The following is a 121896-nucleotide window of genomic DNA, read 5'->3' as shown; positions in this document are numbered from 1 at the left end:
GGGTACGGTAGATTTTCCAAACATCATGGCTCTCCTCCGCTGCGTTTTAACTCTTGGCTGCCTGCTACACCAGAAGGCCAGGCACTGACTATGGCCCATTCATCTTTGTAACGGCTCCAGACCTTAACCACAATGCCTGACACATGATGATCAGCAGTTCGTCGAATAAAAAAATGTATTTCCATTTCGCAGCTGAGGGAACTGAGGCTCCCAGGAGGAATGATGATGATCAAGATGATGGTAATTATTGACATTTGTTATGTACCTACTATGTGCCAGACAAATATTAACTCATTTAGTTCTCACAATAATACAAGGAGGTTAATACTATTATTACACACATTACATCGATTAGGAAATGGAGGCTTAGAGACAGTTCAGCAGTTCATTTGGGATGGGGCGCTGGGAGCAGGCATCATTCATCTACTGACCGTTTATTCAGGATAAGTCTATTCCAGCTAGATGCCTGGTATCCATGGGATCCCTTAGTCCCTGTTAGGCCCTGTGGTGGAAGACCACCAGGGGTGAGCACTGCTTGGTCTCCCCTCTCCACCCTGGCCAGCCTTTGAGTGAAGCTCTACATTCAGCTATTAGGTACAGCCCACAACAGCATGCCTACAATGGCCTCGGCCACCTTAAACTTATAACCTCACCCCATGTGGCCCCGGACAAGAGAGAGCTTGCTGGTAGCTTTCATGAAGGAGGTACTCTTCTGTGGAAGGCTGTTTAATGTCTCCTTGCACCTCATCGGCCCTTATTGGGTTGAATGTTCATGTCTGAACCAATCAGGGTGGTCTGAGGGATGTCTTTGGTGAATTGACTCCACCCCCGGAAGTAGAGAGGTGTTAATCCCAACGCCAAGCAGCCTAAGAAAGTGAGAGGATACCCTAAAGGAAAGGCAGGGTCTGGGTTGAAGAAGGCTAGTTGACGCCTAAAGGTGGCTACATTTGCCCACTCACCCCTTTTGCCTGAAGCTGAGAACTCCAGGCAAGTCTCCCCTCACTCATGGAAGCTGCTGACCCCTCCAAATCCAGGAAACCTGCCTGCCCCGCCCCAACTCTTTCTCTTGTTGGAGGTATGGGCTTGGACAGGGCCTCAGTCTGCTCATCTGCACAGAGCTGTGGTGAAGGTCCCACCCAAGGCACGGTCCAGTGTCGACCAAAGGTCATTACCAATTTAAGGCCAATAGGAGTCTCCAACTTGGGGTACAGTGAGGGGGGAGACTTAATTCAATGAGAACAGCTCAACTGTGGAACCGCATGGGTGCAGGATGGCACAGGCTGGTTCAGCTCCAGCCAGGGACAACCTTCCGTTGAAACTAAAAGTACACTCCTGTGAGGCAGGGATGAAGCTGGCTAATATAGAGAATAGTACCCACCCCTGGTCCCTGATTGGTCCATTTGCATGCAAATGAGGACTCCACGGTTTGAGTGGTCCAGAAAAGCACTATCCTGATTGGTCAGAATGGAGCCACTCTTATTGGTCAGTAATAATACAAATGAAGATATAGCTTTGCAGCCCCAACTGGCCAGAGCAGGTCTTCAGACCATTGGCCGATTTACAAGCCTAGAAGTTTCTTTATAAAAGTCTGCTTAGGCGGTGGGAACAAAAGGCAGGAGGCAGGCAGCAGGCAGAGTAGTGGGGCTTCTCCCTGAAGCAAGGTATCATGGGAGGCCCCTGTTTAGCAATGGCCGCTAGCCTCAATTTATAAATTTGAGCCCGGTTAGCCACCAGGAGGCCTTCTTAACAAGTACATTCATTCTCTGGTTGGTACCAGGAAGGCACCTTGCCCACCAGACCCCTCCTTGAATGTGCATGATGACCTGATTGGGCTGAATCGCTCTGCCCCTGGCGACCTGTACACAGGCCTCTGCTCTAGGTCTTGCTTTTCCCAAATGTGAAATGACAAGAGGAGTCCTAGGTTGGACTGAGATGTGGGTCTCAAGGAGGCTAGTAATTAAAGGAGGCCAAAGGCTTCTCCACCTCCTGCCTGTATGACCTGTTGTTTTCTCAGTGCTCAGAGAGATTTTCTCTTGGTGTTGGAAAGAATGCAGAATTCGGATGGAAAGAGGATCAGGAAGCTTACAGTCAGATCCTAGTGCCCATTCTTTCAGCCAGTAAACACTTATTGAGCACCTACTATGTGCCACGCATGATTCTAAGTGCCAGGAATGCAACATTGAACAAACCAGACAAAAATCCCTGCCCTCGTGGAGCTGACATTTTTGTCAGGGGGGTGAGACAAACCTAAAATAAATAAGAATAAAAAATGTGATAGATGGAAATAAATAGTGAGAAGAAGAAAGCAGAGGAGAGGGATAGAGACTACTTGGTTAGCTGATCAGAGAAGAGCTCATTGAGAAAATAACATTTGAGTAAAGATCAGAAGGAGGTAAAGAAATGAATCAGACATTCTAAAGAGAGAATGGAACTGTCATAGCCAAGAGAAGCCTAAAGAGACATGATGACTAAATGTAATGTAGTATCCAGGATGGGATCCTGGGACAGGTAAAGGACTTTAGGTAAAAACTGAGGAAGTCGGCATTAAATATGGACTTTAGTTAATAATGATGTATCAGTTTTGGTTCATTCATTGCTAACAAATGTACCATTCTAATACATGATGTTAATAATAGGAGAAATTGGGTATGGGGTATACAGGAACTTCTGTACTATCTTATCAGTTTTTCTGTAAATCTAAAACTATTCTAAAATAAAATGTTTATCAAAGGAGGGGGTAGCGAATGCAAAGGCCCTGAAGCAGGAGGGTACCTGGTGGGATTAGCAAGGAGGCACCACTTGAGAGTGACAGGAGAGGGGGCCGGAGAGGTGGGTGGGGGACGAATCACGTACAGGCTAGTAGGACACTCCAAGGGCTCTGTCCTTTGCTCTGAGGTGGATGTAGAGCCATTGGAGGGCCTTGGCGCTATCTGACTTGTGCTCTCAGAGCATCTCTCTGGGTTCTTTGCTGAAACTGAACCATACAGAGCAAGGGCGGAAGCAGGAAGACTGTGGAAGTCCAGGCTGGGGAAGTTGTAACATTCACGCCCCAAGCTACTTTTGACATTTCAGAAGGCTACACGAGTGACTCGAAACGTTGAATTCTCTTGCTTTTCATCTCCACTGGCCACGGTGGTCAATTAGAAGTTCTATAAGCATTGACACCCTGGACTGATAATATTGGTAGTCATGAATTAATACATGTAGTCACTTGTTTGTTGGTAAAATCCTCAGAAAATGGAGCTCGTGTTTGAGGGAGACACTGAAAGGGCCCTTGGTGGCAGGAGGGCTGGAACTCATTGCCTTGGGATTTGGCTACTAGAACCACTGGCGTGGAGGCCGTGTGTGGGCTTCTTGGCACCCAGCCCAGAAGCACTTTGGTTTCTCTTTTCTAAAACCCTCTCTGTTCATGCTTGCAGCCTTGGGGCTGCCCATAGTCTCTCACCATGAAGCCGAGGGGCCCGGCATGTCTTTCCCCCAGGCTCCTGCTTTCCACCCCAGGGTTCAGCCAAGGTGAGGGTATAAGACCCCAGCCTGCACTCTCTCTGTATTAGTCAGCTTTCGCTGTGGTAACAAATAGCTCCTAAATCTCAGTGGCTTATACAGGCCTGAGGTTTAACTTTGACTCTGCTCAGCTCTCAGCCAGGTGTGGCCCCCATCTGGAAAGTACTGTTTTCCTGGCAGAGAGAGCAAGAAGCTAACCTGAAACACTCAGTTGCTTTTAAAACTTCTGCTTAGATCTGGCATGTGTGATGTCTACTCAATTCAGTGAGCCAATTCTGACACCCAGGAGGGTGGATGTACAATCCTCTCAGTGGGGATGGATAATTGGGAGCAATAATTCACATCTGTTACATTCTCCCAAGACTCTTGCTTTAGAGAGGCTGGGTCATGGACATGTTTATCCCAGGGGCCGGAAGTGAGAGCTGACAAGGGTCTCCACAGGGAAGTGGGGCAGACACACCAGCTTCCCTCCCATCTCAATCTGGCCAGCTAAGAACATCTTACTTATGGCCTGACCACAGTTTCAGGCCCACAGACACCCATGACGCATCCTCTGAGCCTCCAGGCCGCAGCCAAGACTGTGGCTTTCTCTTATTACCCTCTAGTTCCTAGTTTCTCAAAACTGGCTGTACATTAGAAACCCCTGGGGTGTTAAAAAAAAAAAAAAAAAAAGGCCAGAAGGCCAGTTTCTCCACAGGCAGTTAAATAAGGTTCTCTGGGGACTAGCCCCGGGGATGGGCATTTTTGAGAGCTTCCCATGCAGTTCTAATGAACAGCCAGGGTGGAGACCTGAGGCCTACTGCTCCCAAGCTCAGCAGAGCATGGAGACGGCGCCAGCCCTAGGCTGCCAGATTTGAAGATTTTTCAGCAGAAAACAAACAAAAACCCCTGAATAATGTGAAATCTTCCCATTTTTAAATGTTAGCTCAAAATTATTTAATCCTATGCAGGTCAAACAAAATATGTCTGCAGGTCACTAAATAGAACCTCTGGGCCACAAAATCTCTAAGTTTTAATATCTTTGGCCTTCTCCCCCACCTGCTTGGCCCCTGGGAACCCCTGGCGTGTGAGAACAGCTGCGCTGGATGTGGCTTAGTGCTGTGCATAGCTTGGGGCATCAGGCCACAAACTTAGCAACAGATGAACTGCAGAGGTGACAGAGCATTCACAGGTATCTGTCTATTCCTTGGTTCCACCTGGGCCTTCCTGAGCACATGACCTATTGTGACCCCCTCCCTTGCCTCCAATAGATACGTGAGCATAACCAGCAAGCAAGAGAGTGGGCAAGTTCCCACTGGGGGAGGGGGGCGGTTCTCTTTACCCCAAGCTGCTCACTACAAGTTCCCCTTTGGGTTGCTGTTGGCTTTCTTTTCTATTTTTTTTTTTGGGGGGGGGGAGTTGTTTTTAAAACCATTACTTTTTTTTATTATAAAAGTAAGATTAAGTTTATTCTAGAGATTTTGGAATATACAGTAAAGTATAAAGAAGATAAAAATCAACTATAATCTTAACTACCCCTCGGGTTCTGAATACAAAATGATTCCAGGATGTTCTGAAAGTCCCTTCTTCAGGGTGCTGATGGAGGGTGGCCCTGGGAGCCTTCTCCAGGGGAACAGACTTTAATTTCTTGAAAGCAGGGACACTCTCAAAAGACTACTCCATCAGGCCTTCGATACTTGTCAGAGACAGACTGAGAATCCACGTTATTTTTCAGAGCAACATTTCTTCTTCCTAATACATAATTACAAAAATTACTTTTAGAAAGAAATCTTTAGGGTAGAACCTCTGCTGGCAGTGAAAAAAGACCTCTCGCTGAGGTCGCACGCGCCCTCTGGTGGCAGCCGGAGGGGATGGCTTCGGGAGGGACCGGGCCCGAGGGCCACCCCTTGCTCGCCAGTGGTTCTCGAAGTGGGGTCCCAGAACCCAGCCTCGCTTGGGAACTCGTTAGAAACACAATTTTTCAGGCTTTACCTCAAGACCTGCTGAATCAGAAACTCGAGGGGCGGAGCCCAGAAATTTGTGTTTTTACAAGCCATTCAGGCAGTTCTGATGAACTCGGAAGTTTGAGAACCCTTGCTCTGGATAAGTATGGGCCTGGTACCAGATAATGCGTCAAAACAGCATACGTCTCTGAAGATGAAAAAGAAGGGGATGGTGAAGAAGCGATGGTGCCGAAGGTGCTGGCACCAAGCCGGACAGAGAGGGGCCTGCCCACACTCGGTCCCGCCTCCCCTCCAGCCCCAAGGCGTCTGGAAGCTGCAGCGCTACGGCACGGGGGCAGAATGGACCGTCTGCCGAAGTAAACCAGTCCAGCTTTCTTGTACGGGGCTTTCATCGAAAGTCCACACCATGTCTTGGGATTTAAGCGCGGGATTCTTAGGAGAGAGATCAGAGATATAATGACAGGGAGATTCCAGAACCCTAGCAAGTCCATTCTGAGTTGATGTAAGACTTGAACCTCAGGCAAAGGCAGAGGAATGACGACGACGACGACAACAACAACAACAACAACAACAACACCACCACCACCACCATTAAGATAGGACTAAAGCAGGAACAAAGAGTTCAAGGAAGGGGGAAAGCAAGAAAAGAAGCGTGGCTCCCTTGGGCAGATGGAAGGAGATGCTTGAGACATTCACTTGACCAGTCACCTTGCTTTACAATTCAAGTACTGTCAAGATGGAAAATCCCCACATCGACTCAAGATGCAGCGGTGCCGGCACTTGGGGACATGGGGTCTAATGCTCCAATCGGGTGAAGAATGGACAGGTCTCTCTGGCAGGTTCCCTGACAGAGAAGTGATTGTCCTCGGTACATCCAGCTGTTTAAGAAATCTTTGCGCCTGGCTAAATCAAGCAGGATTTTGTAGAGAAAATCTGACAAGGAAAACAAGGTTTCAGCAGGAAGCAGAGACAGGCAGATGGAAGAGGTCATGATAAATATGCCACTTGAAAACGTCCCCTCTTCTTCTAGAAAACTTCTATTTATAGTCATTCTACTAGAATTATTAGAGATGCTGTGATTCAACATACATTATTTCAGATTACATGTCTAACCTATTAATTAACCTTTTTTCATTCAATAATATGTATCGAATGTGGCAGTCATTATTCTAGGTTCCAGGGTTACAGCAGTAAACAGACAAAGTCTCTGCCCTCATAGAGCTTACATTCTAATAGTGGAGGGAGCTAACAAGCAAAATATATAAAACTTTAAGAGATCTTCCTCTCCTGCTTGCCCCCAATCAATTAAGCTCTTCTGAATTTTCAAAGCCCGGCTGGCCTTTTCTGAACTGGGAGGCAGTGCTGAGTCTTCAGGTTAGGAAAGCAGCTCAGGATGAGGCTTCTAAACAATTAATATGCAACCAAATCAGCTGGGAGATCTTAAAATGCAGATTAATATTGACGGTCTGGGGAAGAACTCTCAGGAATGCGGGTTCTTCTGGCGTGAGGTTGCAGATCACATTTTTGAGGAGCTCCATTTAGGAATCAGTCAGGCTGTGGGGGATGGAGCTAGCCCAGGAACTCTTAGGAATTCTTAGCCAAGTCCCTGCCTCACCACGACTCCTTGCTACAGTTCTGGACTTCCATCTGTGAGGCCCTGGATAATTTGCAGAGCATCATTTCATCCAGTTCCCATAGTAACTCCTTCCAGCACAAATACTCCTTAAAGGTGAGGAAACAGCACCCCCCTAGAGAGGTTAAGGGAAGTCACAGAGCAAGTGGTGGCAAAGCTGGGAGCAGACTCCCACCCCTGTCCAGAGGGCTTGCCTATGTCTTGGGGCTTCTCATGGCCTGGAGCAGACTAGGGCTATTCAATGGGGGTTGCTGTTGTCCTCTGAATAAGCTGGCTCAACAGGAAACCTGAGAGTCACAGGAAAGCAGGTATGTATAGATCTCAGAGGCCCTTTAACCTAACCCGGCTAGCTACCAGAAGTCACCTGAAAACACTTTACTTACTAGTGAACTTCACTAAATTGGCTTTGGGGCAGGTTTCTGGTTTATCATTTCAGCTTCCTCTGGCCTGGTGAGAAGCAATCTGATAGGAGCTGTTAGAAATGCTCAGCCCTCCCAGGCAGCTCACCACAGCCTGATTAACACAGCTGGGTGAGCACCGGAACTGGGATGGCCGGAGGACTCTTCCCTTCCTTCAGGCCCGGAGCCATGAGGAACTATTCATTCTCATTTTATAGGACCTTTTGGAAAGGTTATCACAGAAAGACTGGACATACACGACAGCTACTTCCTTATGTCAAATTGGGAGATGTCAATAAGGGGAGGTTATTCAGCCAGTCAAAACATACTCAGCCCGCTCGTTCTGTAAATATTAAACCGTTCAGAACGGCAAACATGGTTATGGCATGTGATAAATTATGAAGTACTAAGATGCGGAACCATTTTATGATGGGCCTGAAATAACAAAGGCAGCAACTGGAGATTTCCTTGGTGGCAAAGAATGTGCCAGTGAGGACACCGTAGGCAGACTCATTTCTTCAGGGAAGGCAAAGGCAAGAGCCAAGCCAAAGCATCTGCCCTGGGACCTCTGCTTATGGAATTAATTGTGGTGTGTCCACGAGAGCCTTAAACGACCGAGACCTAAATGGCCGAGACTCAGGAAGGTTATCCCAGCAAGAGGAACACAGAGGGTGACGTGCCAAGAGCAGAATTTTCAAAAACTGGAGCTGAGATCAGCTGTAACGATGGCCAAGAGACACCTGGCTTCTCAGAAGATGAAAACAGTACAATCTCTAGAAACAAGGGAGGACTTCGAAGTGGTCCTTGAAGGTCAGTTCAGAATCTATAACGGACAGGAAACCCAATAGGGTATTATTGGTCACAAAGTGGTCCAACAAGACTTTGGAAAATGGGAAGGAAATTTGCTCTCAAGATTCTCCCACTAAGTACCTTCCCACCCCACCACTAAATTGATTTTTTAGGAAAGGAAGGTCATACCAGAAGACAAGTCAGCCAGAGAGAAAGAACGAGGGAGGGGAAGTGAAGGAGGGAGGGAGGGAGGGAGGGGAAAAGAGGGAGGGAAAGAGAACGATAATGGAAATGTCTTTAGAACTGAAACCAACTTGAGGCGCTGGATGAATTCGACCCAAACTCTGTGTCTGCTCCCTGCCGCATGGGACAGTGGCACCTGACAGCGTGCTCAGATGAGAGAACAAGAACAACAGTCTACCTTGTTGTGCCCTCTTGAAAAGTTAAAAAGGCAGAAAACTAGTTTTATCTGTAAGAAAATGTTTATTCTTTTGAACCCCACAGGAAAAAAAAAAGAATGCAGCCAAGACCAAGTATTTAACGAAAATAGTGTCCCAAAAGGCAGCAAAATGGGGGAAACCTCAACACAAAGTCAGTGACAATTTTCCATGTTTTGCACAAAGATGAAAAAAATCTATGACAATTCTGAGTAACACTTTCATGGTGACATTTACATAAGATGATTCAAAAATGCAAAATGGCAGCAACATGCACACCTGGCTAAAGCTAGAAGTTTTTTTTTTTATCCCAAAATAAGATCTGTGATTAAAAGGATGAGTTTTTTTAATACTTCTATTTTGCTGACTTGCTTGTCCTACTTAATTTGCTTTAAATGAGACATACATGCCAATTAACAGGAAATTTCAGAAGAACTATGTCCTTCCAGAATCCATGGCAAGGAAGCAAAACCAATCTATTTGGTTTCTTAAATTTTCCTAGTTTCCAAATACAATTTTGCTTTGCCCCTCCCTCTCCCCTCCCCTCCCCCCACCCCCACCCTGATTCTTAAAACACTTCCAAAAGTTGCCAGTGCAAACACTTTTCTACCGATGTATAATATACACTTGAAACCGAAATCTTTGTGCAGAGTTTTGAGTTTAAAACTCTTAGGAAAAAAAAAAAAAAAAAATCCCTCCTTGGCACAAGAGCTGAGGAATAGTCAAGTTTCTTTTAAATCATCAAACACGAGATGATGAAGAGTGGAAAGCACAGTTAAATGAAATGAAATGAAAACAAAACGAAATCAAAAAACCCTAGAACTCCAGCTTTTATTCGCTGTCATTGCCGTCTCCCGTACACAGACACCACCCAGCTCCCCTCCCCAAGGTGCTGGCCTTGAGACAAGCCCAGAACACTGTGGCATTTTCTATGGAAAGAAACAGAAGATGGAGCCATGGTGGCAACGAACGGCCCAACTACCCACCAGTTTTACAGCAGGATCCGCGGTGAGCTTGACACAGAAAGACAGATGATGACAAAGGGGGAAAATAGGTTAAAATCATCAAGTTTCCTCTTGAAATGTCTTTTCCCAAGGCACTGTGAACAAGACTGCTGCTAGCAATTTTTTAGGACTACACATACCGACGGGAATATGAACATTTGAACAGAACCCCTGTTGCGGTCTCGCAGCTAGTCTCATCACCTGAGTCTCTCCCCTCGGCTTCAATGACACTCCTTGAATTTGTGTGGTCCTTAGAGGGGTCATTGATTTTTGTTTTCTGCCATATCAATAATCATTTTCTTTAATACAGCTATACAATCGAAGCTGTGTTAGGTTATGTGACTCTTCCACTCTAAAAACTAAAACTTTTCATTATCATCCCATGCGAATTCAATTGCAGGTTTTGCTTATTTAAGAACAGAACAAAACAAAAATGAAAGGTTAAGAAGCAAAATCCCTGTTTTTTTTTTTTTTCTTCAAGAGGAAACTGTAAGAATACATAAAAGGCAAAATTGGCTACTTGAAATCCAAGAATGGTTTTAATGTATTGGCCGAGAAAAATAAACTGCAAAGTTCTGTGAGGTCTTCTAAAAATTTACAAGAAAAACTGATGGGCAGTTCTAATCAGACTTGGATGTTATCTTTTCCCCCCGTTTTTAAAAACAACAACATATACAGTCCCACAAAATACAATATAAACTTTTTTTTTTTTTTTTTTTTATCTTGACTGCCAGAGACGTTCCCTTGCAATGCCTGCTGGTACCCGAACTTGGGCAAAACACACAGCTGGTCTTCACTTCTTCAGGGGCTGGTAAACAGAGGCATTGGGATCGAGTCCAGAGGGGCTGGTCTCCACAAATTTGGAAGAGTAGTGGGGGGAGACGGGGCTCAGGGAGCTGGTGGCGGCACTGTACGTTATGCTGGGCATGACGGCCATGACTTCGGCTATCTTCTGTTTTAGGTCCTTGATTTCCTGGTCTTTCTGAAGAATTTGTCCTGCAAGATCAAAGACTCACCATTAATGAGAAGGGAAAGATGAACTCAACACAGTGGCTTCCTGGGCCAATCCCAAGCAGACCTGACTCCAGAGCTGATGGTTTATAAGGGTAGGCAAACTTCTCCTGTAAAGGGCCAAAGAGTAAATACCTTGGCATTTACTGAGCCACGTACTTTGTCATTTTGTTTTTTTAAACCATGGAAAAATGTAAAAACCATGCTTAGCCCATTTGTGGTACAAGAACAGGCAGTGGGCCAGATCTGGCCTGTGGGCCATGGTTTACAGGTAAAAGGATTCTGTTTATGTAGGTGTGACTAGGAAAAGAGGTCAGTTTCCAGGAGCCACGTTTTGAGCATGGCAGTTACCTATGGCAACCTGAGAGGGTGCTGGTGTTGAATCATGGCTCTCCCTCTTGAGCTGGAATATTTTTCTCGGAGGATGGACCACCTCTGAGCATCAGCTCAAGAAACATAGAATAAATGAAGCCTCAGAATCAGTCCCAACAACACGCTCTGCCCCGAGTTCTCTCACGGAAAATGGATGGAGCTCTGTGGCTGCTGCACTGGGGGCTCTCACGGGAGAGAGGTGGCCGGCCCTGCCTCTGGGCACAGTGCCCTCAGACCGACTGCCACCCTCCCTCACTGTGCTTGGTTTCTCCACTCAACCAGCTCCTGCCTGCCTCAGGCCTGCTTCCACGCTGCACGTCTCCTGCTCTCTCTGTTGTCGACTCTGAGGTTTCTGTTTCTACTTCTTCACACAGCTTTCCCCATGCCCCGATCTCAATCAGACCCTACCCCTCCAGCTCCTAGATTCTCAACACACCCTCAACGTTCCTTTCTGTCACTTTACTTTTTGTAATAATGATAATAATTACAGTAGCTAACACGTAGGTGCCAGCACTGTTCTAGGTACTTCCACATATGAAGTTATTTACATATCGAACAACTCTGAGGTAGAAATTACCATCATCATCAACCATTTTACAGATAGGAAACTAAGTCATATTGAGAGGCTGAGTGACAGAGCCAGGATTTGGATCTCTGCAATCTGGCTTCAGAGTCTGCACTCCCACCTACCGCACTCTTCAGAAGTCTCTTGTACCCATTTGGGTGATGACTTATGTGCATCATCTTCATTGGACCATGAGCTCCATGTGGGCAGAGACTGTACCTACTTTTTTTTTTCATTGCTGTATCCCTAGTGCCCAGCCCCATAGAAAGCTGAGGCTCTGCGAGTTATGTATCTTACCCAAAGTCATTCAGTTATTAAGAGGCAGAGTAGGATTTTAACCCAGGACCGCTTTGTTCCAAAGCTCACGCAATTTTCAGCATGCTTTGAAGCTCCCTGGTCTACCAGGGGAAGAACACTCTCAGGAGTAGCCCTTCAGAAACTTAAATGCTTTTTAAAAAGGCTGCACTTGAGTTGCAATCACTATGAGTCCTACAGAATATGGTAATATATTTAAAATGTAACAGACCATGGTGGCATATTCTTAAAAAGGATGTAGTAGAGATGAAAGTCATTTTGGAACCAGGATAAATCTAATGATATAGAAAGTAGGAAGGAGGAAAGCAATAGGGGTTTGATTTCAATTACAAAGTTGGGTTCTTATTAAATATTCTGAGCATGGCAGTGGAGGGAAATGGGGGGGAAGGCAAGCAGCCACGGGCAGTAGCAAGGACCCACTCCTTCCAACTTCTTTCTTGTAAGCATCAAAATCTTTCTCTTTGAACAAAAGCCTCAGAAGAATAAAATACATAATGGCATGTGATATATGAGCCACTGGATCTTTTTTCCATGCGGATTTAAGTTTGATTTCTTTAATCAGTAATATGCAAATATTCTCAGAGCTTTGGAAAAGACAGCTCTCTGTTTCTTTGCTGCTTTACAAGGATTCCTGGAATGACGACCCAGCCCCCTTCCACCACTCCGAGACCAGGTGCTGCTTCACTGCAGGGGGGGCGGGATGGGGATCTCTTCCAAGTTTGCAAGTGCAAGTAAATGAGATGTGACAGGAGGGAAGGGTGGTCACTTCTCAGGGAACTGAGTGGAGCAGGCAAAAAACCAAAACAAAACCGTGTATGATCAGGAGTTCAGTTTTAAAAGCAGGATTCTAGGAACCTTTTCTTAAAAAATGTCTTTCCCTGAGTCCACAGATAAGCTTGATTCTCAACTCCCTCCTCTTCTTGCTCCACCATCTGGGCCCCTCCTGTGGCTTCTCTAACTTCTCACAACCTCTGTATCCCACCCCCGACCCCAGGGGTTCTGGTCTTCTCTCTGGGGTTTGGCCCCCAAATTCCCCACGACCGACAAAGATCTTTTACCTGGATGTCCAGGAAGCAACTCCGAATGAAAACACCCCAAACCAAACTCGCTCGCTCTTATTCCTCACATCTGTCTTGCTCCTCTTCCTTGGTTCCGGCAACTTTATCCTCACTCCTCTGTCGGGACATCTTCCTCCTTGACACTTATGACCTCTTAGACAGAAGACAGCCATAGCTTCCTCACTGGCCTCTGCCTCCACTCGATCTTTCAAATCTACCTTTCACATGCTGCTACTGGAAAGAGAGTTCCAACATAACAGCCAGAACCTGTCATCCCTTCCCCCTGAAAATCTAGGGGATATATCCTCTAGTGTGGCTACAGTCATGGTCCTCCCGATCGCCGTTTCTCTTCCACGTCCCCCAGCTTGAGGCCACTGGACGGCTCACCTGGACATTCCCATCACTTTCTTTCCTTCTTTCACTTACACTATTCCTCAGGTAATAGTGATCTTCCTTGCCATTCTCTGCTCTCAGAAGTCATCCTTCAAAGCCCATTCAATGGCCCCTCCCTCATAAAGCCACCCTGATCTCTTCTCTGGCCTTGCAAGCCCTCTGCCTCTACCTAAGGGCAACAGGCCTTGCTGCTGGGCTAGTCCTCACACAGGGACTTACAGGACCCAAACTATCTTCATAACGACACGAAGGCACTATTTGCTTTGTTCACACTCATTCCCTCATAGGTCTAAGTAGAATCTTCCAGAAACAAGATGGCAAGTGAAATTACAACAGATTGAATGTAGAAACAGAGATGAAAATTGAACTATCTTTTATTAAGCCAAAAACTAAAGAGATTTGCTAAATATAAAACAATGCCACTTAACTCATTAATTTTTTTTCTGTTTTGGAAGATATAGCTATTTTTCATAAAAATATGTTAACAAGTCATATGTTTACGTTATTTTAAAATGAACTGATAAATGTTTTTAAGTTTTCTAATGGATAAATACGGATATGATCCAGTTAAAAAAACCTCCTTGGTGTACTCAATAATTTTAAGAGTGTAAAGAAGTCCCCAAGCCCAAACTGTCGGTGCACCAGTGGACGCCCCGCTGGACTGAGTCTTGTTCACCGTCTCGCCTTTAGCTTCTAGTATAATGCGTCACACAGAGGAAGTGTGAACACCCTTTAAGTACTTGTTGAAATATTCTTTTCTTTCTAAGTGAACTGAATTTTTTTTCCAGGAATCTACTCGTAGCTAATCAAATTCTTGGCTAAAATCCAAATTTCTTTTCATCAGGACATGTCTTGCCTCTGTTCAGAAGCTTTCCAAAGCATCCTGTGTTACTCAGAGTACAGTCCAAAGTCCATCCCATGGGCTACAGAGTCTGGCAGAAAGCGGCTCCTGCCTCCTCTGAGGCTGACGACTCTCCCCCCGCCTCTTAGGTTGCAGCCCCAGTGGCCGCCACGCATGCTCCCTCGACCTGAAGTGCTAACCCACCCCCAGATGTACATGACTCTCTCATTCTCCTCCTTTCAGTCTCTGCTCAAAGGCCATCTATTCTAAAGATTTTCCATGTTCACCATATGTCAAACTGGCAGCCCCTCACACACGACCTGCCTTACCATTGCTTTATTTTCTTTACTGCAGCATCATTTTCAACATTTCTTTGCTTGTTGTCTCTCCCCTCGGGGATTCTCACAGTGCCTGGCACATAGTAGTTCTCAAGAAATACCTGCTGAGTGAACAGCCAGCTCTCCTCCCATGACTCCCTCAGCTGCAGCTCTGAACGCATCAGGCCCTCCTAGCTTCCCTGGCCTTGCTCACGCTGTTTCTTCTGTTCAGATGCCTCTCTACCCCTCACCCCTGCTACACTGCTTCCTCACTGGGCTAACCCCTCCTCATTATTCAAGACCCAGCTCAGGCATCAGCTCCCCTGAGAAAGAGCCCTCTCACTCCCCAGATTGCCTCAGTCCCTGCCTCTGTCTATGCTTCCACAGACCCTGGGCAGACTGCTGCACCGGCACCTTTGGGTGGCTGCATTTTTCTATTTCTTCAATAATACTGTGAACTCCTTGAGCACAGCAGCTCATACTCTTCTCTGTATGCCCTGCCCTTGAATTGTTCTCGCCTCAAAATATGTCTGCATAATGAACTGATGTGATGATTCCTCAGTGTCAACGATGGGCACTCATCAAACCAATTGAGAAAAAAACTAAAATGCCTTTGGTTCTGAGCTCTGAGGGAACTCTGCTCCCGGCTTCCCTGTGCATTCTTAGCCACACCACCTCACGCTCGCTGCTCTCCTACCTTGGGCAATCTCGAGCTGTCGCTTTGCGTCCCCCAGTGCAGAGAACAGGTCCAGCTTGATTCTCGTTTCTGCGCTCAGGCTGTTCTCCAGGTGCTGCGTTTTATCTTGCATGGCTGAGAGGGCTGACATTAACACCTCGGTGTCCTTCTCATTTTCCTTATACTTCCGAAGCTCCTATCAATATCGTCAAAGCAGAAATGTTACAAGATAGTTCTGGCATCGATGTCTACAAATTAGTCTGAAATCACAAATAAAATCCCACTCTTATTGACCTTGCTCCTACAACACAGAATGCTGGTATTTCATGGGTTTAGACCTTACCACTTGGAGTGCAAATGTATTTATATGGTGATTCACACATATAAAAACATTTTAGTAGATAAATTTGACTGTGTTGGGATATTTCTAGTTAACAGTGGACTGTGTCTCCAAATAAAACACTTCTTACAAGCCTAATTCAGAACCCCTTAGCTAAGGTACACATGGCCCAAGAACTTCTGCCTTGCTGCCAGCTGCAAATGTTGCTGTAATGCTGTAGCCAAATTTGCCAAAACTCTACTCTCAACCTGCAATAAAAATTGTAAAAATGTTAATTATTTTGACAGGACACATACAGCAGAATAAACCTAGTTAAAACGTCTGGTAATGTAGCCCCCCAAAATATACACATATTTTAATTTCTTCATTTTAAGAGAGAAATCCAAATGTATTACAAAGAATTAAAATATATATTCAAATTAAAAGAAGACAAAGACTTGAAAACCCATATCCGAAAAGATATTTGCACACCAATGTTCATAGCGGCATTATTCACATTGGCCAGGACATGGAAGCAACCGAAGTGTCCTACGTGCTGGCTAAAGAAGCTGTGGTCCATATATACAATGGGATATTACTCAGCCATAAGAAGAGATGAAATACTGCCATTTGCGACAACATGGATGGACCTCGAGATAATCATGCCAAGTGAAATAAGCCAGACAGAAAAAGTTGAAAATCACATGATATCACTTATATGTGGGATATGAACCTAAAAGCAACAAATGAATAGGACGAACAAACAGAGACTCATGGACATAGACAATAGACTAGTGTTACCAGAGAGAAGGGGTGAGGGGGGAGGTAGACAATTAAAGAGGGTCAAATAGCGGAGTAGAAGGAGGGTGAGTGGGTAAAGGGGATCAAATATATGGTAGCTGAAGGAAACTGGACTTTGGGTGGTAAACACACAATAGAATATATAGATGTCAAATTATAATATACACCTGAAAATTATATAATTGTATTAACCAATGTTACCCCAATAAACTTAATAAAAATTAAAAAGAAACATCAAAATAAATAAATAAAATTCAAAGAAGAAAATTAAAATTACCCCCAATCCTAACACTGTGAAAAATTTGATATATTTTCTTTTAGTCTTTTAAGCATATGTGTATCTTTGAACATAACTGAAATCATAGTATATGTACAGTTTTATACAGTTTAAAAAATACTTATAGTCTCAACTGTTCTTTGAAAATGTAATTTTTAATGGCTGTATAATATCCCCACATGTATATGTACCAGTTTATTAAACAAATAGCCTTTTGTTAAGATTGTTTCCATGTTTTTTGCATTTGTATACCACTATGATGAACATCTTTGTATATTTATCATTGGTGAGATTTTAAAATATTTACTTTAGGCTGGAATCCTAAAAAGGGAAATACTTTTTTAGAAAGTTACAATTCCACCAGCAAATGTATGAGGCCTATTTCATTACAGGCTCACCAACACTGATATTACCATTTAAATACTTTGCTAATTTCACAGGAAATAAAGGATATCTAATTTTAATCTGTGTTTTTGGTGACTAACAAGGATAGATTCTTATTAGCTATTTTTATTTTGTCTGTGAATTATCTGTTCATATCCTTTGCCTATTTTTCTGTGTTTCTGAGCTTTTTTAGCAATTTTACAAGCTGTTTACATACTGAGTATTAATTCCTTATTTATAATATTTGTTGCAATATCTGTACCCTCCCCAATTGATTTTTTTTCGCTTTGTGATTTCTTCCATTACTTTTGTTTAAAAAGTCTTCCCTTAATTCAAGATCAAATAACTTCCATATTTTCGCCTATTTTAAAACAAAATGCTTCTTTTTTTTTCTGCATTCAACTTTTGATCTGGAATTTCTTTTTCTATGGTATGAGATAACCTTCTAATTTTACTCTTTTTTTGCAGTTTTCTGTTCCAAAGCCTTTTACTGACTAATCTCCACCGTTCTCATCCATCTCTGATGCCTCCTTTACTGCACACCTGAGGCTTTGTCTCTAGGTCATCCATTAAACTTCACTGACCTGCCAGGAATTTCTTACCAGTTCCACATGATTCAAATGACTGTGATTTACAATATTTGACATTAGTTTTAAATGTCCCTTTGAAGAGCCAATGCCAAGTACTTGGCTAAGGTATATAAGGCCCGAAAAACTGCTTCCACAGCACGGGCAGCTTTCCTCGCCATGCGCTGCTCAGAACTGCAAGCAGCAAGGCTCGGAGCCACCCAGGTGCTCAATTCCCTGGCAAGGGACAGAGGGTGAGGACTAAGAAGAGGCGTACAAATTCCAAAGGACACTAATCTGGCCTATAATCTGAAAAAGTGAAATTAATCTATGGTAAATCAAATTCTGGTGTAATATATTAGAATCCAGCTAAATTAAATAGGACATAAATGAGCTGGACAACATTAGAGCTTCCTTTTGTCATACAGAAGTTTTCGGATGCAATGGGATTGGCCTGTGTTGAAAGGCACCATCTCCACATTATACCATAGACCACAAATCGAACACTGCAGAGGAATTCAAATATGAGAAAGCCTTTCGTTCCCCCATTACCTGAACTTTCAGTTCTAGTTCTCTGATCTGATCTTCTTTCACTTTCATGTCCATCGTGAGCTTCTTGCCCTCTGCTTCTAATTCTCTGATCCGATTCCGTAAGGTTTCGGTGCACTCTCCCCTTTTGAGAAAGAAGAGAAGGAAATAAAGGGTTTTGAAAGACTACGGGTTTACTTATAACGCAGAAATGAATTTCTCTTATACTCCAGAGTCAGGTATTAGCTTTTGGCTCAGTCTGCTCATTCTCTCTATTCTTTGAAAATTTCAAAAAATGACCTCAAATAATTATTATTAACTGGGTATCTAATACGAATCAGGCATCAAGCTAAGCACTTTATCCACACTCCCGTCTTTATGGGGATAGGGTATATTATCCCATTTTCTGGATAAGAAAATGGAGGCCACATAGGTCTGAGGTCACCTAGCTTTTGGTCACCGAACTGGGATAAGAACTGAGGTTTCCCGGCTTCACTATCTAGGGAGCTTCTCACCAGGCCATATGACTTGAGACAATGCAAGACAGAGCTGAACATGCCCAGCAGAGGGCAGCGAGCTAACAACTTTTTTCACTTTTGAGGGACTATGCAATGGGAATTTCACCTTTCTTTAGTCATAAAGTTGCCACAAGCCTGGAGTAAACAGAAAAAGAAGGGAGCAGTGTTATGTAGCTTCTCAGGGCTATACTAAGGATAAACTACAAAAGATGATGGCAATAGCCAGTTCAAAGCTAAGTAACTGTTCAGGTGTCAGAAACAGCCTGGTGGAGAAAGGTGTCCTTTACCTATCAAAAAGGAAGGCCCAGTGAGAGACGTTAACACCTTGAAGTTTACTTAAGAATAAAACCAGCATCTACATAAGTGATGACAAACAAGGACTATCCAAGGATTAGACCAAAACAAATAAGCTTAACCAGAAGCAAAAAGGATTTAAAGTACAGACTAAAACCAATTTACTGATTCTCAGGCATAAGAAACACTAAACAATAGGGTTAAGGAAATGTCATATCCTCTTCAGTGGATATTTTAAAAACAGGTAGGTGCTGGATGAATTAAGGGCAGCACAAACCACACTATATAATTATTCAGGAAAATTTCCTGCTTTAGAAATGCTTACAAATCTTTAAACAAATATGCAAACAAATAAACAAACAAAAACCCACATTAGGTTAGGGTTAGGGTTAAACAGGCTGGTAAAAGGTCTGGTGAGTCTGTACAGATGTCTATGGGCCCAGTGAGCTCAGCCATCTGCAGGACAGAGTCTGCCGGGGGGAGGCAGAATTGCACAGGAAAGAAGAGCTCTCGCCTGCTGTTACTTCCTAAAAGGTAAAATGATGATTGAGCAACTACTCTGCAAATGCCAGTACCCCAAAGAAGGCAATTAACACATCGAAAAGCAAAATTACAGCACATAGATACAATTTGGATAGAAACTTAAAGTGAAATAAATAATAATAATTTACCCTCACTCTGCATCAGTAAACCCACAACTGATCCCCACCATGGAGATGGACTTCACTAGTCAAGAAAACAAAGAAGAAAGAAAAAGTGATAAAGTGAAGTAGAAGCCAAAAAACAAACAAAAAGGCTCTTAATCATCTCTCCTTGCTCGGATTGGGATGGCAGTTCCATATCAGGTTTTAGAATGCTTGCATACTTTTCAATGGTATAGAAAGGAGTCCCTAATTCTCATCACTACACGATTCATTGATGTTTCATTTTTTCCATCTTTTCCAGCTCATTTGACAATGTGCTGCTATCCGACACAGACAGGAGCAGTCAGTACACAGTACTTGGGGGAACCGAGATTTTACCTTTCTTCCATTTTAAGATAAAAACTCCAGAAACACACACCTAAGAGTAGGGAGTAATGACAGTCTATTAAGGGAACAAAATTCCAGACTGGTTCTTTCAAAACATCTAGTAATTATCAGACTTAAAGTGACTGGAAACTCTTTTTTATGAGCAGCACTTTGCCTCCCAGGTGTGGGAGGCATGGTGATTCCCTCATCCCACCTTACGGATGAGGTCACCGAGGGATGAAGCTGTCGCAAGAGAGCACAAGCTTGCACAGATAGAGTTTAAACCAGCCAATAAAACCATACTTAAAAGCAATCCATCGTGCATGACTATTTCCAATCCTTCCCAAGACATCAAATTCCCATGGCTGTCTTGGTACAGGAAAGCCAAGCGTGGATTAAGCACTCAGGTGACATGGACATACCTAGACGCGGCAGCAAATGCAACAGCCCGGGCAGCAGTAGCTTCTTCTAATTTCTTCCTTTTCTTCTCCTCCATTAACTGCTTTTCTACAAAACTTCGGGCTTCCTGCTCAGCTTTCAGCTTTTTCTCCAACTGGCTGATATTCTGCTTGTCTTTTTGCTTCATTTGCACAGCATTATGTAACCTATATGAAAATGATTGTCATACAGTTTTACAATTACAAATCCCCACTATAAGCCCTGGAAAAACATGGCTCCTCTTTATCATTTTAAGGCCAAAGTAAATAGGTTTAATAGCAAACTGTAAATGTCAACTCCTAGAGCACCCAGGGAAAACACACTGTCATTATTATTTAACAATTCCTAAATACTAACAAACAAGATGCTGTACAAGATACAGAGTCAGAGCTAGCCTCAGCTCTATCAAGGTAAGTGATCTATAGAAAGGTAATTCAGGAAACAGGATTTCTGTCGGAGGGAAAGATAAACTGTAGAACTAATTCAAGTGCCCCCAAGCACCTTGAAAGAGCTTCAGTCTGACCAAGGCGTCCCTGATGGAACCAGCCCGACTGAAACAAAGGTAAAAGGTGGAAGGGTGGAGGTCTTTTTCTGCCTGAATGTTATTCCACTGCAGCTTTTCCTTTACAGCTGTGAGATGTTTTTCCAGAGTATCCCAAAATAGATCTTGTGCTTAAGAGTCACAGGATGCTTAATTTCAGATAGAAATTTCAGCCACATTTCCTTCCCTGCCTACTACCACCCCCGGCTTTACATTATCAATGCGAGTTTATCTCAGTGTATCAATAAAGGTGAACTGTCCTCTATGTATCAATGCTAGAGCCATCACATGTTTAGATTAGAAGCAATGGAGAAGTTATTTGCTATATGCTGTAGATTTTGAGTTACATTCCTTAAAAATATTGAAGGACACCTCTTTCAATGGGGCAAGCCCAGAAAGCACAGAGCCTATAATAGTAATCACTACTGCAGACACACATTGCTTAGAGGTTTAAAAAAAGGACAGACCTACATTGAGTGAAGAAGTAATTCCAGAATGAATTAATGGAAAGTATAAAAAATTCGCACAGAAGAGCTGGCTTTTTGCTTGCCTCTTCAAATATAATCAAAGTTAAATGTAATTATGTAGTTTTGGAAATCAAAGTAAATAGTCTAAATCCTCTGGAAATTTTCACTCAAAGAAGCAAGCATTTCAAACTACAGCAGAAATACTTCATCAATTTTCCTTATATTACCACAAAAGCTCAGTAACTATTTTAAACTAAGAGAAGAACTAATTCAATGAGAGAAAATAAAATGGTAATATTAATAAATTGTTTTGCTTTAGTGAAATAAGTCTTCATAGACTGTATAACACGCTGACTCTCTGGTACTCTAGGTCTCTTTGTCATCATGAGTCTTGTGCTCCAATCCCTGGAAACAGAAGGAACGGTGAGGCCGCCTGGCTCGCCAAAGGCCCGAAAGGTGCACATACTTGTTCTGCAGCAGCTCGTTCTCCTGCCGGAGCTGGCCCATTTCTGAGCGGATCCCTCGCTCGGTGCTCGAGAGGGAGCTGATCTGACTGCGGAGCTCTTGTTCCACTTGCCTGCTGGCCTGCAGGTCAGCCTTTAACTTTTTAATGTCTTGTTCCAGCCTAGAAGGAGAAAGGCAGCATTTTCGTCACAGAGAGGGCACCCGCAGGGCTCTTTGGGAGACCCAGCTGACATCTCAGACTGCTGGGTGGATGACGGGGGACCCCTCCTGCCATACAACTCCTGTCTGCAATCAGCTCTTTTTTGAGTCCTTCTGCCTGGGTCCCCACCTCTTTCCACCAGAGGGTAACTTTTGATTTTCCCCAAATGTTCGTGAACACTGACTGGTAAAGATGGTACTTGTGAGCATCTGAGCTGCTAATAAAGGAGGAGCAGAAGGCAGAGACAGCGAGGCTGAAGGGTAAGGTCCCTCCTGACTGATGAATTTCCTGTACAAGGGAGAAACGTCAGTGACCACCTAGCTCAGGACCAACTTGCTTTGAGATATTCCGATAGATGAGAATCTACTGAGATTCCCTCCCAGCACAGGTCTAGAAGAAAACAGTGTCTGAGACAACCTCCTAAAATTGCTGGCATCCCTGCTAAATGATGTTCACGCTTCTGGTGACTGTGACACAAGAGCTCATTAGACTCAACAACAATTAAAAAAAAAAAAAAAGGAACAAATTACATGCTCTAAGAATCACAAGAAAACTCCATCTGTGAACTGAAGCTACTTTTTCAATTCCTTATTCCCGTTCCACCTATTTTCTTTAATACAGTAAAAGTTTCATTTTAAATGATATGTATTGTGGAACTATTATATGCACATGCATGACTGAAAAAGGCCAACAAAAAGTATAAAATTAAGCCCCTTTCTTTATGAGAAGACTTTACAATTTCACTAAGAGCCAACAGATATTTAAAATGATTAGACAGTAACACAAGGCAGGCCATGGTGAAATACAGGCTAGAAGGAATAATAACTAATATTTCATGAGAACTTATGTACCAGGTACTGTTCTGTAGGCTTTAATAGTATAAACTCATTCAATCTGCACAACTTATGGCTAAGTGAAATTACTACTCCCATTTCTATAGACAACAAAATCTAGACTCAGGAAAACTTCTGTCCCAGCATTACCCAGGCGGTGGTCTAGCTCCAGAGGGCGTTCTTCGCCAGCAGGCTGAATTTTAGCTAATCCTCCATGGCATCATGGTATGAGTAGAAGTGCCAATGAGTTCCCAGGAGAGAAGATGGGAACTGAGCTGGGCCTCAACGGTTGGGCAGATTTGGTAAAACAGAAGGGGAGAAGGGGGTGTTCTAAGGGAGAGGAAAAACATGCTCAAAAGATCAAAGACAGGGAACAGCTGTAGATATCCGAGGGACAGAGCAATCAGCCTGGCCTCTGAGGAAGTTTTATGCTCTGGAAACAGTGTGAAAGCACAGGATGGTTTGGTGGATGGGGCGGCGGAGACCAGCACTGGAGGTCAGGCTAAGTAAGGATGGCTGCCATGTGAGACTCAGAAGACAATTTTCCTTCAAAATTACAGGCAGGCAAAAATCAGTTTGCTCTGATGAGACTCTGGTACACATTTCACTAATACAACATGCCAACGGAACCAGGATTTCTGGAGGGCAATGGTGATCTCTTCTCGGGACTGCCAGCTGCACAGACTAAGCTCTGACAGACGTGTTTTATTACACACGAAACCCTCAGGGACCACCAAAGGGCCGTGTTATTTACCTTTAGCCAACTGAAACACTCTCAAAAACAAAAGTCATAAAACGTCGATGGTCCTCTTCCAGGCACAGTGCCCAGTTCCCCTGTCCAGTGACCAGTAGCACCTTGTGCTCTCGAAGCGCTGCTGGGTCTCTTGACACAGCTCGCTCCCCAGGGAAGGGTCACAAGTTGACATCACATCACACTTTCCCTATTGCCAGGGTTATTCCAGTTGAATGTCCTCCTGGAACTGCTCTAAACAATTACAGACTGGCATTTATACCACCTCACACCATCCCTCATTCACCCGAAGTAATCCAAGGGATATTTTCCGAAACAGGTCGATGCTGTCAGGTTAGCCCCATTAAGAAGTTTGGCTGAGAAACATGTCAGGTAATTTATCTTTCTTGAGAAGTCGATTTCACAGTTTGAGGACTGCATTTTTAGTGGAAAGGGTGAGTTTTAAGATGAGAATGGGGAATGCTAACATGGTTTAGTAATGGGGTTGAGGATCAGGATTCTAGACTCAGCTCTGGTGCCAACTCTGTGACCCTGGGCAAGGCACGTAACCTTTCTGGCCTCAGTTTCTCCATCTGAGGCTAACGATCTCTCAAGTTTGACCTAGCCTGGTCTAGGATTTCTGGGCCTGACACACTTACTGCTGGCAGCTGATCTGCTTCTTCAGATTAGCAACCTAAGCTGTATCATATGCAGAGGCCCAGGGATCAAGTTCCGCACAACCAGATAGATGACTGGGGCAAAGCATGTGCCACATCGGGAACAAAAGAAAAATTAAATCTGCACAGGCTACACAGATGTCAGTAATTTGAAGTCATTACGGTTTTGCATTTTTAATCGATAAAAGCCAATTTCCTACCATGAATCAAGAATAACAATATTCTGAATGAAAGTTTAGAGCTCCTTGAAAGATGTAAAAACCCAAAGAGTTAATGCAGTTACAAGAGCAAAAAGTGCAAAATATCTAGAGTGTAACTTCAAGACCATGGAATCCCAACATATACATTTTTATGCAGGACTCAAAATTGTCAGACATAGCAGCACAAAATGACAAAAATTTTTTGAAAAATTAAATGGTGTAGTTCTAAGGGTATGTTCACTTAGCGAAAATTTTCCAAATTATAAGTTGTACACTTAAGATTTGTGTACTTTTGCTAGATGTGTTATACTTCAATAAAAAGCTTATTCTCAAAATTAAATATATTTTCATAAGACATTGAACTAAAATGCTTCGGGATTTTCCTAATGGCTACCATTAATTTTGTAAAACTCTGAACTATTGTTTTCCAAACACCTGCATCAAACCTGTGAGTTAGAACCAGCTTTCCCCAGTTTAAGAAACACTGATCTATAGAGACACTGCATAATGACATGTAAAATAACCTAAAACGCTAAATGGTAAATTCAAAATAATTTTTAAAATTTATGAGGGTAAATTTTTCATTGTCTATCTACAGAAAGCATTAATTTAACCTTGAATAGTCCCTATATTTTAAATCTTATTGAGGTAGATAATAAAATGACTTATAATCTCTTACTAGATTTGTTTTTTATTGCAAATGTGATACCCAGTCAATATAAAAAAGCTGCATACAACCAAAAAGTTAAAGAATAAAATTTGTGAATGATTCGTAATTCTCTCATCCAGCCAGAATCATTCACTATTTGCATTTGGTTTACTTTTTTTCTATATGTCTTTTTTTCTTTCTCTTTCTTCACACACGTAAATATTTTTAATATTGGTAAGAGTACCACATAGTTTTACATATCTCAGCATCTCCCCACATTAGAAATTTTCACACAAAAAATTTTAATTTCTGCATAATATTTCATTGTGTGGATATACTATATAACCCTATTTTCTGATATAGCTCAATTTTTGCATATGTTCAATAGAAAGATGTACGCATGAGTTTTAAAAGAATTATGTGAATTAGTAAATTGAGCTGAATCAAGCCAGTCAAGTGTCAAGGGCATTTATTAGACAGATAACTACTATTTGTCTTAATCGTATACTTAATCCTTTGGCACCGAAGGTCAATTAGGTAAAATGCAGATATATAATTTATTGGTATGAAACACCAAGAAGAGTGCTGATTAAACGGTGTTAAGAGGTTAATGCAGAATCTTCAAATGTATCCATGGGATCTTATCAAAATGTCAATAGCTGTAACCTAAATGAGAAGCAAGTGGTCAGTTAGAAAATGAGGCGGAACAGTTTATAAACCTTAAAACTCATTTCAGTAAACAGGGATCAAAAGAAAGGTGGAAAAAAATTCATCCATGAGCTCAGACCCCTTTTAGCAGAACTAAATCCTACTCTCTTCCCTACATAATAGAAGATTAAAGGGTAAAAGAGAAATTTCCTCTGAAATAGCTACAATCTCATTTAAAAAAAAAAAAAATTGGGCTAGCCAGACCTTAACCAAACTTTGGGTAAGGCTTACATAAATGCACTCCCTGCTTCCCAACTCCTGTGACACTAGTTTTCACCCCTACAAAGACTGCTCAATGGTGTCACCATTTAGGATACAAACAGGGCCCATGGCAAAGGTGGAGGCTGTGTGTCTAATAAATATGTCCATTTGTGACCAATGAGGGTTCTGAGCAAGCATTCTAATCAACTCAAAATGTTACCTAGATGTCCAGGCACCTTTCTTGGCCACTTTACTGATAATTTGAGAAGGCAGCACTTAACTTCTAACCTTGTGAAGCTACGTCTGAACTCCAGCAGACTACTTAGCTCACAAGCAAGAGGTGGACCATCTAGAACAGAACTCTCTCAGGTCTCCAACTCCCACGCCTGGGCTGACTTCAAAGCAAAATTGCCAAGCTGAGGATTCTTCTCACCCACCCCAAACCTTAACCTTACCTCATCTTCACCTTCGCCTCTCCCAACCAAGATAAGCTACAGTAGAAATGGTTGATAATTATTTAATTATTTAATTTTAATAGGAAAAGGTTAACATTTTAATAAGGGGTAATCTCCAAAGGAATGAAGCTCGGACAACAGGCTTTCAAGCAGGCTAAGTAGGAAAACATCTTTAAGCATCTTGAAGTACACTTGGTAATAAAGCAAAGTTAGGCAGTACTCAAGTGTCCCTTTTTACCTGAAAGGGGTTTAACTGTTTTTAAATATCTCAAAAAGTAGATGTTGTTTCTGTTTAAATGTCTATAATCCTTACCTTTTGAGAGTTACCTGAATTACAGCCCACGGTACTATGCCTTCACTGAAAGTTTGAAAGTCTCCAGTGGGTACTGCCAGTACCTTAAAGGCTGTATAAAGCCTGAGACTTTATGAGGCCTGACTGAGAGCACAGAAGAACTTCAAGGCTTTGAGGCAGTAAATTTCCCTGGGAAGTAAGTCCTACCAAAAAAAAAAAAAGAGGGGGCAGCCAGGACTTCACCTAGGGATGACTAGGTTCCCCAAATATTCTATGAGTCACACTCCATACTCATTCCAGAAAACTACCTAAGTGTATATTTCTGTGGGCTGCTTGCTGACTTGACCCATGAGCCCATCAGAAAGACAAGGAGCCTCAGCTCTGCTGGTTGTCTCTGAACTTTGAAGAGCTAGTGACAAAGATGCTGCAGGCCCTGTAAGACAACACAAAACTTACAATTCTGCTTGCTCTGTAAGAAAAGGGGCTTCAGAAGGTCATCTCAAAGTTACACAGCCACGTGACTGAAAAACAGATTTTTCTAACAAACCCGTCACATAAAACCAAAAGATCTACTCCTTGTTTCCGGACGTCTTCTGCCTTTAATTATACCACTCCTCTGGGAGGAATAGCTTCCAATTTTCAAATCTTATTATTCAAGGCCCAGTTAAAAAATAAAAACCAAAAACAAACAACTCTCCGGCATGAGGCAATGATCTCCGGGCCCAAAGTTCCCCCTACTTCTGAAATCTGAAAGCCCTTACTGTTGGTGCTTCTTGTTTAGCAGTGAACCATCGTCCTGTGCAACTTTTCAATTTGTTCTGGTTTTTATTATTTTCCTGTATGTACTTCATTTCTTAAAAAGACTACAAGTTCTTACAGACCAACGGCGCTATAACATGAGAAGCTGGAACTCTGTTTCTAAAGTGTCTTCCAATCCTTCCAGACCACGTCGCTAACCCTCACCGTGTCCATCTCCTCGGTGTTCTCAGATAGAACAGGGTCAGGGTCAGCGTCATGACACACGCGGCTCTGGGTCTACAGCACGCCATCAGATTTTTAATTTAAATAGTGGCTGAAGAAGACAGGGGTAAATGGGTGCTTGATTATGGAGAAGGCAGGTGCACATGAAAAGAATGAAGAGCAACTGCTCCATCTCAGTAAGTACCTAATTCCATTAGGAAATCCCCTGGTATACATTAATCATACAAGACGAGACTTGTTTAGGGACCACACAGCTGTCTACGCAGAAAGCTGAGCTCATAAATCATAAAGCTCTATCCCCACAAAAAATACCGTTTACTCTCTCCACCAACTTCTCCCCCTTCCCCCTTTCCAGCTCATTCACACTGAAGGGAGCACGGGTCATTCATATAAAAAACATGACAATATCTCATCACTGACTTGAAGCTGCTCCAGTATAGACTATAAACCACAGCTTTGGAAATAGTGAAATGAAGCTGCCTCAGGTCTTACTGTGTGGTTACTACAATTGCTTACCGGGCACAATTCTCCTAAAATAAGCAACAACCTGATGACCTGATTACTAAGTGAAAGCATACTACAAAGTACCTTATATCTCTGGATCCCTACTCTGTCAAACACAAAAGGCAAACACATTCATTTTCATTGAGGAATGCAAAGAAATGCAGAAAAAAAATTCTAGAGACTTGCACACAGCTAGTCATTCAGGGCAATGTAAAATTGACTTATTGAAGCCCTTCACAAATAAAGCTATGAATGCCACAAACTAGTATTTTTAATAAAGGTCTTAAAGGATGTCATTGGATTTGGAAGTTTGTATCAAAAATCTTTAAAATGTTCCGACTCTCAGATATTTATTCAGAGGACTGGTGATACACACAAAGATTTATGTAAAAGTATTTGTTGAAGCATGATTTATAAGAAAAAAATCAGAAACATTTAAATATACAATAGAAGACTGGCTAAATAAATTATATATTTATGTGTCTGACTGACATGCAACCATTCAAAAATCCCTGGGGAAGAATATTCAATGACCAGGGAGAATGCTTATGATAAAGTCAGTGAAAAAGTCAAGTCACAAAACATTATACATAGTATGAACTCTGTTTTGTAAAAAAAAAATATGTATGTGTGCAAGAGAGAAAGAACTATGAGGCTGTATATTAAGATAGTAGCTATCTTGTCTATGGCCATGCCACCCTGGACGTGCCCAATCTCATCTGATCTCAGAAGCTAAGCAGGGTCAGGCCTGGTTAGTACTTGGATGGGAGACCACCAAGGAAGACCAGGTGCTGTAGGTGTTAAAAATAAAAAAAAAAACAGAGTAGCTCTATCTCTTCTTTATCCTCAAAGTTGAATATAATTCACATACATAACTTATTTTTTAAATTTTAATTATTATTTTGTAATTGGGAGAAAAAATATTTTAAAAGAGGAGGCTATTAATCTGCTTTCCATGGCTTTTCAATGTTCACTGTTGCTCTGAGAATTTGCCCACATCACAGACAAGTTTCAGAAGTACCTGAAAGCCTCAGGGAAAATCCAACTCTTGCTTTACAAACTTTTTAGATCACTCCAAAAAAAGAGGAACTTCGCTTTCTGAAGCAGACAACACTTGGTTCCTAAATCTATATCAACTACTTCCCATTCACCAGTTTCTAATCAAAACAATAGTTTTTCTCAGTCTAGATTCTAGAGCTACCATTAGTTCACTGCCCTGCTCTGACTCCCTTAGGAATGAGGAGAGCGCACATTGCTCTGACATCAGCTTGAGGTTATACACATGCTACAAGGGATGGTGCTGGCAGGTCCAGACTCTAAACCAGCTCCCCTGTGAAGTATGAATGAACAGGGTCCATGTCCCAGATTTTGGTGTATTTTATGCTCTAAACCAAAGAAGAACATCGCAGCATGGAAGAAGGCACTGGTCCTAGGCACAGGAGACCTAAGTAGTTCTCTGCACTATGTTGTTTGACCCAAACTGCACTTCTTATCACAAGGCTGTCCCCTTTCCTAAGTGGTCTGAAAGCCCCATGTCAGGAGGAGGATTCACCAACAAAGAGGGTGGCCTTTGACTGGGGGTGGGGCGCTGTCAACAGGTACATGTTTTCCAGGAACACAAGAAACTGAAGGAGAGAAGGGGAAAAGGTCCCATTAATACATGCCAGATTAGTTTATAGTATTTATCAGAATATTCCCTAACAGAATAGTCCTTCCCAATGGAGTCAAATTTTGATCGGTGGGGTCAGGTGGTGAGAGGGAACAAAATATAAGGATAACAGGAAAGGTTAGGTGCAGAGGTGGCAAACTGATGAGCCGATCTGATCCATAAATATGTTTTGTTTGATCCTCCCTGACATGATGTAAAAAAAAAAAAAAATGTTTTTTAACTTGGAGATTCCACATGAAGATATCTGTTTTTGGCATCTCTTCAACGTATCAGAAGATTTAGCAACCCTGGGCCTTGCAATCCCCTATAGCCACAACTGGCTGTCTTGTTTGGAAGGGTACGTGCTCCCAAACTCCCGAGTGCCCGGTGCGGCACTGAACAGGAACGATGCCAACCCCAGCCTGCGCCCTGTCATGCTCCAGAAGGTGTGAGTCTGCAACGCTGGCTCTAGAGCCAGGGAGAGCATTAAGAGCAATGGTCCTTTCCACTTCACTATTCTGTGTTTCTGTTTCAAATCTGGTACAGCACGCTCCCAAGAAACGTGAAATGTACCTTATGAGAGAGAAGAGTTGTCATTTTTCCCATAAAAAGGGAACTCAAACTTGTTTTAATCCTGAGAGTCCCAGATGGCTAGAAAAAAGGCCTAAGAGATCCCCGAGAGATCTGCACAAACTGAAGTATACCCACACTGGCTGTCAAAGTATTCAAACAGCCAGTTTCTAAATGACAGCGTGAGTAACATTTAAAGAATACAGTTCCTTTTCCTTGGAGTACCCCGCCTTCAGGGAATCTACCCCTAATCCCCTTAGCTGGAAAGCTCAATTCATTACGTGCCAGCGGGTGTCCTGAGTCAGAATGTAACACAGTTTTATAGTTCCTTCTGAATTCTAGGGAGGAAACTTTCCAACTGTCTAACTAGAAATCCCTGTTTTGTTAGAATAAACTCTCAGTGCACAAATAAAAATGTTTCTAATGAGGACTCCGTCCCCCCCTCCATAATTTATGAGTTATTTTATAATTTATTTCCATACAACATAATTATCTTCTTTGCTCACCTGAATATGGACTCATTAGGGAAAATCCTGGCTTAAATTCATTAATGCCTAGTTTCTACAGCGCTACAAGGGTTTCAAGTCACAAAACAGCCTGTTTAAGCATAAAATTATTGTGCTTCTATTACCGCATTTATACCCCAGATTATAGTTTTAAATCACTGCAATGGTTAAAATAAACTCAAATTATGTTGTGGATTAATGTAATTAGAGCAAACCAAGTAAAATTTATAGGAACCTTAAATATTATAAGCATGGCAGAAAATGAAAATAAATCAGGTCTGAGAACATATATCTGCTTAGAGACAATGCTAGACAAACATAAACCAAACACGTTTCCAAAGCGAAAACAAACACACTAAACTTACTAAAAAGAAATATTTCTTATTTCTTCCACTTAATAATTTCCAAATAATTTAGTAGCAGATATAGCCAACATATTTAATCCAGTCAGAACCTTTTAAGTATTCCGTTTTCATACTCTTCATTCTAAAATGTCATACATTTTTACTAAAATTTACCTCTCAGCTAGGAATGATCCTGTTACAAATAAACTCTTACCTGTAGAAGCAGGAAGGCCCGCTTTGGCAGCCAGCATTCACGGGGGAGGGTGTCAAGCAAGTCTTTTTAGCAGCCATAGGTTGTCAGCGCTGTGTGTGCGGATGGCACCCAAGGGAAAGTAGCCAGGGTAAAGCCCCGACCCCGAAATCGCTGTCTCCCAAGGTCAGATTTTCTTGTGCAAACAATTCCGAACACACAGCAAAATGTATTCAAATGCAAAAGAGAACTAAAGAATTTGTTCTGTCTCTAGCACCAGAGATGATATATAAGCAGTCAGTACATGTTCTAACCTGGGGGATTTCCTTGGAGTAAAGGTTGAAATAGAAACACATGATCCAAGATCTCTCCAGCTACTACAATACCATGAAGACAAAGAGGATGGCCAGGGCTGTGGGACGGGCAAGGCCCACCAAGAAAGATGAGCAACACCAGGCAACCTGGGATTCCCTCCCAGTTCATGGTTGAGATGTGGCTTGTGCCTGTGCCTAGATTCCTTGGCCCTGAAGCACAATCAACCCACCACTGCCAGAGCGAATGGCCTTTCTAACAACAGTCCCTCAGAGTTTTCTCCCCTTGCCCTTGTAACTTCCAGGAATTCCTGAACCTCCTGTACATCCTTGGGAAAAAGCCCTGACAGAGTACTGAATTTAAAAACTTCCTGGAACATACCAAGGGAAGGGGAGTAGAGTGGAAAGTCTATTTTTCAGAAATAAAATTAACAGCAACCTACCCAAAAACACATAGTCTGACACTGGATGTCTGTCTGGCCCTTGGCCTGGTCTAATGTAATATTTAAGTTTTCTAACTTCAAAAGCCTTTGCGCTACATTGCAACTCAACTCTGAGTTGCACTGTACTTCAATGAAATTAGAAGCCCATCCCCCCTTTCTAATATTTTTCATGTGCAAAGGTAATAGTCGTTCAACAAGCATCATTTGACTATCTTCTCTGCGCCAAGCACTGTGCACTGTGTGGCAGACAGGAGAAAAGGAGGTCCTTGCCCTCGCTAAGTTACATTCTGTTATGGGTATAAGAAGCCTGTGTAAAAATTCAAAACTATATAGAAATAGACAGTGAAGAAAGTAAACATCCCATTTAATCAAATACAAATGACTGGTATATACTACTTCAAATAACTTTATACAAGAAAACAATACCCACACTATATTGTAATGGGTTCATACTATATATTGTCTTGCTACTTCCTCTCTTTTAATAATCAATCTTGGGGATCTTTTCATTACTTTCTTTTAAAATGGGTTTTTACCTTTCAAGAGAATGCTTTGTAACCCTTCCCACTTAAACTACTGTAGGAAGCTTCAGGGCCTTGGGGGAGGCCTGGAATGGTCTATAAAAGGCCGCCTCCCCCTGGGGTACCAGGAAACCTCATAGGCTTTTACCTCCTGAAATGATAGCTGGGTCTTGTTTCTTCCCCACAGTCAGCTCTCAGAGCCTTGGGTTCTATTTTTGCTTTGTGCCTACAATCTTGTGCTCCATGCTCCGCACCCTCTTCTCCGCTTTAACTTGGAACCAGTGAGTTCCTTGCCTCTCGCTGCCCATGGAACTAGGAGCCAGCCCCATCCACTCCTAACCCCCAACCAGTAAGATCCAGGCCAGTATGCAGACAGCTCCCTACAAGGGAAAGGAAAGACAGACAGCTGTAGGAAGACCTGGTGTCTCTGTTCTACTGGTAAGTAGCATTAGCCCTCAATTTTCCTTGATGCTTTGAAATGCTTCTCTAAGTTGGCAAAATATGGGCTTCTTACATTCTCTTCACTTTGCTTTTTTTCAGTTATTCACACCAAATCATACTAAATGCACTAATTATTAAAAATCAGTATCTAAAAGTTGACCCTTTCTTTTCAATGGATGTATAATTTTTGATTGTGTGTAAACACACATCTTCAAATGTGGGGAAATAAAAAACAGGAACTACTGTAAACTGTCAACAGCAAGATCACAGTAAGGAGCCTTATATAAGTCAGAGGTTACACAACGATCTCAAATGCTGGTATATGGAAGATAAGATTAAATTCAGAAGTACCAAACGACTGAACTACAGCTAGTCAAACTGCACTTGGGCAACCTGTGCCACCAACAAGTTCAATCAAAAGGGAAAGCTGGCTCTTTTTAGCTTTTGCTACCTTCATCCCGCTTTCTAAGAGAAACCTAAATCATAAACCTTAAATACAAGGTTTATATGGGCTAGAAAGTGGAATGAAGAGCAATGGCATTTTGTTTATCCACTAGCTTAAACTAGTATCTCAAATATTCTTATGACAGCCTGCTAAAACACAATACTAATCAATACACTCTTTGATGGACAAGAACATTACACAGCCTATTTATAAAATAGGTTGGCATCAATCTATATGCTCCAAAATGTTTTTCTAAGACCCAGATCTGGTAATGTAAGTTAGCTCCTAGGTATGAGTATAAATTAAGACACTCCTTTGTATAAGTGAATGAGTTAAAATTTCTTCAAGTACTTCTCTATCCCTTCTCTCCCCACCCTTCCCCCCCAAGGCAGGGCTACCACTAGCTTCGATATTATAGGAAAAGTCCTGATAAACGTTTTATCTCCCCACCCCCACCCTGCAAGGTATACCTGAAATAACCAAATGAGTTCAGAGGACTCATTTGCTTTCCCCAGATTTCCATTTTCTTGAGAAGAAAAGGCTCTCTCCCATCCCATGGCTTCCAAGTTTACCAGCTGTGACCACACCCCAGGTCCCCAAATCTTCCAAACAGTCAGTGGTGGCCTCTCCTCAAGATAAGTTGATGGTTATATCCCTGGTCTTAAGCCTTTCAGTTTGGGGCTCTGTCAAGCTAAGCCTACCCCAGAAGTATCTCTAAAGAGTAAATTCCAAGCTGGGCGGCTCTAGGCTGTCTGGACTACACTAACTTCTGAGCTAGACTAACAAGAGTTAAATTTTCAGAGACCCCATAAGCTTCCAAGGGAACAAGTGGATGGCCCCCCTCTCTTCAGAGGTAAGTATGCCCTTGTGTTTCTGGCAAGAGCAAGAATTTTAAAAACACTTAGAACAGTACCTCTCTAGAAGAAAGGAAAATAAGTGAATTCTGAAATTCTAAGGATTTCTTCTGCAAATTTGAGCCACTGGAACACAAAATCTAGCTCTGTGGAGCCAATCTTTGAGCTAACTTTAGCTGTATGTGCATTTAACACAAAAACATAAAAACAAAAATGTGAAGCAGAAAACTAAAGGACATTGATAAACTTTAAAGCAGCATGGTATACAGAAAAGAAACTTTAGTTCTGGTCCTGGCACTGCCACTCTAGCTGGGTCACTTGGACTAGCCATTTAATCTTCTAGGGCTTGTTTATTTCACAGATAAAAACAGGGTTGAGGAGGCTGGTCTAGATGTCTCTTAGATTTCTTGCAGTTCCAAACAAAAACACAAACCATCATTCTAAACTCTACAGTTTTGTTAAATGCATTTCTACTAGGCAAACTGGATACTTTTCTTTTATGGCTCTTCACATGAGACATTATTCAACTATGTTAGAGTTGAAATCTTATTACGAATAAGCAGTAAAAAAAAAACAAAACATGAATTTTCTGTCTCGGATACAAAAAAAAAAAAAAAAAGAACGGAAATAACCAAGAAAAGGCTTCTGTTTGACCATTTCTACAAAATATGGATCACTTTACATTTTATACTCAAAAAATTTTAAATTCTCTCCCTTAACCAGGAAAACAAAAACAAGCAACCGTTACTAGGGAGAAACCCCACAGACTCGGGCTGTATTTGAGAGGGAACTCTGTGACACAGGCAAACAAAACTGCCGGCTTTCCTGCTTTCACGCCCAGAAACTGCAGGAAAGAGGCTCAGGCGTCGCACACTGACCTGCTGGATTTAGAACGCCTGCTGAACGATCACGCAGACCTGCCATGGAATATTCCACATCAAGTGAAAATGAGGGTTAGGCTAAGTAGGGAAAATCATTTCAATATAATTTAAATGAAAAAAGCAGAACACAAAAACTACACAAACACTATGGCCACAATAATTTTAGTTGATGAAAAGAGAATAAAATTTTAATAGTACTTTTAGTCACAGTGGTGAGACTATTTTCCTCCTTTCTCTACCTAAATTTTCTATCATTTTTTCACACTTAAAATATTTTTTAAATGGCCATTGAAGAAAAAATTTAAGCAAATCTCATTCTAATTTACATTATTTCCTTCTAACCCATCACTTAGGTAAAAAAAACAAATAAACAAAAAGCCTAATCTTTCTCATTGCTTTTTCTGTTGTCTAGAATTTTTCTCATGTCAGAATTAAAAATATTTTTGACTACTGACATTGTAAGTCTGTTTCTAACTATCTTGAGTAGAGAATTCAGAAATCAAGCTGGCAGAAATCAGGTCATTTCATAAGATATATGTTTCTCAAACCAAAACAATGCTTTGGACTGGCTTTAGCAAGTTCCTAAATTTTTCCTGGGAAGGATCCTGCAAGGCAATACTCATTCCCAAGTTCCCCAACTTCCCCTACATTCTTTAACCTTAGTGATCAGCATACTCTTTCTGTAAAGAGCTAAACAGTAAACACCTTTGGCTTTGTAGGCAACACACAGCTCCCCAACTCTGACACTATCACAAAGGCAGCCACAGACACTTAGTAAATGAATGAATGTGGCTAGGTTCCAATATAACTTTTTATAAAAAAGAGGCAGTGGGCCAGATTTGGCCTGTGCAGTTGTTTGCCAGCCTGTGGTATACAGCACACTAAAGAACATCCATGGAGCTTGGAGGAGCAGAGAAAAGACCTAAAGGACTGTTTGCTCCTTCACAGGGAACAGCCATCAGATTTTATTTCGACAGACACACTAATCTACAAGAATTCTCTTTGAAAGTGATGTACTAATGAATTTCCCCCGCAAAAGTCACTGAATTGGCTCCTCAGATACAGCAGTTCTCAACCGTGATATTGAGACAGACGCAACTGTAGAAATATGTTGCATTTAATTTACTACTAATATAGTAATGGCTTTCGAATGATTTAAAAAATAAAATGTTGAAAAGGGTAGTTCAATCTTCTCCCCATAGCTACCTGGGACCTGTACACAAACCCTGGGTGTGTCTGTAGTAGCAGAGGGCTCGTGTGTAGTGTCAGCCCATTTATGTTCCCATCAGAAGGAACCTGAGACCAGTGAGTTCAGCTCACTCTCCTTGAAGAGAACAAACCCACTCTCTAGCTAAAAACTCAAATATGTCAGGTTTGGATCAGTTACAATCTTATTAATATTTGTCAAAACATACACAAAGTCAAACAAGGAAACTGGAGATGGCCAAAAAGGGCAAGAGGAAGTGTGATAAGGCCTCCTACAGCCAAGCTGGGTAATCTGCTCAGATAGTTTTCTTTTTATAAACTTTCATTGTTGTTCATTATAGAAAAATTTAAAAATCCATGAAAGTGAAAAGAAAAAAATAAAGGCCCAATACTACCATGGGGAAATAACTATTATTATTATTTTGGCTCCTTTCCCTTCAAATCCTTTTTCTGTATATTAAAAAAAAAAATGTTTTTAATAAAATTGCTTTCTACTTTTTTTATAAAATGTCATGTCATGAGCACTTCCATATATTGTTTAATATGGCTCAAAGTATGACTTTGTAAGGTCTGAATTAAAAGTCCATCAAATAGATGAGCCATAATTTATTTAATCCCCATTGTCAGATATTTAAATCATCCTCTTATTTATTTTTTTTACATTACATTCGAAGTTGAGAATAATCCCATGGAAGTTTCTAAAACTATTTAAACAGAATATTTTCTGTTTATGTATTTGATAGCAAGTATTCCTTAAAACACAGTACTACTCTGGGACCCTTGAGATCAGGCACATCGTGAGTGACCACAAGAAGAGGTGTGGAGCCCTAGGAGCAGGCATGGGTGCACTGGACCTACATACTGGAAAACTGGCCATCTGAGTGAGTCCTTGAACTTCTTTACTAAGGTAGGTCAGGCAGGAGAGGCAATCAGCACTCCAACTGGGGCCCAAGTGAGATGGTGTCTCAAGACTGAGCCTTGACTACTCTCTCTGCAACACCCAGCAGAGGGAAACTGTTTGGACCTGACTGCTATTATTAAAATTGTGTAGGAGAAATGGTATAAAAAAGCTTGTGGCAGATGTTTCATTTATAACATATAGTAAATTTGTGAGATATTCCCTTTGATACGGAAGGTCAACTAATTGCTCTTTCTTCCACAGGCACTTAGAAGACAGATCTCTGTGGAGTGTTTTCTCTGCAGGGCACAAGAGGCAGAATGTCATAACAAACAGTTGCAGATGCCAGCCTGGCATCAGTAAAAGCATGTTCGCTTCCAAAAGTGGCTGGCGCTATAAAACCTCAAGGGTCTTTAGCAATAGAACACAAATATATTTTCCTTAATCCCGCTACCAATCAAAAAACAAAAATGAATTAATAGTCTTGATTATGTAATTTAAACTCTGGAAACCTTACCTCCTAGAATAAACTGTCTGCTCTTAAGCAAGCCAAAGGATGAGGAATTTAAGATAACTTTGTGGAAGGAGGGAGTTACAATTTCTCTCTCTCATTTTATATAAATATATACTTATGCTCCAGTTCTGATTCCAATTTCTAAATTGAAAGATATGATGTAAACGGAGCATGGATATTTTATAAAATACATAAAATATACAAAATAACGGCAAAATTTTAAATCTGAGCCAATCCAGGTAATACAATAAGGTCATTCTTTTAATTAAAGACGGGAAAAGGAATATTTCTGATTAAAGTCATTTCTAACTTTGTATTTACCTATAAAATATTTAGAAAGAGATGACTTTGCAAACCTGATTTTCCCAGAGTTATGTGGAGATAATGCACACTTAAGTGGGAAAACAACGACGGGCACAAGGGGGTAAAGGAGGACTTCTTCCACCAGCCCCTTCTGTACCTGTCTGACGGAGATTTGCATAAACAGGGCACGAACTCTTCTTTTTCTGTCTATGCCACAAGCACTTTGGGTATGCAAAGAGGAAAGGAGAAGAACTAAAGATATGCTTCTCAATACCACTGAAAAAAATCAAGTTACATGTAAATTTGTCAAATGTGGAAAAGTAATCACTGTCACCTCTTACCCAGAACACTGTGAAGAGCTGGAGTCAGTGCTTCGGGCGCTGGGTGGCCAACAAACCCATGTGAAACACACACTAAAATGTCGAGTGCCAGAGCGTTAACAGTCACAATGTCTGATCATAAACAATGTGCTTTTCAAGACCTAACTCAAGGTAACTGGAAAGTGTCGGTAAGGACACAGCAGGCACACTTACCTCACCAGAGCATCTGGTTTGCTTAGCTGGTTATTAGGAATACAGTTTTCCATTAAGTCCTTGTGTGTACTTGGGCTCTTGCTGGTGCATTTCTGCTTCTTCTCATTTTTACTAGATGAGGAAGGAATGCTTCCATTTGTGGCGCTGTGACTTCGAGGTGAGGAGTTCACAACTCCACTGGCATTTTTGTAATTTTTTGAGGAAGCAGTGCATGAGTCCTCTTTCAAGAGATTTTCTGTACTTCCCACAAGATCATTATTTAATCTTTTACTGTTGATATGGTTTTCCATATACTCAATTTCTTGTATTTTAGAGTCTACAGGTTGTAGAATGTTGTTGTTATTTATTCCAAGGTTATGTTTTTTGGCATCCTTGTCCTTTTCTTTCCCTTTTTCTCGGTATTCTATCTCTGGCAAAGTTGTGGAGAGTTTTTTGTTGGCTGGGATACCTCCGTTGTGATGTATAAGGATCGAGGAATCCATATCAGGTAATCCTTTGGCTGCTACAATACCAAAAACAAGCCAACAGACAAAAACCCACACTGGAATATTTAGTTGTATAAAAACACAGAATAGACTGATTCAACAAACTGCATTATTTATGCTTAGAAACTCACAACATTAATCTGCAAACTCATGTAGAAGCAGTAACTACATGCTAACTTCAAGAAGCAAATCCAAATAAATTTGAGAAGCTAAACTTTTAGAAAATCACCATCATTTATAAACACCAAGCCATTAATGTTTTTGCCTTGAAAATAAGATGAGGATTTTATAATTAAGTCACATTTCATTAATCGGTCAAACCAAACTTGTCTATCGCTGGGGTGAGAGGACACAGGCAAATCATACCCTTAAGAGGCCATTTTTCAAAAGGGCTTGGATTAAACAAACTGTTAATAGCCTTACTGAAAGGAATGATATTAAATGAAACAAAAGAGTAAGTGTGATATTTGGATATAGGGCATCTATATTTTTTCTTGACTCTAGTGCCGAGGTAATAAGAAGTTTGTATCTTTTATTAGGTCATTTGTAAAAAACTTTCTGTTTCAGGTCTACACATTCCAATTTGTCAAAGTCTACTTCAAGAGATGTTTTTATATCACAACATAAAATAAGATTTTGGATATATCTACTAAAAATATGACCCCAAACTTCCAACTCTCAAACCAAAAAAACTGGTACTGTTGCCAATTCATCTACTGAATTGGTGGTATGTTCATTATAGAGGTCCTACTGGAAAATGTTCAATGTAAGAACCACAATGTATTATATATAGAACTATTTTAAATGGGACCTATCCATCTTTGCTCTATTCAGAAAAATTATGACTTATAAAACAAAATTCAGTTTGCCTACATCTCTATTTTGTTTATACTCTAGTTCTTGGCAATTACAAACTCACACAGTTTTTACATACTATTTTGCTACTGAGAATCAATATTAAAAATAAATATTAAAATGAGCTATAATAATAAAATATATAAAATAATAAAATAAAATAAACATATTTACTTATTTAAAGGCACCATCTTCAGACACTAGGTAGAAAATATCATCCATACTCTGTATTTCATGACCAAACAAAGCAATGGCTCTAAAGAGGAATACTGGAAAACAGGAAATCCTTGGTAATCTTCCAGAGTCCTAGCGACTTTTCAAAAAAAAAAAAAAAATCTACTGATATAATAATGACTGACCTATTAAGCCAACAGCTTTAGAATAAAGACCTACCTTCTTCAGACTCTTTGTCTGGCTTCTGTAGCATCTGTTGCTCTGGAGGGAGGGCTTGTTGAAGAAGCTGCATGTAAAATTCATTCTCTTTTTGCACTTCCTTTTGCTTCCTTAACCTCATTTTGTAGCTTACGTAACTCTTGAAGCCAAAGCCCAAAGTCACCACAGGGTACCCAATACTAGAAAAGAAGTCAATCCAGCCAGTGATTGCAAATTAAAAACAAAAAAATACATGCATCAAGCACATAGGGACACCTATGACTGAAATTAAGATGATGATAGTTGAGCATTCGATAAACACATAAATAAATGTGCTGTCTGCTGTGGAAATCAGAGGCGGTTGGCACGTAGAACAAACCCCCAGGGAACAGCAAGACTGCTAGAGCATAAGAGGCTGACCATTGGACTTTGGTATTCTTCAAACTAACTCAAGATGTTACCACAGTGACAGTTAGATACAGTGGCTAATGTTGCTGATTAACATTGAACTGTATTGTGCATTAGACCTTGGGCATCTGCATGCTTTTAAGAACTAGAGATTTTATAGGTGGTCATAAAAGTAAACATTTTAATGTTAAAAAATCAAAAGGACATCATTTGATTTTTAATGCTAGAAGACTGGGTCAAATTCAGGTGACTACTTTAATCTTCCTGCTGCCTGAGGGGTACTAACACCAGCTATTCCTGGAAAATTAGTTATAAATACTCTGTCATACATAAATTCAAGAATTATTTAAATAAGTATCTGATATTATCAGTGCCAACATTTGGTTTGTGGCACCAAATTAAACCAGCTGTACATACAACTCAAATTTCTGGGATAAAAAGTTGACATATTTTCATTCAACTCATCAGTCTGTTTTCAAAACTCTGAAACACTGTCAAAACACATATCAAACTTTGCTAATATTAAAACTTATCAATTATAATTACGCTAACAGTGATCTCACTACAAACTTAAGTGACCAGTTTTACTGACTAGGTTTATTTAATTCACTTATTTGTGAAAAAGACTAAAAATGTTGGAAACTATTTTTCAGTTGATTCCTGTTTGTTTCCTGACATAGTATTAGAAAAAGTTAGTGTGTTTGAAAGAAACATTCAGTAAGTGGTGATTTCCACAATAGGTATACCTAAGAATCTAGTTCATTAAAAAAAAAGTTTCATGGTTAAGGTTAAATTAATAAAATACCTTAATATTCATTTATATTTTTTAAAAAATAATATTCCTTTAAAAAGTATTAATAATATTGTCTTGCTTTTGTAAATTGGCTAAGGAAATTATAAGTTCATTTAAGCTTTATGAAATAGCTGTATATTTTATCAAGACTTTTTGGAATATGATTATAATAAAAATAGATAACATTTATCAGACACCCATGCGCTTGTTATTATATATATTACTTCATCTTTCCCAACATACAGGTAAGAGAACTAAGGCTTAGAGAGAGTGACATGTCCACAGCAACAAAGCTGTTAGGGGACAGAGTTGGGATTCTAATACCTACCTGCCTGAACAGAGACCTCTTTGCTCTTTACCACCATGTTATGTTGTCTTCTGGGTTTGTGTAAAATCTCTAAGAAAATTTTTACAACTGAACTTACCACTTACATTAAAAAACATTGAATTATAGATTAAGAATATACATAATACTCACCAGTGAGCAGCAAATGGACGACAAAGGTCTACATGAAAATTTTTGAGATCTTTAAATCTAATTGCTGCTTCAATATAAACAAAGAGTATCCAGAGGGACACTGTGGGCAAACACACTCCCCTTTCTGTGGGAAAGCAGCAGAGAGACAAGCATCAATGATCCATTAACAGAACAGACGGGTTGTTTGGGAGACTGGTTCAACTACAGTAACTTTCCTTAAGACTTTCAGGACAATTACAAGGCAATCTGATCCAAACTGAAAGCTTTTATATAACAAAAGATGCTATAGAATCATAGATATAAAAGATAAACATTATGGCAGAAAATATTTACGATACATATAAAACAAAGAAGCTATAGTCCTGGCATACAAAGAGCTCCTATAAATCAATAGAAAGGCAACTGAATGCAAGTCATAAAAGAAAAAATATAGGCAACTAAAAACATACAAAAAGATGTTCAACTTCACTACTGATTATAGATACAAATTTTAAAAATGAGATTCTATTTTTTTTTAAACCTATCACATTGGCAAAAATTTAAAAGAAAAGGAATAGTATAGGGAGGGTATGGGAAAAGTTTCAGTCTCACATTTGGCAGTGATAATAAACTGAGGCAACCTTTTTAGAAGGCAATGTGGTAATATAATTAAATTTAAAATACTTGTACCTTTGACCTAGAAATTCCAATTCCAGAAATCTACCTTATGAAAATACAAAAGAGCCCTAGGATAAATATATAAGAATATTCACTGAATTATTATTATTATTTGCAATAGTAAAAACATAGAATTAATTTTGGTAAATTATATAAAACATGATGCAGTTTTCAAAAGAATGAAGTTCTACACTAACGTGAAATGATATGTAAAAAAATAAGTTCTTAAGAATAAGTTACATCACAAAGAAATGTTTTTGACATTACTGTCCGAAAAATTCATTTTCTTAACTACAAGTCCATATTCCTTTTATAATTAAAAACAATTTTCAAGGGAGAAAAAAGCAACTTGCAACAAATAAATAAATAAAATGCAAATGATGGGATAATTTTCATTGGTTTTATAATCAAAATCTGCAAGTTAGGTCTATCTTTGTCAGAACATAACTAAAAGTGGGGTATTTTATAAAGATGGACTACACAGGCACAAGGGCCAGTAACTGTGAAAAGAGCTCCTTTGAAACTGTGTAAGGCAAGCAAGTTACAGAAGAGAGGACAGGAGGGAAAAATCAGTGACTAAAGGATTTTTTTGCTAAGGATCTTCGGGATAAAACAAAAGAAAAATCAGAGCATCTTAGGAAGATTATTTAGTTCCATTTCCTCATTTTATTGAAGATTAAAGTGAGGCCCAGAGTTATGCAAATTGGGTCCAAGTTTACAGAGATAATACTGAGTCTACTTCTAGAGAGAACCTAAGTCCCCCTAGACCTAGACCTTAAAGAAGGAAAATACTCTAAGCTCTGTGAAGGCAGAGCTAATGACCTCAATTATTCTTACAAGTTTATCAGACAGAAAAAAGGGGTATTTTCACACGATGAAGAAAGACACACAGCAACCTTTGGGATACTGCATCTTCAAATTCATTTTAAAATGCGTTTCCAAAAATTTGTATTCTCTACTCCCTATATTAATTTCTAAAGTTATTATAAACATAATAAGCACATTACAGAATAGAAACATGTGAACAAAATACCTGTTATTTCTAAACTTATCAAATAATAAAACCATGTTGAAAATATTTTTTAAATGTAATAGTCATACTGCACATACAGTATGTAGCCTATGAGTAGTTTTTTCCCCCTCTTAACATCAAGTTAAAAAAGTTTATGATATAATATTGTCGCTCTTTTGTGACAATATTTAATTTCATCAATCATTCCTAATATTCTTAAGGAAGAATTTTAAATTTTAACAACTGCAAGAAAAACTAATCCCAAGTTATATAAACTGCACTCATATTTGTTGGGCCCAGTAAGAACACAAAGTTTGTTTTGTTTGTTTGCACGCTAATCATTCCAAATTAAAACATACTTTACAGCTTAGCTATTGCAACAAATATTTCTGAACCTAGAGCTAAAGAGAGATCAGTATCATTTATGACATTAGCTTCACTGCTGTCCTGAACTCGTCACCCTCTGAACTCGTTCCCAATAGGTTCTATTAATAGTCCTATGAGTAGTTTTTTCACAACTACTAAGACATTATTAAAGTAATTTAGGGAATCATTCCAGTTCATCAGAGTCAAAGATTTTCTGAGCTGGAAATCTCCCTTAAACATTACCTAGATTACTCCATTTTCATATGACAAAGAAGAAACTGAGACCTAGAGTGACAAGTGTAAATGGCAACTCACTCAAAACCGAAACCCTAAACAAGGAAATCAAGTAAAAATTAGTATGTAGAAAAATCACTTTAACTAGAGGAAAGCAGACTAAGGAACCGTCATGCCAGCTTATAAGTGAAGAAAGATATGACAGCGTGCTAAAGATGGAGAAAACCATGCTCATAGTGAATACTTTAAACAATAGAGCTGAATTGTGTTTTCCACTTGGGCCGGTGTCATCTTCTTAGCATCTCTGAGAGGATGAATGTTGCTCCAGAGAGTGTTTATTAGCTGGTGCTCCCTCAGGGTCAAGATCCTATAGGCTGTAGCTGGACTTAAGAATTAGGTTTCAAGCATCTTTGCAGACAAGTTTAAAGATCTGAGAGCCATCCTCAGAGCCCCATGCACCCCACACCCAAGTTTTCACAATGGACCTGAGCTGTCAAAACATCTCATTTCACCTTAGTTTGAAATAGAAGTATAGCTCTAAGAAGAAGAGTAGGCTGTGGAGTTCCACTCAAGCCAGGACATAGCTGCAACAGTAGAGTTTGGTTAAGAGAACCACTAGGAACTAGGGAGATCAGAATGGTGACGTACTCAAAATAACATAGGAGGAGGAGTGGATAAAACCAGAGGTGTCTCGCCTACAGAAAAGAAAACCTGAGAGGATATGACAGTGTTTTTAACTCTAAAGTAATGTTAATGTAGGTGGGAGGTCACACTCATTCAGTGTGGTTCTAATGCAGAAGGGTCCAACGTTTGGCCTCCAGGCCTCCTGAAATTTTATGGAAAAGTTTTGTACATTCCCATATATTTTTGTGGGGAAAGCCTCTTTACAGCCTCTAAGAGATCAGCAAGCCCCCCAAAAATCCAGACCTGGTGGGTCAAAAGTGAAAGGAGGAAAATTCAGGCTGTGAGAAAGAACTTTCTAATACAGCTGCCCAAAAGCAACAGTAGTAAGTTCCTCGTCACTGTAGGTTTTCAGTCAGAGATTAAACCACCATGTGCCAGGGATGCTGTGGGGATTCTTGTACCAAATAAGGCTTCAACTAAATGACCTCTGACTTCCTTTCAATGCTGAAACTCCAAGAACATTTTTCCTATTTGGAACATGGTTGTCTTCAAGACTCCCTAAATAGAAATTACTTCAATGTTTTTAAAAAATTGGATATCTTCACGATGAGAGTGGTAACTAAAATGTCTACAATTGAGAAATTATATCATAAAGGCTTAAACTTTTGATTCAATAATGAAAAAAAGATTAAAAAATATTTTAAAGGTATATTATAATCTACTAGGAAAAGGCAACTTTAAAATGTCCACATTAAACTCAACTCTAAATAATTTATTCAAAGAAATCACATTAAAAAAGTTTGAATCTAAGATTTCTACACATCTAGGAAACCATTAAGACTTACCTGTGTGCCATACGTACTGAACCCATACGTATGTGCTAGCAGCAAAAAAAAGCCATTGTATGGGGATGAACAGCAGGCATATTATATTTGATGTGAATGCTACACAAACAAAAAACACTGAGAAGGCCTAAAGGGAAAAACGAAACAAAATAAAAAACACATCTTAGAGCCTGCTATTTTCAAATAGAGATTATTAAAAGCATGTTGGACAAAAATCTCTGAAACTGCCATGTAATAATAACCACAGAGCAAATTACAATAGAAAATTTTAAACATTTAGAATCAACTATATAAGTAGTGATTAATTTAACAATAAAAGAGTAATTCTATTTATGCTCTCAAATCATGAAGAACTAGACCAGAACAAATTAAGGTTGGTTCACAATGAGTTCACTTGGACTCCACAGGTAGGTTAGCTAAAAGAACTAGATTTTAACACAGAAAAGGCTCCGCTCTCATCATAATACATTTCTACAGAGCCTAATTCTTAATAAAGGGTAGGCTACTGAAGCACAGATGAATCGTAATAGTAATAAGAATTATGCTGATGTTAATAATTTTAATAATGCGGTCTTCCTTTGCCTATTACTAATAAGACATGACGTCAAACCATCTTTTCAAGGCATGGATTTGCTCTAACCAAAGCACCAGGCCCAGGTAAAAGAGTTACGGATTTAAGATGTGGCTAAGGCACACAACAGAACTTTAAGTTGACCAAGGGAACAAGTCCAGGTTTGTGTCCTTGCTCAAACCCAGCAGTTCTCATTACATGGTCTAGGGATCCCTGGCAGGTCTCTGAGATCCTTTTAGTGGGTCTTCCAGGTCAAAACTATTTTCATAATAACACTAAGATGTTATCTGCCTTTTCCATACACATCCACTCAGGATTATGGTGGCATTTCCTGAAGATACATGATATGTGATATCGCAAAACTCTGAGTTCAGAAGCAGATATGAAAATCCAGCTGTCTTCCATTAAGCCACACATTATATAAATTTCCAAAACTGTAGTCAATTTTCTAAATTCTTTGTTTTGCAAAACAGTTATTTTTCATTAAAATATGTAATTTGTATTAACAGGTAATGAATTTGTTAGTGTTATTTTTAAATGAATTAATAAAGACACTTTTAAATTTCTAATATAGTAAATATGGATACATGTAACCCGCATAAATAAAAGCTCTTTGGAGTCCTCAATAATTTTTAAGAGTGTAAAAGGGTTCTGAGAACAAAAAGTTTGGAAACCACTGCTCTAACTCTAACCCAATCACTAACATAGTGATACTTTAGAAATACTTCATAGTAGAACTAAGCGGTTATTCCCTTCACTACTCTCCCTCCCTCCCCTTCTTTTCACTGGAATGATTAAGAAGGAGTATGATTTGATCAGTGGATTTAGACAAAATAGCCCTGGAAGCCCAGTTTCAGTCCATAGGCCCTAGTGAGCTCAATACGGTTACCTAAGTATTGCTAATAAAATCTATTTTAAATTATTTCATTATCAGTTATTGAAAATTTTCTTTAAAGGGTTATTAAATTCATTATACTTGAAAAGCATGTATTAATAAACCTACCAGTCCCTGGTATCTGAAGGAATCATAGACGCTTCTGATGAAAAGCCAAAATGGCCACAGGTATTCAAATCTGAACTCCAGGACAAAATCTGCCAAGAGGACAAGTGCCCACACCACCAGAAATTTCAGGTATAAAAATGTACTGCAAAATATGAAAATAAAAAATTAATTCAAGATCATTTGTGAAGAACTAGAAAGAGAAAAATGCACTGTTTTGTTTAAAAGAAATAAAAATTATATTCACTACATCACAAAAACAATGGAGATAAAGGACAGAGGAGCACGACCGTGGCCCACCAAAATGGTAAAGCTCTGGTGTCCATTCTGAGACCCGCCACTATCAGAATAAGATGATGACCAAAGATGCTTAATTCCATTTAACATGAGGAAAAAAGTTAAATCATACCACTATTTAAAAACGTGCTACGTGTCTGACTTCAAAATACTGCAACACTCTCAAAATTATAGCTTTCAAGATGTTCTTCATTAGAAGAAAATGTCAGTTGAAAGGCTTCAAATTTACCGTTTCCCCATCCCTCTACATCTGTTTAAAGTCTCTGAAATGCCTGATGCACATTCTTACATGCTTGAAGAATTCTTTTTTCCCCACTCTCCTCCTGTCTGTGTAGTATTCATCTGCATTAACCAAATAAAAAACAAATGAGTTCCTAAAATAGAAACTAACTTAGGAAGCAGATGCCAATCACTACTAAGGGTTATGAGGGCACAAAAATGTACATAAAGAAGAAGCCCTAGAGCATGCCAGCCTTGCTCTGGCCGAGATGCAAATATGTTCTCCCAATTCCCTCTGGATTTATGTTTAATAGAAGCACACTTTGACAAGCCAGTCACAACAAATATCTAACCACCACAGTAGCTCAAGACAAGGAAAAAAGGGTATGGATTTAAAAAATATATATATTTTTTATGTAATCTAAAAGCCCATTCTTCTAGTTTATTAACTAAATAATAGATAATAGAAGCCTTCAGATTCTACCTAGTAATAAGCCCCTAATTTATGTCCTTAACCTGATCAATTCTGGAGCAGGTTGTTTGTTTGTTTGTTTGTTTACATTTTCTAAGATACACAGGTTGGAGATACCTAAAATTCATTTTGACTTGGGCTACAGCTTTGCATGGTGTTTTGCAATACAAATATTCCAATACTGATGTGATTCAATTAGCTGTTTGAATATACACTAGCAACAACAAAATCGAGACCTCTAATAAATAATTTTGAAATAAAATAGGGTACAAAAAGACATATACTTGTGGGGGAAACAACAAAGGCAGGAGATCCAACATTGAGGATTCTTCCTGTGCCCTCTGAAGTCACAGAGGTAAAAGATGTCAAGGACAGACACATATGACCCTCGATGATACAATATCATAATGATATACATAATTTGCAACTATGGTCAATTTCTAACACTAATTGTTGGTAGAACTCTTTGGACTTGATAATAAGTTTCGATTAAGAGGTTTGCTGTAGAATTGAGAAACCCAAGGCAAACCAGAAGAACACAGGTTTGAATCCTAAATTCTACCTTTTAGTTTCATTTCACTAGTCCTATGAGCCAGATGAAGATGGGGCCCTCATTCTCATTTATTAAATGCCATCACTGGTCCATTGGAAAGCAAGGCATATTTTATTATAAAGAACTGAGTCATGCGAGCATTCAGGAACACAAATCTAGTTTGCGACTAGATTTACAAGCTACTTGGCTTTAAAACTGAAAGGTCTTCTTTCTGTTTCTAGAATTGTTTCTAGGTTTTAAAGAAGAGATAGCAGCCCCCTGTCCATGTTTCTAAGGCATTTAAGAAATAGCATGGAAATGTATTTACTTCTCTGATGAATCTTTTTTCCCATGGAGCTGCCTCTGGAATATATATGAATGAGACGTGGTGGGTACCTCATTATGTCTAGTCATTACCATTCCCCAAGGAGAGAAAGGATAGTACTACCAACTGCTCTCTGCCTCAAATGCTCCCAAGGCATGACAGGATCCCAGTCTAGCTGGCAACACTCTGTTTCACTATTTAGACAGCATTATCCACAGAACGGCAGCCTGTTGAATATTTTTTAATAAGTCGATCATTTAAACCTAAGGCAATACAAAAACGACCGTCTTTGACATAGTGATTGCTCTTGAATTCTGTAACTTCAAGAGTATTCCCTTTTACATATTTCATTTCTTTTCAAACAACTACTCTCGTACCTTTGATGTTCCTTGACACACAGTTCTGAGTCACAGTTTAGAAGTACAGATATCTAACGAAACTTGATCTTTCACAAACATATGCCATACCCTCAGCTTTCCTCAGTCTCCCTCTTTAGGTGGGCCTGCGTCTAAAAAAAAAAAAAATCAAGAGGCAATCTAATTAACAAAGTTGATTCTACTCTAGGCTAGTCTTAAATTCTATTGATCTTGTCTTATTGGGTTTACAAAAGTTTAGACAGTTGCCTGAGTCAGGATTCTCTTAGCCTTCTTTATCAGTAAATTATGCCTATCCTTCTCTTAGGTACATGTGCAAAAGGTAAAAGACAAGTAACCTAAAATAACTGCTCATAACTGTAGACACCCTAGTTCCTTTCCTTCCATGTTCTGAAGGTCGTAAGATTTTGCCAAATTCAAAGAAATGACTTCTAACAGGGGAGAAAAGCAGACAGGGTTTTAAGCCATTATAACATTCCAAAACATTTCTCTTAAACCATGAAGAAAATACGATTCGATAAAAAATATTTTTATACATACAGTTCACAATATGACTTATGTCTACTTCATGTAACTGTAATTCTCTGATCCAAATAAATTTACTAAGAACTATAAAACATCTTACTTAAACAAAAACTTAAAAGCATAACTGCAACTGAAAGATATTTTCCATAATATATTAAAACAAAGACAGACCAACAATGTCTTTTGACCATCTATTCTGGGTGCCAGTGAAATAAAAAAGAGACATGCTCAATTATTAGGCTTAATAGTGGTATTCATTCAAAGTGGATATTAGCTACAAGATTCCTTTTTCCACCCCCATTCTATTCCTGCCTTTGCCATTTACTATCTATCTCTTTTTACCTGAATCTATTTAGCAGTACCCTCCCTCTATGGATTAATCGCCTATGATTAATGAAAAGTACTGAACATTCTTCTTTTTCCAAGTAGAGTGCACTTTCCCTCTAGGACCTCTAGCTGCTTGTCACTTAGCCCATTTTCTGGGGACCACATAATTACCATGGGGTGGCCATCAATCCTCAGTACCTGACCTTTTCCTTAGGCAGACTAATGTCCATTTAGTTTACTTGGTCCTCATCACAGAAATGACTCTGTGGAACATTTCACTGGCTGTGCCAGTGGTCATCTATCTCAAACCCTAGCTTTCCTGTCCTCTCTATAATGGTAATTGTGAATTGCTTTTATCTTTCAGCATGTAGCATGATACTTCTTGCACCAAACTGCTTTGTTTTCTCTGTTATCAAACACCTCTCCCTATTGGACATCACCTCTAGAATATTTATCCAGCCTCTTGTCCGGCTGGTATTCCTTCTTAAGTCTTGTTATGTGTCATTAGAGTTTTGTTACTCGAAGTGTGGTCCGTGGACCAATATCATCGGCATCATGTATGAGCTTTTTAGAAAAGCAGTAAGCATTTCAGGGCCCACCCGGGCCTATTTAATCTAAGTCTGCATTTTAATCGGATTCCTAGGCCATTTGTGTACATGTTAAAATCTGAGAAGTACTGGTCTATAATAGAAACCTCATTGTCATGGAATTTCCAATGAATTCCACAATGTCTCAGAAAGAAGATAATGATCTATTCTGGTAATCAGTACTTATCTCCAAACTGTTAGTTGTCTTTCCTTCAATTGGGATCATTCGAATTGTTCTGGGTTAATTCTTACATTTTTCTACATTTCTTTCTGAGTCAGGGACAAGATCCCTACACCTCAGCATTATTTAAACTAAATGAGGCCCATTTCCATAACTACTCATCTTTCAGCGCGCAGCATGAACATCACTTCCTCAAAAAAACCCTCCCTAGCCCCAAAGCAAAGACAGGACTCCACTGTATGCTTACAAAGCATCCTGTGCCATAAAAATATTTAGTCAAAATTATAATTAAATAATATTCTGTATAATTAACTGCTTAAATGTGAAGTTCACAAGAACAAAAGAGCTCCCCATTTTGTTCCCTGTTTCATCCTCAGTGCCAAGCACAGCACCTTGCACACCGCGGGAGCCTAACAAATATTTGCTGAAAGAATGACCTGCAATGCACGAGAGTGTTTAGGACCAACGGGAGGGCTTTTGCCAAAGTACACACTTACAATGAAGGTAGAAGGAGAGATGGTGGTGCTCAGGTGACTGGGAAGGGTATGTGAACAAAGCAACATCAACAAAGATAACAAATACAGATTCTGCCTAAAGGATTACCAAACACCTCCCAATCTTGGCTGTTCTTGTTAGGAAAATGAACCAAATCAGCCTTTGCCCTGGGTGCCAGACTATCACTCCATTTGGCCTACCTGCCACTAGCTCTGTTTACAGTAGGGGTTCTCAAAGTGTCTTCTAGTAAGTCTGACAGTAAAGAAATCTGCAAAAATGTAAAACTACATGACTCTTCTCATGGATTTCTTGTTACTTTAAAATGAACAAGAAATCATTTAAAATTTTTGTCTTAATTTCTGATACAGGAAATATTGATAGACATAACCCATATAAACCAAAGCTCTGTGGGATTCTAATTCATTTTAAGAGTGTAAAGAGGTCCCAAGATAAAAAAAAAAAATTTTTTAAATTGAGAAACGGTGGACTACAGAAAGTTGTGCATGAGACTCATGATAAAATGAGCTAGAACAAGTGCTGCAGTCTGCAACCCCATCCTTGCGTAAAATCCAGAAAAAGGGAGTAGGCCAAGAAGACCTAAGCCATTCCATATTTCTGTTTTCTATGCTAGGCCTCCTGCAGACTGTGAAGAGAACCCTTCTAGAGTCAATTACACACACAGACACACACAAACTTATACGTATATACACATACGTAGCCACTGCAACGACAAATTTAACAGTATGAAATATGCCCAATCGAAAAAAAAGAAAAAAGAAAAAAACCTAGAATGGAGATCACTAAAAAAAAAGATTTTAAGAACTGTGTGGTATAGTGTTTTTATAAAGGACTATGTAGATATCAAGGACAAGTACTGTACCCTAATGCAGCTGGAGAGTTTGGAGTTTTAGAATTTCTGCTTCAAAAACACTTTCAACGGTGTGGACTCTCTATAGAGTTTGGGATGGTGAGAGGTTAAGAAGCACATTAAGAGAAAGAAAACAACCCACAGGCCCAAAAATAACTGTGTTAATATTGTATAAACATGAGAAATTCATAAACAAATCAAGTATTATGCTTTGTACCTTCAATAATAATATCTACCTAATCACACCTTACATTTATATCACACATGTAACTTTTCCAAATGCTTTCGTATTAATTATCTCGTTTTAGCCTTACAACTGTGAAAGAGGCAGGGTAGTTATTACCATTTTATAGGAAAGAAACCTGAGGAACAGGGAACTAACAGGCTGCAGGGCACTGCTGGAAGAGCACAAAAACGGGAGCTAGGAGACTGCAGAGAACAGAGTGCATTCTGTGTGGATGCTGTGTTGCTGCTTAAAAAAAAAAAAAAAATTAATTTCTATGTAAAGGAATACACAAGAGATTAAGTGAGGAGAAAAGCCAAAAACTTTTATGTAAAATAGAATCCTAGTTTTGTTAAGAAAGGGATATACACATTTACTTGTATATAAAAAAAAAAAAAAGAGAGAGAGAGAACTATACTTAATAAATGATATAACAGAGCAGGAATCCATCCCAGGGCAGGAATACTAAGGATTTTGACATGATACATATACAGTGTCATATTGCTTTAACTTTTTTATAGCAAGTATGTGTTACTTTTAATTTTTTATTCATTTTGAAATCATTTTAGACTTAAAGAAAAGTTGCACGAATAGCACAAAGAATTCCCTTACATCTTTCACCCAGATTTCACAAATGCTAAAAACATTTCATTGAGTTTCTGTTATTATTCTCTCGCTATATATGTATACATATCATTTTTTTCCAAAACATTTGAATATAATTTGCAGACATAATGCCCCTTTACTCCTAAATTTCTTAAAAACAAGGATAGTCCCTTATATAACCATAGCACAATTATCAGAATCAGGAAATTAGCAGCGATATAGTACTATTATGTGATCTATAGACCTAATTCAAATATCAGTAATTATCTCACTAATGTCCTTGACAGCAACAGACAGACAGATAGGCAGACAAATGAATAGAAAGACCAACAGACAGAAAAACAGATCAATCAATCAATCCTGGTCCAGGTTCATATCTTGCATTGTCGTCATGTCTATACTGATTTTTTTAAATAGAGATTCTCATTTTGAGAAGGAAAAAGGTTAATGGCCTTGCACAAGACACTCTTGGTAACTGCTCCTTCACCTGAAAAATGAAGATGATAACATTTTCCATAAAGAGAGTCTGAGAGAATCATGAGTTATTACATACAAACACCATTCAGAAAGGATAAAGTTGAATAATACAGTAAAATAAAAATAGGCCAGATTCTGGGGTTAGATATATATGGGTCTCTATCAAGTAACTTAACCTCCAGCAACCTTAGTTTTCTCACTGTGAAACCAAAGCTAATACCCTTAAATACCCTTACTGAAACTAAATAAGAGAATGAAGATAAAAATGTAATAGCAATAGTAGTAATAACAAATAACTTTTTAAGCAATTCTTCCATGTCAGGCACTGTGCTAAGTTATCTCAGTTAATCTTATAATAATCCTATAAAATAGGTGATATAATTTATTTTACGGATGAGCAAACTAAGGGTTAAAGTAGGTAAATGACCTGTTCAAGATCATACAACTAGTGTCAAGGACATTATTCGTACCCAAATTTACATGACTTTAGAGCGTACGTGCTTCTCCATCACACTGGACTTCTGTCATCTCACATCAGGTGCTCAATAAATATTATTTTCCTTCTTTATATCTCTTCATTCACACATATTCGTTATATAATTCTTTAATTTTCCAAGAGAACCAAGTTTTTAAAAAATGAGATATAATTTATGAAAGGATAAACCCTCAGTATTTTAACTCATGAAGTATGATTTTGTAAACAATTTGTAAAAACACTATGAAGTGTTGCAGAAAAATACTTTAAGTTAAATGTTCTTTACAGAAATAACAAATGGCACAAAAGATGGGACAACTCAAGACTGCTTTCCAACAATATTCGCACTTCTAGAATGGTCACTATAATCGAAAAACAAATAATTAAAAAAAAAAAAGACAACTCCTTTTTTAAAGGTCAGAAACACAATGAACCATGAGGTATAGCTTGTCAAGTCTAGAAAAAATACAAGAAAATAATGTTTATTACATCTTAAAAAGACTCCAGACTATATTTCTCTCATCTGAGACAGGGTGTTTATATGACCATGAACATGGTATTCATTCTCACTAGGGTTCAAGTGTCCTTGTTACGAGACAGGCAAAGTACTGACATTAGTACTAAGGAACTTATTTGGTTTTAAAAAGTGTTTCTGAAGATGAACAAAGTAATAATACAATTTTAAAACAAGGAGATTATTTCTAGCCACCTCCCTGTGCTGGGTAGAGAACATATCCCAAACGGCTCACATGAATTAGTGATTTCTACTGATCCACCTAGAGTGAACTAGTGGCACCATTTCAATCCATAAAACCTCTGAAAAATAAAAGACAACAGAAGAGATGGGGTGAGGGATAAATCACTTCTGATGTCACAATCTCATGACTCAACATGAGCACATGGTCCTTAAAGGCAGCACAGGAAAAAATACAAAGGAATGAAGGCCATTGCTACGAAAGGGTCTGGGGCTGTTTAAAGGCATTTTAGAAGGCTGATGAGCTGTCAATCTGATATCAGGTAAGTAAAATGCCAAAGTAAAGATATAAAGCCTCAGTGAATATACTCTAATAGTTGATTACATTTTTGAAAGTTCCCATTACTAGGATGCATGTGCCTAAAGGTGAGACACCTTAAGGAGACAGTCACTCCTCAGGTACTTGAAGAAATCTATGATGGGAAAAAAAAAATAGTCCAGCAAAGAATATGTTTTCACTGTTGGTATGTACCATTACACTTATGCAGCTTGTTCAGCAGACAACTTCTTTTTCTTCTGGACCTATTTCTTGAAAAGGATCCAAGTAAAATAAGTACACCCAAATCTAGTAAGCCTAGAGAATAAAGTAATCAGTATATTTGAAGAGCACACTCAATTTCATCAGGAAAAGTAACCCAATTACAGTATTTCACTTTGAGGTCTTAACTATGTTGGTAAAATTTCTATCTCACCCTCCAGACTCTGTAAGATACACTCTCTACAAGTTATATCTTGTTATATGCTCTTAAGTGTTAAGCTGGATGGTAGGTTAGAAAATGACAAAATAAAACAAAACACACATACACATTTATAAAACTCCAAAGGGTTAATATTAGTGAGGAAATTTGGGAGAAATGGTCAAAGAAAAAGACTCTGGAAATATAAATGCTTACAGAATATGAATTGGGTCCACCATATATAAAGTGAAAAAAAACCTATTAAATTATTAAGCCTACCATTAAAGTCAATTTCTAAATCCAGTGAGGTTCAAAAAAGGCCATAAGGAATCAATGTGAAGAAAAACGAGAGTATCACTGATAGAACAGGAAGCTTTTAAGCAAATAATCTGAAATTGATCACGTTCTCTCCTTTCCCTGCTTCAACTCTTAGCAGTAATTTAAAGGGATTTTCAAACTATCTAGTGAAATTAAACTTCCAAGAGTGCTCAGAAAAGAAGAATCATAAATGAAAGTTGGAGGAAAGTACTTTTTTTCTTTTTTAAGATAATACACTACCAGCAAAAATTAAGTACAGAATTCCAGTGTGGTAGATTTGTTTAAATGTATTCCGTAGAAACGACAAATAAAAGGGTTTAACTAAACACCTCATTGGAAAGGTTAATGAAAACATTTCAATTTCTCCATTGTACCAAAGTTATCACTTTTATGTCAGGTCCAGCACTGTTGAAGTTAAAGCCTACCAAGATTACCAAAATGCTTTTAGGCTGTGAGGTTGCAACATTGGTATCTGGGGTTTCAGTTGCAGAACACATGCACAATCAGGGAAGCCAAGGGTCATGCCAGCCTCCAGAAGCTTAATAAGCATAGCCCAAAGTAGTCTAAAACTAGGCTTAGGAAACCTCATTAAGGAGGCAGGAAACAGTAAAGTGAAATCTTTCCTGGAGACAAGATGATTTAGACAAGGGTCTGAAAAAGGAAATTAAGCTGAGAAAGATGTAAACTTTGACCATTTAAAAAGTCAAAGGCCAGAAAACTCTTCTCTGAAAGATGAAAAAAGATATCATATATGTGAGGGAAGTCCTGAGTCCTCAGTCCTAGTTTTAAGACATTAAACTGTAAAAATGTAAGAGTCAGGTACGGTAGTATTGCACTGCCTAAGCTTTAGGCAACGTTACAAGCAGAACCCAGCGTGATGACAGGAAGTATTCATAAATTCACAAGTGAAGAGATGCTTCCTTCAACCACCAGTAACAAAGATATAAAATAGTTTCCTAAGCTTAAAATACATACCTTACTTAAAATTTTTATTATACTAAGGTAAATAACAATTTTAACTGCAGAGACTTTAAACATAAATGTTTCTGCCTCTGTCTTCTACTTACTACATCTTATCTCCTCATCTTCCTCTTATCAGTAATTCTCAGGTGTAAGGGAGTGAGGAGTAAGTCAAGGTGAAAGGTGGGTGAATCAGACAGAATCCCCTTAAGGCTTTTAAAAACTACACAGCACTCTAGCCCCACCTCACCTGGAGAATCACTGCATGTAATTAGATATTACTGTTGGGAGTGTCTGGTACCTGTGTGAAGGCAAAGGGGAGAGAATCACTGCCTTAAAACCAAGGACCTCTGAAATGTAATGGTTAACAGGAATTATTTATTCATTTTACTTTCTCTTACTAATAACTTTTGTTCATGACTTCCAAAGTACTTTCATATCTGTCTCATTTGAGTTAGAAAATATTCTCTCACTTAGTGCCTACTTCATAAAGTAGCACAGGGCAAAATAAAGCTGTTAATGTATCAAGTGAACCAGTAAAACAGCAAATGAAAATTTAATTCAACACAAATATTTTTCACTTGAACAGAACTCAAAGTTCTTTAGAACCTCAAAGCCACTGTACGAATTTAAGAGAAAATTATTATGGCCTACTAGACTATAAACTCTTTGAAGATAAGGAACTAAGTCTTATCCTGTATCTTCCAATATTCCCTGAACAATGCAGGTTCTTAAATGCGTAGAATTGATTAGCTTATAGTCATCTACTTATTATGACACTCACTGGACATTTATTAAGCATTGAATTCCTACTCTTTGTCAGGTTCTGTGTTGGCTCAGATTTTTTAAAAAAATGACACTGAATTTTATATAAACGTCAATTATATAAAAGAAAATGATCACCACGCCTGTTTACTTTCTCTCATTCTTGATTAGCTTGACTGAAATAACATATTTCCATACATTTCAATTTTCAACTGTAGCTAACATGAATATAATGTCCAAATTCCATTTTCCTTCTACCTTGCCCCTGAAACAGAATTCTATCAGCCATTATTCTGACAATAATGGTATCATTTGACAATCACCTCAGTCACAGTTGCTGGACTAAAGCCCATGATTAAAAGCGTATCAGCAACAGGATTTTTCCAACAGGACCAAGCAACAACTAACCCTTGTTTTGACTACTCGACTTTTGTTTATAGTTGTATCAAATCTTTCCTGACTCCTGAAAGAATAAGCCAAACATGGGATAACACCAGGGCAAAAAATATTTGTATAGCATGCTAGAATTTACAATATTTCGCAAACTGTATATATATCTCCTTTGGTCCTCAAAACTCATTTAACGGATGAGAGAACTGGAGATCAAAGCTGTGGATGCTCAGTCTGTCCAAAGTGGCAGAGCTAGGATTCTGAGTCTGAAGCTACATCTCCTGATGCCTGCAGTCCAGTGCTCTCTTCACCACAGCGGCCTCTTGGCTATGCCAAAGCTCAGAAAGTTGTACAGACTGAGAACATGAAAATAGTCCAAGAAAGGTTATGCTGTGAAAAAGTGGACAACAGTTGTCAAAACTGTCAACACAGCCTCAGAAAAAAAACAAAGCTCTCTGTTTAATGAGACTCAAATTGGCCAGATGTTGAGGAACAAAATGGGCAATAGATGGTATGAAAAATGATTCAGATACACTTAAATGTGATGACCAACAGAAATTTGATATTCACAAATTCTCAAATACTACAATTTATAATAAGTCCATTCTGTTTGCTTTAAAAATGATTGAAAATTTTCTAAACCTATTTTTAAAAACAGAATTGGAAAAAAAAAACACTATGATCTTGTTCTTCGATCTAATACTCCATAATATAAACTAAGAAACAGATAACTGAAATGCTCATTTGATATATGATGCTCCAACAGGAAAGATAGATAAAAATATATTTAGGTATTTTATGAACTTTAAATTTAAACAATGCCAGAGGAAAACAGATTTGAGAGCTGAAGTATTGTTGGTTTCTTAAAAATTTACAGATGAAATACTAAATCACTTGCATGAGGTATTTAATTAATCTTTAGCCTAAGAATTCAAATTCCAAAAGACCGTCAGTAAAATAATCTTCATTAGTCAACGAATTCACTTCTTCACATTGATTCAGATTGACTGAATGGTTTCGATGGGGCAGGCACCACACTGGGCATATTCGTTCAAATACAAAAGAAGTTGAAATACAAAAGAACACATGTAAACAATATGGGATTCCCAATCTTCTTGCTATAAATGTAGGTACATCATCATATGTTACTGCAAATAGCAGCAATTCAAATGCCACAGTTGTCCTTGGTCTACCAACTCTGTTTTACATACTTTTTCCATTCTTGTGCCACTATAAATATTTAGTTGTCCAAACCTTTTTCAATAGTCAGGAAAAAGCCTGTTTTATTCAAGAATTACAGTGTGCATAATTTGAGACCTCTCCCCCAATCCATTCAATCCACAGGAAAAATGTTTTCTTCTTCTACAGTTTTAGTGAAAATGGTAAGGTTTGATTGATTCAGCATAAATTTTGTTCTGTTTTACACACTGCTTTACTCTGGCTAGAACAGAGCCTGGCACACAGTGGATATATTTGCTAAATGAATGAATTATTCCTATGATCTATGGCTCATTACATAAGAATATATCCAAGAACTTTTTACTTTGACTTCTTAATGCTTTTAAACTTGAAATAAAGAAAATCCTCAATGTTTACAACAATCAGCTGCTTGTGAAAAGCAATCATTCCATTATGTGGAAACAGCAGCATGTGTAAGGTTAAGCTAAGACAGCCTGAGTGTCATCAGCTACCTCACATATTTCTCTAAGTCCCACAGCTAAAAGCTAAATTGTAAAATACCATGAGGACTCAATTAAGCCTATACCCACATGCTGAGAATGCTCCTTTGTAAACTAATTACCTCTTCATCAAAATAATTTCTTTATCAAGGCAAGTACCATTTAGAATTAGCATTCTAAGAAGAACCAAAAAATAACAGTCGTACATAAATTCTGCTTAGGTAAGCTGTGATTGTCACTAAGTTGCCCGATGAACCTGTTGTCCTTCTCCCCCCTTAAAGTAGTGAATTTGATGTCTATTCAAAGACACACCACTTTTCTTTTGGAGGGAAAAAGAAATTGCGAATTTTGAGAGAATCCTTTCGAAAAGGTTGGAAGAAAACCATCCGCTTGTAATTGTCAAAATAATGTTTATTGAGAAAATGATGATCAGCTACTTTTGAGTCTGGAGCGGGGCCACAGGGCATGATTTGGGGGTATCAGCTTCATCCCTCGGTGTCAAGTTTGAGATCCCATAGAAGTAGATGGGAAAATAATGGGCAACGTGGCCACCTGCCGGGTCTGCCAGGGGGCGGCGGAGCCAGTGTCTGCTCCCAACTTTGTCAGCCTTTCCAACCAGTGCATATGGTCCTCGAGGCTCGCGGCTCAGGCCCCCCACTCCCAAGCCAGAGCGGGACTGGGGTGGCCAGCGGAGGCCCGCCCGCCCCGTGAGCGGATCTAGGAGTCGGTGGCGCTGGCTGGGGGACGCGGGTGGGGAGGGGGCGCGCCGCCCCTCCCCCCGGAGGGGCCCCGGCTCTCCCAACGGCGGTGCGGCGACTCCCTTAAACAGTGCCTGCCGCGCCCTCCCAGCCCCGCCAGCGGCCCTCGGCCACATCCCGCGCCCCCGGGGCGGACCCCCGGCGGGCAGGCTAGGGCTCCCAGTGCAGCGCTCCTCGGAAGAGCCCCTGGCGCGGGCGTGCGGCCTAGTCGGGGTTACATAACGGGGCCGGGCCCCTCTGGAGCGACTGGGGGCCGCAGGGCCCAGGCCGGCGGAGGCGCGGACGCTGCCGCTCACCTGCCGTAGATGCCCTCGGTGATCCGGTTCCGCTTTAGGGGGCGGCGGAGCTTACTGCAGTCGGCGTTCCGCCGCTTCATCCTCCCGCTGGGGGGCCGGGTGCCGCCGCCGCCGTCTCTCACCTCCGCTGCCGCCGCCGCCGGCCCTCCCCGCGTCGGGCCTGGACTCTACCCCTGGGGCCAGTCACACAGACATGGAGCCAGCACCCGGGGGGAGGGGGTTGGTTAGGGAGGGGGGGCTCAGAGCCTCCTCCGCCTTCGGAAACAAAGAAATGACAATTCCGGGGCCCGCCCGCCCCAGCACCAGCCAGCCGCCTGCCCCGCCTCCCCGGCTCCGAAAGACGGCCCTCGGGACCAATCGAAGGCGCCGCTATGCCGCTACTAACCAATCCCAGGGCCTACTGAGGCAAAACGGACTCTAGGACCCGCCTCTCTGAAGGACAGAAAAATGCGCCAATCATTATGGTGTCTGGGCCGGTGCCTGGGCCAATCAGAAGGGTTTAAATAGAGGCTTATAAATAGGCCCTATAAATATAACAAATTATATTATGCCTTGTTGCGAAGGTACACTTCATTATTATGGTTTATTAATGCGTTTCACTATGTTATAATCCATACTAGAGCATACTGTGCTATTTTCATTGTAGGCTATCACTAGCATCAATGAAATCGGGAGGCCCGGGTTTGCGGCATGTGCCGTTTCTGCGCTGACATGTGCGCCAGTCAGTCGCGTCATTATATAAGGGGCTCGCAGCATCTTCCCCATGCGAGAGGCTCAAGGGGCTGCGCCGGGGACCTTGCCTGCGAATCCCGGAGAGCTCGGCCAGGCCGGCTGCGTCAGCGCGCGACCAGAGTATGAATGACAAAGCAAACCCCCCCACATACACACACGCACAGCCTGCCAGCTTCCCGCGACGTGGTGACAGCACGGCGGCCAATCGGAGGAGCGCGAGGCGGGGGCCATTTCGGTCCCGCCCCCCGGGACGTGTCACGGGGGGCGGAGCTGTGGGTGCGCGCGACGTCACGCGAAGCTGCTGGCGGCGTGTGGGGCGGTGCAGTTGGGGCTCCACGTCCGCAGGTCGGACTGGGCGGCGAGTTCCGTGGACACCCCGCCTGCCGGACCAGGCGAGCGTCGGCGTAAAGGCGTGTCTGCCCCCGGGGCCTCGGGGAGTAAAGGCTAGGCTGGGAGGCTGCTTGGCGGAGGTTGGGCCTTCAAAGAGCCAGCGACCCTTCTGACCTGACACTCCTAATAGCTCGGGTTTTGTGTAAAGCACCATGCTGAGTGCTTTACATGTATTTGTTCATTTACTCCTCATTACTCCCCTGCAACATAGGTATGACAAAATTACTACTAGAAAAGACAGCAACGAATTTTTTTCAAGAGAAAAAGAATGTATGTCATTAAAGAAAACGGAAGATGTAAGGTCGCTGGAGGGAAAAAACACCCAACCATCTAATCACTTTAACTACTGTTAGTATTATATGTTTTTTCTTTTCTGTTTCCCCCCATAGGTAATATTACTAGTACTGTTATTATTATATAGAATGATGATGATACTATTTTGTTTTCTTTAGCATAAACTTTTCTACATATTATTATGTCCCTAAATATTTCTGATGGTTGCAGAATCTCCTATCATGTGGCTATACCAACAACCACTCACCAACAATGGGACTGTTAGATTCTCCAGCACATTTGTTAGAATTGCGGGAAGTGGATGGTATCTTGTTTTGTCCTGGGATAGGTAGACTTCCCTGTCCTTTGATCGCCCCCTTAATCAACGTCCACTCCAAGGAAGAACCTGTAATTTATACTAAATGCATAGTCCTCAATCACTGCTCTGTTATTTTATCCTGCTCACACATCAGAGCTCTCCCAACACCTGAAAGAGAAAACCCATTCTCTTTATTATGGCATCCCGAGCTGGTCACAATTGTGACCTACTCTCCTTTTCCAGGCCTACCTAGGCAAGCATGCCTTATCTACTTACATCCTCAAACCCAGTACAACCTTATCTTCCCTCCTTCCTCCCTTTGCTCCCACATAGAGTATCTCCATCAGCATTGCTCCTAATGTGTGGTTTCTTGGGTAAGGCATGTCCATCCACCTAGTCAAAAAGCTTCTTGGGGTTTGGATTCATACCCTGTAGAGATGCAGCTCAGAAAAATGGCATGCATACCTGCTTTTTCAGACTAGGATTGAAATTCCAACTTGGCTACTTACTAGCTTGGGCAAGTTACAGAATCTCTCAGAGACTCTGTTTCTACTCAGGTATGTTTTAAGGCTTCCAGGATAATAAACTTTCAGGACCTGACATGCAAGTAACAACAAGTAATTAGTGTTAACAGGATACTTGTTTTTTATCTCTCACCTCTACTCCAACATGTTAATAAAGTGGTACTTGGGTGGCCAAGGGTAAACTCTGATCTCAAACTTTGACCAAGGCTGCCCGTCATTGTGAAAGGATCTGAATGAAATGCTCTGCTTAGAGCAGCAAAAAGACAGATTGGCTTATGGAAGAGGATACAGGCAGGACCTAACTCACCATGGCTGGAGGCTTGAAGGCATTAGAAAGGACAGGTACATGGTGAGATTCCGGCTCCAGACTCCATGGGGATCCCAGGTCTGAGTAGTCCTCATCTTCATGACTGCAAGGTTTCAGATCACCTGGGCCAGAGACTGACAGCCAACTCCATGAAGTTAGGGGCTGTATCCATGGTTCTTTTTTACTCACTGCTGTGTTCCTGTTATGTAGAACAGTGTCACGGTACACTGTGGAACAGATAGCTGAGTAGTCCAGAGAAAAGATGAGAGAGGCACCGGGGACACACACCAGCTTTCTGGAGCTCACTGTTTAGGCTGCCATCGTGTAGGTTCCTGACAGGGCATTCCATGCTGTGGCAAAGTGCGGAATGGCTGGGAACTATTGGAGCATGTGACTAAGTGTCACTGTTGTGCATAAGGCTATGTTGGAGTAGAGAAGAAGCAGAGAGAATCTCAAGGTGATGGCCCAAGAAGAAGTAATCTGGAGGTCTGGGTTTCAGTCCTAATTCAGATGCCAGCTCACTGGTGTCCTACCCTGTCCCAAGATCCCTTCTGGAGACACTTCAAGCCCTATGTTTAGAAACAGGCCATGCTAGTTCCATTTTATAGATGAGAAAACTGAGGCTCAGAGAAAATAAAGTCATGCAATTGGTATGGTAGAGCAATTTAGCTCAAGGCACAAGCTGAGCAAGACCAAACCTTGATGCTATAGGTAATGTTCTAGTACTTGTAAATGACTGTTGATGGTTAAGGGTTGTTGATCTAGTGATTGGCTGGTGTAGGATGATGGGAACGACCTCCTTGCCAAGAGTCCAAGGACAAGCTACAACAGGACTGCCCTTCTCCATTCCCTTCTCTCTCACTCCTCCAGCCCCAGCTAGACCCTCTCTTTTCCTGGCCTACCCTAGCCTAAGCCCCTTTGGCTCTAGCCTAGTGCCAGCCTTTCTCCTCTGAGCCCTGAAATGGCCCTTTGGGATCCTAAGGGTACAGAACTGGGCTGAGATGAGGCAGCCTCCTGCCTTCCACCGAGCCCCCCAGCTCAGGAGGGAAATCATTCACTCTCATTCAAAAGACCAAGGGTCAGACAGGAATTCAGGGCTGTCCTTCCTCTTTTCCTGGGACCTTCTGACAGACAAGGGGTTGGGATTTGCACTTGAGCTTCAGATGAGCTTAGAATAGCTCAGAATAGCCTAGAGAGGGATCGTCACACCCTGTTTCACAAATGAGAAAATTGCATTCCCACCTCTTTCAGCAGCTCGGATTTCCTCAAGCCCACAAGGCAGGGCTGGCCCAGCTGTCTTGAGCTTTGTTCCTGTTCCACGGGAGTCACAAAAAAGTCCAGACATTGGGATGGCCACCTCTTATTCTTATACATGTATGTGTAGCCCCCAGAGAATCTTATTAGTGGAAGATGATCATTGTAGTGTTTAGAAATAACCCAGATATCTCACAAAAGGGGCTGTTCAAACAAGTGATCATATATCCTTACCATGGAAGTCAGTGTAGCCCGGAGAATGATGACACTGCATTTACTGTGCGCAGTCACTGCTCTAAGTCCCATATGCATTTTGACTTAATTCTCACAACAACTCTATGAGGTAGAGATTATTATGGACACCATATTACAGATAAGAAAACTGTGGAACAGAGCAGTTAAGTCATTTGCCTAAGGTCACACAATAAGTGATAGAGCGAGGATTCAAATCCAGGCAGTCTGGTGTCAGAGCCTGGGCTCTTAGTCACAAGCTATAGTATTTTGGAATGATTTCCCTGGCTTAGACACTACTAGTGATATACCGTTCATGGAAAAAGCAAGTTACCAAACAGTATGTGCTATGTAATTCCATTTTTGTGGGGAAAAAAATAAGACTTAAATTTACATGAATAGAAAAAACCTGAAACCATATATACAGAAAGTAGACTGGGTTTTTGGAGATGTTGAAATCATGGGCGCTTTTTTATGTAAGCTTTATGCACCTATGCATTTTCAAAGTTTTCTGCAGTAAACATGCCAAGCTTGTGCAATAATAATAATTACTAACATTTATGGAACATTTTCTGTACATCTGACACTTTATGTGCACTTATTTAACCTTCACAAGCACCCTATGAGATTGATACTGATTTTCTCTACTTTACAAATGAAGCAGACTCAGAGATACTGATCGTCTTACCCAAGGTCACACAGCAGAGGTAGGATTTGAACCCAGCTTGCTTGACTTCAAGGCTCATGTTTGTTAAATTATTAAATAATTAGCTTAGCCACAATTAGTTTAGCCACACTTTAAACAGGCATGCCCAGAGAAGATCACACCCTTGGTGTGGACAAGCTCCTAGAAAGGAAACGGAGAGACTACTTACCTCTTTGGTCTGCCTGTGACTGGGTTTTACAATGCTTGACTGAGGTGAATGAGCATTCTCATAGAGTCCTGTTTTTACAGAAAATTCCTGATGGCATGTGGAAGCTATAGTCTCTTTGACTTGCAAGATTCATCGCACCTGGAGGAAGCCTGGCCACTCAGACCAGGATGCCACAGTCATAGCACGTGGTCACTTTCATTTTAATTCTCTCTCTCTTTTTTTTTGATAGTGAGGATTTCTTTAAAAAGGGACAAACTCAAAACATTAAAGAATTTGACTGCATTAAACTTCTGTATGACAAAAGATGCCATTAAAAAAATCATATACAAGTCATAGATATAGGAAGATATTCAAATGCATTTAATCAACAAAGACTTAATATCTGAATGTATACGCACTCTTACATATTAGTGAGAAAAAGGCAAACAGTGCAAGAGAAAAAGAAGCAAATGGTGTGAATTGATAATTCACAAAAGGGAAAGTTGCATGGCTAAGAACATCCTCCTTATCCACCCAAAAAGCTCAACTTCACTAGTAATTGAGTAAATGACAACTAATACAAAAATGAGATACTCCAAACTGACTACATTCACAAAAATTAAAGGAGCTGACAGTACACACCTTTTTATTGTCCACCTTCGTTTCTATAACATAGGTGTCAAGCACGCTTACATATTCTCGCATTGGATAATCCTGTGAAGAAAGCAAAGCCACTCATCTTACTTGATTTATGAAGAAATTAAGACTACAGGTGGTTTAGCAAGTGGAAGGCAGAATCATAAAGTCGTTAACAGCACAAGCTATGGCGTCTGATGGGTGTGGGGTGGGTCCCAGCTCTGCCATGCATTAGCTATGTGACTTTGGGCACTCGAATCACCTCTCTGAGCAGCAGTTTCCACATTTGTAAAACAGAAGTGATGATGCCTGTACTTATGGGCTTGAGGGGAAGGGTAAATGCAATAATGTATGCAAAAGCTTTGGTCCAGTACTTGGCATTCCAGAAATGGCAGCGTTTAGTCATTTAACAAACATTTTTTGAGCCCCTACTATGGACTGAGCACCAGGAGCTGAGGATACAGCAGTCAAAGGTCCCTGGTGCTTGGATCTGATATCTGGTGGGAGGAGTGTTTCAGGCAGAGAGGGCAGCAGGTGCACACAGTGCTTTTTTCCCCAACATTTTATTCTGGAAAATTTCAAACATATAGAAAAGAAGTTGGAAAAAAAAAAAAGTTGAAAGACTTGTTTGGTGAAAAGTCATTCACCTCCCACCTAGATTCAACAAATAACATTTAACTATACTTATTTTATGACACATCTGCCCTAGATCCCCTATGCTTTTTTGTACCAGGTGACCTGCCTTAAAGATCTGCAGGCAGACTACCTGGAACTGTAGTCAGAAAGCAGGGGTCTTTTGCATGAGTCAGAGGGGAAGAGAGAAAACTCCTCTTTGAACAAATCTGTTGGAAAAGGCCAACTGCGGGGGATGGAGGTCGAGGGTGGGGGTGGGTGGGACCGCAGTTGTCAAGCAGCCAGTCAGACTGCCTGACTTTAAATCCCAGCTCTATTGCTTACTAGCCCTGTGACCCTGGGCAAGTCACTTGACCTTCCTGCACCTCAGTTTCCTAGTTTGTAACATAAGGATAATAAGTACCCACCTCACAGGGTCATTAACAGAGTTCATACATGTAAAATGCCTAGAACAGTGCTTAGTAAACGTTAGCTCTGGAAAATATCTTAAGCAAAAGTAACCAGTATTAGTAATTTGCAACCAATGTTCCCCCTACGCGCACGTATTAACATATTGTTGTGTTTATTTTACAAAAGTGGGAACATATTGTACACACTGTTCTATAACTTGCTTTTTCACCAAATAGTATATCCTCTGTGCCACTTTTGATATATCTTAAAAGCATTTTCCTCTGGATTTTTCTGCCTATGTTCACAACCATCATATTGGTGGCAAGTAGTTTACTTAACTGGTCTTCTACTAGTGGACATTTAGGTTATTCTAAGTTTTTCCTTCTATAAATAAATCTGTGCTAAGCAAGAAGAGTGAGTGATGCCAACTGATTGTGTGATCTTCTGTCTCACCTTCTTCATCTAAAAACGAAGTGACAAATCCTACCATGTGATTAAAATTTCCTAGGATCCACATATGAATCAGTTCCAAGACATCTCTGACTAGTCATCATCAGTTTCTGCTTCCATTCCTCTAGTGACAGGATGCTCACTACCTAATAGGCAGCCTGTTTCACTGGGCAGCTGTAGTAGTCAATGAAGTATCCACTCATGTTGGGCCAAAATCTGCCTCCCTGTAACTTCTAGACTAGTTTTATTCTCTGGAATCTCACAAATTCAGTCCATACGCAGTGGCCAATGGCTGAGGCCAGTGTAGAAGGTAAGGAAACTTCCTTCCTTCCTCCCTCACTCCCTCCCTCCCACTCTCCCACTCTCTGATCCTCCATCCTCTCCTCCTTTTTTCCCTCCCTCCCTTTCTTGATGCTTATTATATATATCAGACCTGCTAGGCACATGGATGTAGGCCATGGGAGAAGTTAGCTGCAGGGTCAGAACTAGATCACAGGTGGCCTAAATCCCATTTCAGGGGACTATCTACAACTGTGGGATGAGGGTGGTGAGGCTGGTGTCCTTTCTTAAACGCACTGTAGTGATCGTGCCCTGGGCAGAGTCATGGGCTGTTCTGTGACGAGGTGACCAGAGCCTAGGATTAGATTAGGACTTTTGCCAGGTTTTTACTGGAGTTGGATCTAAGTCTCCTATCTCTTTCCTCTGCCTTTCCTTAAAGGTTTAGAAATAAGTGGATTTAAATACAGATTCAAATATAAATAATTTCACCTGCGTAACTCTGAGGACTTCTCTGTGGGGCCTATGTCCTCCCCAGGGCTTAGTACTGTTCTTTGCTTTCATCCACTAATTCATTCTCATTCAACACATCTTTATTAAAAGCTCACTGTGAGCCCTCTCTGACAGTGGTAAGGTTTCAAAGAGAAATTTTGCAAACCCAAAGCCCCTTCTGAGTCTCAGTTTCCCCCTTCGTAAAGTAGAAGTATTGATCTGTTCTCTACCTTTCTTGCAAGAATATGGTGAGGGTAAACTAAAGGAATGAATGAAAGATTCGTATGTTTGGGTGCCGAGTGAAGGAATGTCCTCTTTTAAACTGAGCACAGTCCCATTCCTATAGTAGGAATGCAGCAACTACTTGTTGAGTGAATAAATGAATGAGGGAATGAAAGAACAAATGTTGAAATAAATGCATTTCTTCCCCTCTTTGTCATAGTCCTTCTGTTCCTGGGTTAACTCCATAGGCAGGACAGCAGAGCCAGCCTTGCAGCCTGAGATAAGGCCTTTGGCGGGTGTCTCCCCATCACTCACTGGAGTGGGTGTGAGGACAGAGGGGTGATGCCTGGTGCAGTGGAACCGCCAGAACAGAGACAGACACAGGATGGGCTCTAAGTACCCACGGTCCATGCGGTGCTGCCTGCCGCTGTGGACCTTGACACTGGAGGTGGCTCTCATTCTTATCTTCTTCTTTTTCACCAGCTATGACCATTCCTCAAAGGATCAGAAGAAGCTCATGGGAACCTATGGAGGTTAGTGCCCAGAAGGGAGGTCGTTACAGAGGCAAATAGCTTCTCTGTTCCTTTTCACAAAGTCTTTGAGGAAAGAGGTTCCTTCATCTCCTTCCACAGGTTGCACAAAGACCCAGCCAACAATGTAGGCTCTCCTTTAGGACCAGTGTGAGTATCACCTCTTCCATGAAGCCTTCCTTGATTTGCCAGGGCAGAGTAAGAAGCATCCTCTTCTGTGTTCCCAGAATGCCTTTTGCCAAATAGTCTTCACAATTCTTTGCTTCTCTGCTTCCTTCTTCTTTCTCCTTAGCAGCAAGGAATTTCACATTGTTGTTGGGTTTTTGGTCTCTCTTGCTCATTTTTGTATCAACCTTCTTTCAGAAGCTTTAGTCTATTGCCCCTCCCCCACCCCTAGCCTTCTTCTAACTTAGAGGCTGGGAAGACTGCATTCCAGTCTGCAAATCCATAGCCATAAGGTATGGCTGAAGTGGAGTGTAGGATGGTTGTTATTTTACATGCAGCTAAAAATATTCATAGACAGAGATGAGAACGACTGTAAACAAGACAGATGTCTATAGTGCTGTGGCTTTTGCTTTTTATAAAAATTGAAATGAGTTTTCAAGCATCTTAATGGACCAATATGTTGTTCATGATAATGGACGGACCTCCTGAGTGATGTTCCTGAGACAAAGCTGACATTTGAGTCTGCTCCTAAGTGATGTTAACTGACTAGTTACTTGGAAGCAAAAGGAAGGCGCCACTGGGCCCTCAGGAGTGGAAAGTAGGACAAAGAGGTGACTTAGGGAGAATAGCTCCTACATCACTTAATGGGCTGGCATAAATGGGTTCTTGCCAGACAAGCAAGGCCTGGGTGCGATTTTAATTCATTTTCATTTACTTTAATTCTTTTTAATCCAACACAACATAATCCAATACATTCATTCATTTATTCATTCAACCCTGTATTACTTCTAGTGTGGAATCCAGACACATGCTAATTAGAACTGATATTTATTGAGTAATTACTATATACCAGGCACTATTCTAAATGCTTTACATTGAACCCTTAGAATAACCCCATGAGACAGGCACTATTATGATCCCCATTTTTCATATGAGGAAATTAGGTGCATGGATGTTGAGTGATCTACCCAAAGTCACTCAACTAGCAATAGCACAGCACATTTAAATTTAGGCAGCCAGGTTTTAGTTTCTATGCACTTAACCATTAGGTTTCATGACCTCGTTTTATAGTGAGGTTGAGTCACTTGTCAAATAACCAGTAGGCTTAGGAGCCAGTATTCCAACTTTTTGGTCTGTGTTCTTCACCCCTATGCTGCGCTGCTAACATAGATGTAAAGTGTCCTCAGGCACTCACTTTATAAGGAAAAACAGAGGTGGGCCCACAACCCAGGCAGGGGAGCTAGTGGTGTTAGGGAAGGCTTCTAGAGGGAGGTGACTGCCCAGCCAGGTCTTGGAGGCTCAGTAGAAGTTAACCATGTGAAAATGGAGGGTTCGGCACACAGCAAGAACCATCGTGTATGTAGTCATTGGAGTGAACAGACTAAGGTTTGACGATGCTGTGTTGTTGGAGAATAAAGAGGGGGCATGGCATGGTGGACTCATTGGTTTGAATAAGGAGTTTGACCTTTATTCTGCTGATCTAATAGGAAGCAGGAGTGGGACAAGTTTGAGTTTGGATTATGGAGAAAGCCATTCCAGGGCTGACAAAGCGGATGAGAGAAGGGGCTTGACTTAGAAGGGAGACCAGGTTGGAAGCTGTAGTGTATTATGGACCAGAGGGCTTCAGGCTTTTCAGATTGTGCCCACCATTTTTCTAGCACACGCCATACTTACATGTTATACTCAAGTACTGCCGCATGAATATATTCTTACATTATAATATATACATGCAAATTAGAATATTCAAAAACGATCAAAATGAAATATGTAATATTTTCAAATTACTGATCATGATGGTATCAGTCAATCGCAAGGCAATGTCCATTGTTACCATCAATGATAGTGGATGGAAATCCATTCCTCAGAGTCTTCTTGATAATTTAAAATTATCTTCATTGTCTTCTTGTCAGCTGATCGGACTGACTTTTTTTAACCTTGAATGTGACTGACAGAGTTTGCACAAGAAGTATCACTCTGCTCTTTTTTTGTAAGCTTAGCTATCATTATTATTTTGCCTTCAATCCATGTAAACTATAATAATTTATTTAAATCAGCCAATTCTAAAAAAGATACTTTTGAAAATCAGAAAATCTGAATATAGAATGAATATTATATGATATACAGGAATTTTTGTTAGTTTTGTTAGATGTGATAATAATGTGGTGGGTTTTTTTAAAGGCCTTATTTCTTAGAGAAGCATATTGGAATGGAATAATGTCTAGGTCTGCTTTATTACCCCCCCCCCAAAAAAAAAAAGAAAGAAAGAAAAAAGGAAAAAAGAAAAATAAAACAAGTAGAGAAGGATAACAGAAACAAGATCGACCTTGTGTGACAGTCATCAAAGCTGGGAATGGGTATATGAAGTTTATCATGCTACTCTCTTTGTTTTTGCTTATGCTTAAATATTTCCATAATAGTTAAATAAAAACAAAAAACAAAACCTTGCCATTAGTTGCAACATGATGAATATGGAGAAACATATCAACCCCTTCCCTGTGGCCCAGTATTCCCTCAGGCCATCTCCCAAAACTGGGATCGTTTCTAAGCTGTCTGATATCCTGAACAAGTGAGAGGAGGCTTCTGGGTTAATCTAAATATTAAATTCTTGCAGAGTTGTGGACTTCACGAAGTGCCTTTAGAGGTTGAACCACCTAGATCAGTGGTTTTCAAAGTGTAGGCCTCAGACCAGTTGCTTCAGCGTCTCCAGCATCCCCTGGGACCCAATTCATACCTACTGATCAAAAATTCTAGGGATGGGGGCCCAGGAATTTATGTTTTACCAAGTCCTTTAAGTGACTCTAATGCACATGAAAGTTTGAGAACTACCGGAGTTAGACTGATTCAAATCGTGCCTCTGCTTCTTCTTAGCTGTGAGACCTTGGGCAAATGACTCAAACTCTCTCTGCCTCCGTTTCAACCTCTGTGGCATGATGGTAGTTCTTATTTCATTAAGCTGTTGAAAGGACTGAAATAATACATATTAAGACAGATAAGAGTCTTAGCTTTTATTGTTAATAAAGGCTTAATTTCTTTTTTTTTTTTAATAAAAATAGTAAAACTACATAGAAATGCTAATATCTGGAGCATCTTCTGAGGTGTGTGTTCCCTACTCTGATGACTACTGGTCTGGATGACCTGTGATGAGGTCAAATGGGCAGGGGGTGGGGAGGAATAAAGGAGAAACAGAGTCAGATTCAAGAGCTACTTAAAAGATAAAATCATCTGCACTGGTGAAAATGAGGGAGGAGTCAAGGATGGCTTCGGATGAGTGATTTGGAGAATGAAAGTGCCAGTTCCTGAGATGAGAGGCACAGGGAGGGACAGACTGTAGGGTAAATGAACAGCGATATGCTTATTCTGGGCTTGGGGTTGAGCCTGTGAGCCGCTTTGGGAAAGCAGAGTGTATCGGTTATCTATTGCTGCATAACAAACCACCCCAAACTTAGTGTCTTAAAGTAGCTACCATTTAATTTGCTTATGATCACGATTCTGTGGTTCAGCACTTTGGGCTGGGCTCAGCAATGTGGTGCTTCTGTTGGTTTCACCTGGAGTCACTCATGCATCTCCAGTCCGGAGTTTTGACTGGGGCGGACGGCCTCAGATGGCCTCCTTCATAGATCTGGCAGCTAGCCCACGTGGTGCCAGAAGACTAGTCCAGACTTCTTCGCGTGACGGCAGAAGAGTTACCATAGTAACAGAGGGCAAGCCCCAATGTGCAAGCGCTTTTCAAGCCCCTGCTTGTATTGTGTTTACTAATGTCCTAGTAGCCAAAGTAAATCAATCCAGGTGGGAGGGCTCTCTACTGGAAGGTATGATTCATTGGGGGCATTACGGTGATAATATTGCAGAGCCTCTTCTAAGGCTGCCAAACTGGGGGACCAGCCTGCACTGTGACTACCACACAGTTCCCCACCGTACTCCTCAGAAACAAGAAGGAGAGATACTGAAAGACCAAGTGATATGTAAATACCCCCAAATTCTGGTACTTTCCACACCTTAGCCTTGGCTGCCCCTTTGGGAAATAAACCTCTTTTTCTCTTCCCAGGCTGCTGTGGGGGTAGGGTAGAGGCTATGGGGAGGGGAAGGCATCGTGGGGCTCCATAGATGGTCCCAGTCTGGGGCTGCTGAGCTCTTCTCAGTGGGCAGTGGAAGCACAGTGTGGCGGTGAAGCCCAGAGCCTGAGGGCAAAAGTTGGGGTTGGCTTCACAGGTGATAATGCTGAAATGTCTGCAGGCCGGGGGGAGGGGCAAGGGTGAATAGAAGCACAGAGCTAAAATCACAGGCTTGGCCAGGCCCAAAAGCAGAGAAACAGTCTTGCCCAAAGATACACAGCTAACAAGTGGTAGGTGTCATATTTACTATGCATTCAATGCTAGGCTGAGTGCTCAATGCTCTGAACAAGTGCCATTGTTTCAGACTCATTTTACAGGTTAAGAAGCTGGGACATAGAGGTAGCATCAGGCTGTGAACTCTGACAGCCCCATTCAGAGGCTCACACTCTTCACCATTATACTGCATATGCTGTGTGGAGAGGCATGAGGGTATAGCGGTTAAACCCAAGCAGTCAAGATTCAGATTTCCTACCACTATTTGCTAGCTGTGTGACTTGGGCTAGTTACGGCACCTCCCTGTCCTGCCCTTTCCCCAGCTGTAACATGGGGGTAATAAACAGTACCTAGCGCATGAGGTTTTTGCAGGGTAAGGCTACAAGGTGCTTAGAACAGAGCCTGGCATGTGGAGGGCGCCTGTGTGTGCCAGCTGTTACAATGATGGTAGTTATTGCCTTATCATATGCTACTGGACTCCCAGGTTGGACTTTCTTTCCCCAAGTCACGGGGCTTTTGTAAATATCTCCTGAAGGCTCGCCTTAGACTGGAAAACTCCCCTCTGGGGCTCAGTCATTAGTGACCCTGTTAGTGCATCCACTCCTATCACCCCTAAACACCTTAGAGTCATTAGCTTATCAGACCACTGGCTGATGTGGGCGGGGATCAGCACAGGCTCTGAGAGGGGGAGGCTGACGCCAATGGGGTATGCCTTAAGCTGGGACCCAGCCCTGAAGTGGGACTTGGGAGGAGCGGGTGTGCGCCTAGTGCCCTGGGAAGCTAGGAGAGGAGGTGGTAGGATGCAGGGTGTGAGAGAAGGGGGCGCCTAAAGTCAAATGTTATTTAGACCAGTGTGGGGTGAATGAGCTGTCAAAAGCTCCCAGAAACTGCCGCCCTAATTCCATCTCTTTGGTTGAAGCACAGTTTCTCCCCCAGGAACAGTGTGGGGCCCTGAGCTCCTGTATCCAGCAGCAGGGGTGGTAGCTGTGCCTGATAAAGCCACTCGCCCAAGATCTTCTGACTTTCTAAGCTTTGCGGCCCCACCTCTGCCCTAATCCTGGTGACCTTCCTTTCTCCACCCAAGGATCCCCTCCTTGAAATATGCCAGAGCAGTGAGGTCCTTAGAGAATATCAAGCTCAACTCCCATGTGCTACTAATAGGGAAACTAAGGCCCAAAGATGGCAAGGGACTTGCCTAAAGTCCCTTAGTGAGGTTGTTGTGGTGCGATCGAATCCAAGACCCATGGAGCCAATTGAGATGAATTGTGAGCCTTTATTAGCCGGCTGGCGACTGACTCTCTACCATGCAGGGTTAGAAGAGATCAGCCCCCAGCTCCCGGAAGAGCCAGTTTATATAACCACCAGCACATCCCTGAGCAGATCACCACACCCTGGTTAACAGTTGGCCATTAGCGTATCCTTGATCAGATTACCCTGGTTAACAGCATCTCCTTGATCAGATTACCACACCCTGGTTAACAGAATCCTTGATCAGATTACCACACCCTGGTTAACAGTATCAGAAGTAAATACTTAACGCTGGCTTACTGGAAAATTGTCCACCCATAACAAGGTGAGGACAAACAAGAACAAGAGACAGTCTATCCTGGTGAAAAGGCACTCTATCAGAAGTTCAGAGCTTGGCTCTGCTCCTGGCATGCCATGTGGCTTTAAGAAAGTCACAGGCTCTCTTTGGTCCCTTTCTGTAAAATGGGAGGAAATGAAAGGGTCTCCCTACACATGGACTCTTTGGTAAGTCTGAACCCTATGCATATCATGTTGCTGCAAAATGGCAGATGTATTTTTTTTTAACAGCAATATTTTTAAAAAGATTGTCACCCCTCTCAAATATACAAGGTACCCCTCACACATATAGTTTCCTGCTTGGCTCCTGAAGAAATCTGAGCAATCCCAAGAGGAAGCCCTATCCAAACTGTACCCAGCTCACCTCTTTTCCTAAGAGAATGCAAGCAGGAGACTGAGACCTTGCCTGCACGTCCCTCCCTCATGTCAGAGAGGAAGGAGCAGGAAGTTCAAGACCCCTGAATGCCCACTTCTCTCACCCACTCCCCAAATCCTCAGATTCCATGCAGGTCCTTAGGGGGTCTCCGACATCCCAGTGTTGTCAGATTGCTCTGGGAACATCAGCACCTACCCAAACCCTATACACAAGACCCTAGGTATGCATATGTTTCAAGGAAAATGAATTTAAATGTAAATAATTGAAGGGGCTTTCTGAGATGTTGGAGAGTTCTAGAAAGGAGAGTTTCCTCATTGTTATCAGAGCCAGGGCTGGAAACCAGCGGAGACCAGGTGAGTTCTTTCTGTAATGGTGGTGATGACGGTGGTAGTGAATAGCCACCATTTACTAAGCCACGTGCCAGGCACTGTGCCCAGCGCTTGAACAAAATGTTATTTTCTTCAGATCTCCCAGCACCCTCTGAAGAGGAATAATTGCACTTATTTAGCTGATGAGGAAAGTAAGCAACCTACAAGGGCACAGGGCTGTGAATTACCATTTTTATTGGTCAAAAATGGTCAAATGTTGGCCATTTAATATGGTTTTAACCTAATAGGGAATGACAGAGCTGGAATCCAACAGAACTGTCTAAACTTGAAGCCCATTCTGTTTTCCTTAAAAAAAAAAAAAAAAAAAAAGTTTACTGTCTACAACTGGTTGTAGAAAATATAAACACTAAAAATTTTTCAAAAGTAAAACACCAAAAATTTTCAGAGATAATACCTGCAGGAGGAAAAAAAAATCCTTCACGATCTTTCTCTAGGCATTTATACATGTGTAAAAACAGTTCGTGTTTGTTGGATAAATTGTTTCTACTATTCTGAGTGATTCTATGCACTGTACCACCAGATTCTGGCAACCTGACAGAGGTGGTATGTTTATTTTTCCCATTTAACAGATGAAAAAACAAACAGGGCTGATAGAGGTTTACGTTTTGGCTCTACCAGCTGGGGCAAGTTTTTTTAACTCCTCTGCACCTCAGTTTTCACATCTGTAAAATGGTGATAACAGCATCCACCTTGAAGGGTGGTTGTTGGAACTGAACGAGATAGTCTATTTAAAATGATTAAAACAGTGTTGCTACAGGGTAAACATTTAATAAATGCAGGCTGGTATTAAAGCTCAGAGACATTAAATAACTAGATTAAGACCACACAGCTGGAAAGTGCCAGAACCCTGATTTGAACCTAAGCTGTCTAGTTCTGGATTCTAAGCCGCTAACTATATGTCAAGCCTGAAATTAACTGAAAGTGTCCACCCTTTTTCTTTTGCTGGACCTCTCCCTAACATTAGGTAAGTCTCTCACCCGCCACAGCAGCCCATGCACCAGGTCTGAGGCTGGGAAGGTGTGGGTCATCTAGATGGCCCTGGTGCTTTCTACTGGCCCACCATGTCCCTCTTAGAAGGTGACGAAGAGAGAGAGAACTGTTTTTTTTTACCAAGATAACTTGCTTCTAGCCAGCAGAACCTCTGGGCCTGCTTCCACATGACCTGGGTCAAGCCACTGGCCTCTGTAGTCTGTTTCTCTCATGTGCATGATCGGGAAGTTGAACCTGATCCTCAAGAGCAGCAGTAATTACCTTTACTGAGTGTCAGCTGTGTGCCCAGCACTCGTCCTGATGTTCTACACTTGCTTATGTTTAGTAATAACAATAATTGCTACATGTCCTGAGCACTCTCCATGGGCCAGGCCCTGCCTTTGTGTTTAACCAGCATTAGCTCATCTAATCCTTACCTCAACTCTGCACCCTATGCATGTACCATCCCCATTATGCAAATGAGAACACTGAGGCTCAAAAGAGCTAAAGTAACTTGACCAAGCACTCTCAAATGATCTTTAGTATGCCTTCCAGCTTCTATCCTGTAAAACTCTAATTTCATGCACCTTCCCCCATTGTCTCCTCCTCCTCCTCCTTAGCCATCTTCCAGGATATTACTGTCATGGCAGCCCTTGGCTTGGGCTTCCTCACCTCATCTTTTCGGACACACGGCTGGAGCAGCGTGGCCTTCAGCCTCTTCATGTTGGCCCTCGGGGTGCAGTGGGCAGTCCTGCTGGAAGGCTTCCTGAACCAGCCCTTTTCTTGGAAGGTGGTCATCTCACTGTCCAGGTAACTGGATGGCTGCTGGATCACATTTGGGTCCTTGAGGATATGGGGCCCAAGAGGGTGGGTTCTAGAAGAGCCAAATGTCCCCTTCTCTTTCTAGCACCTAATCCATGCAATATTTAGGACAGACGGATACTAACAAATTATTCATTGTTTATATAAAATTCAAATTTAACTGGGTATCCTATATTTTATCTGACAACCCTAGGCCCAGATCTTTCTTTATTATTAAGTATGATTTTATAAAGTTATCCAATCAATATGGGTTTAAAGAAAAATTAATAGAGATTAAACAAAAAGAAACAGAAACGTCACACTCAGAGAGACGGTCTCTTGAAAAGAAAGAAGTATTCTTACTCCTCAAATGCTGGTGGACAAGGAATAGCCATGCCCGTGCTTTCTTTAAATTAATTTGATCCATTTAGGTGCATTTATTTGAAATTCTAAGAACCAGCAAAATTAACCCACTTTGCTAGAAGTCAGAATAATCGTTACCTGTGGAAGGCAGGGGTTATTGATTAGGAAGGGGCACAAAAAGACCTTATGGGATGCAGTAAATGATCTCCGTGTCATCCTGAGTGATGGTTATACAAGGGTGCATGTATATATCTATCGAGCTGTACACTTAAAGGAAAGACATTAGCACTCGACAGGGGAAACTATGCAAAATTTGTCCCTAAAAATTGTTTTTTTTGTTTGTTTGTTTTATTCAACTTTGAATCTCTGTCCTGCCCAATGATGGTAAATCTTGGGGAAACTGTCACCACTCAAGGCTACTTCATTCTCTCCTCTCAGACCTTACTAAGCCTCTGAGCACTGCAATTGAACTTCTCTCCGCGAACCAGGCACTGTGTCAGGCACTTCGCAAGCACTGTTTTGTGTAACACTTCCAGTAGGGGTCTAACCTGGTGTACAGGCAAGAGACAAGCTCAGAGGCACTTGCCTAGGGTCACGTAGTAAGTGGTTGAAATGGCTTTAGCTTTTACTGTCTGTCACCCTTCTAGCACACTCCAAGTAGTCATGACATGAAACAGTCTAGTCGGCTGCCTACTGACTCTGAAAAAAATGTCTCCACTTTTTTCCTTTAAAAAGTTTTAGAGCTAATTTCCATGGGGATTCTATAACTTCCTAGTAACCACATGAGAAGTGACAAAGAGAATGCTTGGGGGACTCTGATAGTGGCGGCCCCGGTCTGGCGTTTCTGATGCCTTGGCACAAGCCTTCAGCCTCCCGTGCCTCAGTCTCCAGACATCTCTGGGTTGCTTCCTTCTTCTGATGTCTAGCCCATAGGGACCTGTTTGTTCTTGACTCAATCCAGGCAGACCAGAAGAGGTCATCTGCAGCCCTAGTGAACTCCCCTGCCCCGCCTCTGCCTCTGACCACTTAGATCCTCCCAGCTGTGACCCCTGCTGGGACCAGCATCACAGATTTGAACAATGGGCTCCTTCCTGACCATTCCAGCTGGGCTGAGCTGGCGGGTGGTACCCGGCCCTGCCTCCCAGACTTACACTCCATGTCCCTCAGCCTCACCCACTCCCTGTAGCCTGACTCGGCACCAAATTGGTTCCGCCTTGAGTCACCTGTGACTAGTTCCTTCAGGGCAGGGACCTGTCTTACTCAGCTTTGTCTTTTGTTTTCCTCATGTGGTAAGGACTTGATATGGTCATTGGAACAAAAATGAGAATAAAAAGAACGCCACAAGTTATAATTATTTTTTAATGCTGTGTTTCGGAAGGTCCAGGAGGCGCCGCCTAGAAGATGATAGCAATAACCAACCCTCTTTATTTTGCTTGACATATATCGACTCACTTTGCCCTCACGATCGCTCCATAGGCCTTGCCTCAACCTAGCAGAACATTGAGGCATAGAGTACTGAAATCGATTTCCCCGAGGACACACAGCCAGAAAGTGGCGGAGCTGGGATTCCAACCTAGGCAGCCTCAACAGAGACTGTACTCCTAACCTCTGTCCTTCACTGTCTCAGCTGGTGGCCGAGGACTGAAATCCCGCCACTGGCACACACCCTCTTCAATTATGCCTTTGCCTGTTAAATGATCACTCACTAGAAAGATAACACAGCCAGCTGCAGCAGAACATTGAGTAACCTCATATGCCAAATAATTCCTGGTCCCTGTGGGACTCCTTCCCATGCCCTTTGCCCTCTGACTTCTCTGAAGTCCTTGAGCCATAAGCAGGACACTACATCAGCAGCAAGCACCGGGGAGGCTGTGTCCAGACTTCAGAGCACAGGCTTTGGATCCAGGCCAACCTCACGTTTGTCATTAACTAGCAGTGTGGCCATTGCCAAAAAAGTCTCCTCTTCTAGCCTCAGTGTCCTCTTCTGTAAAATGGAGGTAATGAATAGTAGCCTAGCACCATTTACAGGGGGTTACTTGGGGGATTGACATTTACATAAGGTGATGTAGTTGCAAGTCAATAAATTATTATTATTGTGGTGGTGGTGGTGCTTGTAGCACCATGAACCATCATCAACTCCTGGAGGTCTCAGAGCAAGGTGCCCAGAAGAGAATGGGTTGGTTTAACCACCATGGATTGTTCTACTCAGTGCCACCACTCACAGGAAGCCCTCCTTGATGAGTCTCATCCACACTGTTCTCTCCCTCCAGTGAATCCCGCTAGCTTCATTATATCGTAGATAGTGATATCAGGATTCACGATGTCAGCTCTGTCCTCCCAGCTTAATCATAAGTGCCTCGAAAACAAAATTGTTTTCACTTCCTGAATCTCCACATTGAGCTCGCTCGTTTGTCAAGGGAAGGACAGAATCAATGATAGTGCTAATAACGCCAGTTCCTACTCCCGAGGTAGGTCTTGGTGCCGTCACGGTGCTAGACACACATGCACAAATATTCCTTTTAATCCCCACAGCACTACCATGAGATAGTTGTATTATCGTTCTTATTCTACAGATGGAGAAATAACCTCAGAGAGATTAAATAGCTGCTCGAGTGGAAAAGCTGAGACTGGAAGCCAGGCTTGTCCTACTTCCAAACGCAGCCTCTCTCCGCTACCACGGAGAGAAGAGATGAGGGTAGAGGGCAGGCTGGCAGGTGAAGAGTGCCCTCTATCGAGCATCTGTGAGTGATGACAGCAGAAGAGAAGAAGATGTGGGTAGAATCCCAGTTGTCAGATTCCAGAAGGAGCCCTGAGGGAACACTCAGCCTCTGTAAATTACCGTGACGTTCCTATGAGAACCTCAGAACATCCTCAGTATGGACGAGCATGTGCAGACCAATCCCTGAGTGTAGATGCAACCCTGATGGAGGAAGGGGACAAAGAAGACCCCAGGATGGGCAGCATCAGTCCCCATGTAGGAGGAAGTCTTGTCGTCTTGTTCTCCTACTATGTCCTCTATTTCTTGAACAGTGCCAGGCAGAGAGTAGGCCCTCAACAAGTGTTGAGTTAGTGAGTGAGTGAATGAATGAATGAATGAATAATCATGAGGCCTCCTACTTAGTCATTCCTGTCTCGCTCTCTCTCCCCAGGATTCAGCAGGCCACCATGAGCACTATGTCTGTGCTGATCTCAGTGGGTGCTGTCCTGAGGACAATCAACCTGGTGCAGCTGGTGTTCATGACGCTGATGGAGGTGACAGTCTTTGGAACCATGAGGATGCTCTTCAGAGAATGCTTCTCTGTGAGTCATGGTGTTGTGAGGAGGGGTGAGAAGGTGGAAGCGGAGGGTGCCACCTTCATTTGGTGAGGCTTCTGGGGTTTTAAAAAATGAAGACCAGCCCAAATGGGTTTACCAAGTGTGATCTATACTAAATGTTTAAACATAGCAAATGAATTCCTTTAACTTCCAAACTATGATATTATAGGAATCACAAGATAATTATGAAATGTACAAAAAGATTAATTCCCAGGGCCTCACTGGCTGGGGTCCAGCAAGCTGCATGGCCAGCATCTACTTTAAAACCAGTCAGCATGTGTCACTAACAATACATGTGATCTCACTGCGGGGAGACTGTCAAAATTCTAAGGCCGAGGCCAACTGTGAGGGTGAGGCCAAGCCAGTTGGCTGTCCCAGCAAATCTGCTATAGCTGTGGCCCTGTGGTCAGGTACAATTAAGAAAGATAAGAGCTGATCACAGATGAAAAGGCTGATGCCCAGAGAGGGAAAGTGATTGCCCAAGATCACACAGCAAAGCAGTGGCATTTGTCTCATTAGTGAGGATGTTAACCTTGATCACTTTTTAAGAAGGTTATCGTAAGAATTTGGGGTAGTGGAGTTGGTGGCTTAAACCGTCAGCGAAGTGTGGTGGTAAAAATTCTGCCAATTCTGGGTGTTTTTTAAAGGCACAGTTGACAGGATTTAGGAGTAGCCCACTAAATGAGTTATTAAGGATTACTGAATTTGATATTCATAAAGCAAAATTAGCATATATCTGGAATTTACTAAAGACTTCAGTCCAGTATTATAAGAAGTTTGGCTGTTTCATGTTGCAGTTTGTATCATTCATCTCTCCATGAAGTTGCGCCAAAAAGTAGGAAGTGGTGATCCTATGTGGCCTTGTGGCTTTTGGCCCCACCTAAGTGGATCTCAGCCAAAAGCATTTAAAAACTACTGATAAGACCAATTGGCAACCTCCCTGGAATAAATACTCAGGTACTCGTGTGCTCCTCTGAAAGGGGACTTGCTGGGCTGGGTAAGCTCAGAGTACTGGTCTCATGACTTCAAGTCATACCCCTTAGACAAAGCTCAGAACTTTCTCCAAGGAACGTAGAGGTTTGCCCTTGGGCAGAGGGTACCGACACTCACGACTCCCCTGGGTTTCATTGCAGATGGAAGACCACATAAGCATGATGCATATTCACGTGTTTGCGGCTTATTTTGGGCTGACCGTGGCCTGGTGCCTCTCAAAGCCTGTGGCTGAGAGAGCCGAGAAGAAAGATGAGATGTCAGTGAAGACCGGTTTGTTTGCCATGTTGGGTAAGGACAAGGTGGTCTCATACCTGGGGTGAGCAAGAAATTTTCTGCAGAAAATCTCTCTCCTCTACCAGCCTGCTCTGGGTGTCTGACGCCCCTCCATAATGACTCATTTCCTCAAGTGGTGGTTAGTGAATTCACATCTTTGAACAAAGTATTCCTGTCGAGGGACTCTCTCTTCATTCAGATACGAAGGAGAGCAGAGGACATTACATTTGATTTTAAATAAGTTTATCTAAACCTTTTATCCTCAACTTAAAGGAGAGAATTGGACAGGTGAAGAAAGTAGGGCCCTGGAGAGGAGGAAGAAAGAGGTCTGGGAAGAGAAGAGTAAAAATGGTGTGTTTTGAAAAGCATCTGGATCTCAGCCAAAGGGGAGCAGGGGTAAGCATCGGTGAAAAGGATGAACTCTGGGAGAGGCTTGGAGGAAATCAGGTAGTGAGCTGGACAGCAGGTAACTGAATATTGGGCCATGGGGCTGAATGAAAGAAGCATGTTAATTTTTTTTTTTTTTTTAATAAGCATTTGGCTATCCCAGGCTGGGGTTAGGAGGCCCGGGGTTTAGTGATTTCAACTGTCAGGGCCTTAGTTTCCCTGCCGGTGAAGTATGTCAGCTGGGCGATACCAACCTGAGATTTCAGAAAGAACACATGACTTGCCCAAAGTCACATGGCAAGAAAGTGACAAAACTGAGACTTGCCAGCTCTAGGATTCTCCTCCTGTTTGAAGTCCGCAGAGGCTCAGGCTTTGGAGTAGGAGTTCTGGCTCTGGCCAATGACCCTCTCCGACCCCCAGGAACCCTCTTCTTGTGGATGTTCTGGCCGAGTTTCAACTCCTCTCTGCTGAACTCACCAAATGAAAGAAAGAAAGCCGTGTTCAACACCTACTACGCTCTTGCAGTCAGCGCAGTGACAGCCATCTCTGCGTCAGCCTTGGCTCACCCCCAAGGGAAGATCAACATGGTGAGGAAGGGGGGCTGTCCCTTTGGCAGCACCTGGACCTTCTAGGCTTATTCACGCCCTTCTCCCCCAGTGCCAGCCCCACGGGCTGGGAAAGAGCATGCCAGGCGATGGAGCCTTGTCTGCAGTTTCATGGAGTGTAAGGACTAAACAAGTTAGTTTAGTCTGGTGATCAGAGTATGGCGTTAGCCAGCCAGAGGGAGTAGGAAAACATCTAGACAGACAGTGGGTCCTGGAGTGGAGAGAATGTGGCCATGGATGACAGGTTAGCAGTAAGTACTAAGGGGAGGTAGTGTCCCCATAGGTGAACTCCATGGTGACAGGGATTCTAGGATCAGACAAGGTGGGGACATCTAGGGAGGCAGCCCATCAGGTCGGAGAAGCCCGGAAGCTGGTCCAAGGGCCCAGAGCTCCTAGACCTGGTTAAAATCGAGGGGGCAGGGGTAAGCAGTATAAGAGCAAGGCCCAGTTCTAGAGGAATGAAAGACATAGCAGAGACATGACCCAGGAACAAGGGCCAGCTTATTAGGACCAGTTGTGCAGGGTGGCATAGGCACCAAGTAACCAATGATAATAATAATAAAAATAATAAAAACAATAATAATGGCATATATTTATCGGACATTCACTCATTTCTATGCCAGGTACTGGGCTAAGGATTTTACATATAGTAACTCATTTAATTCTTACATAACCTATATTAAGCAGGTATAAGCAAAACCCAATTCTTCTGGTAGAAAAGTTGACGTACTGAGTGGTTAAGTGCCCAAGGACACATCACTAATGAATGTGAGGGTGGTTGGATGCTGGGTAACTATTTTCGAGCTGATTCCCCAAATGCCTCCCAATCAGGGCGACTGCTCCCTGAACCCGAGAAGCAGGGTGAGATGAGACCACTGATAAAGGCTAGGTAGTCTCTACAGGGGGGAGGGGATGACTTCAGGATCAGTGAAACAGGGAAGACTTGACGGTGTTGCCTTGCCACCAGCTTGCTGAGTAGCTTTGGACAAGGTGCTATCTCCCTGTGCTATTTACCCACAGGCTATTTCTTTGCAGGCTCATATCCACAATGCAGTACTGGCAGGAGGTGTGGCTGTGGGCGCTTCATGTCACCTGATCCCTCAACCTTGGCATGCCATGGTGCTAGGCCTTCTGGCTGGGCTGATCTCCACCGGGAAAGCCATATGCCTGCCGGTAAGGAACTGGGCAACTAACACTCTCTGCTTTGGCTTAGACAAGCGTGACCCTGGAACCACGGTAGGCCATTGTGTAGTGGCATGAGCTGCAGTAGGCAGGCTTTCTTAGGTTGGCTTCAAAGCTTAGATGAGGGATCCACCCAGGTTGGGTGGTGCATTTGTTAGAATCTAGGGAGCAAGTAACAGAACCCATTCGAGCTTGCTCTGGCATAAGGAGGAATTTGTTATAAGGCTACTGGGATGTCATAGAACCCAAGGACAGGGCTGCTTCTGGGAACCCAGGAATGGCTGGCAACAGCGATGGGAGTGTTGTGGGGAGTCCAAGAAATCCCTGCTCTTCTTTCTTCATGTTTCCTGAATATCTGCTTTATTCTCATTCTGTAGACTTTCTTCTTCTTTTTCTACTCCTACTCCACATGGTAGAATGTAGTCTCTTATTTCAAGAAAGCAGTTGGGTAGACTCTCTTGGCCCTAATTCCAAGTTTTCTCGAGAAGGGGATCATTGCTCTAACTTGGATAATGTGCCCACCTTTGGATGGGGTTGGGGTGTGGCACATTGCACACTCATGGCTGCTGCCCATGAACCATGTGAATGGGGCTGGGAAGGGCAGCACCCACAAGAAAGATGTTGGGTTGACAATCCAAGTCATGTCTACCTTTGATTATTTAGTTCTTCTAAGGGGAAGGATCTTTCTTCCTTCAGTATTCAACAGGTACAGATAATACCAGAATACTGCATGATAGCCAATTTGTCATAACACACTTCTGAAAAAAATTTAAAACAACAAATCTTTATGAGTTGGAAGGCTTGGTGGAAGAGAAAGGTATATAGTTTTGGGTAGCACAGGAAGCCGAATTTGGTTGAACAGTGGAGATTCAGGGAGGCAGTTTCGACCCAAAATAAGGAAGAACTTACCAACAATTTGACTTGACCAAAGATGGGACAGTCTACTTTTCATCTTTGAAGTGAGAACAGATGTTTTTTTATCTCCTCTGGCTTTGAGGTCCTGTGATGAAAGGAGGAAGTACACAGCTAAAAATACACAATAAGTTATCAGGCTCAGAGTCCATTGCTTTTTCTATGCATCAGTTTTCTTGACTCTATTACTGGAGGAACAAGTCAAAGATCATTCATCCATTCATCACATATGTTTTAACATTTATCCTGCTTCCCAAACTATAGTGTAATGAGGGAAATGGACAAATGAACACAACTCAGTGTGATAACCACTCCAGGAGCACATCTAAACTACCCTGAGATGGGTCAGGAAATTCTTCCTGGAGCAGAGGATATCTCAGCCGAGCATTGACAGATAACTAATATTATTACCCAGGCAAAGAAGTGGGACATGTATTCCAAGCAGAAGGAATAGCATATTCAAAGGCTCAATGGGGAGAAGAGCATATGGTTCAGCCAGGAAACAGGGGGACATTCTCATGGCTGAAGTACTGGGTTCACCTGGGAGTGTGGGGGGATCAGTGTTGAGAGATGCCAGGTGCTCAGGTGTATCTCCTGAGCTAGTCGAGGGGTCTGAGTTTTTATTCTGAAGACAGTGGGAAGTCTAAAGAGGAAACTAGCCTGATTGAATTTGCATTTGTATCCACATCTATTGGCTCATGGCCATCTGGGAGGCTAGGTGGTGAGGTGGAAGGAGCATAGCATAGGAGTTCTGAAGGTGTAGTCAGATTCTTTTCTTCTGACTTGTTCTAATCAGCCACATTGTCTTTGGGACAGCAATTAAGTTAGGGCTAGACCAGTGGGTCTCAATCACCTCCTGGGGACATTTGACAATATCTGGAGACATTTTCAGTTGATCACTGGGTTGGGGGTGCTACTGTCAACCAGAGAGTACAAGCCAAGGATGCTGCCAAACATCCTACACTGCACAGGACAGCCCCTCACATGACAGAATTATAGCCCCAAATGTGCGTAGTGCCTGGGCTAGGGCCTTGCTTCTCAAAGTGTGGTCTCTGAACCAGCAGCACTGGCATCACCTGGGACTTTGTTTGAAATGCAGAATCTCAGACCCCAGACCCACTAAATCCAACTCTGCATTTTAACCATCTTCCCAGGTGATATGAGCATGCACATGTTCAAGTCTGAGAACCGTTTCCCTAGGTGAGCCCTCAAGCCCATCCCCTTTTAGTTGCCCTGGATGCCATGGATCTGTGAAAAGGGTGGGTAAGGGAATGCCAGTCTCACATGTAGATATGCTTATAATGACATTTCTCCCCAGGTGTATTTTAATCGTGTGCTGAGGATCCATGATAGCTGCGACGTGCACTCCACCTTTGGCTTGCCGGGTCTGCTTGGAGGGATCAACTACATTGTGCTGATGACCTATCGGGCAAGCTGGACCAACAATCCCATGTGGGTCATTTGGCTCATCCCCTTAACACTCCCATACAACCCTGGAAGAAATGTGCCCAGAGCCCTTAGCTGAGGTGTGTGCATTCAGGACCAGGCACTCATAGACCTCAGTGAATATTTTTTGGCCAATTTATTCAGCAATTTTGCTCAGTTCCTAACTTGTATGGAGTCATCACCTTTCCAGGTCACTTCTTTCCAAAAGGAGCAGTTTAGGTGCAGGGCAAAGGCAGATAGTCCTGAGGCCCCCCACAAGCAGATGGAGCAGGGCAATCAGGCCCAAGTGAGTTGAGTACATTTTTCTACCCCTGATGGTTTAGGTTATGGTGAAGATTATGGCGTGGAGTCAGATTCATCTTGACCTCACTATCTGTGCTTGCTACCTAACTTCTCTGAGCCATAGTGGCCCAATTGCAAAGGAAGATAATGCTAATACCTCCCTTCAAAGGATTGTTGGAGGCTACCGGAGGCAAGGTGCCATGCCATTAAGAGGCTTTAATAAGTTCATGTAGGAAAATGTCAAGCAAAGCCTATCCCTGAAGCCCAGAGAGAGAAGGAGCTTGGCCAGGGTCTCACTGTGAGATGGGAGCATGGGCTCCTGTGTCCCCCAGACAATGACGGCAATAATCAATTGCATGTACCAGAGTCCTGGCTGGCCATCATCTCCTGGAAGTTGTATAAATATCTTCTGGATATGGCCCGCATAAAATGAAAGAGTGATTTTTTTGTGCATGATACAGGGATAGGTTTTTTCAGATGAACTGATGACAATCACTACTGTTTACTGACTCCTTTCTAAGCACTAGGCATTATGTCAAATCATTTCCTATGTCATTTCATTTAATTCTCACAAGCACCCTGTGAGTATATTATCATACTCTAAGAAATGATATTTAGGGGGCATTACTTGCTCAAGTTTACTTGGCTAGAACCTGATGGTAAAGAGGGTGAACACTTGAAGTGGACGATGAGGAGCTCATTGTGTTAGGAAGCATCTCAGAGAAATCATGGAGAGCTGAGTCCCTTATAGCTCTGCCAATGGAGACGACCACAGCCCCAAATCATAGGAATTAAGTACAGGTGGGCGAGACATCCCTCCTCGAGCTGCTTGGGGAGGATCCCATCTGGGAGTGGGGAGGGGATGGTCTGTGTGAAGGGAGCCAACTAGGTGATGGGCTCCAATGATCTGTCTGCTACTACTGTTTTAAATAGCTTCGTAACTCTGAGCAAAACCTTACTTCTCTCTGGGCCCCTGAGTTCCCCTCTGTAAAATGAGGGGTTGATCTAGCTCAGATGCCTATAGGAGCTAGGAAGGTAAGGTAAAAAATGAGACCAATGAGGGGAGGCTGGGAACCCATGGGCAGTTGCTCTTAAGCACCAGGCAACGGTTGCCATGCAGAGACCCCGACTCTCTGTCACCAAATCTAATGGCTTTGCAAGAGAAGCCAGAAATATAGAGTTTTGCCATGCACTCTCCCAAGCATTGCAAAAGATTCAAAATCATTAGAAATGTCGTGTGGGTCAAATTCTGCTCATAGACTGCCAACCTGGACCTTCTGGACCCTTACTCCCACATTCTGTGATTCTGTGGCTCTCCTAGAGCAGTGGTTCTCGAAGACATCAGTATCACCAGGGAATTGGTTAGAAACGCTAATTCTAGCCCTCCCGGACCTGCTCAGTGAGAGATCTGGGGATGGGGCCCCACAGGTTGTGTTTTAACAAGCCCTCCAGGTGACTCCACGCAAGCTTGAGTTTGAGAACTACTGGCCCAGAGCAAAAAAGAAAAAAAAAGTCAACCAATGGTATGCTGGTAAAGGATTAACAACCGGCTCTTGAGGAAAACAAAGCCTGGACTTAGAGCATTTAGTGATTTCTATGGTGCTAACACTCCCACCAGGGCTGCCATCAAGGTGACAGCACTGAACACGGAGTTGAGAAGAGATGAGAATTGGCCCTGAGCCTGTGTGACCTGGCTCCAGCATAGCTCTGCAAGTCAACTCTCATCAAGATGAGACAGCTGAGGGTCAAGTAGTTCTCTCTCCTCTGCAGGAATGCAGCACAGGGAAGGGCATAGTGACAGCGATGGCCTCTTCTGGTAGATCTTTGGTCCGCTGGAAGTAAAGAGCACAGGCTCCAGAGACAGACAGACCAAAGTCACATTTACCAGTCATGTGACCTTAGGCATGGTACTCTCTTTAAATCTCAGTTCTTTATCTGTAAAATGGGATATACATCCCAGGAGTGCTGTGAAGATTCAGCAACTTTATTAAAGGGCTCGGGACAGTGCTTGGTGTGGATTAAACGGCCAACACATGTTCTCTTTTTTTATGTTGATTATGGAGCCTGCTGCTTCCATAGGAGGGGCATCTGTACACAGTTGAAAGATAGAGGAAGGACTGAGCTGCAAATCAGAACAGTTCGCGCGAAATGTGGATCAGCTACTTAATTAACTTGGTGTCACTGGGCAAGTGGGTTGACCTTCACTCCTTCCACAAACAATGTTTGTTGATTTCCTGCTCAGGTGAGCTGATGTGAAGGAATCAGATGCTGTGCTCCGAGAAAGGATGGAGTGTTTTTCAGAAATTGTGGGACTTTAAGTGGTGTGAAAACATACTTAAAGAACATTGAATCACACAGTGCAGAGGCTCTTTTTCGATTCTCATTCAATCCTTGGTGTACCCTTCTGACACTTGGTGACCTAACCTTGGGTTTGAATGACAGCCGAGGAAGCCTCAGGTTGAGAGTCTTGCCCAGGCTACCCCAACTGGGGGAAATTTTAGCAAAGTTTTGTTTTCACAGTATCTTTTTTTACAGTTACCTCTCATTTCTCTTCTGCTTAAGCTAGTGACACAAAGTTTCCTTTTAAATACACATATTTAAATGTAAAAAATACTCCGGGATAGGACATAAAGTTCTGGTCTATTGAAAGGAAAATAATTTTAAAAATGATATTCCTGGAATGCTGATACGGTCAAGTTGTGCTGATTTGGCTAGCCTCTGTAGGTAGGCAGACCTGCCTGATTCATATCCCAAGAGCCACCCATTCCAAGCCATGTGACATTGGAACCCTTGGTTCACTTTCCTAACCTGAACCTCCCCATTTGTGAGATAGGGATCCTAGTAGCTGGCTAACAAGGCTGCTGTAGGGATCACGTGAAATCAGATGGTAAAGCATCGAGCCACAGGCCTGGCACAGGAAAGGCCACCCTGCGTGGGGACCACTGTTATGATGATTTCTGCTTCATCCATTTCTGTTTTCAGATGGCATCAAGATAGAGTGAATTATGGATTGGCAGTCAGCAGATCTAAGTTTAGCCTCTATTCTGACCCTTAATATTACTTTTTAAAATGTTTTTGTAGCACAATCCAGAAAAATACATATATCATGAGGGTACCACATGATGAATTTTTCTGACACGTCTATGTAACGAGCACCCAGAACTTTATGTCCTATCCCAGAGTTACCACTAATCTGATTTCTAACAGCATCGATCAGTTTTGCCTGCCTTTGTTCTTTATACACATGGACTCATACTGGAAAATCTATGCTCTTGTGTGCTTGGGATTTTTTACTTAAAGCTGAAGTTGTGAGATTCACCCATGTTGCTGAGTATCTCTGTAGATGGTTAGTTTTCATTGGGGTAGAGTGTCAAATTGTGACTAGGTTTAATTTATAAAGGTGACTGAATAACAGAGAGAAGTCAATGTCATTGAGAGGAAAATTTAATGTTACTCACAGTTCCCCAGGAAGAGGCACCACATACCACCCAGGGCCACGTGAAGGGACCAGGTAGCAGAGACAGAGGGGAACTGAGACTGCGCCTGTAGGACTGTAGCAGTGAGAGAGTAACGAGGTGGGGACATCCCCTACTGGGCAGGAAGTGAAAATACATGTGTTAGAGTTTGTGGTTGGGGGTTTGTAATATGTGTTTTGCACTGCCATGAAAGCTGACTTGCAAAAGAAAGTGGTAAACAACTTGAGCCATTAGTTTGGCCCTGTGATAAGTACCAAGTAGACAAATTACGGAGTCTAAGAAAACACAGTTAAAACAAGTGTTCCATTGTGTGAATAGAGCACAATTTATTGAACCATTATTGAAGAGCACTTGGGTAGTTTCTAGTTTGGAGCTATTGTATACATTCTAGTATTGATGCTATAAACATTCTAATGCTTTTTAGGGGAGCATACAAATACACTTCTGGCAAATATATGCCCAGAAGTGGAATTCTTGGTTCATAAAGTATTCACACATCCACTTCAGTGGATGTTACCAGTTTTCCATTGGGGTTTGTGCCAATCTGTACATGAGACATCCCTTACCCCGTATGTTCTCTAACACTCTATATCTTCCTTCTTTTTAATTTTGGCTGTTTAGGCATCAACTTATCGTTGGATTTTCATTTCCTCAATGACTAAGTGGTGCACCTTTCATGTGTTTTTGGGACATTTGAATATTTTCTCTCGTAAAATGTTTATTCAAGTTCTTTTGCCCATTTTTCTATTGTGTTATTCTGTCTTTTTCTTATTGATTTGTAGGAATGATTTATATATTCTGGATATAGATCCTTTGTCAGATATATGTATTGTGAATATCTTTTTCCACTTTGTGAGTTATCTTTCACCTTCTTAATGGTGTTTTTTGATGAATAGTTCTTAATTTTAATATAGTCCAACTTATCATTGTTTCCTTTATGTTTAGCTCTTATGTATCCTTTTAAAGAAATCTTTGCCTACTGCGTGGTCATGTAAATGTCCTCCCAGAGCCATTTAATTGTGTAAAGTGAAGTCTTGGGGTTGCCTAGAAGGCGAGCAAACAGAAAACCATTTTTGGGGTTGGGGGTGGGGGAGATGAGTCTTGAACTCAATAAAAATAAAGTCTTCAACTTTAATGGCCTAAAGAGGAAACTTTCGGCTCTGAGAGTTTAACTGACTTACCCAGGGTTACACAGCTAGTGACAGAACTTGAACTTGAGTTTTCTGACTCCTGGTCTGGTTCATTATCCATAGAGTCCAAGGATTAAAGTAAGCCGAAGAGGATCTTGGAATCCCCCTTCCCCTCCTCCATGTCTGCATGGCTTTGCAGGAAAATGACAGGAGAATGTACCACCAGGAAGGGGAAACGTTCTCCTGATGGCACTCCTGACAGTACAAACAGTGCTTTTTGTCCCCAGTAACCTCTGTGGCATGATGCCTGAAGGTGACTGCATCTGTTTTGTCATTTCTAGGACCGGCAACCAGGTGCTCATCAACACTGGGGCTCTCAGCTTGTCTGTGGCTATGGGTCTGGCATCCGGTCTTCTGACAGGTCAGTGTGAGACCACCCTCCTTCCACCATTGCGCAGGGCACAGGGCCTGGGTTCAGAGTGTACCTGCCTCATATGCACATGCCCATCCTTAACCCTGTGAACTCACCTCCTCAACTGCAACCAGATGAGGCAAAGAGCTCAGACTTTGATTTAAGAAAAAACGAATACAGAATCACATCATTTCCAAATTAGAAAGGCCCTTAGAGGTTACCTGCTATAGGTGTGGACTCTGAGAGGGAAAGGAAGAGACTTTTCTGAGGTTATAAGTAGGGGCGAAGGGCGACCTTGCAGCCTCTTGAGCCCAGGACTGGTAATTTCACCCAATTTTGTACAGAAAGCCAAAAAGCTTACCTTTTATTCTGCAAGGACATCCATATGTCCATAATATTATTTGGTTTAGCAAATATTTATTCAATATCTACTATGAGCCAGACACTATTCTTAGGCACTAGGGATACAGCAGTGAACAGAAAAAAATTCCCTGATTTCATGGAGCTGACATCCTAGTGGGGTTGCAGGGTTGGAGCTGACATTTCTGGTCGGAGCTAACATGCTAGCTGACAGTGAACAGACAAATGTATAGTATGTAAGACGAAGACAAGTGCTACGAAGAGAAATAAATCAAGGTAAGAGAACAGAGTCAGTCTGAGAGTGGGGTGCTCTTTTAGAAAGGTGAGAAGGGAAGGCCTGTCTAAGAAGTTGACCTTGAATTGGAGTTGACCTGAATGGAAAGAAAGAGGGAGACAGTCCATGTGTTTATTTGGGAGAAGAGCATTCTATGAGAAGGGGTAGTAAGTGCAAAGGCCCCGAGGCAGGAGCATGCTTTGCATGTTTGGGGAACAGCAAGGCGGTCAGTGTAGCTGATGTGGATGAAGTGATGAGGAGAGTGGCGGGGGTTGAGGATAGAATAGTAGCAAGGGGCCAGATCACTCTGAGAGATGGAAAGCCGTCGGAAATCTTTAAACAGAGGATTCAAGTATGTTTTTGTTCCTGCCATATAAGAGAACAGCAAAGAATCTTGGGGAGTACTAATGTGCCAATCTCACTAACATGCCAGGGGAAAATATGCATTCTGTTCAGAAATGTTCACTTTTATTCTATAGGTAAACAACTTCTACTAAACTCATATGTTGTGTCCCTAAGCAAGGAGTGGGTGTCAAATAAGAGACAAATAGCATAAGCAGACGCTAATGAACGGTGGGACATTAGGCATGCCACTTCACTCACTCTGGGTTTGGCTGGCTTCTCTGTATAATGAAAGGATTATGGCAACTAATCATTTGATTTCCTTTCAGCTCAAAAACATGGATGAAGGGATCTTTTGGAATTGCCTGGGTAATTTTAGAGACCGAGATTGGCTAGAACTACCTTAATGTACCAGCTGGCCTCAGCTTTGGACAGAGGCTGTGGTGATTATTTAAATATCGATGAGAGAGATGCCTCCCACCATAAGTTTACATTCTATCCACAGTGACAGTCCAACCCTGGGTAGTGCTGCCAGATTTAGCAAATGAAAATACAAGGTGCCCATTTTTTAAATTCAAAATTAGCCGAGCACTCTGTATTTTATCTGGCAACCCCATACCTGGGCTCTCCCACCATTCACCAATGTCACTGATATTGACAAAGCAACACTGATTTTCATTGTCTTGTAAAGCACCTGGGAGGGCTTTCCTTATGCTTCACTGGAGAATAGAGGAAAGGACACCGGTATTATTCCTTTAAGAGTTAAAACCAATGAGCTTTCCTCTTTACATATTACTTTAGACATGAGGGAACTGGTAATTACAAAGAACTTGGACAACGGAAGGAGAAAGAGGCCTCCAAGCAGCCAAAATAGCACCAAATTACCCCCGAAAGCCAAGCATTTTACTTGTCCAGAGACCCTGTTATTTGATACCTGTCTACACTGTTTAAGAAACAACCCTATCAAGAAGCGCGGTTGTTGGGTTCCAGTTCAGGAAAATTAGAAATAGCAGATTAGAGGTGAAGTAGGTTCCTAGAGGTAAAGCACACGATAGAAGTTAAAAGTGAAAGCAGAGAGCCTAACAGAGGGGAAGACGTTCTTGAAATCAGACACAAGAACATGAAGAGCTTGGGCAGCTGGAGAGCAGGACAACAACTTTCAATAGCTCTATACCTTCTCTGCGCGACACAGCAATTTCATGAGTGGACGTCCTAGCTATGGTTCTAGCAACTTTAAAAGTCTAAATGTGTTCAGTGTTAACTCATAGGACAAGAAAATATAATACGGATTAGTGCATTTAGATGGATTTTCATCAGTGATGAGTAAGCCTCCGCTATCTGGAAAATTCATGTAGGCGATAGAGATCGTTTCTGAGTAATTCTAGCTACATGGGGTGTGCTAATTGCATCCATCTGCCAATATCAGTTAAAGACGTGCACAACAAAAGGAAAATATGCATATGCACACGCCTACTCTTGTTAATCTTACTATTTAATCCATTGGGACTTATCGTCATTAAAAACACACGGATAGATCTATGAACGGCATTTCCCTGCTTCATGTGAAAAGTGACGCTCACTTCACGTATCCTGGGAAATCCAGCAGCCTTTGCACAGCTGGGGGAATACTTAGGGCAAGCTCTCTGGGCAGAGGCTGGACAGGTGAGCAGAACAGGCAGAAAAGCATGTTGTTATAAACTACTTTCCTATTACACAGGTGGACTCTTGTGCTGAGGTCACTGGGAGTTTATTGGACCTACAAGAGTGCCTACTTTGAGTTGCTCTCCATGGTAGCTCTTGTGTGTGTATGTGTGTGTGTGTGTGTGTGTGTGTGCATATGTGTGTGTGTGTGTGTGTTTAATTTTTTTAAGCCTACAGCACCTGGTCTTCCTAGGTGGTCTCTCATCCAAGGACTAACCAGACCCAACCCTGCTTAGGTTCTGAGATCAGACAGGATTGGGCATGTTCAGGGTGGCATGGCCGTAGACTTCTTGTGTTTTAAAAGGATCAGCTTTTAAGTGATGGCACCATCTGATAGATCCCTTCTATTCTATTTTGGAAAACATGTCAGATCCATGGCTATTGTATACCTCTCAGTATAATCTAAATCTTTGGGAGATAATTGCTCTTGCCAGTTCCTGCTAAAAGATATCTATAGAATTAATTAAGCTGATCCAGGAAGAACGATGCTTCAATTTGTTTGTCCCCCGATTGTGGAAGAAAAAGGATTTCTATTGAGATACCATGGTTGACATTGATATTTTGATTAATTTTCAGATAACAAATGCTGTGCTCTAAATGTTTAACATTTAATTATGAATTTAAACAGGTTTACTCTTAAAACTCAAAATATGGAGAGGAGTAACTCATACAGCAAGATATTTTAATGACCAAGCTTTCTGGAAGGTAAGATTCTTAACCTATTAAAATCATAGATTTTGAGTGAATGAATTTAAAAAGATATTTTGGCATTTCTGTTACCTTGATGTTTATGAGAGTAAAGTAAAAACAAATGAAAATGAAGTGAAGAATATTGGATGAGGAGCAAATCCATGGTGTGTGTGTGTGTGTGTGTGTGTGTGTGTGTGTGTGTGTGTGTGTTGGTAGTGGTGGGATGATGGTAAAGGTTACAGTCTCCCTGAAATCTCAAAGTTACTGAGGCTCAGGGATAGAACTCTTGCTGGCCACACTTTTCTCCACCTGGAGACATCGAAGTGGGCAAATAGTTTGATGTGAAGGTATAGGATCCTGCAATGCAAGAGCCAGAAGGACCACAGGGGCCAGCAAGTCTAACCTTCTCATCTGATAGATGCTCAGAGGAGAGCCAGGACTGTCTAAGTTCTCACAGTGACTGAGTCGCAGAGCTGAATCTGAAGCATGACGCTTGATAAATTATAGCTGGTAGATACAAGAAAACGTATAGAATAGGAGTTTGGGGCTATTTAGCTAAAGGATATAGAGTTCAAACAAGTCAGCTGCTACCGGGAATCTCTGTGTTACATTGTAGCATTTGTTGTCATGGCTGGGCTACACACTGTCACCCCACAACCCTCTTCCCTTTGACCTACACTCATAGTTTACAAAGCACTTGGATGTGTATCACCTTAGGTAGTCTTCCAATCGATTTTGAGGTTGGCTGGGCAAGCAGGGATCCATATTGCTAAGGGACAAATGGGAAGTTGGGGCCAACAGAGGTCAGGCTAATGCCCAGAGTCATACCTTTGTGAGTGTCAGAGACAAGACCAGGAACCAGGCCTTCAGAGTCCCAGGCTAATCCTTTCTCCACCTGTACGCTGAGATACTGATCACTAAAGGGACAAAGAACCAGCTTTACTATGGGCCTTGACATTTCTGTCTATTAGGGCAAAACAGAGAGAACCTGCAGAGACTACCTGCTTCTCCCCCTCCTCTCGTCTCCTTCCTCTTCTTCTTCCAATAGCTTTATGGAGGTATAAAGTGCACCACGGATATTTAAAGTCTACAATTTGATACATTTAAACAGCTTCTATACCCATGAAACCACCTCCATGGTCAAGTTAACAAACATATCCATCACCACCAAACATTTCCTCTTACCTCTTTGAAACTACTCCCTTCCTACTCCATTCCATCTCGTCCTCAGGTAACCCCTGAACTGCTTTCCGTCACTATAGACTAGTTTGTACTTTCTATAATTTTATATGAATGAAATCATATGGTATATACTTTTCTTTGTCTGGCTTCTTTTACTCGGCATCATTCTGCTGAAAGTCACCCATGCTGTTATGTGTAACCTGCCTCATCTTGTACCAACTTCTCTCTACAGTCATGGGCTCTCAGCTTTTCCCAACAGCCAGTGTCTCCCAGTCTCCTGCAAGTGTTTTTGCCCTTTTAGCAGAAGCAGGATAATCTAATGAAAGGAATCAGAAAACTGGTTTAGTTTATCCATTCATTCCGAAAGTATTTATTGAGCAGCTATTTACATATACCAAGCACTCTGCTAATCAACCAGGGATACACAACCAAGACAAAAATCCAGCTCGATTAAATATTTGCTGAATGAATGAAGGAAATTTGAGGATCTCCACCTAACACTAGCCACTGCAGCAGCAGGCGAAATGAAACAAGTGGAGTGAGAAGTCCTAGATTGTAGTCACCGTTCTGCAAGACATCACGCAGGCGAATTCCTTGACCTCCCTCACTGGTAAAATATGAATAATCTTTGCTTTACCTCAATGGGTTATTTTGAAGACTGAATGAGATAATAATGTCGTAACTACATTCTGTAAAATGCAAACCAACACGTGAATGTGAGAGTTTATTACAAGGGGTTTAGCCAACCATGACGGAATGTGTAAGCGTAGCTGTCATCTTTTTTTTGGCAAGCCTGCCGTTTCCAATTTTGTGCTAAATGCTTTTTAAAATTATCTGATTTTATCTTTGCAACAACTCCGCATAACGGTAAGTGTTCCCACCTTAAAACTGAGGTGTAACTTCTCCAAAATGAAAGAGCCAGTAAATGGAACAGGAGGGGTTTGAACTGTTGTCTGTTTGGCTCCAATGACACAGCACATGTGTACGTGTTGTGGGCGGCTGCTGGAGAAGTGATTTCCCCCTGTTCCAACCCCGATCTTCTGATTGACTTTCTTACAGCTGACTAGAACCATATTTTTCAGCAGTACAACACAGCTTGCACCTGAAAAGCCAAATACCCATTAAAGAGGCAAAAATTTGAAACCTCTAAAGCTGATAAATCCGGGGGTGGATTTTTGTTTGTTTGTTTTTGTAAACCATCCAGAAAGACATTTTAAACATTACTGAAGGCCCTCATTGCATTTCATAGAACCAGACTTCCAGGAGTTGGAAGGGACATCCTTGTGTCTGGGGACATCAATGGTTGCCTGGCACTTGCTGGGATGGGGCACTCATCATTCCCCAAGGGCACCCAAGATGCACTTGTTCGTTCACTAATTCCATTAAATGTATTACCTAATATGTGACAGAGCTCTTCTGTGAAGAGCTAGAGAGACAAATCTATATGAAATATAGTTTTAGGCCTCAAGAAGCTCCATACACTAAGACTCTAACTTCCTGTTAATTACAATGATCCTAACCCATGTACTGATTTACAGAAATTCAGTTTCTAACACAATTTTTCATGTGCTTTCACCAAGAGAATAAATTACTTCCTTCGACTCTTTATTTCAATTTAATAAACCTTGGGGTTGTTTTTTGTTTGTTTTTGTTTTTGCCCTTGCTTTCCAAAGCACGAGGACCCACTGACATCCACTTATTAAAATTAATCCCACAGTTAACCTTTTTGAAGAAAGGAACGTTTTGGAGAGTCTACCGTGGATAAGCCCATTTTGAGTCTCATGTGGGGGTATAAACAAGAGAGTGGGCTTTAACCACTTTGAAGGTCTGGATCTTTATATATGCCCGGCTCTGTTAAGTACTAAAAGAGTGATCCCAGCAGTAGCTGCTGGAAGATTGGAAGGAGTGGTTATGGGCTTGGGGAGGTCAGGGAGATGGAACTTGAAGTTGTGTTGGATTTGGCCAAACGACAGTTGAAAGGTATCCCGAGCAAGGGGAAGATGCTGAGCAAGAATAGGAGAAGCATGAAGCCACCTGGCTCAGTAGAGGGTTGGTGAAGAGAAGCTAAAAGCTAGGCGAAAGCCCCCTGAATCATCCTTCAGGCAACTGGAGGCTTCTGAAGGTTTCTGTGGGGAAACAACGCAATAGAACGAACGTTCTAGCATTGAGCAGAATGATAGGAGCAAGCATGTAGGATGGGTTCTGCGATGACTTCAGTGTGCTGAAGGCCGTCCACTGGCTTCTGAGCAAGTATGTGCAGTTTCTTTTTAAAATAATTTTGTTGCCAAGAAATATAAATACCACTGCAGTTTTGGCACAAAAACACAACATCATGTGTTATTTCTCCTGGTGTTTTATACAAAATTCTCAAAACTGAGCCTCGTTACACTGGTATCACCCCGGCTTCTGATTGAAAATAAATGTTCTAGATACACAGTGAGGGGCCAACAAGTGCTCGTTCAACCTATTGAGGAGAGCTTGCTTTTCAAGCTAAGTAGGGAGACAGATGAGGAACTTGACAAATGACTCCTCCCCTCTTGGGAGAGGCCCACTCCAAAGATCCTTGTTTCTGGGAGGCAGATCTAAATTCTAGACCTAGCTCACCACCTTCAGGCAAGTTGCTCTACTCCTCTGGGGCTCCATTTCCTCATTTTGTAAAATAGATCAAATTCTACATTCTGAGTTCAGACAGATCTGTGTTTTGCCACTTGTATGATCTCTGATCTTCGATCTCCCCATCTCTGAAATGGAGATAATAGTAATGCCTCACTAGGTTGTTGTAAAGATTTAAAGGAGATAACGTGTGTGAAATGTGAGCACACCAGTCCATAGAAAACACCCTATGAATGTTAGTAACTCTGACTTCCAGTTCTAGAATTCTGTGATCCAAGCTGCTCCATGAGCAGTGATATTGCATGGAAAGGTGTAATATGGCACACCTGCATAATTCCAGATATATTCAGCTTGCGGAAGACCTAAAGGAGACCTAAGAACAATCTTCACTTAGAAAACTGTCATGTAGAAGAGAAAAACTATTTTTTTCCATGCTTCTCCAAAGAATTTACCTAAGTGATGCTGTGTAAATTGCTAACAATTTGAACTGTTTGCAAAATGGAATGAGGTCCTTCATATGGGAGTGAGTCCAGTGTTTCTGGAGGTGTTCAAACAAAAGCCACATCACCATTTAGCAGTGATCTGAATACAAAGCTACACGAGATCTAATTCAGATTTTATGAAAGAACCTCCAAGGGCTTTGTTGATGAGACAACATTTTGGTCTATGCAAATTTCAAAACATTAAGCCAGAATCAGTATGTGTATAAATTTTAAGAGTGTAAAAGTTTGTCTGTAATAAAAATGTTTGCTTTACTTTTACAGTTTCCTCATTTGGCTGCTGGATTTTAAGCAAAAGCACCCAAGAACAACACACCCGTTCCAGAATGAGAGAGCTTCCTTTTACCGTTGCCTACCCCCTTTTTTTTGCGCGCAACACACTCATTACAGCAAAGTCTCCTTATGTATAATGAAACAAGGTCAGAGATAAATTTGATGTTTAAAAGACTTAAGTGGCAACTTTATAACACTTTAAAATAAATGTTTGGTCTTATTAAAAATGATGCTATATTTTCTTGGGTGGAGACACATAATTAAGATTTTGGTTAAACTTTATTGAAAATTCTTATTCTTTTTCACACGTAATAAACTATGCTACCAGCAGAGCAGATGATAAAAAATGGGGAAAAATTAAGTACTTATTTATATTTAGTCCTTGCAAACATTATGCTTTTTATTCCAGCAGTTGTCAGGTAGTTCTTATTCCCTGAGCACATTCTGAATTTAACTGTGGAGAAAAACGTCATGGTCAGTTGTGGAGATGCATTGCTTCAAGATTAAAAACTACTTCTATGACCTTGAGAAAATTCTTTAAATTTCCACGATCTGGGTTCTTTCATCTGTGAAAAGGTGAAGTTTAACCTCTGAGATCCCTTCCAATTCTCACATCTCAAGGATCAAAAAGCTAAGTATGGCGGTTTTGCTGTGGGATGGCAGCAATACAGTCATTTCTTTGAACAGTTTCTTGGTGACCAGGCCATATTCAAAACATATATACCAGGAGAGAACTATGGCTGACATGGAAAAGTACCACAGATTTAAATCAGCTGAGAGATATTTTGTGTTTAATGAAGGGCTAATTGTAGCAACTTTTATGAATGAAAACATGTCAAGCTGTAGTTCTGAAGAACATGTACCCCATAGTTAGCTAGTTCATTAAAAAAAAAAAAAATTCTCATTTTGTCAAGGTGGGGAGCTTGGGGATAACAGGGTTCAAAGAAGAATGGACTGAGAATTCTCAGGAGTTAATGTTTGTAATTATAAGTGACCTTGCTGGTCTATTTTGATCTTAGTGATTCAGTAGAGAGATACAGTGAAATATGGAATCCAATTATCAAACCCCAAAACAACAAAATTTGTCACCCGAGTAAAGGCTAGTGTCAAGGCCCTCTCCTTTTCCGCTTTCCTTCAATGGTACATGTGGAGTGACTGTATGTCCCACTAGAACTGTGTGAACAGCCGAGTTAACATCGGCCCCCTCCCCCGCCCCACAGAATCAGTGGCACAGAAGGGACACTTGTGAGGAGCCTGGTGGCTGGATCGGGAGCTGTGCTCACCTCTTAGGAGACCTTTAATAGCTTTTTACACCGAAATGGTCACAGAATTTTGGGCAAAACTGTATAAACCAAACGAAAAGTACTGTGAGAAAGAATCTTGACCACCGAATAGTTTTTAAAAACAAGAAAATTTTATATTTTACTTAACATTTGACACAGGAGAGGCCACATTTAAATAAACACATTATATCGTCAGAGCATTTTGATTGTAGTTGTGGACCTTGGATATGACAAATACTCATATGAGATGTGTCCGTAACTTCTTTTGAAATTTATTTTTCTTTTTACAAATTATACCATGATAACACTTAATAAAAATTACTCAAGTGAAATATTCCTTTTTAACACTTTATAAGTTAATCAAATGTATACCATAAGAGTTTTTTTTGTTGTTTAAATAGGGAGTTCTCATGATTTTAGTATTACACAAATTTAAGCCGAGACTGTCCTCAGAAATAAGTTTAGAAAATGGCATTACAAAAGACGGGGAGTAAGGGGAAAAAAAACACAAAGAAACCCATGCAGGGGTGCTGTACAGGAGTAGCGAGTCAGGTGCTTTCACTGCCATAAGTCTTCAGTGCGGCCAAACTTAAACACCAGCCCTCTGTGAACAAAATAAGGAACACCGCATGACTAGCTAAGTTCGAGAAAAGAAAGAACAGGTGAGATGTATTATTGTGGGTGACCAGCAACAATGGACTGATGATTTGCATGAAAAAAACCATGGGATGTATCAGAACAGAAGCTGATCATTCTAAGGTAGTACATTCTTCCACTGTGCTCAATTGTACTATTTATCACCAGCTTCCCCATATCATTAATTATGAGTACTAGAGACATATCTCACTATTAAAAAGTTAACCAATGCTAATACGTAATCATTATATGTCTGATTTTATCAAATTCATTCAACAAACTTTTCTGAGTGTTGAGGTGTTAGGTGCTACATGCTAGGGCTATGAAGTTAATAAGATATATAGTCTCTGCGCTCAAGTTGTTCTCATTCTTGATGACACAATGCGGTAAGTATTAGGGGGGAAAGAAGGCATGTACACCAAATGTTAAGGGAGCATAGAAACAAACATACAGAATTTATTCTGCCTCGATGTGTTAGAAAATGATTTACAGAGGTGGTAACATTACACGAACTTTGAAGGATAAGCAGGAGTTTGAATGGGAGATTCGTAGGTCCGGGAGCTAATGAAAAGATGAAGGAAGATGTTACAGGAGGAGAATATACGGTATACCAAAAGGTAAAGAGGAATCAAAGAACACTCGGCCTCAGGAAAAGCCCAGGAGGTCAACGTGTCAGGAATATGCCCTCGCCGAGATTGTAGTCCAGGGTTTACAGCGGCAGTGTCTACAGTTGTCCTCGAGCCTTCGGTTTAAGAAGGGCAAGAGGGCAATTCCATGCATAGGAAGACATACATGTATATATCTCTATCTCTATAGATACACAGAGGTCTGAAGTGTAGTAGAACAGGGCAGAGTCCAACATGGTTAGATTACAGTTTAAGAGACAAGGAGGATAAGGAAGAGAGGGGGCCGAGATTTGCTAAGCCCATCGCCCAGGGTGGCACACTGCCTACAGGGAGGGACCTTAGGCGCCTTATATGAGCCAAGAAGGCAGGTGCCAGCCTGTTAGCTCTACTAAAGGGGACAACTGGTAATTAGTCCCAGGCTGAAATGGGGCTATGCAGAGATGCACTCCCTACTTTAAAGGAATAACTACTGAGCTCCAGCTGATTGTTGCTGTGTGGGACCCAGGGTTGTCAGATCTCCCAGTTAAAAAAAAAAAAAAAGCCAAAAATCCCAGATTTTTATATAAAATCTCTTGATTTTTAAATGTCAGCTCAAAAAATACTGTATGGGCTAAATAAAACAGAACCGTGGGCAGAATTTGGCTAGATCGCCACTAGTGGTGATCTCTTTTGTAGACAGCCCTGAGTTCTAAAAAATGGAAAAGAAGGAAAATGGGAAGACTATAGCTGTATTTTAGAAGAAAAATTAATAAAGGAAAACTGGGTCTGAGCGAGGAACCAGTTAGAAATACCAACTGCTCGAGAAGGGATGATGAGGACTGAACAATGGAGATGGATAAAAAAGGAACAGGTTGAAGACAATCTGGACGCAGATTCGACAAGGCTCGGATGTGTGGGTTAAGTGAGAGGGAGAAACTGAAGACAGGAGTAGCCCCTTCAGAGGTATGGGCTGGTTTTCATTTTGTTTTCCCATCTGTTTTCCAATTACTCGCGCATACTCAAGGTTAGGTCCGCAATCATAATGGTCAATTTAAAACAGGTGTCATAGGCTTTTGTAAAGGTAAACATGGAGTGTTTCTGATGAAAACAAAAATGTAACCAAGAAGTCAGTTATAGCCTCTCTTGGAAGTATATTAATTTCTTTTCTATAAAAGACTTCATAAACCTCCAAAAGGTAATTAGATCTCTGCTTTTCCAGTTAATATCAGATCCACTGCTACGAAAAAGAAAAATCCTAGGTAGTTAGTTATTAGGGGCCTCTACTCTCCAGATAGCTTACAAGAGACATGGTAACTTTGGAACACTAGCCAACAGATGTAAACTGTAAACAGAAGTTTCTTGAGCAAGAGCCAGTCCCCTCCTACAGCCAGATGGCCACCTTAGTACTGACATCTGTTTCTGACTTCTGAAATAGTAATTTATAAGCTGTTGGTGAGTACTGTTCTGTTATATCAGAATGGCAGGCAATCTGATACAACTATTCTGATAATGGTGTCCATAAGCTGAATTTAATTTCAATTTGCTTACAGTGTATTCACAAAACCTGACTAGTTTTTAGACTTAATAAGTACAATAGTAACAAGTGAGAAATTAGCTAAACTTGCTTATAAAAGTAATTTATTATAACTAATTTGAGATGATAACATGTCAAGGACTGGTTTCCAAGGTTTTGTGAAATGCTGTAACTACTGAATAAATTTATGTGTTTCTGCCTTCCTTGAAAGAGATAAAAATTCCCCATAAATCCTCAATTCTCTGTTTCTCCCTGCTGTAACAGTAACTTCTCTGGCAAAAGCAGCCTCTCAAGGTGGAACTTACTTTACCTTTTACAACAGAGGGCTGCTGCTTGCCCCTCTGAGAAAATCCCCACACCAGTCCATCGTGAAGCCTTTCTTACCCCTGCCTCTGACCCTGTTATGCTACCTCCTTTGGCTGAAGTTGTGGGGCACAGAGTTCCCCTGACCACCTCTAACCCTGTGGAGATACTACAGTAGTGAGCTCAGGATGCCTGGTCCTTCTTTAAAGATGCTCAAACCTCAGCACTGCAGCTTGAAAGGAAAAGAAATCCTAAATATTAACACTGTCCCTCTCTTAAACCTACACTGCATTACCCTACAAAGTAACAAACTCGCCCAAATTTTATTTCATAAGTTGGGGGGTGAATTTTACTCATTTTGTATCAAAAAACTGGTTGAAGAATCAGCAAAGAAAGAAAAATATCAATTGAATTCATCCTAAATTTCATCATCATAGTGGCTAGAGCCTGAACCCTGGATTCGGACAGCCAGAATTTTAGGCACATGGTCTCGAACGAGTTACCTAACTTCTCTGTAACTGCTTTCTCACAGATAAAATGGGGATGATAATAACAGAGCCACCTTCGGAAATGTTACGGGGATTAACTGAGAGCTTACATGTAAAATACTAGTAATGGTCTCTTACACATGATAATGGCTTTAAGAAACTTTGGTCATTATTTTCTGTATAAAATCAATGGCTTAAAAAAATTTTTTTTTAAACTCTTTGAGTTTTCTCCACTGGTTTTGGGACACAAGATATGACCCAAAGAGTTTATGTATCTTGCCACATCTAAGTTCACATTTTTCTTATTCCCAAATTTTATAAAATTGCAAAAATGCCTGGTGGTAAAATGGAGTAAGTGTAAATACCAACTGCTGACTATTACTGAAGGGCAACTATTTGCGTTTCATGAGTGGTTCAAGTAGATATGGGGCATCTAGTTCCTTTTTGGGGATGGGTGGGAAGGGACAGGGAAAGAAAAGTCCTAGAATAGACTGTTCTAAAATCATACAGCAGTTTCTTAAACCTTTTTTTGGATTAGAGACTTCTTTGAAAATCTCCTCCCAGAAATAAGCGGAAACACCAACATCTTGCACATGGAAATGGCTGGTGGTTCCCTGTCATCAGAAGCCTACCTGTGGAATGAAGGCTAAGAACTCCTGATGCAAAGTAACACAACGGAGGAGCACTGGATGGGTAACTTAAGCAACTAAATATTGTAAATGACATAAACTATTACCAAAAAAAAAAAAAAAAGAATTTAAAAAGTTAGAATGAAGAATGCAAAATAAACTTACCCAAAAAAGATGAAGGCATTCTGGAAAAATACAGCAATTCCAGGGTATACTACGGCTTTTTCTGTAAAAAATAATGGGGACTATTTAGAGGTTTATCACCTCAAAACATTTAGTTTCTGATATATTGAATATTAGTTTTCTTGCCTAACATAATTGATTTTCCCGGTAACTATGGTTGGTTTGAGTATTAAATGACATAATACATCTGACAGTGTCTTGCCATGGTTTAGTAAATGATAGTTCCTTTCATTCATTTAACAAATATTTACTGAGTGCATACTAAATTCGGCACTGTTTAATGTGCTGAAGATACAGCAGAGAATAAAATAGGTGAAGTTTGCCTTCATGGAGCTAGACGATAGAGAGAATAAATAAGGGGAATAAATAAAGCAGGAAGGGTCCAGGAAGTGCAGTGAATGACGGACGACATTTTATAAAGACGGACAGGAAGACCTCATGAGGAGGTGACACTGGGGTAAGGACAGGAAGGAAGAGTGGGCAGGGGCATGCAGAAGCAGCAGGACAACGAGTGCCAAACGCCTTGAGGCAGGAGTACCCTGGTACCTCAGAGGCCTCGTCATGTGGGCAAAAGGGAAAAATGCAGGAAACAGATGGAGGACTATGAGGGGCAGGCTGCTGGGTGAAGACCCTACAGAGCTGAGCAGTCATGGCGAGGACTTTGATTTTACTCTGAGTGAGATGAAAAGCCACTGGAGGTTTTGAGCAGAACAATGACATGAGCTGACATATTTTAATGGGATCCCTATGGCTGTGCTGAGAGTAGACTAAAAGGGGGAAGAGAAGTAGACAGAAACCAGTGGGGAGGCTATTTCAGGAAATCAGATAAGAGACTAATGAACTGAACCGGAGTGGAAGCAATGGAGATAGTAAAAAGTGGTTGGATTTGAGATATGTTAACAGCAGGGTCAACAGGATTTGCTGATGGGCTGGATGTGGAACGTGAGAGAAGAGAGGTATCATCATTGACAGGCTGTAACTACCCAGGGTTTTTGGCCTAAACATCTGGAGAGACAGAGTAGCCACTACCTGAGATGGGCAAGACTATTCTGATTTTATCCTGGACTCAAGCTGAAATTCTCATAAACTTCTACTAGTAGCTGTGTCAACAATTACTAACTAACGAAACTGAGGCATTATGAATAGATGAACTGTCAATTTTTTCTCAGAATAGCTTTATTCTGGTGTACACTGTCATGGCTGGTTTGTATTAGGCCTTCCCTGTTAGAAGGCCACATTAAACAACTATTATCACTAGAAAAGCAACTTTATAAAATCACAGATATGCTGCTAATAATCTCAAAACATCATCTGGCTCCAGAAGACTTATGGAAAATAATTTAAAATTCTATGAGATGAACACATTCCTACAAAAAGGGGCTCTATATTAATAGTCATATTTGGGAAAGAAGAATGATCAGTAATTTTATTTTCTTTTTTGAGCTCTTTTATAGTCTCAGTTTTATAAAAAGGACAAGTTATTAATGCAACTCAAATAATAAAAAAGTGATTTGCTGTTTTTAAAATATGATAGTGATAAAGATTCTGTAGCAGGACAAGAATTACTTACGATATGTTAAATGAAAAAAGCTGGGCTCAAAATTGTATTTGTAACTATGACTATAACTACATAAAACAGAAGAGGCCAAAGGAAATACACCAAATATATAAAAGTACTAAGATTATTATAGCTTCTTCTACATTTCTTTCTTTTCTACATTTTTGGTAACATTGCTTGAAAAAATATAAATATATTAAAGCACCTATCATTTCTATCTATAATATTTAAGTGATTTTAATAAAAATTCAGCAAACCCATGACTTTAATCCAAGAATTACATTTTAATCAAAGAAGTAAACAGTGAAAATGTGAGCTAGGTTAGTTTCTGCTGGTCATTTTTGTAAATCATTAATATTGTATTTTTGCTATGATAAGCATAGGCAATTTTGCTGGGAACAGTAAGTGGTTTTCATATTTTTCTGGTGCCCCTCAGGGCCAAGTTTCAGCCAAGGATCAAAGAGCAGGACCTTTTCCTGAGTTTGCCTTAAACTGGCCTTATATAGCAGAAGCACATTAAATGTTAATTTACTTTCCTATCTAAAAGGAGATGATTTCATATTATCAGGAAGGCTTAGTTTAATAAATTTCAATTCTAGGATGTTAAAGAGTTTTGCATGATATTATTCAGGAAGTCAAAACTTGCAAAATAGTAGAGAACATATCTATTTTGTTTTTGAGGTTTTTGGAAGCCAAAGAGGAGCAAGGTTTGGAGCTGGGTTTCATTCTTCCCAGGCTCTAGATCAGAAGAAAAAATACAGATGAAAGGGATAATAAAAACATACCAAACGAACAAAATACAATACTAATGGGAGAGGGGAGTTCCCAGGTATAAATGCATTGCTAGTAGTTGGCCTATCTATATGAAAGAAAGCTTTATTCCAAAATAACCAATTTTAATGCACAATTTCAGTATTCCATTGAAGTAAAAGGTAAGCTGTATTTTCTCTTACCTTTAGCAACATAACCTCCAAAGAGAATCCACATAGATGCAATCAGAGAACCAAAGGCCAACATGAAACCAATGAACAGCCAAATGCGAGCGCCTTAAAGGAAATAAAATTTTACCTAGATTGTTCTCATATGGAGGCAGTCAGTTCAATTACCTTTTCAGAAAGAAAAAAAAAAACCCAAACAGAAAAAAATGTGTAATTGTCTTTAGTCTAAAATAAGAAGAATGGAAGGAAGACGTGTTGAATATCTTTTAATAGTGAAAATGGTGGCCTTTTTCTTGTTGGTGTGTGTATTTTAAGTGACTATGTTTACTTTCCCTAAATATGAACACCAAAAAAAAAAAAAAAACCCACATAAAAAAACTTTCCTTAACTATGCAATGAAAATCTCACAAAATATACTGCACCATATTTAGAGGCTCATTCTCTCTGTATTTTTAGAAAGAGTGCTCCAAAACTTCAAGTTCTCCAAGAGAATGTTGAAACAAAAACATAGATATACTTAAAAAATTCATATTCAGCAATATGTGAATCTAAACACTGCCATCTTTCACTTTCATGGAAATCAAGCAGCAAAATAAATTTAAATTTACTGTGGCTGGCGCTTAGGAAAGTTGCATTAAAATTATGTTAAGAGAGGGAGACAATCAACTTTAAAATCACATTTATATAATATTTATGCAGATTTGCTATAAAATAAATGGTGTCGACAGACTGCCTAAAATGAATTCTGAGATGTTTATTAATTAGCACAAATAAATTTTAATAAAAACACTGCTCTGTTCAATAAAGCACAGCAAACAGATTATATATAAATTTCTGATTTTGTCTCCAAAATATAAAACAGTAATTACGAAATAATAAGCTGTTACTCATAGATGTTATAGTGAAACAAATACGAACTGGCTCTGGACTCCCAAAATTTAATGCTAGCTAAGGAATTTTATTTAGAGATATGATGGCCATGTTCTAGTCCTAGCTCTAGTTACTACTGTCTTATTATCATCAGCACTAACTGCTAACATTCACCTATTCCTCTGGGGTAGATCAGTGTTTCTGTATCTCTTCTACTTAAGTTCATCTATGAAGAGGGTGAACCAAGGAGTCTGAAAACATCGACCACAGCTGACTAGTGGTTTCTCCTGTTTCATTAAAAAAAAAAAAAAAAAAAAGTCATTTTTAATCTGCCTATGTTGAGTTTATTTTTGTACGAATGTAGTATCTCAGGTTTACCATTTAAATTGCTTAATAACTATCTGTCCACCAGGAAGCAGGGCCACACGTGTCCTGTATTCTTCCTACCTCAGGTACATGGCAATGAAGTCCAAGGGACATGAGTTCCTCAGTTGAGAAGCAAGGGCCTGGGTGCACCTATGCACTAAAACTCTATTAATGTATTTAGTTTTGTAAGATGAACAGAGTTCTGGAGGTCGGCTGCATAACAATGTGAATGTAGTTAACACTACTGAACTGTACACTTAGAAATAGTTAAGATGGTACACTTTATGTTGTGTATTTTAAAACGCACAAAAAACTATGATTCTAAACTATTTCAAAATGCTTATTTAATCAAATAAGGTTGGGAAAAAAGGGAAGAAAATAATGTATATGGTATAGCTAAAAGCACTATAAGTTCTACTTCATACATGTATTCTTTATTAGACTGATCTTTACTGTATACTGTACACATTTATATCTACACATATTCAAAACTGCATATTCTGTACCATAAAGCCAACTTAGACCAACTGCAATTTTTATCTTATGCTTTGGAACCTATAACCTCCACTCTAGATACACCGCCATCCTAACCATGATCTCGAGGAGTTAAACAAGTGGCCTTTCCATGCATAATTCTCACTTTAAGGATGGAGCATAGTAAGATATTGTTTGTACCTATTTACCTGTTTGACCCAGGCAACCTTCACTGTAACTGTCACCTCGGACTTGCCCATTCGATACTGCATTAATCCTGTATGAATAAAATAAAATCAAGAAATCAGTTCTTCAAATTAAAGTCAGGTCTCATGAGTCTTGAGTAATGGGCTCATACTAACTTACTCAAGTCCCTTCAATGAGATACACTTTAAAGCAGTGGTCACAGTCCCAGGACCAGGAGAATCAGCATCACCTGGGAACTCATTAGAAAGAAAATACTCTGGCCCCAAACTTACTGAAGTAAAAACTCTGGGTATGGGGCTCAGCAACTTGAGTTTTAACAAGTTCTTTAGGTGATTCTGATGCTTGTTAAAATGTTAGAGTGAAATTCTCAAAATAGTCAATTACGCCACAATAAAAAAATTCTCAAAATTATATCTTGCTAAGATTGGAACAATCTTTAGCTTGTTCCCATCTACTTTTCTATTCGTACATCTCAGACATACTCAACACAAAGAGATTCAAGTAGTAAAATCGTTTTCTCAATTCCTGATACATGTTCCAAACATAAAATGTCTTTCACTGACTTTCACAGAGTACCACTCTAAATTGAGATAGGCTTGTCTTCTTTAGAAATGTCCTTTAAACATTTTTTTAAATGTCATGGGAAAATGGTCACAGTATATCAAGTTAAAAAGGGTCTGGGACATGGTAGGTGTTCAATAAACGTGTTGAATATATGAATTCTAATTTTTTTCATGATAATATGACAGCTTTATTCATTCAAACCTAAGTTTTAGAATGATTAAAACACTCATAGTTATTTTCAGTGACCTCCATATTAACTAAATTATTTGCTATATAAAATATATTTTAAAACAAGTTTCATATTTTTAAAAAAACACAGATGGTCCTAGGTTAGTGGTTCTCAGCTGTTTCTCCTTGCTGAGTTATCTGAATAACTTTATAATCTCCTGGCAGACAGCCAAGACTTGCCTTGACAGTCATCACTATTAAGCACATTTTCAAACAAACCATCTTTATCTGTTCTCTGGCATTACTAGTTTTACATATAATCTCAAACTTACAGAAAACTTGCTAGTTCAAACAAATTTTTTTTCCTGAAATATTTGAAAGTTGCCAACATGATGCCTCATAACCCCAGAAACTGCAATTGTATGTATTTCCCACAAACGAGGCAGTTCTATGGAACCACAATACAACCATCAAAATCAGGAAATGAACAACGATCCATTATCACCATTTAATCTTCAGACCTCACTCAAGTTCCCCAGCTGTCTCAATAATGTTAAGAGAAAAAGGATCCTGTCTAGAATCAAGAGGTACATTCTGTTCTAATGTGTCTTTAGTCTCCTCGGTCTGGAACAGTTCTTCGGATTCTTTTGGCTTTTACTACCTTGACCCCTTACTCTAGTTATACTGGTCTCCAAGCCAAAGAGAACCTTGTACCTGTTGTTCTGTCTGGAATGATCCTCTCATATAGCCCCATGATGAGTTCCTTCATTTCTTCAAGTCTTTACTCAAATATCACCTTCTTAGTAAGGCCTTGACTCGATTTAAAATTTCTACAGCCCCTGCTGACATCTCCTGTCCCCCTTCTGTTTCTTCTCGCTAGCACTTCTCATTATCTAACATGCTATATAGTTATTTCACTTTTGTTACTATTTGCCTCACTCGTTAGAGTGCATAAAAGCATGAATTTTCCCATTTTATTCACTACTGTATTTCCTGTTCCTAGAGCAGCCTGAGAATATAAATGCTTGACAAAAATTTGTTGGATGAATAAATAAACCATTAAAGCACATGATTTTTGACCTCGAAATAAAGTTATGAACAGTAGCGGTACAGAAATAAAAGGACAGCTGACGGAAGCTGGGAGGTAGAAGAGGGAGGAGAGAGGTAAAAAAACAGAAAAGAGGGCTGTTGATTACAAGCCCTCTATAATTTGAATTTTAAACCATGCCTAACGTTAATCTAATAACATTTCAAACTTTAAATCTACTCAACTATATGTAAAACATTTTTATTGTGACACTCTGTGTAATTAGTGCCACTAACAATGGTACTTACATTAGGAAGGCTATGGTTGCTATAACACCACAGGCATGGTATGAATGGTTGAAGTCGTCCATAGTGGGGTAAATGACAGCTGCATCTATGATAATCCACCAGCCTGTAAAAAACTAAAAGAAACAAACATCAAAAGTTGATACCAATGAGAAATTACAGTAATTTCATATCTTACTACTAAAAAGCAAGGTATCTAAGTGAAGCGATACTTTCTAATGAATTTCAAAAATTTGGTAAATGTTCCATCAGTTTCTTGCATTTCATTTATACACGGCTTAATAACCGATTAAATATCAGATGCCCTTAAAAAATATTAGATACCCTGAAGTCTGATAACAACTATTATTTATTAATGTGAACTTTTTCTCTAAGTCTACTTCAATCATTATTTTATATGGTCATAATAAAGTCAGTAATCCAATTTTGCAAGTAGAAATAAGTTACAATATCCCATGACAGGAGGAAAGAAAAAAGTGATTCAGATTTCAACTGAGGAAAGGAGTGGCTTGTTGCTGATATATATGTTTACTGAAAAGTTAAAAAAAAATCAGTATGGGGGAGTAAGTATTGTTGATAGAATTTAGCTATCCTTTTGATGTTTAAAAATAAGCAATGGCTGCAACTCTGCTTTTCCTTTTGACAAATTACAATGCGGTCTACAGATGGCTTCAGGTGTGATGCTAAATTCAGTTTAAATACCAAATTATAATTTATCTTAACTGAATTTGGTTCTGGATATTATCAAGGATAAATATATAATGAAAAACACATTAAACTGCACAAATGTTTTTTTATCTTCTGACTGAAAACTTACAATGAGAGTTTAACCAAATTCTGATGAGTAGCTTAGAAAGTTTTGAAAGTAACCCCTTTCTTTACCGCCACTCCTTATCCTGACCCAGTTAGCTCTAGACATACCATGTTCTGACAATTCTTTAAAAATAACGATTTTAGGCTAATTTAATTATTTTTATGAGGTTATAGACAGATCCATACTTTATGACATTTTTGCCAGCTAGCACAAGTACGCGTTTACTTTTTTTTTATTATGGTGACATTGGTGAATGAAATCTACTAAGTTTCAGGTGTACAATTTAGCAGTAAGGTGTATATATGTACACACACACATACATACACACGTATACGTACATAAATATTGCACTATGTGTTCACTGCTCATGGTTAGGTTTCTTTCTGTCACCACATATTTGACCCCTTTTGCCCCATCTACCTCCTCCCTCCCCGTACACTCACTATTTTTTAATCTTCAGCTTAATGTATTCAAGATATTTACTTTCCTCACATATTAAAATTCAAAACTTTTATGTTTATAAGAGCAGAATTCTATAGTAGTTTTATATTTGATCATTATTTGGAAAAATATAGGCTAAATAAGAATTTTATACTATAAGTTACTTCTAAATAACATTTTAATCAGTTTCTTGGTTTTTTTTTTTTTAACAAGATTGAGAAAGTTAACTCCAAATTATGGAAAAATGCAATGATATCTCTGACCTGGTTTTGACCTAATTGTTTCTTAAACACTTCCTGGTAACTTAATTTACTTGTTAAGAGGAGGCAAAATCCATATGTGAATAAATGTATAAAATATACTGTCTTAAACCATTTTTACCATGCAGTTAAAGAAAAATAATCAATCTACTAATCAAATTTCAAACCATAATTTCAACTAAGAGTTGAAATGAAATGAATAACTCAATCCCCTCTTAAATAAGACAAAATGCCAATATGTATTAAAATAAATTCAGTGGTCAAAGATAAAATAAATAGTACATATTTTAAAACATACAGAATCCAAAACATAAAAACAAAAACACCACAATGAAGGCCCAAATTATGACACTTACAAGAACACCAGCAGCAATGGAAGCAATCGTATTGCGTTTTTCCCCCCAATCAATGCATTCTGAGCATCTCAAACCTTCTAGAAATCCAGACATTTTTCAGGTCACTTAAAAAAACAAACAAAAATTAAATAAAGTACTTCTATTTCCTAGCTTCAAATCTGACTTATGTTCTTAGAAATTATTTAACAGTTCAGGAATAATTTTATAAAAGTGAAGTTACAAATACAATTGACCCTTGAACAATGGGAGGTTTTAGGGGTGCCCAACTCCCACACAGAGGAAAATCCATATAACTTTTGACTCCCTAAAAGCTTAACTACAATCACTTGGTATCGATGAGAGATTGGTTCCAGGACCCCTGCAGATACCAAAATTCAAGGATGCTCAAGTCTCTTATATAAAACGGTGCAGAATAATTCATACAATCTGTGGATTCCGGGGATGGGAAACCTGGAAATGCAAAACACAGGGATACTGACGGCGGGCTGTATATTTACTGAAAAAATCTGCGTATAAGTAGACCTGCCAGTTCAAACCTGTGTTGTTCAAAGGTAAACTGTACTTCAGTTTGGGTATGTATACATTTTTAAAATATCTGACTTAGCGTCCAATAAATTTCTACATTATAATTCTGGGAAACAAAATTTGGATTCCTTTACTATTTTTTCTTAATTTAAAAGATGGCTTTGGCTTGCAATTACAAAATAAATATGTGCTGGGGATGTAACTTACAGCACGGTGCCTATAGTGAATCATAAATACTGTATTGTATATTTAAAAGTTGCTGAGAGTATATCTTGAAAGTTCTAATGAAAAGAAAAAAGTTGTATGTGTGGTGATGGATATTAGAGTTATAGTGGTGATCATTTCGCAATATATAAGCATATCCAATCACATGTCGATTATATCTCAATAAAAAATAATTAAAAGGTGGTTTTGGTACATTTAAGGAATATGAACAAAGATGGGTATCCAAATATATAACATTTTAATAGTAATTATTAATTCCAAACGAATTTATTATATGGTTTTGTTGTTTATAGTCTAGGAGCACTAACATAATGGAAAGACAAGTGATAAACTTTGGCTCTGAGTTAAAGCATGCCCTCGGATGAAAAATATTTCTCTTAGGAATTTATACATTTGATTAGAGTCAGACTAATAAACTGAACATTGCACTGCAGGTCTTAACTGCTGCCCACATCACTTCCTTTCATTTCATTATTTTTTCCTTCTCCAACCCTGGCTTTTGGTGTCATTTCTACGGAAACAACCATTTCGTTTTAATATCTCTATTTCTGATTCTAACAGAAGTTTTCCAGCCAAGAGCACAAAACCGAAATTAATGTTAATTCAGACAAAAATCCAAGCTAAATGACCATAGATAAAATTAACAGAGCCAACCTAAAATGTCTTAAGTTTCATAAAACATTCCTGCAGGATGAGCTGTACAAACCTGGCTTGAGACACAGCCATATTATCTATGAAAAAGCCAGAATTACGCATAACTTGCTAATCAAGAAACACCCAAACTCCTACAGCGAATGTGAACCCGTCCGTTGTTACTCTGTAGCCAGCAATCATGATTGTCCAAGAACATGACATCCTATAAAAGAGCAATGAATGCAGCTGTAACCTTCTTTACAAAATTAATAAAAACTGTGATTATAACCAGTGCTAATTCTTCTTTAAGGCAAATTTAATTTTGAAAATTTATTCGTTTTAGTCTTCCCTGCGAGGAATAGCAAGCACTCCAGTATGTCTTACTTTCGTTTCATCCCTACGACCCCGCCCCGAATCCATTTTCCTTTGCTTTATTACTGGCACACTCGTGCCCAAATTCTGCCCTCCAGATTCTGGGAATTCTAGGTGTAGAACGTGGATTGGGATTTGGAGGATCTGGGAATTAGTTCTAGTTGGCCACCTCCCTCGCCGTGTGAACCAGCCTGGTCTGTTTCTCCAGCTCTAAAGTAGGAGGAGCAAGGTAATTTTGCATGAGTCCCAGGGAAGGGCGCGGTCGTGCAGCCTGGCGGAGTCCAGACGCGGCCGCTGTCTCCCGCCGCCTGCCGGACACAGGTCCAAAGGAAGTGGCCAGGGAGGGTCCAGCGAGGCAGAGCCCAGTGTGCAGCTTCCCAGAGGTGGAGGCAACGACCCAGTCAGCATCAGCCAGGCAGAGTCCCAGGTCCAAATACTATGCGGCCCACGGTGGTTCCTCCCCTTCCCCCACTCCCGCCTGGCACTTACGTCCAGCCCCGCCCGTGCAGTGGTCCGAAGCCCGGTGTATCGCGGCGGTGGGAACCCTCCAGCTCCCAGTTTCAGCCAAGAAAACAAAACAACCCCAGGCCACCAGATACCCGGATGAAGCCGCACCGCCCCCAAAGCTCGGTCGCGCCTGCGGAGACAGGGACGGAGGGAGGGGCGCGGGATAGGAGGCGAGAGGGCGGAGGGAGAGCCAGAGGGAGGCACGCTCACCGCGCGGAGTCTCTGCGCATGCTCGGGGAGCCAGCTGCGCGAGCTTTCCGCTTCCCAGACGCAGCTGTGCATGGGAAGGGGTAGTGTGAGTACACCTTTCAAAGTGGGGTGAGAGAAGTCGCTTTTTGTCCTAAGTTATTGTAAGGAAGGCACTTTTGGGCTTTTGTATTCGTACTGAGTGAGGTGGTAAGTTTTCTAGTGCTGGGGTCGGTCTCACAGTTATCTCAGGTGTAGATGGCAGGAAAAGTGCCCGGCTCCGCGTGCTGCAAAAGGTGTGTGTGGGGGGGGGGGGGGCGGTGCAGTTTGACGCCCCGCCCTCCAGCACTAATCCTGGTTTCTAAGTCTTGTTTGTTTTCCCAGAGCCTGGCCCCGCCCTCGCCGTAGCTCCGCCTCTAAGAGGAGCTATTTCAGAGTATAAAATTTGTGAATTTAACTTTAAATTTAACTTTGTGAATATTGTGACCATGTTTTCTGAGTCACTCCCGGGAGGTGGGGACGTCCTCGTTCTTCGTGCGGGGTACTGTGCGTCCGTAATCCCAACTCCATGACCTACTTCTGGGATTTGACCTTTTTTCCTCTTTGCTTTAAGGCAGAGTTTCTCAGCATAGACACTATTGACATTGACCGTCAAATAATTCTGTTTATGGGGATATGTTCTGTGCACTGTAGGATGTTTATCTGCATCCCCAGCCTCAATGCCAGTGTCATTCCCCCAGGTGTGACAACCGAAAATGTCTCCGGACTGCCAAATAGCCCCTCACAGGGAAAATCATCCTGGTAAGAACCTCTGCTTATGAGGTAATCAGGGTTTTGGGAAGTGACCCTTTTCAAAAGGTGGAAGCAACAACGATGTCTTATCCACATGAACACCTTGTGGCTGGCTCCCCCCCAATTCCAGATGCTCTCAGTTCCGTTCCAACTTCTCCAGTCGGTGGTCGTCCGGGGGTCGGAGCCCGTCTCGTTCCAGAAGGCGCCAGCAGAAAAGGTCCAAGCGCCACTCGCGGTCTCAACGCGTGGAGCCAGTCGCGATCCCGCAGCAGGTCCCGCTCTTGGGAAGGTCGTATTACAGAAGGACCAACACAATCCCGAGGGGGCGGCAGTATTACGGCTTTAACTCTATGGCGTACAAGAAAGAACACAATAGTTGGAGGAAGAGATCCAGGAAGAGGTCTGGGATCAGAAGCCCATTTCGCTCATGTAAAAATGATGGGTTGATCGGTCAGTCATTTTTCGTTAAGAGAGGCACACAGGTTCACCTTTTCTACATATAGGGAGACAATATATGAGTAAGCTAAGGAACCAAGGTTGTTGGGTTGTTTAATTTCTTTGATTTCCTTTGATGCATGGAATCTCTGTAACTTTGGCTGGGGAGGGGGGCGTTAACTGACTGGTAAACAAAACCGTTCTATACAATCCATAGCCTATTTATTTATTTAGAAATTGTTGACATTTTGATCTGTTTACTTTTAGCTCTCATCCTTCTCGTGGTTTATACTATTTTCAAATGGACGTCATTCTTACCCCTTAGAATTAAAGGTTAATCGTGACTGTTAAATGTCCCAAGAAGTAAAATAAAATTTTAAAAAAGTTTCAAGGTGGAGGAATCTAGCGCAGGCAATTCTTAATGGAACCCTTTTAATACCTATTAATGACTTAATATTAGTGTACCAGCTCTGAGCACCATTTAACAAACCTTGCCTTCATCTTCTAATAAGTTAACTAACTGAAGACTGGGGGGGGGGGGGTGGGAAATGATATTAACTTTCTCTTTTCTTCTGTCTTCAACCATTTTTATGTATACTTGCATTAACATGATTGTCAAATATTTTGTAAATATAAGTGAGCATTTTCATATTGCTATTATAATGAAGTACATGCTTAATTTGTCATTCTTAGCCCTTTTGGAGTATGCCATAGAATTAATGTTTTTTTCTTTTTTTTCCTTTGTGGATAAGATGGAGCTGTTAGAAATAGCAAAAACCAGTGCAGCTAAATCCTTAGGAATAGTCTACCTTGACTTAACCAGCTAGTCTCAAAACTGTTCCTGTAGCTAAAAAAAGAAACCATGGATCAGCTGTCCCAAATACGGCAAAGTTTGAGGTAAGCCAGATTTATCCAAATAAAATATCTAGAAAAACTACTGCCAGAAAGATCTAGTTAGCCATTTTTTTTTAATTTGATTTACCTTAGACTATTCTTCTCAGAAAGTGTAGCTAAATATAATTGCTAAATTCAAAATAACATCTGAAAATACTAGACAGGCTCTCACTCATGAAAATGGGACAGTACAAACTTAATTTTTGGTGACCCTGAAAGTCTCATGTTCCAACAAACCCCTCCTGGACGAAAAAAGTCTAGTTTTTAGCAATGAGTGCCAGAGATTGGGGAAGGGGATACAAAACCCATATTATGGCCCCCCAAAAAAGAGGTGGAAGACAACACCAGTTTTAATGGCAATTGTCTGCTTTCTATTGATCACTGATATTGGCAACTATGATTTCTGGTTCACAGTAAAAAATCCATTGTAGTATTCTTTCAGAGCAAGTTCTAATCGTGAGGGTTAACAATTCAATTAACCGTTGTGCTTTATATGGAGCTAGTGTGAGTTTAATTTTTAACTTTGTGAATATTATGACCATGTTTTCTAAGGATTCAGATAATGAAAATGAAAAGAAATAGACTCCTCAGATATATGCCTACAAGTTGGCTGTCATTGCTACCAGCCATAGAAAAGATGTTAAAATGTTGGCCTGCACTAAAATCCTATTTTCAAAGTGTAGGAAAAGAGAATGTCCTTCTCTAATTGGGAATACATTGAGAGTGAGAGTGGAGAAAAGGATTACAGTACAACAGAAATTTATGTGCTCTTTCTCTAGAACTGCTTGATGATCTTTGAAGAGGCCATAAGGAGCCTAGAAAAAGATAAACTCTGTACCGGAGTTATTTGATGTCATGTGTAGGTTGCGATAAAAACTCATACAGCAAAAAGTGACTCACTTTTTGGAACAAAGACTGCTTTAAAACTGAAAAAAGCGTCACCAGAAAAAGGCACCCAAGTTAAACAGGACTTTCTCAATTTCTTTACCAGAACTATAACTTTTTTGGAATCAATTTTTGATTTCACAAGTTCAAATTATCTCTGTGCTTTAAAACCATCTTCCCTGAGAAAGAAAGGTTTAATTTACAGTGACATCCAGTGTGCTTCAGAATGTTTAAAAATGATGGAAATTTTAGACGTGGTTAACCTCTATGATGAATTTATAGATGCAAAAGACCTGATCGACAAACAGCCGTTCTATCAAAACAAGCCTGTAGATAAAAAATGGATGGACATCTTCGGAGAGCTGAAAATGAATTTTCACAAGTCTAAAAACCTGCTATTGCTAGTAAGCAAAATCTTAAGTATTCCATGCTCAAGTGTTTTTGTTGAGAGGATATTTAGATTGATGTCATCACATTGGACTGACACCGGTAATCAGTGTAATGTGGGCTTGCTAAGAGCACAGCTGCAAGTCAAGGAGAATTTTACATTTGACTGTATTCAGTTTTACTACTACATAAAAGAAAAGGATATCCAAAAGGCTGCAGACAATTCCGAGAAGTATTATTGGAAAAGGAAACAGAAAGGGCAAAAGTTCCCTACTGTATCATGAGAATGAAAGAAACAAGCTATTGTTATTTTTTAATAAATATAAGCAATACTTGTTTAGATAATCTTATTGTGTTACATTCTTTTAAAGTCTTTTTACATCTTCAGAATATAGAATAATGTAGCCTATACAATTTAAGTATTCAATAATTGTTAAAAGTTAACTTCCATATGAAAGGACAGAAATACATAAAAATACTGTTATTTATTTCTCATGCATTATTTGTTTTTTATTACTAATTGTCACTGTTAACTAGACCTACTTTTTTTGAATAATAGCACTTATGTAAGTGAAAGGTGAATAACAACATATTTTCAAGTATATAAATACCTGTCTTATAAACACTTGTCTCATTTTTTATGTTAAAGTAATAGTGTTTGTGTATAATTATTATCTATTATATTATGGCATATGTGTTTTGTTGTTTTGTTTTGTTTTTGGTCTGTTATGACTTTGTTCCAGATTGGCTTTATCTATGATCAGTCTTTTTATTATTCTTAATTATGGTATATTGGTCCCTGTTTTAAGTTGATTTTCTTTGGGTACTTCCCCCACACAAGTACCAATTATCCTTGACTAAAGAAAAACACCAAATAATCACTTTTGGCTGAGGGGATAAGAAAGGGCCTTGTAGGCTGAATTGGGTCTGTTAAGATAAATAAAATGGAGTCTAAGCTTAAAAATTCCCTGAGCAGAGAAAACCATTAGGCCGTATAAGTGAAACTTAATTTAGATGATTTTTTGTAATTGC

The 121896-nt window shown here is 40.8% G+C and overlaps 3 protein-coding genes and 2 pseudogenes across 9 annotated transcripts; 2 read left to right on the top strand and 3 right to left on the bottom strand.

Annotated features, from left to right (window-relative positions):
• Positions 1-9515: 9515 nt before the first annotated feature.
• Positions 9516-61457, bottom strand: MACO1 (macoilin 1). The gene is made up of 11 exons (XM_016129814.2): positions 61182-61457; positions 47605-47746; positions 46031-46157; positions 42293-42416; positions 40635-40813; positions 38902-39403; positions 21866-22024; positions 20376-20558; positions 18156-18276; positions 15278-15452; positions 9516-10704 (listed from the first exon to the last, which is right to left on the bottom strand). Exons 1-11 carry the CDS (start codon positions 61259-61261, stop codon positions 10502-10504), a joined length of 1995 nt encoding a protein of 664 aa, XP_015985300.2. The 5' UTR covers positions 61262-61457; the 3' UTR covers positions 9516-10501.
• LOC118606593 lies at positions 28975-29093 on the top strand (annotated as a pseudogene).
• Positions 61458-69493: 8036 nt separating the features above from the next.
• RHCE (Rh blood group CcEe antigens) lies at positions 69494-109535 on the top strand. 4 transcript variants are annotated; one of them, XR_001595022.2, is made up of 12 exons: positions 69494-69697; positions 78123-78312; positions 81816-81966; positions 83115-83262; positions 84055-84221; positions 85275-85412; positions 87652-87785; positions 93009-93088; positions 96385-96461; positions 98047-98238; positions 101006-101590; positions 106402-109535. XR_001595022.2 is itself a non-coding variant. In XM_016129815.2 (10 exons), exons 1-10 carry the CDS (start codon positions 69550-69552, stop codon positions 101030-101032), a joined length of 1260 nt encoding a protein of 419 aa, XP_015985301.2. In that variant the 5' UTR covers positions 69494-69549; the 3' UTR covers positions 101033-104099. The 4 variants fall into 4 exon arrangements, 1 of the variants encoding a protein (XP_015985301.2); XR_001595021.2 differs by lacking the exon at positions 106402-109535 and having other exon boundaries at positions 101006-104099; XM_016129815.2 differs by lacking the exons at positions 98047-98238; positions 106402-109535 and having other exon boundaries at positions 101006-104099.
• On the bottom strand, positions 95925-96043 carry LOC118604944 (annotated as a pseudogene).
• TMEM50A (transmembrane protein 50A) lies at positions 102410-117567 on the bottom strand. 4 transcript variants are annotated; one of them, XM_016129818.2, is made up of 8 exons: positions 117268-117436; positions 116480-116629; positions 115024-115127; positions 113156-113268; positions 111091-111158; positions 109187-109279; positions 106658-106718; positions 102410-102901 (listed from the first exon to the last, which is right to left on the bottom strand). In XM_016129818.2, the coding sequence occupies exons 3-8, from the start codon at positions 115114-115116 to the stop codon at positions 102856-102858; spliced, it is 474 nt and encodes a 157-aa protein (XP_015985304.1). In that variant the 5' UTR covers positions 115117-115127; positions 116480-116629; positions 117268-117436; the 3' UTR covers positions 102410-102855. The 4 variants fall into 4 exon arrangements, with proteins under 4 accessions (XP_015985304.1, XP_015985305.1, XP_015985303.1 ...); XM_016129819.2 differs by having other exon boundaries at positions 116563-116629; XM_016129817.2 differs by lacking the exon at positions 116480-116629 and having other exon boundaries at positions 102554-102901; positions 117268-117434.
• Positions 117568-121896: the final 4329 nt, after the last annotated feature.

This window comes from Rousettus aegyptiacus, unplaced genomic scaffold, assembly GCF_014176215.1.
Source record: "Rousettus aegyptiacus isolate mRouAeg1 unplaced genomic scaffold, mRouAeg1.p scaffold_m13_p_1, whole genome shotgun sequence".
Taxonomy (NCBI): Eukaryota; Metazoa; Chordata; class Mammalia; order Chiroptera; family Pteropodidae; genus Rousettus; species Rousettus aegyptiacus.
The sequence above is the reverse complement of the archived record's forward strand: the minus strand, read 5'-3'. Positions and strand labels throughout refer to the sequence as shown.

Coding starts and splice junctions, on each gene's coding strand:
- RHCE (XM_016129815.2), top strand. CDS start 69,550: ATGGGCTCTAAGTACCCACGGTCCATGCGGTGCTGCCTGCCGCTGTGG. Junction 81,967..83,114: donor TCTTCAGAGAATGCTTCTCT/GTGAGTCATGGT, acceptor GTTTCATTGCAG/ATGGAAGACCACATAAGCAT. Junction 84,222..85,274: donor CCCAAGGGAAGATCAACATG/GTGAGGAAGGGG, acceptor ATTTCTTTGCAG/GCTCATATCCACAATGCAGT.
- MACO1 (XM_016129814.2), bottom strand. CDS start 61,261: ATGAAGCGGCGGAACGCCGACTGCAGTAAGCTCCGCCGCCCCCTAAAG. Junction 46,158..47,604: donor CCTTCAGATACCAGGGACTG/GTAGGTTTATTA, acceptor TTTTCCCTTTAG/GCCTTCTCAGTGTTTTTTGT. Junction 10,705..15,277: donor ACAGCTCGAGATTGCCCAAG/GTAGGAGAGCAG, acceptor TTGATCTTGCAG/GACAAATTCTTCAGAAAGAC.
- TMEM50A (XM_036230199.1), bottom strand. CDS start 117,567: ATGCACAGCTGCGTCTGGGAAGCGGAAAGCTCGCGCAGCTGGCTCCCC. Junction 116,630..117,267: donor CTGCACGGGCGGGGCTGGAC/GTAAGTGCCAGG, acceptor GCTCTTTTATAG/GATGTCATGTTCTTGGACAA. Junction 115,474..116,562: donor CGGACGGGTTCACATTCGCT/GTAGGAGTTTGG, acceptor TTGCATTTCCAG/GTTTCCCATCCCCGGAATCC.